The 144,179-nt window shown below is 42.1% G+C and overlaps 1 long non-coding RNA gene across 1 annotated transcript; it reads right to left on the bottom strand.

Annotated features, from left to right (window-relative positions):
- Window positions 1-28,122: 28,122 nt before the first annotated feature.
- Window positions 28,123-82,264, bottom strand: LOC139320652 (uncharacterized). Its single transcript, XR_011600715.1, has 3 exons — window positions 82,127-82,264; window positions 81,792-81,921; window positions 28,123-28,150 (listed from the first exon to the last, which is right to left on the bottom strand). It is a non-coding gene; the product is annotated as an uncharacterized lncRNA (long non-coding RNA).
- Between the last annotated feature and the right edge of the window lie 61,915 nt (window positions 82,265-144,179).

The following is a 144,179-nucleotide window of genomic DNA, read 5'->3' as shown; positions in this document are numbered from 1 at the left end:
AAGTAGCAGGGGGGGGGATTCCCCCATTTACAAACTACATGAACAAGTTTTAAACCTACAGACTCAGAAAAATGATTTTAATTTAATTGAATTTCTTTTGGAGGAGATGGTAAGAAGGGATGAGATTGTGAACCAGAATTTTGAAAAATTCAAGCAGGAAATTAAAGAATTGATACAATTAAAGTATGACAATTTGCAATGAAAGATTGTAACAGTGACTAACGGTTTTTCAGAAATTGCTATAAAGTTGGATACAAATATCAAGTTATTAGAGTCTAAAATGGAGGAAATTGATGACAAGATTTACAATTTGGACAATAAAATACAAAGAATTGAAAATGATTTGATAAATACTCAAGACAATAGCTTAGAAGAAAAATTTAAAATGGAAGCTGATCATAAGACTTGCAATGTAGAAAATATAAAACAACGGATTGAAAAAGAAGTTTTAATGATGCAACACAGGTTCACAGAATTTGCGATTAGAATGAGAGGATTACAGGAAAATAACAGAGATGATTTAAGGAAAATATCTGCTGAAATTCTGGCTGGGATTTTAAAGGTTCATCCTGAGGAAGTATTTTGCAGGATTGATAGAGTCTACAGAGTAAATTCTTGGATTGCAAAGCAAAGGCAATTGCCTAGAGATGTGGTGATTTATTTTACAGACAAAGAAATAAGAAATAATATTGTGCAAAAATCTTTTAATTCTACTTTACAACTGTATGGAAGAAAGATTTGGATATATAAAGAGCTACCGCCCAAGATGTCATTAGATAGAAAGAAATTTGGATTCCTGGTGACTGAGCTTAAAAATCAAAATATTTTATTTAGGTGGGATGTTCCAGTTGGTATAATATTGAGATATCAAGGAGAAAGATATAAACTAAATACTGTTGAAAAAGCGGAAGAATTTTATTATAAGATTTTGAAAATGAGTTTAACATCTTCATGCATAATACAGGATAAGCAGAAGGAGTTGGAAATAATGGAAAAACATCGAGCTACAGAGGTCTTTGTAGATGAATTGCCTTTGGATCCTTTAGATGTCTCAGATGGACTACTTATAAATACGAGAGAAGCGGCGTTGGACTCTAATGTGAAGACTCATCAAGTCACAGACAAGCATGAAAATCAATCAGTTGATACACAACTTATAGAAAAGAAACCTGAATGGCGATCTAAGTTACAAAAGCAAAACCAACAAGATCAAGTTATAGATCAGAACGAAAATCGAACAGTTGATTCACAACTCATAGAAAGGAAATTAGGCCGGAGATCAAACCCACAAGAAGTCAAGAAAAAAAAAAGAAATAGGTCTCACAAAAACAAATTTTTTTAAACTAGGCAACAGTGAAGCCAGTTATCTAAAAGATGACTGAATATATGAAAAGACAGTTGAGGCGAAGTATTGGTTAATATTATCCTGAGGAGAGTGACAGACCTCTGCAATGCCGTATTTTTGGGATGTGAAAAGGGCCTTAAACTGTTGGATTGGAATTATCTATTTTGGATTCTTTGATAAATGTATTACGTTTATGCTGAGTTATATGGCAAGAGAGCTATGTTGGGGCATGCAGAAGATCTGGTTGTTACCCCATTATGATGGTTGGAATTAATAATCTTGAAGAAAGCCATCCATACAGATACTATATGGAATACAATTATAATGTCACTCGGGTGGTTATTTTCTTTTTTTTATATATATATATACATACATGAAGATATTTATTATTGATGGGGGCAGATGACAACTGAGGATTCCGAACATTTTGCTGGAATTAGGATGTGATGTTACCCTAATATGGGTGAAGGAGTTAACAATCCAGTTTAAAGACATTACAGAAGACATTATATGGATTACAAGTTTAAAGTTATTGATTTTATCTATATAAGGGATATATATATATTTTTAGCAGGGTGGGCAGAAGAATAAAGATATTAAGAATTGTTATTTTGTAGGAAAGTGGGTGGAGACAGGCTAGTTTATTGATGGTTTAGTTTAAGAAAAGAGATGTCTAAGAGATATATTTATGGGAGTGGAGGAAATGGACAGACTATGAGTTGAATAAATGTTAAATTAAATTAGGATTTATTATATAGTTTTATAGTGGAAGGCTGCTTTGAATTATATAGTTCTAAAATGGAAGGTTGTTTTGAGATGTTATACTAATATACATAAAAGGTTTGATTTAAGAGATATATGTATGGGGAGGAGAAAAAGGGTAGATTATTGTTAAATTGGGAGTTATAATAATATTACTATGTTAAATCAGAAGTCATTACATAATGTTACAGTAGAATGTTATTTTGAAATGTATAGTAAAAGGGGGATATAATAATATTATTAGAAAGAAAGAAAGGGTCAGTATTTGGGGGATGGAGTAAGGGAATGGTAAAGTATTATATAATCTGTTATGAATTTGGATTTTACTTTGAAGAAGTCACAGGGGGAGAGGTGGTGAGGGGGGGTTAGGGAGGAGGGGGGGAGAAAAAAGGGGGAAAATCTGTATTTGAAAAACTTTTTCAATAAAAAAAAACGGGTTGCTGGCAAGCATATAAACTGAAAAAAGAAAAAGAAAGGAGAACAATATTTCAGCTACAAGACGAAACAGGACAAATATACCATACGAATCCAGATAAAAAACTGATAGTAAAAGATTTATTTCAAAATCTCTATAAACAAGAGGAGATCCGGGATGAAGACATTAAGGAATATCTACGTAAAACAAATATTACAAAATTAGAGGAGATTCATAGAGAAGTACTAAATAGACCAATTACGATGGCTGAGCTGGTAGAAGCAAGGAAAAAACAGAAGAATAACAAAGTTCCAGGCCCAGATGGAATACCAACGGAATTTTATAAAAAATGTCAGCATTCAATAGATGAGCTATTACTCCAAGTTTTCAATGATGCACTACTAGAAGCAGAAATTCTCAAATCTTGGATCGAAACCATTATTACACTCATCCCCAAAGAAGATACGGACTCTACACAAGTTAAAAATTATAGGCCGATTTCATGGCTAAACATGGACTATAACGCAAAGATTGAAAATAATTATTCACAAATATATACATGCAGATTAAAATGGTTTTGTCCCAAGAAGACAGATCAAAAATAACATGAGAACAATTATCAATGTCCTGGAATACTATGAGAAAAAAGTCAATAAACAAGTAGCCTTAATTTTTTTAGATGCACAGAAGGCATTCAATAACTTGAACTGGAACTTCCTCATATTACAATTAGAGGCCATGGATTTTGGTGATAAATTTTTACAAATGATTAGGAAAGTATATTCCTCCCAAATGGCAAAAATTATAATTAATGGGGACATGACAGATAATTTGGATATAAAAAAGGTGTTAGGCAGGGATGCCCTTTATCTATTGTTCATAATTTTGTTGGAAATTTTATTAAACCAAGTTAGGAAGGATGAAGAAATAAAAGGTCTGAGAACACGAAAAGAGGAATATAAATTACAAGCCTTCGCTGATGATGTGGTATTTATATTGGAACAACCGGAAACAGCAGGAATCAAACTTTTAGCGAAGATAGAGCAATATGGAAGAGTGGCGGGGCTCAAAATTAATAAACAAAAAACTAAAGCATTAACAAAGAATCTGACAAAGGTACAAGAGACAAAGTTAGAAAACAAACTAGGAATACAAATTGTAAAGAAAGTAAAGTATCTAGGAATCTGGCTCACCACTAAAGCAACATCAATTAGAGAAGACAACTATAATAAACTGATGAAACAAATTAAAAAGGATTTGGAAACATGGAATAAACTACAACTGTCATTTTTAGGGAAAATAGCATCCATAAAAATGAATATACTGCCTAGATTACTCTAACTTTTTCAAGTAACTCCAATTTGGCCAGGAAAGGATTTCTTTAAAGACCTTAATAAAATAATAACAAAATATATCTGGAAAGGAAAAAAGGCCAGAATTAAAATAAAGTGTCTGCAAGATACCCGGGAAAAGGGAGGATTAGGTCTACCGGACTGGGAGTTATATTACAAAGCAGCATCGCTAAATTGGATAAGAGACTGGATAGACCTCAAAAATAAAAGAACGCTACTCCTAGAGGGATTTGAATTACAATGCGGCTGGCACGCTTTTCTGTGGGAGGGAAAAGACAAACAACATGGATACTTCCAACAACATATTATCAGAGGATCATTGTACAAAACATGGCAAGAGATTAGAAAGCAGCACTACACCAAAATTCCATGATGGCTATCGACCATGGAAGCACTGATTTACCCAAATGCCATGGACATAGAGAAAATGAGAAGTTATAAAGAATTATTGAATAATGAAGGAGATTTACAAACAAGACAAGAATTAAAAAATCAGGGTATAGATATTGACTGGTGGCCATATTTGCAAATAGAATCAAGATATAAAACAGATTGGACACAATTCGGATTTCAAAATGAACCAAACGAATTAGGTAAGATATTACAAGGTACAGATGAGAAAATGATAACCAAAATTTATAAGTATCTAATAAATTACAAATTAGAAGAGGAGGTGGTTAAAAAAAACATGATAATCTGGGCCAAAAACATAGGATATAACATTGAATTGGATAACTGGGAAAAATTATGGAAGATAAATTATAAGCTGACAATGTCTATACCCTGTAAGGAAAACCTTTACAAAATGTTCTACCGATGGCACCTCCCACTGGCGCGTCTGGCCAAGATGTTCCCAAATACATCTCCAATGTGTTGGAAATGTAAATCACAGAAAAGGACATACTATCATCTCTGGTGGTCATGCCGAAAGGCAAAACAATACCGGCAAGAAATTAAGAAAATGATTGAAGAAATTACAAAACAAAAGCTGGAAATGAGGCCGGAAATCTTTCTACTGGGAATAATCACAGCACAATATACAAAGAAATAAAATATCTAATTATTCATATCCTTACAGCAGCACGCATACTCTTTGCCCAAAATTGGAAATCTGAGCAATTACTGACAGAAGATAAAATAATCGCAAAAATTACAGAATGCACAGAAATGGATAGGTTTACAAAGGAAGTACAAGAGAAAGATGATACTGATTACTATTTAGTGTGGCAAAGATGGTATAGCTGGCTGGAGGGAAAAATAGGAATATAAAAATAACCTTGACTATCTAACAGGAAATGTATAGTATTAAATAAAGAGCGGACTATAATGTTCTATATACAAATATGTAAATATGTAAATGTAGATATAGATACGAATAGAGAAAGATAAGAAAAATAGAAAAATAACCCACCGATGTAGTAGCTTTAAGAGTCAGTCATAAGACTGAATCGATGTTTGTTTGTTTTATATGTTGTCTTAACGTATCTATGTTTGTTTGTACATTTTTTTATCAATAAAAACTTTTTTTAAAAAAAGAAATTCAGCGGGGCCAGGGAATAAGTCAATGAGTCCAGGAAGCAAAGGAACACGCAATGGTTTCAGGCAGGGCTGAAATCTAAATTTTTTTGCTACCGGTTCTGGGCGTGATTTGGTGGGCATGGCTTGGTGGTCATGTGACTGGGTGGGCATGGCCAGTTTGCCATCATTCATGTCACTCACCATTAGAGCCAGGCCACATTCTGACACAGAAACACATTCTGTCTTTCACAGAATGTCACAGAAGCCAGGAGCAGCCTTTCAGGGGACTTCCGGTTTGACGTTGCGGCGAGACAGCCAGGGAAATAGCAGGCTCTGTGGAGTCCGGTGAAAAACTCGACTGCCGAACCTTAAAACAGTGGGTGTGGATTTGAGGGGCATAGAAGATTTTGAAAAGTGACTTTGGAAGTAAAAGACCCGCAAGAAAAATTACTTTGATATTGAATTAATTGGAACAACTAAACATTGAGGCATGTTATAAAGCCTGGAAAGAACTTTTTAAATTAGAATTGGACTTGGGAAAAAAAAAAAAAAAAGGGACTTAATACTTTTAAAACTCAAAAGAAGAAGAGAGTTAAATTGGTCTGTTATATAATCACAACAAAATGGAGACTGGAGTGACTAAGGGAAAGTGTGGATTGCAGAGTAACACCTTCCGCTTTAAAAAGAAACACTATAACTTGTCGTTTGTTTTGGAGCATTGTGAAATTACTGATAATAGCCATGAGAGGTTGGTGGTGGAGGTTTCTTCTTTGTCTACAGATGGCTTTTTTGGTGGAAAGAAAGAGGAAATATAACGAAACTTTTATAATTGATACTAATTGGCGCAGGAACAAAAGAAGGAAAGCTGATGTACTTTGCAGGGAACAAAAAGAATTAAAATGATATATGAAGAATTAATTTTGGGAACATTGAATTCAAAATGGATTATAAATTGATAGACAAGGAAATGAAGAATTAAAATATACATGGCTGGAAAGAAGAATATAAAAATAGTTTGAGTAAAAAACTGTATTGTTTAAATGAATTTTTTAAAAAATTTTTTTGATTTATATGCCACTCAGGGCGGCTTACAGTGCGTTAAGCAATAGCCTTCATACTTTTGTATATTTTTACAAAGTCAGCTTATTGCCCCCACAAACTGGGTCCTCAATTTACCTACCTTAGAAAGGATGGAAGGCTGAGTCAACCTTTTTTTTTTTTTTTAATTTGATTTATATGCCGCCCTTCTCCGAAGACTCAGGGCGGCTTACAATGTGCTCAGCAATAGCCTTCATCCTTTTGTATATTTTATACAAAGTCAGCTTATTGCCCCCACAAACTGGGTCCTCATTTCACCTACCTTAGAAAGGATGGAAGGCTGAGTCAACCTTGAGCCTTGGCGAGATTCAAACCCTGCAGTAATTGCAGGCAGCTGGTCTTAATAAGCTTAATAACAGGGTGCCTTAAACCCCTGTACTACCAAGGCTCTTGGTAGTACAGACCTTGAGCCTGGTGAGAATTGAACTCACAGTAATTGCAGGCAGCTGGATGTTAAATGCTGCCTTAGTAGGAGGCATTAGCCTCCTACGCCACTCAGGCTCCTTATTATATTAATTATAATATTAATATAATATTATATTAATATTATAATATAATATTATAATTAATTATAATATTAATTATAAAAGGAGGTGTTTAGAGATATATAAGGATGGAAAATAAAATAATGTGTTTAAAATAGAAAAATGAAGTAAAGATGGATAGTATTGATAGAAAGGAGTTTCTTATAGATGATTAAGAATGTATATTAGGCTCTGGCACACGCCTCGACTGGAGACCTAGTGGCCGCCTGGGATAGGGCGGCCGCTGGAGCTCTGGACCGGGTCGTGCCTTTGCGGCCTCTGACCCGGCGCCGATCTCATTTAGCTCCTTGGTTCACTGAGGAGCTGAGGGAGTTGAAGCGCTGGAAAAGACGCCTAGAGAGCAGTTGGAGGGCCAGTCTTTCTGAATCTGACCGGACACTGGTAAGATCTCATATTAGGAATTACCTAGTGGCGATAAAAGCAGCGAAATGTAGCTATTTTGCTGCTCTTATTGCGTCATCAGATAATCGCCCGGCCGCCCTGTTTAGGGTGACCCGCTCCCTGCTCCACCAGGAAGCGCGGGAGGACCCCTTGGAGGGTAGAGCCGAGGATTTTGTTCAGTATCTGTATGACAAAATCACTCAGATTCGGGAAGATCTGGACTCCGACTGGGTAGTCTCAGGGGGAGGGACGGGGGCAGGTCTTGAGAATGTTATCTGGGATGAGTTAGATCCTGTGACCCCTGAGGACGTGGACAGGATTCTGGGTAGACTGAACGCGACCACTTGTTTATTGGACCCGTGTCCCTCCTGGTTAGTGCTGGCTTCTCGGGAGGTGACACGAGGCTGGTTCCAGGGGATTATAAATGCTTCGTTGGGTGAGGGTGTCTTTCCTGCCGCCTTGAAAGAGGCGGTAGTGAGGCCTCTCCTCAAGAAGCCTTCCCTGGACCCGGCAATGTTGGTAAATTATCGTCCGGTCTCCAACCTTCGTTTTGTGGCGAAGGTTGTTGAGAGTGTGGTTGCGCAACAGCTCCCCCAGCACCTGGATGAAACGACGTATCTGGATCCGTTCCAGTCGGGCTTCAGGCCAGGGTACAGCACGGAAACGGCATTGGTCGCGTTGGTTGATGATCTCTGGAGGGCTCGGGACAGGGGGTGCTCCTCTGTCCTGGTCCTGTTAGATCTCTCAGCGGCTTTTGATACCATCGACCATGGTATCATGCTGCACCGGTTGGAAGAGTTAGGGGTGGGAGGCACTGTGTTGCGGTGGTTCTCCTCCTTTCTCTCTGACCGGTTGCAGTCTGTGTTGACAGGGGGACAGAGGTCAACCCCGAGGCCCCTCATATGTGGGGTGCCGCAAGGGTCGGTCCTCTCGCCTCTCCTGTTCAACATTTATGTGAAGCCGCTGGGTGAGATCATCCGTGGTTTCGGGGTGGAGTACCATCAGTACGCTGACGACACCCAGCTGTACATCTCCACCCCGGATCACCCCAACGATGCCCTTGAAGTGATGTCCTGGTGCCTGGAGGCCGTACGGATCTGGATGGGGAGGAACAGGCTCAGGCTCAACCCATCCAAGACCGAGTGGCTGTGGTTTCCGACGTCCCGATATAGTCAGTTGATGCCATCACTGACTATTGGGGGCGAATCATTGGACCCCACGGAGAGGGCTCGCAACTTGGGCATCCTCCTGGATTCACGGCTGTCTTTAGAAGAGCACTTGACGGCCGTGACCGGGAGGATTTTTCATCAGGTTCGCCTGATTCGCCAGTTGCGTCCCTTTCTGGATCGGGACTCGTTACGCACGGTCACTCATGCCCTCGTCACCTCCCGCCTGGACTATTGTAATGCTCTCTACATGGGGCTCCCCTTGAGGAGCACCCAGAGGCTCCAACTGGCGCAGAGTGCGGCCGCGCGGGTGGTAATGGGAGCGACATGGCGCTCCCATGTAACACCTCTCCTGCGCGAGCTGCACTGGCTCCCGGTGGTCTTCCGGGTGCGCTTCAAGGTTTTGGTTACCACCTTTAAAGCGCTCCATGGCTTAGGGCCTGGTTATTTACGGGACCGCCTACTACCACCAATAGCCTCCCACCGACCAGTACGCTCTCATAGAGAGGGACTCCTCCGGGTGCTGTCAGCCAAACAATGGCGACCCCTAGGGGGAGAGCCTTCGCTGTGGGGGCACCTACCATCTGGAATGGGCTCCCCCCAGAGATACGGAGGATCCCGGATCTGCGCACCTTCCGCCGCGCTGTGAAGACCTTTTTATTCCATCAGGCGGGCTTGGCCTAATCTCTTCCCTTTTTAAATATGTAAATTTTAATTTGTTTTTAAATTATTGGGGTGTTTTAATTTGTCTGGGCCAAAATGATTTAATCTGATTTTATCTGGTTTTTAAATTTTTTGTATCTATGTTATTTTATTGTCTGGCTGTTCACCGCCCTGAGTCCTTCGGGAGTAGGGCGGTATACAAATCAAATAAAACAAAAAAAACAAACAAAATATGAATATGAGAAGAATCCAAGAAATTTTATTGATTTATAAGTGGATATGTTTGATGTAAGAATTAAGCCTCAATGTTAAATTGTAAACAAAGCTGAGAATGATAATAAGATTAAATATACAGAACTAACGTATAGAGATGGAGATGTGTATACTGGGTAAAATAAAGCTGAATATGCTGGGAAACAGCCAAAACAATAGATATGCTGGGAAACAGCCAAGCAATAACTGAATATGCTGGAAAACAGCCAAAACAAATAGATAAGCTGGGAAACAGCCAAACAATAACTGAATATGCTGGAAAACAGCCAAAACGAATAGAGGATTATGCTGGGAAACAGCCAAATAATAACTGAATATGCTGGAAAACAGCCAAAAGAAAATGACTAAGGGGTAGAGTAAAATAAATATGATTTAAGTTGGAATTGATAGTAATAATAAAATGATTATGTTGGGATTAGCATCAAAATAAAGGTGACTGTTGATATGAATAACAAAATGAAGATGATAAGATTGTAATAATGAAATGATTCTGTGTATAATGAAGAGTATAATGTGTGATGAGCTTAAGAAATATAGGTGTTAGTTAAAAGAGATTAGGATTTAAAGATTTAATGTAATGGGTCATAGGATGGGCATCTAGATAGAATTTAGGGTAAATAATTGTAATTAAATATTGAGTTGTGTTATCTGGAAATTAAGGTTTGTGCTGATATAATAGAGTGGTAAATGTTTAGATTAAGATATAATTGTGGGGAAAAAAATTGTTTTGGTTTTTATTTTGAAAGATGTAATGGTGGAGATTTGGGAAAGAGCTCAATAAAGAGGAGAAAGCGATTGTACCTATTCTTGACCGGATCAATGCTCCGTTCTTAAAAGATGTATTTTATGTTTATGTTTTAAAAAATTAAATTAAATTTTAAAAAAAGCACATTCTGCCTTTCTGAAGCCCCCAACACTTTGAGTTTCCCTCTGGCTTGACTGCCCAGGCCAACCTCGGAGCCTCCTCTTGCCCTGCTCTTCATCCCGGAGGCCACGCATCCCCCCCTACCAATCCTCCATACAAACCGCCCATCCCGTTTCTGCAAAGGCAGGGCCTCCCCCTTGCAGGGCGATCCAAAGAGGGGAGGGGGATGCTACTGAAAAAGCTGCCTTCCACCTGGGCCTCCTGCAGCCAAATGTGCCCAGCCTTGCTTTCCCTTTCCTCAAATGGGCTGTGCATGGGGCACTTGGAGAGAGAGCAAGCAAGACAGCTCTCCAACCTCTGTTTGTTTGTGTGTGCGTGTGTGTGAGGGAGGGAGGGAGGGAGGGAGGGAGTAATCTGAAGCCGAGGCACCCAAACTTCTGGCAGTGGCAGGAGTGGCTTTTGAGCAGCCCTGAGTCAGCCAGATCCACCTGACCTACTCCCTGAGTCTAGCTGTTCTCCTTGCCCCCCACCTCACTCAAGCAGCGGCTTCCCTGCTCAGCCCCAACAAGCTATGTATCCATGGTGTCCGCACCAGCATCCTGAGAGAAGCAGAGAAGATCATCGCTTGCAAGCAGACAAGCAGAGGTAGCAAGCATACGTCGTGCTGTGGGAAAAATGAGAGGTCCTGTTGTCCTGCAGAGACTACCACTGCTTGAGTGGGGTGGGGGATGGGAGCGAGGAGAACGGTGAGACTCAGCAAGCTGCCCAGAAGCCACCCCTGCCGCTGCCAAAAGTTTGGGTGCCTCGGCTTCAGATCGCTCCCTCCCTCCCTCCTTCACACACACACACACACACACACACACACACACACACACACACACACACAAACAGAGGTTGGAGAGCTCTTTTGCTCATTCTCTCTCCAAGCGCCCCATGCACAGCCCATTTGAGGAAAGGGCATGCACGGCTGGGTGCGTTTGGCTGCAGAAGGAGGCGCAGCGCAATGGGGTTGTTTTGTTCGCTGTGGTGGTACTTCGGGAGGGCAGGCGGACATCTGCATCTCCCGAAGCACCACCGCGGTGAACAAAACCACCCCATTGCTATGGATGCACAGTTTGTCGGGGCTGAGCAGGGAAGCTGCTGTTTGAGGGGGAGGGCGAGAAAGGTGCTAGCTCCTTCCCCGCAGCCCTGCCATGCTTGCCTGCCTTCCACGTGGGCTTCTGCTTGCCTGCCTTCGCAAGCTGGTCATCGGGATGCTAGGAAGGCAGCATGGAAGGCAGGCAAGCATGGCAGGACTGCGGGCCGTGGCCCGGTTTGGGAGCGTAGCCAGCCAGTCATTGCTCCCGGTTCGGCGAACTAGCCTCAATCTCCACTACCTACTCACTTGAGCCGGTCCGAACTGGGAGCATTTCACCCCTGATTTCAGGAAGCAAAGGAACAAGGTAAGGTTTCAGGAAGCAAAGGAACAAGGCAATGATTTTAGGAAGCAAGAAATAAAGCAAGAAGTCCAGGAAACTCCAAATGTCGGGAACGGCACACAAAACTCCATGAATTCAGCATTTATTCCCGACAAATGCCCCTCCCCACAGAGTCTCCTAAATCTTAATCTCCAGGTGTGCCTTGTGAAGAGGGATGGGGCACTATCCTCCCAAGCCATTGGGTTGGCCTGCACTGTTCCCACCTCCTCTCCACTCTCTGTGGAGGGGTGGTTCTTGCTCATTGCCTGAGCTCCTTCACTCCTCATTTTCACTGCCTGCCCTCTGTTGGTCATCCTGGTCCTGTTCCTCCCTGCTAGCAAGCCATCACACTCCTGAGTGGCTCTGGCCGGCCTCCTCCCCACATTCCTCCAAAGCCAACAAAGCCGTCCCCTCAGTCTCCCTCGGCTCCAGCTCCGGCTTGTCTTCCTCCACAGAATCAGGCTCTGATGGGGACATGACAGCCTACCATATCTGATTTCCAGCTCCTTCACATTTCTCCGTTGAATTTCTTGCTGTTGTGTGCAAGGCAACAAAAGTTTGTGGGACTAAAAAAAAAAAGTTCAATCAATCAATTCCAAATTTTCATGAAAAAAAAGATCTCACAAAGTTGGAATTGATTGATTGAACTTTTTTTTTTTAGTCCCACAAACTTTTGTTTCCCTCCACATAATGGCGAGAAACACAAAAAAGAAATGTGACAGAACTGGAAATCAGGTTAGCAAAGAAATGTTTGAGGGAAGCAAGGGCATCTGGGCAGTGGTGGGTGGGTCAAGCTCTGCGGCACGGTGCTACGCTGCAATGGAGAAATGGGAAACAGAGCAGCCGGTGCAAGGGAAGGAAGAGGAGCAGGGAGAAGAAAGAGGGAAAGGACAGAGAACCGGTTGTTAAATTATTTGAATTCCACCACTGGATGTAGACATTTGAGATAACTAGTTATTAATCTCTGGATTGCCTTGTCTCTTCTGGAGTTAAAAACCATGTAGGGTTAGATGATAACAACAACAGTAATATTTTATTAAGCTTGTATGCCATCCAGTTCTCAATGATTCTGGACAGCTCCTAACAATTAAAAAAATGGTAAAATCAATAAAAACATAAACAAGAAATATAAAAGATGGCAAATGCAATGAAGCATTTCTTTCTTGGGAGAACCTCATTCCAGAGGGCAAGTACTTTTAGAGAGAAGGTACATTTCCTGGAGGCAACCTTGAACAATCAAACTGTTATGGGAGACATGTTCTTCAAGTAACCAGACCCTTGCTATATTAATTGGCCAGTTAGCTATCTCCTAGTAAAATGTGCAGATTAATAGAAATACTTGTTAAAAGTACGTATGTATGTTTATGTATGTATGTCTATGAATATTCTATGGACTGTTTTGGAACAGATAAAATTAATAGATAAAATTATTTTTCACCATTTAATCGCTGGGTTCAGTCTTTGAAAAGCTCATATTCCAGGGACTTTGAAAAGCTCATCTTCCATATTGGTATACATAAATCTAGGCACAAAATTGAATTCTGCTTGACATCCTAATCAATTATTATCATTACTTTAATCACCATGGCTATAGTTAATTAAAGTGTTATCCAAACAATGAAAAGTAATTTCATCAAATTATTTCATTTCAAAGACCACATGTATGAAAAAAAAGATGATAGATACATTTCCTCTCAATGCTTAGTTTCATTGGTTTTCTGTAATAGATCTTCCAACCCAAACCTTTAAAATCTAATCATGGCCTCTTTCCATGCAGTCCTCTTACTGTTTCGTTTAAAAAAGGTGTCTGGTACAATACAGCTGGCAAGAGTATGATCTCAGAGGCAGCTAGGGTTATTTTTAAAGATTCTGTTGGGATTGTTTGGCATGGGCAAAATGGTTCACATTGACATTTCCATTCCATTCAGCTGAATCTTCTGAGCTCAGGGATTTAATTTGTTTCTTATATTATTCATAAATCTATTTATCAGAAGACTTCTGCCTTTTCTTTTAAACATGTCCAATAAGAATACTGTTTTATTTCTGTTGGTGGTAGCATATTAAGTTACTTTCCAAGTCTGTGCCAGCTGAGAACTCCTTCAGTGAAAGAGGAACCCAGAATTTGCTGCAGGCTAAAACTAATCATGTTGTTTTAATTTAGACTTTCTGTAAATTCAAAGAGTCGAGTTAGCCACACTGTTTAATTGCACAATATTTTCTGGGACCCTGTTACACAATTAATTTACAACCTCTTTAATAACCTTGCTGCTAAGACTTGCTACTTGTAGAATCACACAATTTTCACATCAGGGTCTTTTTAGATCCACTGCTTTTTGACCTAGACTCAGTAAGTAAATTGAACAATAGACACCACTCTTTCTCTTAATGGTTTTGAAAATTGAACAAGGTTAATGCATAAGTCCCTAATATTTTTTAGACTTAAAGATGCTCGGTACTTTTGACCTTTTGCCAATAGATTTCCCTTGTAGAGTTTTTAAGAACCTGATAGTGATGCTATAACCCTTACCTAGAATAGAATAGAAGGAATTGAATAGAGGTGGAATTTACCAAATTTGCAGATGATACTAAGCTGGCAGCAATAGCTAACACCGTAGAAGATAGGCTTAAGATCCAGATGGATCTTGACAGACTTGAACACTGGGTCCTATCTAACAAAATAAAATTCAATGTAGAGAAAAGTAAAGTCTTGCATTTAGGCAAGAAAAACCAAAAGTACACATATAGATTGGGTGAAACCAGGCTTAATAGCAGTGAGAGGGATCTTGGAGTCTTAGTGGACAACCAGCTAAATATGAGCCAGCAGTGTGTAAAAAGGTAAAGGTAAAGGTTCCCCTCGCACATATGTGCTAGTCGTTCCTGACTCTAGGGGGTGGTGTTCATCTCTGTTTCAAAGCCAAAGAGCCAGCACTGTCCGAAGACGTCCCTGTGGTCATATGGCTGGCATGACTAAACACCAAAGGTGCACAGAACGCTGTTACCTTCCCACCAAAGGTGCTCCCTATTTTTCTACTTGCATTTTTTACGTGCTTTCGAACTGCTAGGTTGACAGAAACTGGGATAAGTAATGGGAGCTCACCCCATTAGATGGCACTAGGGATTCGAACCGCTGAACTGCTGACCTTTCGATGGACACGCTCAGCCATTGAGCCACCATGTCCCCTTAGCAGTGGGTAGCAGCAGTCATAAAAGCAATGCAATCCTAAACTGCATTAACAGAGGGATACAATCAAGATGGCTAGTCTGGTGAAGAGAAGGACCAGGGGTGTTCCAATATTTGAGGAGCTGCCACAGAGAGGAAGGGGTCAAACTATTTTTCAAGGCACCTGAAGGCCAGACAAGGAATAATGGATAGAAACTGATCAAGGAGAGATTCAACCTAGAAATAAGGAGAAATTTTCTGACAGTGAGTCAATCAACCAATGGAACACTTGTGTTTGGAAGTTGTGGAAGCTTCATCACTGGAGGCTTTCAGGAAGAGATTGGACTGCCATTTGTCAGAAATGGTGTAGGGTCTCCTGTTTGGGTGGGTGGGGGTGTTGGACTAGATGACCTACAAGGTCCCATCCAACTCTGTTAACCTAATCGAAAAAAACCTACATACCATCTGTGGGTGGCCATACCAGAAACTAGAGTGTGTACCTTCCTGCCAGACATCCCTACAGTCATGCTGAGGGAACATTGAAAGCCATGTAATTAATTCTGGGCAAATCCAGTCTAGAGGCTTGATATTTCCGGATAATGACATTATAAATGTTTCTGAATAAAAACCATAGTATTGCTATGGAGTTCTTTAACTCTGGAACCTAGAACTGTGCCCAGAGCTTCTAAAGTGTTGTCTATTCCCCCCAGCTTGGTGTCGCCTGCAAATTTAACGAGTTTCACTTCCATCCCTCATCTAAGTTGTGTATGAGGATGCTGAAAAGTACTAAGTCTAAAATTGAACCTTGTGGTACCCCACTGCATGTTTCCCTTGATGCTTTTCCAAAATATAACTAGACTTTTCTTTGTTTTTCTTTGAAGACATTTTGCTTCTCATCCAAGAAGCTTCTTCAGAATCTCCATAGACATTATCTTGATGTAGATATAGTCCCACTAGGAGCTATACTAGTGTGGTTGGTTAATCGCTTATGAATCCATCTTGTCAAATGCCTTAATGAAGTCTAAGTGCACTATGTCCACAACATTTTGTTCATCTACTAATTTAATCACTTTGTCAAAGAATGCAATAAGGCTTGTTTGGCATGATCTCTTTTTGACAATCCCATATTGGGATTGTCCACAGATCCATTGTTTGCTTCATTTTTCTAGGTTCTTCCCATGTATTGGGAATGTCAGGCCGATTGGTCTATAGTTTCATGGATCCATTTTTTATTTTTTTGAAGATGGGGACCACATCAGCTCTTTTCCATTCCTCTGGTAGTTTCTTGGTACTCAAGGATGATTGACAGATATGGTTCAATAGTTCTGAGATCACCTCTGCCATCTTCAGAACCCTGGTCCTGTTGATTTGAACTTTTCTAAAGTGAATGGGTGTTGTCTTATCATTTTCTTGCCTAATTTGATTTGTATTCCTAATCTCTCTTTTACGGTATTGCTTTTGATATGTTGGATTATTTTTTCTCTTTGTGTAAAGACAGATGCAAAGAATGAATTAAGCAGTTCTGCTTTTCCCTGCTGCCCATTACATCCTTGCCACCTTCTCCCATTAATGGACTGATCACTTCCTTGACTTTTTTCTTGGTTTTTTTTTTTTACATGCTGAAAAAGCTTTTTATTATTATTTTTGACATTTGTTGTAAATCTTAGTTCATTCTGAGCCTTAGCTTTCCTGACTTCATCTTTGCATGTTCTGGCTATTTGCTGGTATTCTGTTTTCCTCTTTCCCTTTTTTTGTACTTGTCTTCTTTGTCTTTCAATTTATCAGAGAGTTCTTTATATTCCATGCTAGTTTCTTCTGAGATCTCTTATTTTTCTTTTCTTTTCTTTTCTTTTCTTTTCTTTTCTTTTCTTTTCTTTTCTTTTCTTTCTTCTTGCTTTAATTTATATGCCGCCCTTCTCTGGAGACTCAGGGCGACTTACAATGCGTTAAGCAATAGCCTTCATACTTTTGTATATTTATACAAAGTCAGCTTATTGCCTCCATAATCTGGGTCCTCATTTTACCTACCTTTGAAAGGATGGAAGGCTGAATCAACCTTGAGCCTGGTGAGATTTGAGCTTGCAGTAATTGCAAGCAGCAGATGTTAATAACAGTCCTTTAGTCCACTGTGCTACCAAGGCTCTTTTCAATGGTATTATGCTAGACTGGCTTTTACAATCTCATTTTTCAGAATTTCCCAAGTTTCTTGGATTGTTTTCCCCTTTAGCATTTAACTTTTATGAATACAAAATTGTAACTAGACTATCTAGAAAAATGGAACTAAGGTTTTCATTTATAGTATTAAGTTCATGCACCAAAAGATGAAATATTATCACCACAATTCCAAAAATCCTATTTTTCATTATGTTTTATGATTCCCTTGACTATGTTTTGCTTTTATTTTATTTTATTTTTATTTTCTTTATAAATACTCACTTGGGCACCTTTTACAGTATGCAACAGATCTGCTATTGCTCAAAAAAGAACTGACAGACGTCCGGTTGATGTTGTGGTGATTTCAGATACAGTGAACGGGTTTCTGCATTCACTGTGCTGACTTCTCCCTGTTTGTGGGTTCTGAGAGGAGCCAAAGCTGCCTTGTAGGGGTGGTGAAGCAAAGAGGGGTACCCTGTGAGGTTGAGGAGAGTCGCAGCTCTCCTGTCTGACCTGGGGTTCTTTTTCCCTCTCAGCCACAGCAAGAAGAAGAGGCAGCTAAAGATGGCTGCCACAAAGCTGGGACAACCAAGGAACAACTAAAACTGGTGCTGGAGTGAACAGTGACTGGAACTGGGGGAGAGGGTTTCCTTTTGCTTTAATGTTCCAAGGATCTATTTAGAACTATTTGCTCACTATTTGCTTATTTGTTAAAATGGTGTCTAAGCACTCTGAGAAAATACCAGACTGGAAGTGAAAGGTGTAGGAGAGAAAAATAATAATATTTGAAATATAAAGAAAATTGGAGTCTAAACTGGGAAGATGTGGTACTGGGAAGGCATTTTAAAATGCTGGAATCATTTACTTATAAAACTTATTCTGCTTTTATAATTGTTTTACAACTAACGCAATACTGAAATTTAAGTTGAGAATGCCACCTTCTGATGAAAGGAAAAATTACAAGTCTGGGAATACCTATATGAAGGACTATGAAAATATCATTTGGATTATTTTTAACTACCCATTGTCTACTGGAGATTCAAATATGAAAATAAGGAAGTTATTTAATTAAAGGGACCCCTGACTGTTATGCTGGACACAAAGAGGCTTTTGATAACCTCTGGAATTATCTAAATGGAACTGATTGTTTACCTATGGGATATAAAGAACTGGGACTAGTGCATTCCTTGAAGGGCAATTTAAGGATTGAATAAATAGTTCTTCAACTGCTGGACAAAAGTTGAATTTTTAAAAAACAAAATAAGATGCTTTATAAATGAATGGAATTTCAAAGGAGATGGTGTTACTTTATCAAAACACAAAAGACATCATGGAGAAAGGATTTAAGGAGATTACAGAAAAAATGGAAAATACCATATGAGTATTTTGATAGTAAAAAGTAAAGAACAAGACACCCAAGAAAGGGAGGAGTCAACAGAAGAAATGAAGGAAGAGGAAGACAAAGAGGAGACAACAATGAACATAACAGTGATTGATGAATTAAACCAGAAAATATATTAAGAGAACTGGATAAGTTTGAAAGGGAGATAGGGGCCCGGGCAGAAATTTTGGAAACTAGGCAGTGGACTCTTTATAATGAAAATGTTTGTAATCTTGTCCTTCTTCCTGAAGGGGTTAATCCCATCCCTAGAAGCAGCGGTAGGCAAAGGCTGCCTTGGCGCCACCAGCCTCGGGCTCTTAGCAGTCCATGGAGGACGTGCTCAAATTGGTGCCAAGACCAGAGCCCTGGGATGGCACAGGTAAAAAATTTTACAGCTTTCTTTCTGCCTCACAGAAGCAGAGATGGGCAGGAGACTGTTGTGGCCCACCAGTGGCCAGAGGATCTGGCAGCAGAGTCGGACAGTGAGGAGGTTGGGGAGGAACATAGGCCAGTCCTGGGGCCTGGGGAAAGTTCAGATGAGGGCTCTGCATCAGAAGCAGAGAGGGAGCTAGATAGCAGTGAGGTAGAGGAACAGCTGGAGCTTGTTCCCAGTGTGCGCATGTACAGAGCTGCCAGAAGACAAGAACAACTAAGAAAGCAGAGTCAACTTGGGAATAAAGCCACACCTTGCAGGTCATTGGCCCCTCCCATAGGAAACAAAAGAGGAGCAAATGGGGAGTGGGTTTTTGCAGGAAACAATTCATTTGTTCGTTCATTTCAAGAGTGGAAAGTTCTGTTTGTGAGTCTAAGAGACTCTGTGCCAAGTTTTGCTGGCAGCTTTCCAAGCAACATAAGGTTTGTGTTGATAAATACTCCTCTGAAAGACTGTTTGCCAAGCCTTGCTGACTGTGAATGAAAGGAATTCACAGTTGTATAAATAAAAGGAGTTTTGCCGGGACCAAGACTGCTTCATGCTTTTTAAGGAAGCCTAGGTCAGAACAGAGGCCTGAGAACACACAGCGCCCCACCGTAGCACTCTCCCAAGGGCTGCTCATTCACCCTCCCCTCTGCCTCGGCCCCTGCATCCAGTTCACGACCGGGGGACGCACTGCTTCTGGATTAGTCCAGCCGGCTTGACACGGTATTGCCTGGCAGCAAGGGAGGGAGAGGGAGAAGGGGGCAGTGTCTGGGTCCAGTTCACCCGGCTTCTCTTCTTGGCTGAAAGTTCACTCACTTGCTTTGCTCTCCATCTCTGCTCTTGCAAGTTTTGCTGCCTTTTCCCATGTGGCCCTCCCTATCTTTGAGACTGCGGCCAGGGTGGCGGCAGGAAGGGAGGGGACCACTATAGATGGCAGCATCAGAATCCTCCCTAGCTGGACTTCCTGTCTGGCTTCCGGCGCCGCCAGACGGTCCTCCGTGACCGCCGCCCCGTTGCCTGTAAAAGAGTCGCCTTTACACCTGAAAGGTGGCTCAAAAAACTCCATTTCCTGACAGAAATGTGAGTCTGAGCAGGCGAGGGCAGGTAGAGCCCTCTGCGAAGTCCCCAGAGGTTTTTTTTAACTCTTGGGGACGAGCAGGTTGAGGCCCCCTATTTCCCCTCGCCGTCGCTCCAGGCATCGGGCGCACTCTGCCTTTTTGTAGAGCTAGGCGCTGGAACCGGACTAATCAACGAATCTAACAGATGGATTTATTAAAAAAGATGAGACTTGGACTTGGGACCCTAAATTGCAAGTATCCCTAATGAATTTATAAGCATTTCAGAGTGAAAGAGAAAAAAGAGAAAAAATTTTTAAAATGGCGATCGCTGAGGCTTGGGAAGTAGAAGAAAGCCGAAAGTGAGAGTCCTTCCATAACAGATATAAAGTAGCGGAATATATAGTGCTGGCTACAACTTGGAAGAAAATTAGTTATTTTAAGTTCCTCTCTCCTTGGAGATTTGTACTTGATCTTGTTTGGAAAAAAAAAAGTTTGCTGGCAGGATGGCGTTACTAATAAAGCCTGATAGACAAGAAGGGGGGGGGGTGCTCCCCCACTCACAACTGTTTGAACAAGCTCTGAGCTTACAGACTCTGCAGAATGGTTTTAATTTAAAAGAATTTATTCAGGAGGAAATGGCAAAATATTATGAGACTGTGAACCAGAAATTTGAAAAATTAAGGCAGGAAATTAAAGAAATGATACAACTAAAGTATGATAATTTGCAACAAAAGATTGTGACAGTGACTAATGGTTTTTCAGAAATTGTTATAAAGTTGGATACAAATATTAAATTGTTAAAGTCTAAAATGGAGAAAATTGATGATAAGATTTATAATTTGGACAATAAAATATTTTATTTTATTTTATTTTATTTTATTTTGAATTTGTATACCGCCCTTCTCCCTGAGGACTCAGGGCGGTGAACAGCCAAGTAAAAACATCAAGTACAAATATTAAAATACAGTTAAAATATACATATATAAATTTGGCCCCATTAATTAAAAACAATAAACAAAACACTTAAAAACACTTAAAAAAAATTAGGCCAGCCCGGCTTGCTGGAAAAGGAAGGTTTTAAGGGCACGGCGGAAGGCACCGAGGTCTTGGATACTCCTTATCTCTGGAGGCAATTGATTCCAGAGGGTAGGTGCCCCCACAGAGAAGGCCCTCCCCCTGGGGGTCACCAGCCTGCACTGTTTGGCTGATGGCACCCCGAGGAGGCCCTCTCTGTGGGAGCGCACGGGTCGATGGGAGATTGTCGGTGGCAGCAGGCGGTCTCGAAGATAGCTAGGCCCTATGCCATGGAGCGCTTTAAAGGTGATAACCAACACCTTGAAGCGCACCCGGAAGACCACTGGGAGCCAGTGCAGCTCGCGCAGGAGCGGTGTTACATGGGAGCGCCAGGCTGCTCCCGTCACTACCCGCGCTGCTGCATTCTGGACCAGTTGGAGCCTCCGGGTGCTCCTCAAGGGGAGCCCCATGTAGAGAGCGTTGCAGTAGTCAAGGCGAGAGGTGACGAGGGCATGAGTGACTGTGCACAGGGAATCCCGATCAAGAAAGGGCCGCAACTGGCGGATCAGGCGAACCTGACAAAAGGTCCCCCTGGTTACAGCCGTCAGATGTTCCTCCAAGGACAGCTGCCTATCCAGGAGGACTCCCAGATTGCGAGCCCTCTCTGTGGGGGCCAACGACTCGCCCCCAATAGTCAGTGATGGAGTCAACTGACTATATCGGGATGCCGGGAGCCACAGCCACTCAGTCTTGGAAGGGTTGAGCCTGAGCCTGTTCCTCCCCATCCAGATCCGCACAGCCTCCAGGCACTGGGACATCACTTCAAGGGCATCGTTGGGGTGGCCTGGGGTGGAGATGTACAGCTGGGTGTCATCAGCGTACTGGTGGTATCTCACCCCAAAGCCACGGATGATCTCGCCCAGCGGCTTCACATAAATGTTGAACAGGAGGGGCGAGAGGACCGACCCCTGAGGCACTCCACATATAAGAGGCCTTGAGGTCGACCTCTGCCCACCTGCCAACACGAACTGCGACCGGTCGGAGAGAAAGGAGGAGAACCACCGTAATACGGTGCCCCCCATCCCCAACTCTTCCAGCCGGTGCAGCATGATACCATGGTCGATGGTATCAAAAGCCGCTGAGAGGTCTAACAGGACCAGAACAGAGGAACAACCCCTGTCCCGAGCCCTCCAGAGATCATCAACCAACGCGACCAATGCCGTTTCCGTGCTGTGTCCAGGCCTGAAACCCGACTGGAACGGATCTAGATAGGATGTTTCCTCCAAGAATTGTGGAAACTGTCGCGCGACCACACTCTCAACAACCTTCGCCAGGAAGCGAAGGTTGGAGACAGGACGATAGTTGGCCAATATTGCCGGATCCAGGGACGGCTTCTTGAGGAGAGGCCTCACCACCGCTTCTTTCAAAGCGGCGGGGAAGTGACCCTCACTCAACGAAGCGTTGATAACACCCTGGAGCCAGCCTCGTGTAACCTCCCGGGAGGCCAGTACCAACCAGGAGGGACACGGGTCCAGTAAACATGTGGCCGCACTAAGTCTCCCCAAAATCCTGTCCACATCATCCGGAGTCACAGCATCAAACTCCTCCCAGGTAACATTCTCAAGACTATTCCTCGTCACCCTGCCCTGATCTACCCAGTCAGAGTCCAAATCCCCCCGGATCTGAGCGATTTTGTCATACAGGTATTGTCCGAAATCCTCCGCCCTGCCTTCCAAGGGATCCTCCCGCGCTCCCGGATGGAGCAGGGAGCGGGTTACCCTGAACAGGGCGGCCGGACGATTCCCTGATGATGCAATAGAGGCGGAAAAGTAGTTAAACTTTGCCGTCTTTATCGCCACTAGGTAGGTCTTAATATGCGACCTTACCAGTGTTCGGTCAGATTCAGCGAGACTGGCCCTCCAACCACTCTCTAGGCGTCTTTTCCGGCGTTTCATCTCCCTCAGCTCCTCGGTGAACCAAGGAGCCGCGAGGGATCGACACCGGGTCAGAGGCCGCAAAGGCACGACTCGATCCAAGGCCCCACCAGCCGCCCGATCCCAGGCAGCTACCAGGTCCTCGGCCGAGTCGTGTGCCAGATCTTCAGGAATTGGCCCAAGCTCCGTCTGGAACCTAATATTAAGAATTGAAAAGGATTTAATAAATATTCAAGACAATAGTTTAGAAGTAAAGTCTAAAGAGGAAGCTGGTCACGAGACTTATAATGCAGAAGATATAAAGCAAGGAATTGAAAGAGAAGTTGTAATGATGCAATACAAGTTTACAGAATTTGCGATCAGAATCAGAGGCTTGCAGGAAAATAACAGTGATGATCTAAGAAAAACATCCGCTCAAGTTTTGGCTGGGATCTTAAAGGTTCATCCTGAGGAGGTATTCTGTAAAATTGATAAGGCATATAGAGTAAATTCTTGGATTGCTAAGCAAAGGCAACTGCCTAGAGATGTGGTGATTTATTTTATAGATAAAGAAATAAGAAATGATATTGTGCAAAAATCTTTTAATTCTATTCTACAACTGCATGGGAGAAAAATTTGGATATATAAAGAATTGCCGCCTAAGGTGTTAAGAGATAGAAAGAAATTTGGACTTTTGGTGACTGAGTTAAGGAAACAAAATATTTCATTCAGGTGGGATGTCCCAGTGGGTATAATATTGAGATATCAAGGAGTAAGATATCAGTTAAATACTGTTGAAAAAGCGGAAGAATTTTACTACAAGGTCCTTAAAAAGCAAAATCAACAAGAGACAGAACTTCAAGAAAAGCAGAAGGAGATGGAAGTAATGAAGAAATAACAAGTTATAGAGGTTTCTACAGATGAGCCGCTTTCGGATTCTTTCTCAGAGGTCTCAGCTGGATTATTTAATATAAGAGAGGCGGTTCCGGACCCTAATGCAATGATGTATCAAGCCACAAATCAGCATGGAAGTCAATCAGTTGACATACAATTTACAGAACCAGAAAGATTTCAGCCACAAAAGCAAAACCAACGAGATCAAGTTATAGATCAGCATGAAAACCAAATAGTCGATACACAATCTACAGAAAGGAATGTAGGGTGGAGATCCAACCCACAAAAAGTCAAGAAAAGAAGAAGTAGGTCCCACAAAAACAAAAACTTTTAAATTAAACAACAGTGTAATGCCAGTTACATATGAGAGGACTGAATATATGAAAAGATAATGGGCAAAGTATTGGTTTTTTTATCCTGAGGAGAGTGACAGATCTCTGCAGTGCTGAAATCTTTGGGATGTGAAAAAGGCCTTAAATCGAATGGTTGGAAATATCTTGTTTGTTTTTTGGATTTCTTGATAAATATATTACGTGTATGCTGAGTTACATGGCAAGAGATTTACTGGATTGGGGCATGCAGAAGATCTGGTTGTTACCCTATTATGGTGGTTGGAATTAATAATCTGGATACAAGACACCTCTATAGACATTATATGGAATATAAATATAAAGTCACTCGGGTGGTTGTTGTGTTCTTTTTTTTTTTCTTTTTCTTTTTGCAATATGAAGATATTTCTTACTGATGGGGGCAGATGGTGATTGAAGATACTGAGAATACTGTTGGAATTAGGATGCGATGTTACCCTAACATGGGCGATGGAGTTTATCATCCAGTTGAAAGACATTACAGAAGATATTATATGGATTACAAGTCTAAAGTTTTTTTTCTTTTAGGATTTTATTTACATAAGGGAATATTTTTCTAGTGGGGTGGGCAGAAGAATAAAGATATTAACAACAATTATGGTAGTTTTGTAGGAAAGTGGGTGGAGATAGGTTAGGTTATTGATTGTTTAGTTTAAAAAAAAAAAGAATCCTCCCTAGCTCTTCCCCGAAGCCACCCTGGCCTAAGCAGACGATCCTGTGTGAAGCTGCTGGGCAATCCCGTGTGAAGAAGGGGGCAGCTGCTAGCAGAGAGGGGAGAATGTGAAGATGGTGCTTCTGCGATGAGGGGATCCAGCTGCAGCTGCTCACCTGCCCACCCTCAGGCCCAGAAGCATGTGACTGCACCACCAGCATCACCCTTCTGCCACCCGGCCACAGCTGCTCACCTGCCCATCCACTGGCCCGGGAGCACATGGCTGCTCTGGCAGCATCACCCCTCAGCCCTCCCCTGCCCACCCATGCCATTTGGGCTTACCTTTGTGGCAGCAACAGTGCAGTGAGCGTCGAACCATTGAAATCAGCAGAACTGGGAAGTGCGGCTGGATGGTGGAAGATAAGGGCAATGGCTGGAGGAGGGGAGGTGCGATGTGGGTGGCACAGCCTTGTGGTAAGTGAGGCACCTCCTCCGCAGGGCCCCTGTCAGCTGGGAAAAGCCAGCCACATGGGGAGTGGCTTGGAGAAGAGGGGCGGGATGAGGGGTGGGGCTGAAACCCACCATAAATTTGGAGGTTATCCAGTTAGTGTAAGTCTTCACTCAAAACAAAGAAGATTGACAGGGTTGTCAAACTCGATTTCATTGAGGGCTGCATCAGGGTTGTGTTTGTCCTTGTGGGGCCGAGATGAGTGTGGCCAGCAGCTCTACCTCATTCATGTTGGGAGTACCTGTGGTGGTCAAGTGCTAAGACAGGAGTTCTCTCAGACTCTCCCTCCCTCTCATTATGATCTCCTTCCTTCCTTCTTTACTTTTCTTCTTTTTTCCTTCCCTCTTCAGTCTCCTTTCTTCTTCCTTCCCCTCTTTTCTTCTTTTTCCTTCCTTGCTCTCTTCCTCTCTTTCCTTCTTTTTCTCTGCCTTTCCCCTTTCCCTTTTCCCTTTCCTGTCCCTTCTTGGATGCTCAAATGCAAAAGGAGAAGCATTTCTCCTTTTGTTTTGTTTTGCTTTTAGTTTGTTTTGCTAGCTCTCTGCCAGTGAAAATAGAGCAGGCAGGAGGCCGTTGCAGCTGAAAACAGGGCCCAGGCAGCCACGTGTGGCCCTCCTGAGCTCCATTTGTGCTGGTAGAGGGCTTCAGGAGGCCGTCATGATTGAAAATGGAACCCAGAAGGGCTGCACTCAGCCTTCCTGAGCTGAGTTTTCACTGGCAGAGGCAGTGCAAGCTGGTCTTTTGCTGTTTGCAGGGCGGTCCCGTGGGCCAGATCTAAGCACCCCGCAGACTGGGTCTGGGGCCTTGAGTTTGACACCCCTGATCTAGAGTAAATAATCATTTGTGGTGTCCAAGAATTTTGTCATGCATGCTTTTTGTGGAATGGAGAAATGTAGAGAATAAACAGGATAGCCTTTGCAGAAATATGCAGAAATCTAGGCAAAAGAGTCTGAAACATTTTTAAACAAACAGTGAGATAACATTTGAATGTGACTCAGGCAGATGTCTTCCTAAATTGCTTTATAAATCATAATAATAATAAATAGAAGGAGATTCCACAAAATCAAGATTCTGGATGTGTGAAAATTGCATTTGTGTCTACTGATTGTTGTTATTGTTTCACTATGCAAAGGAAAAGATAACAAATCTTAATCCAAAATTACCGGGGGATTGCTTAATATGTCTTAAAGGCCCCTGGAAAGATATCTGGGCAATTTTGATTGAAAGGATACAAGAGGTGACAATGAATAAAGTTTGGGAAATGTAGTGGCTCTTTATATGAATAGAAAGTATGCTGATAATTGTTTGATACATTAGTGGGTAAATATATAAGGAATCTTTGTATGATGTTAGATGTGTATTGGTTTGGGACATGAATGAATATGTTCATTTGTACATACACAAATCTACGAAATAATACCAGAAGATGGAGTAAATTATTGTAACTTGTATATAGAATATAATAAGAATAACAAGGTTGGAAGGTGTTAGGATATGGTGTATGTCTAACAGGTTGTCCAGGCAATATATGTTCTATGACTTTAACATGAATATGTATTCTATGACTTTAAGAAGTACTGCTGAGTCATTGTATCCTGATCGGATAAGCTCTGTTGTAACTGTATTTAAGAAGAGAGCTGAAATGTAGTCATTGATGATATGCTACCATCGTGTGTGGAGATGCTATCATCGTGGGTGGATATACTACCATCATGACCTGTTACCAGCGTGTATGTGCTGCTATTATTACCTACTGCTGTTTTGTATGGTTAGAAGATTTTGTATCACTGGATTGATTTGAATGGCTAAGATTTGGATTGATTAAAGATTATGAGCTTGTTTCTCACTACAAAGTAAAAACTTTGATAAACCAGATTGTATGTATTTTATTCATCGCTCTCAGCACCGTTTCCCTGTGCTCTACATTCTGCTGATTGGTTAACACAACAATATCCTTAACATTGGTTATGGGCCCAGAGCCAACCAGAACTAACTAGGATTGCTCAGAGCTAAACAGAGCTATATAGTGAACTGAGAGTTAATGTGAATAATACAGAAAACTGTGTTTGTGATATATAATCCAGGTGAAGATGGCACAAGAACAGTTATCGAATATTTCCATGATAACCCGGTTGGATGGAACAAACTATGTATCCTGGTCTACCAAATGTAATCAACTTTTGCGTAGAGAAGGACTGTGGGATGTAGTAAATAATCCACCGGATGTAACAGCATGGGATCCTGATGATGATGAAGATGCGAAGAAATTGGCCAAGTTTAACAGAGACAATGAACGAGCTCTTTGCATAATTGGACTGACACTGAATGACCAGCAGCTTGTCCATATTCGTGGCTGTCAGGTATGCTTCCTTCAATATCCAGGAAAGAAAACCCCAAACTCAAGCATTTTGAAGAATTTGGTACTTTTACTGAATATGAAATGATTAACAACCCAGTTAAAGCTGGAAGTGAGCAAAACGCGCGAAATCCATCTACTAAGCTTCTTCCCCCCCTCGTGTTTATAAATCATCAGCCAATCCAAAGGTCTTCCAAAGGTCAGGTGGCAACACGTCTGGCAGCGTCATTCATCAGGAATGTCGGACAGTTGGTCAGCCGTCCCCTTTTGAAGATTCAGTTTCGTTTCTCACGAAGTCCCCTCCTACAAAGACAAAACCACCTCCTGCTCCCTTCCCCCCCTTTGCTCCATAACTAATCCCTCCCCATTTCTTATGGCAGCTGAAGCAGGCAAGCTGAGGCTGACATTCGGCCCCCCTTGCAGAAGAGACGTTAGTCCTAAATAAAAGGAAAGAAAAGAGAGAGAAACAGAATATATACAATAATTATGGTTTATCTGGGTATTTGGCATAGAATTGTTGTACTTTCTTGGGAGCTCGGACATCCCGTTTATTTACCCATTCAGCCTGAGATAGAGGAAAATGTTTCCAGGCAATCAGATATTGGACTTTACCATGGTGTTTTCTAGAGTCCAAGATTTCCTTAAACTCAAAATGTTGCTCCCCCTCTATGAGAATGGGAATTGGAGGGGTGCTTTGATCAGCCCTTAGGGGAGATGAGTGTTCAGGTTTCAATAAACTAACATGAAATACAGGATGTATTCGTCTCAAGGTTTTTGGCAATTCCAATTCAACTGTTACTAGATTAATCAGTCTAATCACACGGAATGGTCCTACATACTTAGGCCCCAGCTTTTTGGACTTCTGGGTGGTTTGTAAGTATTTGGTAGACAAATAGACTTTGTCCCCCACTTTATAAATGTGAGCTGGGTACCTTTTCTTATCGACTTGCGCCTTATGAGCTCGGTGTGCCTCATCTAATGCCTTCTGAGTCACTGCCCAGGTGCTCTTTAGTTGTTCAATCCAATCCATCAAGGAGGGATTTTGGGGATCATCTTGAGGTAACTCGGGAATGGGTACAAAATCCTGGCCCGATGCGACCTTAAAAGGGGTGAATCCGGTGCTACTGTGTACAGAATTGTTATATGCCACTTCTGCAAATGGCAACAAGTCTACCCAATTGTCTTGTTGGTAATTTACATAACACCTAAGGTATTGTTCGAGCATCCCATTGGTTCTTTCACAAGCCCCATTTGTCTGAGGGTGGTGACTGGAACTCAACCCCTGTGCGAAGCCTATCAATTTCAAAAACTCTCTCCAGAAACTGGAAGTAAATTGCACACCCCTGTCAGAAATTATTCTTTTCGGAGATCCATGTAGTCGGTAAATCTGCCGAATAAACAATTTTGCGAGGGTTTTTGCTGAAGGGATCTTTGAGCAAGGTATGAAATGTACTTGTTTGGAAAACAAATCAGTTACTACCCAAATGACAGTGCAGCCCTCACTGTCTGGTAAGTCCACAATAAAATCCATAGATATTTCCTTCCATGGGGCGTTCGGTCTAGCCACACTTTGCAGTAATCCAGGGGATTTTCCTGGAGGTCTTTTAGCCGAGGCACATACTGGACAGCTAGCCACATATGCCTCTATGTCCTTTTTAAGTGCAGGCCACCAAAACTGTCTCTTAACAAGATGTAAAGTCTTGACAAATGCAAAGTGTCCTGCGGCCTTGGCATCATGAGCATATTTCAATATGGTTGGCCTTAATGTGGTCGGAACATACAATTTCGATCCAACCCAAGCTAGTCCGTCGCGAAATGTGCATTCATTCGAGTGGATTTTAAACCACTCGTCAGTTTTTAGCGCTTCTCGTAACTTTTCGAGTAAATCCCCCGAGAGTTCTGGATCGGTTTTACTCTGCGCTCTGGTAGTGACAGGTGTTGCCAATTGCGTTAAGGGGATCATTGGTTGAACCACTTCCTTCTTTATGCTGTTGTACTGTGGCAATCTGGAAAGTGCGTCCGCCATGAAATTTTTTCCCCCAGGAAGGTAACGTAAAATGAAATTGAATCGCTTAAAATGTTGGGCCCAGCGTGCCTGTTTGGGTGATAGTTTGTGTGGTGTTTTTAATGCTTCTAGATTCTTATGGTCAGTCCACACCTCGAAAGGGTGTTTCGCCCCTTCTAAAAATTGTCTCCATGTTAACAGCGCCCATCTAACTGCAAACGCTTCTTTCTCCCATATGGCCCATCTCCTTTCTGTCTTGGATAGTTTACGGGATGTGTAAGCACAGGGTTGTAATATTCCATTCTCATTCTTTTGCAAGAGTATTGCTCCTACGGCGACGTCGCTAGCATCAGCTTGTACTACAAAAGGTTGTTCTATGTCGGGGTGTTTGAGCACAGGTTCAGCTGCAAACAATCGTTTCAGTTTTTCGAAAGTGGCCTGACAGTCCATAGTCCATTCTAGTGGTTTCGAGGGTTTGGGTTTTACTTCCCCTTTGGTTTTTAGCAAGTTTGTAATTGGCAGTGCGATTTTCGCGAAAGAGGGGATAAATTGTCTATAAAAATTAGCAAACCCTAAGAAACTCTGTAACTGTTTACGGGTGCGTGGTGCGGCCCATTCCATTACTGCCCGGACCTTTTCCGGGTCCATCTCTATTCCCTCATGCGATATACGATATCCAAGATAGTCGATTTTGTCTTGATGGAATTCACATTTAGAAAGTTTGGCATAGAGTTCAGCTGCTCTGAGTTTATTCAAGACCGCTCGAACCAATCTTACATGGTCGGCCATGTTGTCAGAATAAATTAGAATATCATCCAAATAGACCAACACCCCCTTATATAGGTGCTCATGCAACACTTCGTTGATCAACTGCATGAATACAGCCGGGGCCCCCTGTAGTCCAAAAGGGAGTACTCTAAACTGGAAACATCCCAGTGGGCAATTAAATGCTGTCTTCCATTCATCTCCCTCTTTTATTCTCACTCAGTAGTATGCCTCTCTTAAATCAAGTTTGGTAAAAAATTTTCCTTTCCCTAAATGGGCCAACATGTCCTTCATAAGTGGGAGGGGATAGACATTTTCCACGCAAATGGCGTTCATGTTTCTATAATCAACTACTAATCTGAAGGATCCATCTTTCTTTTTGCGGAACATTACTGGCGCTGCCACCTTGGGTTTGGCTCGTTCGATGAATCCCCATTCTAAGTTTTTGTCAATAAAATTTCGCAATTCCCCCAATTCTCGAGGTGTCATGGGGTATATTTTTGGTTTGGGAAGCTTCACCCCTGAGAGTATTTCAATGGTGCAGTCAGTGGCCCTGTGGGGAGGCAGAGCATCCGATGCTTTTTCACTAAACACTTCCTTGAGGTCCCAATATTCCTTTGGAATGTTCTCTTCTCCCTCAATATAGTTAATGGCTACTGCCGCCCTTTCTGGTCTTATGTCGTCCCTTAGGGAGGGGCCTTCCTTTTCCGGAGTTGGTTCTGCCGTACGGATGCGCAGGACCCCCGTTTTCCAATTTACTCGTGGATTCCATTTACGAAGCCAGGGCAGTCCTAGAATGAGGGGCCTTTCCATGCCAGGTGCTACAATAAAGCTGAACTTCTCTACATGATTCCCCAACTGCAGTTCAAGGGGTTCAGTCATAAAACTAACTGGGCCCCCTCCTGCAATCGACCCGTCTAATTGACAAAATGCAATGGGTCTTTTTAAAGTTTTCAGTCTCAGTCCCATTTCCTCCACTACTTTGGGGCTAATTATGCACCTAGTGCACCCCGAGTCCAACAGGGCTAATAATTGCGTGTGAGTTCCTGTGGAGGGCACCCTTACTTCTACGGCGATGAGTAAGGGTTCTTCCGTGTGACTCACCCGTTCGTCGGTGTCAGAGTCGGAGTCCATCTCGCTGTCGTCATTGTTGGTTGGAGTTCCCAACTCACCCTGGTTCCGGGGAGTGAACTCAACGATTTCTCCTTTCAGGGTGGTGCCGCGGGTTTTGGCGGGTATTTTATCACCTTTCTTTTGGCTGGCCCCGGTGGCTTTTGGTGGTGGTTTGGAGAAACATTCGGCCGCCCGGTGACCCTCCTTCCCACATTTGAAACAGGTGAAGGGCTTTGACTTGGGTTTGGATTCGGTCTTCCCGCCAGTCATCTTGGGCGCCCCCTTACGGTAGAAAGAGGATGACTGGTCCCCCATCCGCCTTCCTTGGAGTTCGCTCCGTTTCAGCTCGATCTCCACATCCTCAGCTACAATGTACCATCTATCCAAATCATCGGGGACCCCCATGCTCCTGCAGTCTCGATATATCTCTTCATTCAATCCATCTTTGAAACTCTCCAAAAGAGCCATTTCTGACCAGCCTGTCATATAGGGTGCCAGTTCACGAAACTCTTGGATATACTCTGCCACCGGCCTCCGGCCCTGCTGAATGCTCTTCATTCTGAGTCTCGCCTTTCGTTCAGCTAGATGGTCTTCAAAACGCCTTCTAAGGGCCCTCATGAACTGGTTGTAATTTCTCAGCAAGGGGGAGTTGTTATTGTGGAGAACCACCATCCACTCAGCAGCTACTCCCTCTAGGGCATTCGCGACGCTTCTGACTTTTGCCGCCTCTGTTTCGTAGTCCTCCCCCCAGTCCTGCATGTGGTTCCACACTTGGGTCAGGAAAAATCCCAAGGCTTTAGGATTCCCATCAAACTTCCCAGGAAGGGGGGGATTTTTGGCTTTTTACATCTGCGGGGAGGGGCCTGCAAGGCTGGGGTTCTCTGGCCGGCTGCATCTCTCCCTCGAGCTGCCGAAGTCTGGGATGCTCCATCCTCAAACTCTTCCTCTCCCCCACAGGCTGTTTCTCCTGCCCCCCCCCCCGGGGCTTTCTCTCTCCTTCTCCCCAGGAATCCCAAAAGACTCACGGTTTCTTCTGCTTTCCTCTACATCACGGATAAGTTGCAAGGCTTGGTCTATCATGAGACGTTCCTTCTGTTCTTGCATCCACACTGCCTCCTTTTTCCGGGGTCTGGAAATTGTCACTCCCCGGGGTTCCTCTCCCCAGTCCGGCAGTCTCCCCACTCCCTTTGACCATCTAGCCTCTTCCGTCTCCAAACGGAGTTTTTCCAACCATTCTGCAGTCTCCTTTTCCGACTGGAGGGCAGTTGAACTGGCTGCCCCCATCTTCTCTTCTCCATCACTCCCCCGATCTGACATATTTTGGATTTACAGTCCCCTCGGTTTTTGTCCGGGATGACTGGTTGTGACTTCCAGCTTAATGTCAGGTATGCTTCCTTCAATATCCAGGAAAGAAAACCCCAAATTCAAGCATTTTGAAGAATTTGGTACTTTTACTGAATATGAAATGATTAACAACCCAGTTAAAGCTGGAAGTGAGCAAAACGCACGAAATCCATCTACTAAGCTTCTTCCCCCCCCTCGTGTTTATAAATCATCAGCCAATCCAAAGGTCTTCCAAAGGTCAGGTGGCAACACGTCTGGCAGCGTCATTCATCAGGAATGTCGGACAGTTGGTCAGCCGTCCCCTTTTGAAGATTCAGTTTCGTTTCTCACGAAGTCCCCTCCTACAAAGACAAAACCACCTCCTGCTCCCTTCCCCCCCTTTGCTCCATAACTAATCCCTCCCCGTTTCTTATGGCAGCTGAAGCAGGCAAGCTGAGGCTGACAGTGGCGACGCATCTGCTGCTAGGTGTTGGACCAAGTTGAAGAGACTATATGTTCGTGACAGTGTGGGTGCTCATATATATCTCACATGGAAATTGTTCAAACAACATCTTCTTAAAGGAGGAGATATGATGGCTCATTTGGAATCCATGACCAGAATTTTCCAGGAGCTGCATGAAAAGGAACTTGTTTTCTCAGAACCACAACAAGTTTATATAATCGTTTCTTCTTTGGATGATAGTTATGACGACTATGTTTTTTCACTGGAGGTTTTGATCAGAGATGAACTCTGGCATAACCGGTAGGTTATTGGAAGAATCCAGAAGAAGACAAGAAAGGGATCAATTGAGAGTAAAACAACCAAAAGAAGAAAAAATGTATTCAACTGCCTATTTTGTAAAACGTGTTTTGCTTGTGGGACTAAAGGGCATATAGCTAAGTATTGTAAGAATAAGAAAACGTCTGTTGGGGACAATAATAGACCCAAGAAGGGTTGTAATTTAACTATATCCAGTTCTACTACTAAAGTTAACCAGGATTGGTGGGTGGTTGATAGTGGTGCTTCTCAATCTATTACTAGGAATAGAAAAAATTTTGTGGAATTGAAGAAGAGTAACCAACATGTGAAATTAGCCAATGGTTGGAAGGTTAAGGTAGCTGGAGAGGATGTTGCACATTGGCCATTTAGTAATGAACCGTTGCCAACGTTATACATTCCTGGGTTAAAATTTAATTTGCTATCTGTTAAATCGTTATTGCAAGTTGGGTTTACAGTAACATTTAAAAATGATAAGTGTTGGAGGACTTCCGGTGGCTCCGCGGACGACGAGGACGGTCTCCATAGACCGCCAGCCACCCGATCTGTAAAAACCGCCCTGACAGCGCTAAACAGCTGTCCGGCGGTTTGAAAAAACTCTCCTTTGGGCAAAGAAGGAGAGGAGAGTCGGAGGGGGTGGGTAGAGCTCCCCAAAAGTCACTGGATTAATTCCAGAGACTCGGAGGGTGAGAGCTCCCCAGTTCACTCCTCCCATTGCTCCGGATCGCTGGTGCCTCTGTTAAACAGAGCAAGACGTCTGCGTCCAATTCTGCCGGCAAACAGTGAGTTTTAATGATTTCTAACAAGGCAGACAGAGCGGAAGCAAGAATGCAAGCTTTTTAAAAGAAACATAACTTAACTCCGTGAATACATCGTTGCAAACGGAGCTCTCTTGAGCTGGAGGCTGGAGAGGAAGCCTTTGTTATGGGCGGAAGGGAAAGTGAAAGTTAAAGGGAAACTGCTTGTTAAGAGCCCTCTGCCTGAAGAGTAAATTGCTAAGGATTGAGTATAGCTTGAAGAGTGGATTGTTTTTTTTTGGAAAATTTTTTGAAATATACTTTATAAGACTGTTTAAAAGATTTTGTGGCTGTAAAAGGGAAAAAACTTTTTTTTAAAATAAAATGGCTGCTAAACAACTAAAGCCACCAACTTCTAAAGGGGGAGGAGGTTCCCCTGTAGTGACTCCAAAACAACAACTTCCGGCTGATACACAGTCACAAGACCTTAAAGAATTTATAATGGGTGCCCTGAATAATCAGACAGAAATGATGAAAGAATTTTCAGAGGAGTTAAAGAAACTTACAAGCGTGGTGGAGGAAAAACATGATGAAATAAGAGATGACATTGTTTATGCAGTTTCAGGACTGGCTACTCACATGTTAAAGATTGAGGAGAGAGTACGGGAAATTGATGATGCTAATTTGGAGCTTGCAACTAAACTAGGAGAGGTTATGATACAAACAGAGAAAGTGGATGATGAAATGGTTATGTTACAATACAGATCAATGGAATTTGCCCTGAGGCTGAGAGGTTTGAAAGAAAAGAGTGGTGAAAATTTAAAAGATGTTTGCTCCAATGCTTTAGCAGAGTTGATCTCAGAAAGGCCAGAAGATGTGGCAATTCAAATGGACAAAATTTACAGGGTCAATTCCTGGCTGGCAAAATAAAAGCAGCTACCAAGAGATGTGGTGATTTATTTTACAACAAGGAGAATTAGAAATGACATTTTGCAAGCTTCTTACAGAAATAAGACTAAAGTGGAGGGACAAGAGTTGGTGGTCCTGAAAGAGCTTCCTCCTAAAATGTTAAGAGACAGAAAGCAGTTTGGTTTTCTGGTGAATGAACTAAGAAACCAGCAGCTCCAGTACAGATGGGATGTCCCATTTGGGATAATAGTGACATACGCTGGGCAAAGATATCGCCTAAACACAGTTGGAAAGGCAAAAGACTTTTATGCTAATGTTTTAAAGGCTGGAAGGCCACCCTCACCAGGGGGTGCTAGTAAGCAATTGGAAATTACACAACAAGAGAAAGATGGAGGGCAACTACAAACTAATGCTCAAGCATTAACTGGAGGAAGTTGGAAGAAGATCCACTATTGAGTGGGGGTCCACCACCAACTCTTGAGTCATTAACGATGGTATAGCTGCCAAAAGATCAACGATTGACAAGAGCTACTTACAAACAACATCTGGCACAACAGCCTCAAGACTCAACCCAACAAGCCCAAAAAATACAAGCAGTGGGAGGAGCTAGGCCGAAGTCTAAAATGGCGGAGGAGGTTCAGCTGATGCTCTCAAAGCTTGGAACGCCTAGAGATGGCAAATAAATTCTTATCTTGGAATGTGAACGGCTTAAATTCTCCACAAAAAAGAAAGAAAATATTTCACTATTTGAAGCAATTTCAGAACGATGTCATTTGTTTGCAAGAAACGCATATTAAATCCTCAGATCAAAAGTACTTGATAAATTTGAAATTAGGTACACATTTTGTGGCATCAGCACCAGAAAAGAAAAATGGCCTATTTATATATGTTAAAAGAGGCTTAGTGGCCAATTTAATTGAGGCTGACATTCAAGGTAGATATATTGCAATTGAATTAACAACACAGAATGGGAAGCTGCTTGTAATTGGAGTATACGCACCTAATCAACAACAAGATAAATTTTACAAACTTTTACATACCAAAATATTACAATGGGATTATAGATCTTTACTTTTAATGGGTGATTGGAATGGGGTATTAAATACCCAGAAAGATAAAAAAAGTCTCTCCAAGATTTCCATGCGTGCCAAGTTGCCTAAATCTTTTTTTGATATCTTGGAGGATATGGAGCTTAGAGACATTTGGAGAGAAAGGAACGTATTGGAGAGTGATTTTACTTTTTTTTCAGATAGGCATCAATCTTTTTCTAGGATTGATTTTATATTAACTACAAATGATCTTTTTTCTAGGGTGAAGAGTACGAAGATATGTCCAAGAACTTTAACTGATCACAGCCCGGTTTGGGTGGAACTAGAGCAGGAAAGAGGGGAAAGGAGGTCTTGGAGGCTAAATGAGAATTTATTTAGATATGAAGATAACTTGTGTGAGCTTAAAAAACAAATGAAAGAATTTTTTATTAACAATATGAATAAAGGAACTTCGATGGAGATGGTATGGGATGCGTGTAAGGCATATATGAGAGGAACATTAATTTTTTTGAATAATAAATATAGATTAAAACAACAAAACAGACGGAAGGAGATAGAGGAGGAAATTAAAAAGAAAGAACAATTGCTTATAATTAACCCGGGAGATAAAAAGGCAAAAGATATGATTAATATTTTAAGAGAGCAATTTAATATGAGAGAGAGATTGAATCAGCCAATAACTTCCGAGGAAATTGTTGGGGCAATTAAACAATTAAAAATAGGTAAGGCTCCGGGAACAGATGGACTAACAGCTGTTTATTATAAACATTTACAATCTGAAATGTTAGAACCACTCAAAATTTTATTTAATAAAATACAAGTAGGAGGAGGAGTACCACCTTCTTGGAAAACAGCCTTTATCTCACCAAAGGCTGTTAATGGACCAAAATTCCATTAAACCTGAGAATTTCAGGACAATTTCACTTCTGAATACTGATTATAAGATTTTTGCTAAAATATTAGCTAATAGATTAATGCCAGTTATGCAACAAATAATTCACAATGATCAATCAGGGTTTATAAAAGGGTGACAAATGAGATATAATGTTAGACAAATTGTAAACTTACTGGAATATTTGGAAAAAAATAATCAAGTCCCTGCAGCGTTTATATTTTTGGATGCAGAGAAGGCATTTGATCGTTTGAACTGGCAATTTTTGTTCAAAATAATGGAGAAAATGCACTTTGGGGGATATTTTACACAATCAATTTCAGCGATATACCAGCAGCAAACAGCACAAATTATAGTTAATGGAGGTTTAACAGAGGCTTTTAAAATTGAGAAAGGAACAAGGCAGGGGTGTCCTCTGTCTCCACTATTATTTATTTTGACTTTGGAGGTACTATTGAACAAGATACGTGATTCAGAAAAATTGAAGGGTATTGTAATTAGACAACAAGATTATAGATTAAGAGCATTTGCAGATGACTTGGTTATTACTTTATCCCAACCTATAGAATCGGCTCCATACATATTGGATATAATTGACCAATACGGGAAAGTATCAGGATTTAAAGTTAATTCACATAAGACAAAGATGATAGTTAAAAATATGACTATACTTGAAAGAGATAAACTAGCAAGATTAACAGATTTTGAAATAGTTAAAAAGGTTAAATACCTAGGGGTATACATAGCAGCTTCAAATACAAAATTATACAAAAACAATTACGAGGTACTTTGGCAGAAGGTACAGAAGGATATGGAAAATTGGAAAAAACTACAGTTGTCTTTATTGGGAAGAATTGCAACAATTAAAATGAATGTTTTACCTAGATTTTTATTTTTGTTCCAAATGATACCTGTGCTTAAGAAAGATGAGAATCTGAGAGAATGGCAGAAAGGTGTTAATACTTTTATTTGGGCTGGGAAAAAACCCAGAATAAAAATGAAAATTATACAAGATACATGTGAAAGAGGGGGTCTTAAAATGCCTAATTTAAGATTATATTATGAAGCAGCGGTTTTATCACAAATTAGTGATTGGTTTAATTTAACTGAGGGGAGAATTTTGAATTTAGAAGGTTATGACTTGTTATATGGATGGCACGCCTATTTGTTATATGACAAAAAAGTTGATAAAGTATTTAAGGTTCATATATTAAGAAATGCTTTGTTAAGGGTTTGGAAAAAATATCAATATAAGTTAAATTATAAGATACCTTTATGGGCAAATCCTAGACATGCAATAGAAAATATAAGTATAGAACAAAAACAGGAGGTGATTACCTATAAAGAGCTTCTTATTAAGGAAAGGGGGGTAATGTACTTTAAATCTTTAGATATACTGAGAGAAGAAGGTATAATTTATACATGGTTTCAGTATGGTCAACTTCAAGCTAGATGGAAGGAAGATCAAAAAACTGGCTTTGTGCAAAATGAGGAGAATTTGGTAAAACAAATTAGAGATCAAAAACAAATGCATATTAAAAGGTTGTATAATGTCTTATTGGAAATAGATTCCGAGACGGAATTGGTTAAAGACTGTATGATTAAATGGGCACAAAATTTTCAAGAGCCAGTAATGATGGAGACTTGGGAAAAGATTTGGGTTAGAAATGTGAAATTTACACAAGCACAAAATTTAAGAGAAAATTTTTATAAAATGTTTTATAGATGGCATTTAGATCCTAAAAAATTATCATGTATGAATTCTAATGTGCAAGCTAAATGTTGGAGATGTGACTGATGATGCAACTTATTACCATATATGGTGGACTTGTAGAAAAATCAAAGCATTTTGGATAAAGATTTGGTGGGTGATGCAGAATATTCTTAAAAAGAGACTGAAATTTACTCCACAGTTATTTTTACTGGGTATAACTACGGACTGTACAGTTGCAGAGACTAAATTGATTTTGAACTTGATAACAGCAGCAAGATTGTTGGTAGCACAACACTGGAAGAAGGACTTTTTGCCTACTATTGATGACTGGATATTGAAAGTAACTAATTTAGCTGAAATGGCTAAAATTTCAGCATATTTGAAGGATCATACACAAGAAAGATATATACAGGACTGGAGAAGATGGATTGATTATATACAAAATAAGTATCAGACCAAAAAATATCAAATAGCTTATGAATGATTTCTTTTATTTGTATAAGTGTTATATAACTGATATTAGAAGTATTATGTTTAAGAAATAGGATTTTATATATGGGGGGTTAAGAAATTTTTTTTAGGGGTGTTAGTTTAATGATTGGTTAAGCAATTTAGTTTATTGTTAAAGGTCAATACAAATACCTTGTGTTCTGCTCTGGGAAGTCGGGGAGGGGGAGGGGGGGTTGGGAGGGGGGGTTGTGGAGAAAATGTGTTTGTTTTAAAACTTTTTCAATAAAAAAATGATAAGTGTTTAATTGAGAAAGATGGCAATGTTGTTACTGCAATATTAGAAAATGATTTATTCATTTTACGTGAGAACCCAGCATTAGTGGCTAAGTCAGTTTATAGGAATGATAAACCACATGATGAATGTATTTATCTGTTGCATCGGAGACTAGGGCATATAAATTTCAGGATGTTAAAGAAAACAGTTCAGTTATCTGAAGGGATAAAACTACAATCATGAAGTAAGTATTTGCATTGTAACGCCTGTAGTCAGCAAAAAAGCAGGGTAACCCCAGAAAATCATATCAATGGTTTTAAAACCAAAAAGCTATTAGAAGTAGTGTTTGTAGATTTGATTGGACCCCAAAAACCCAGTATAGGAGGAGCCTGCTATATCCTAAGCATAGTAGACCATTACTCTAGATACGGATTCTGTTATCTAATGAAAACGAAATGTGAAACATTCCAGCATATAAATAACTGGCTGCGATTTGTAGAAAGGAAACAGAAGTTTAAAGTAATGTGCTTAGTAACTGATAATGGCACAGAATTCACTAACCAAAGGTTAGAGAAATTTTTGCAAGAGGCAGGAATACAGCATAAATGGTCTGCACTGTATAGACCACAACACAATGCTTATGTTGAGAGAAGGGGTCAAACATTACAAGCCATGACTAGAACAATGTTGGCAGATTTTGGTTTGCCTGAAACCTTATGGCAGTGGTTCTCAACCTGTGGGTCGGGACCCCTTTGGGGGTCGAATGACCCTTTCACAGGGGTCACCTAAGACCATCGGAAAACACATATTTTCAATGGTTTTAGGAATAATTTTATGGTTGGGGGTCACCACAACATGAGGAACTGTATTAAAGGGTCGCAGCATTAGGAAGGTTGAGAACCACTGCCTTATGGGGTGAGGCTGTTATGTGTGCTAACCATGTACTAAATAACGTTGTACATTCATCTACGGGTGAAATACCATTTACATTATGGCATGAGAGGAAACCAAACCTTAGTTACTTGCACACATTTGGAGCCCCTGCTTGGGTACATATTCCATCTAATGTGAGGAGGAGGAACAATAGAGAGCCAGAAAAATGTTTTTTGTTGGCTATGACTTATATCATCGGTCCTTTAGATTTTGGGCAACAGGAACTACTAGTGCAAATGCAAAATTTCTGGAGCACGAAGGATGGGAGAAACTTGAGCATGCAGATTACAGACAGGATGACAATAATGTTAGTATTGAGCATCAAATGTTTAACAATACCCCTGATGAGGATATAGATAATGTAGAAGCCTCTATTACAGATGAAGAAGAGGATGTAGGTTTAGGGGAGGAGATACCTTCAATGAGTCCTGTATTGCCTAGGAGATCTAATAGGGAAAGACATCCACCTGATAGGTATAAAGCAACTGTGGTTTGTTAGGTTAACATAGAACCTTCAAATTATGAGGACATCAGGATGTATCCTGAAAAGGAGCAGAATGCATGGAAGGAGGCAATGAGTAAAGAAATCAACTCATTAACTGAATTAGGAGTTTATGAAAATGTTAAAATACCACCTGGAGAGAAATTAATTGGTTGTAGATGGGTGTATAAATTAAAGAAAGGTATAGATGGGACTGTAACCCATAACGCTCGCCTTGTAGCTCAAGGTTTTGCTCAAACTGAAAAAGATTTTGATGAGGTGTTTGCTCCGAGTTTAAGAGCTAGCACGTTAAGAACAATGCTAGTGTGGGCGGCAAAGAATGAGTATATAATTAACCATATAGATGTGGAGACAGCATACTTGCATGCTCCATTACGACATACCATTTATATGAAAAAGCCGTTAGGAGTTAAAACAAATAATCAAACTGATTGTTGGAAATTAAAAAGAAGCCTTTATGGTTTAAGACAATCAGGGTTTGAATGGAACCAGTGTATAGTTAAAGAGCTTAATAATATTGGATTTCAGGAAGGTGTAGCAGACAAATGTCTCTTTAAAAGAGAGAATAATGGTTTAATATCATTTTTGCTATTATTTACTGACGATATAGCAATAGTAACCAAAACTGATCAAGAAGCAATGGAGATTATTAAAAAGTTGCAAGATAAATTTAAGATCAGGAATTTAGGTCATATTAGACATTATTTGGGCCTTGATATTGTTCAAACAGCTAGAGGATATAAATTGTCTCAGTCTAGCAAGATAAGTCAGATGTTGAAATGCTATAGTATGGAGCTATGTAAACCAACTAAAATGCCTATGGCACAGGATTTTCAACATGGAGAAATCCAAAATCCTGGATTAAGTAAGGAGATCTATCAATCCCTAATAGGAAGTCTATCATATATCAGCAATTGGTTGAGACCTGATATTTCATATAGCATAAACCAATTAGCAAGATATAATGCAGAGCCAACAGATCGGCATTGGCAGGCCGCAAAGTGGATATTGAGATATTTAAAGATGACAATGCATTATGCATTATATTTAGAACCTAACCGAGATCTAATACTGAGCGCATATGCTGATGCTAGTTTTGCTACTGATTTGACCACCAAAAAGTCTACATCAGGTATTGCGATAATGTTAGGAAACTGTCTAATAGGATGGAAATCAATACGGCAGAAACATATTAGTCTATCCACTATGGAAGCGGAATTCTCATGTTTGTCACTAGTATGTACTGATCTGATTTATTATAAACAACTAATGATGGATGTCGGCTTGAAGGTAGATTATCCAATCGTAATTTACAAAGATAACCAAGCTGCTATAAAAATGGCGACCAATTTAGCGGTTAAGACAAGGTCTAAATATACTGATATTCGTTATTTAAATGTTCATCAAAATATTCAAAGTGATATGGTCCAGCTGGAATATTGTATATCGGAAAATAATATTGCTGATAATTTCACCAAAGCGCAGGGTGCAATCAAACATAAGATGTGTTGCGAAAGCTATGGCTTGAGAATATGAACTGTTATATATTGGCCTGTCCAAAGGGGAGAATGTTAGGATATGGTGTATGTCTAACAGGTTGTCCAGGCAATATATGTTCTATGACTTTAACATGAATATGTATTCTATGACTTTAAGAAGTACTGCTGAGTCATTGTAATGCTGAGTCATTGTATCCTGATCAAATAAGCTCTGTTGTAACTGTATTTAAGAAGAGAGCTGAAATGTAGTCATTGATGATTGATATGCTACCATTGTGTGTGGAGATGCTATTATCGTGGGTGGATATGCTACCATCGTGACCTGTTACCAGCATGTATGTGCTGCTATTATTTTATTTATTATTTACTACAAAGTAAAAACTTTGATAAACCAGTTTGTATGTATTTTATTCATCGCTCTCAGCACCATTTCCCTGTGCTCTACACTCTGCTTATCCTTAACAGAAGGGACCTTGGGGATCTTGTAGTCCATCCTTCTAGTCCATCTAGTCCTGCTCAGGCAGGAAACCCTATATCATTTCAGACAAATGGTTATATAATCCCTTTTAAAAAACTTCCAGTGTTGGAGCATCCACAACTTTTGGAGGCAAGTTGTTCCACTGATTAATTGTTCTGTTAGGAAATTTCTCCTTAGTTCTAGGTTGCTTCTCTCCTTGATTACGTTCTATCCATTGCTTCTTGTCCTGCCTTCAGGTGCTTTGGAGAATAGGTTGAACCCCCCCCTCCTTGTGGCACTCCTCTGGTATTGGAACAGTACTATCATGTCACCTACTCCTTCTTTTCATTAGACTAGACATAACCAAATCCTGCAACTGTTCTTTATATGTTTTAGCCTCCAGTTCCCTGATTGTCTTTATTGCTCTACTCTGTACTCTTTCTAGAGCCTCAATATTTTTTTTTACATTATGGCGACCAAGAGTGGATGCAATATTCCAAATGTGGTCTTATTAAGGCATTATAAAGTGATATTAACATTTCACGTGATCTTAATTCTATCCCACTATGCAGTCTAGGACTGTGTTGGCTTTATTGGCAGCTGCAGCTCACTGCTGACTCATATTTACAGTAAGTACTTGTCCACTAGGACTCCAAGATCTCTCTTACCTGTTGAGCAGGTACCACCTGGGCATTTGGTTTTTCTTGCTTAAATGTAAAACCTTACTTTTTTTACCACTGAATTTCATTTTGTTAGATAGAGCCCAATGTTCGAGTCTGTCAAGATCCTTCTGTATCTTAAGCCTATCTTCTGGAGTGTTGGCTATTCCTGCCAGCTCAGTGTCATCAGCAAATTTGATGAGTTCCCCATCTATCCTCTCATCTAAATCATTGATAAAGATACTGAAGAGTACTGGGCCTAAGACTGGGCCTTGGGTTACCACACTGCATACTTCCCTCCATTTAGATGTAGTTCCGTTGAGTGTAGTTGGTCAGACAGTTACAAATCCATCTGGTGGTGATGCTGTCTAACCCACATTTTTCCATCATATCAAATAGTAGGTTATGGTCTACTTTATCAAATGCCTTACTGAAGTGCAAGTAAATTATATCTACAAATTTTGTTACTTTGTCAAAGAATGACATAAGATTTGTCTGGCATGATCTGTTTTTGACAAACCCATGTTGGCTTTTGGTTATGACTTTGTTTACCTCTAGGTATTTACAGATTCATTGCTTATATTTTCTGGGATCTTCCCAGGTATTGATGTCAGGCTGATAAGTCTGTAGTTTCCTGAATCCATTACCCCCCCTTTTTTTTTTGAAGATGGAAACTATATCAGCCCCTTTCCAGTCCTCTGATAGTTCCCCAGTGCTCCAGGATCTTTGAAAGATATGGTTCAGTGGTTCTGAAATCACGTCTGTCAGTTCCTTCAGAACCTTTGGGTGTAATTCATCTGGTCCTGGTGATTTGAACTCGTCTAGGGTAGACAGTTGCTATCTTACCATTTTTTTGTCTATTTTATCTTGTATTCCTAATCTGTTTTTGATAGGTTGATTTTTTTCCCCCTTTTGTGAAAAAACAAATGCAAAAAATGAGTTAAGCAGTTCTGCTGTTTGCTTTCCCACATGAGTGTGTACATCGTGAAAAACTAAAGTAAATAAGTTACTCAGCTTTGTAGGAAAGTTTATTAATGAAGGGAAACAGGATAGAGAAATTTAAGATATGAAATGTAATAGATAGTCTGTTATGAGGAATGAACGTTGTTGAAAGAAAACAAATCGGTGCTTTGCCCTCTTTTTTGGGAGGTAAAGAATTGGGTATGTTAGAAGAATTATAAAACTACGTTGAATGTAGTGGGAACAGAATAATTAAGAAGCATGTGTGGCAATAGAAGGTGCAGTAAGGTGTTCAAGAGGGCTGTGAATGAATGTGGGCTGAATCCAAAATGAAGGGCCAGTATGAAAGAAGCACATGAATTCTTTATAATACAGAAATCATTTATGAGGTCTAAATCATTAAAAAAAATAATGAAGGAACAGTGAAAAGGTCAGCAAGATGAGGAAGTCATGGCTGGATGGAGTTGAAAAGACCCTGAAAAATAGGTGAAACAAGGGCAACATATTAAGTGGTTTATGGATGTCGCGGCAACAAGGATGGTTTGCAAAGAAAGAAAAATGTGAAAAACATATAGAGAATAGTGCTGGGTGTAAACTAATCTTTAAATATGTTTTCCTTTTCTTTTTCTCATTTCATGACTTCATTTCCTTTTATTTATTTTTTTACTCCTTTCCTGCTTTTGCCATCACATTGTTTAACTCAAAAGGAAATACTATGATGGGTATACAGATGTATCCTTGAAAATCATGACTGGATTCTGCAAAAGTAATTAATCTGTATTTCAAGCTTTCTTTTCCATTTGTTTGGTTTGATCACAGAAAAAAGGGTGATTGTCAGGGTTGACAGTGATTTTTTGTAATGGGAAAACTCAGAAGCTATCTCTATCTGAACTGTATAGATAGTATTCATCTTTTGGAATTTCATATTACTATTTTCTTTATTACTGTTTTATATTATTAATATTTTTGGAGGTAGATAGGTTGACAGGAGTGATTAAGATCCTCAACAATAATGTGAAGGCTGAAGATGTTTGCTGATCCATGTCTTCCTGATACATTTGAGGCATACTCCCAGAAGCCAAGCAGCTGAAGGCAACTCCTGAAGAGGCAGGAAAGATGCATCTCAGACTAATCCTGCCAACACAGCAGACATAACCACTGTAACAGAGATCTCTGGGAAATGGAGAAAAACAGCATATATAAAACAATCTCCTTTGTGGAAAGTAGCACCTCATTTTTTAATGGTTTCAGGACAACATGGGAGTGCAGTAAGACTGATGCATAATACCTGATATTTTCCTCTAGTCCTATTCCTTCCAGTGAATTGCAAGATTACAATGAGGCGGTTTTGAAACCTAGTTTTAAATCGTAAGGAACTGATTCTTTTGTTGTTCACTTGATTTTCTTGTCTTAATTACTTAAAAACCTTGCATTCTTCCTGACAGTAGCCTTTTTATTTTATACTATGAGCCATGGTGGCACAGTAGTGAGAATGCAGTATTGCAGACTAATTCTACCAACTGCCAGCAGTTCAATCCTGATCGGCTCAAGGTTGACTCAGCCTTCATATTTGATAATGTGAATTGGCAATTTATGATAAAACAACTACAGGTTATGGACTTTGGGGGGAGATTTATAAATATGATAAAAACAATCTATAATAAACAATCAGCAAAGATAATGATAAATGGAGACATGACAGAAAAGGTCAAAATAATGAAAGGTCAGGGGCCACCTGGAGACCCAGGGGGAGCTGATTCCACAGGGTAGGTGCGCCCACAGAGAAGGCCCACTCCCTAGGGTTCACCAACCGACATTGTCTGGCTGATGGCACCCCAAGGAGGTCCTCCCTGTGGGAACGCACTGGGCGATGGGGAGCTGTTGCTGGCCGCAGATGGTCTGCCAAATACCCCAGGCCTAAGCCATGTAGGGCTTTATAGGTGATTACCAGCCCCTTGAATCTCACCCGGAGGGCAACCGGTAGCCAATGCAGGTCCCGGAGGAGGGGTGTAACATGAGAGTGTCGGGACATTCCCATCACTACCCGCGCACCAGCTGAAGCCTCTGAGTGATCTTCAGAGGCAGCCCCATATAGAGAGCATTGCAGTAGTCGATCCGGGAGGTGACGAGTGCATGAGTGACTGTGTGTAGGGCATCACGGTCCAGGTAGGGGCGCAACTGGCGCACCAGACGAATCTGGGCAAATGCCCCCCTGGTCACGGTCGTAACAGAGTCAGAGTCAGAATCAGCCGTGAATCCAGGAGGACATCTAAGTTGTGCGCCCTATCAACAGGGGGCAACACCTCACCCCCTATAACCAGCGATGGAATATTCCCTTGGAACCAAGATGCCGGTATCCACAGCCACTCCGACTTGGCAGGGTTCAGCTGAAGCCTGTTCCTCCCCACTTCCAGGCACCAGGACATCACATCGAGGGCATCACTGGGCTGATTCGGGGTGGATATAAAAAGTTGGATATCATCAGCATACTGATGATACCCCACCCCAAAACCACAGATGATCTCCCCCAGCGGCTTCATATAGATGTCAAACAGAAGGGGAGAGAGGACTGATCCCTGAGGGACCCCACAAGTGAGGGGCCTCAGGGCAGACCTCTGTCTCCCCGCCAACACCACTTGCGAATGCCCGGAGAGGTAGGAGGAGGACCACCGTAGAACAGTGCCTCCCACTCCCAACCCCTCAAGGCGTCACAGTAGGATACCATGGTCGATGGTATCAAAAGCTGCCAAGAGATCTAATAGGATCAGGACAGAGGAATATCCCTTGTCCCGACCCTCCAGAGATCATCCACCAGTGCGACCAATGCTGTCTCCGTGCTGTACCCGGGCCTGAAACCCAACTGGTATTTTGATAAGATTGCTATTTTTATTTCAGACAATACCACTAAAAGTGGAAAAGAAATATTTTGAGCATCTTAATAAAACAGTAATGAAATTTATATGGCAAGGGAAAAAAGCGAGAATTAATATAAGAATGTTACAAGATGCGAGATTTCAATGAGGATTTGGACTACCCAACTGGGAACTATATTACCAGGCAGCAGCGTTGACATGGATGAACGAATGGATTGAATTGAGAAATACAAGATTATTAACTTTGGAGGAGCATGATTTACAATTGGGATGGCATGCCTTTTTATGGTATGGCAAAATTTTCAAAGAATTATGTAAGAAATGCATTACTTTTAGGGTGGGAGAAGGTTAGAGTTAAATATTATTTGAAAATACCAACATGGTTATCAACAATGGAAGTGTTAATACATCCAAATATTATTAATATGGGAAATATTGTTAGATATAAAGATATATTATCAGATAAGGGGGAAACAAAACAAGAAATAGAAGAACAAGGGATTGAAATGGATTGGTACACACAATTGCAAATACAAACAAGATATGAAAAGGATGCTAAACTATATGGTTTTTATTTGGAAATGACAGAATTGGATGAGATACTCACAGGAACAGACGAAGAAATGATTAAAAAAAATTATAATTATTTACTCAGTATTAAGTTAGAAGAAGAACAGGTAAAGGAAACAATGATAGCTTGGGCTAAAAATTTTGGATATACAATTGATTTAGGTAAATGGCAGCAATTATGGGAAAGAAACTATAAATTAACAATGTCTATAGCATATAAGGAGAATCAATATAAAATGTTTTATAGATGGCACATGGCACCAGAAAAATTGGCAAAAATGTTTAAAGATAAATCAGCTAAATGTTGGAAATGCCATCAGATACCAGGATCATACTATCATATGTGGTGGACATACCCAGAAGCGAGAAATTATTGGGTTAAAATTTGAACATGGTTAGAGGAAATGATACAACAGCATATTGACTTAAAACCCTATTGGGTATCTTACCAGAGAAATATAGTAAAGAAAATATATACTTGATTATACATGTTATAACTGCAGCAAGGATTGTATTTGCACAAAACTGGAAAGCAGAGAAAATCCCTATAGAGGGAGAAGTAATTAAGAAAATATTAGAATGTGCAGAAATTAATAAATTAACATTGGCAATTAAAGAAAAAGAAGTATCGGAGTATTTTAAGGTATGAGGGCAATTTTATCAAGGGTTAGAGAAGAGATATATATGAAAATTAATATAATTAAAAATTTGGGAGAAAATGTATACATAAAATGAATTAACATAAAAGTAAGAACTTGGAAAGAATGTTGAAAATATAAAGATATGATGGATATATAGTAAGAGAATGATGGAGGAGGAAATAGAGGACACAAAACATGTACTCAGATGAAACACTGAATGATTAATGATGTATTGTACGTTTGTTTAAAAAATAACAACTTTTTACAAAAAAAAAGTTGACTCAGCCTTCCATCCTTCCAAGGTCAGTAAAATGAGTACCCAAATTGTTGGGGAAAATATATATACAGTATATATATAAACTTCACAGTGCTTTACAGCCCTCTCTAAGCAGTTTACAGAGTCAGTGTCAGCCTCCGCTTTTTCCTGCTTTGGCTGCCATGGTAACGGGGGAGGGGGAGCTAGCATTGAGTTATAAGCATGCTGGAGAGAGAAACAAAAGTGAATCCTAAGATATAGTGCTGCATCTTTGAAGCTGCTATCGGGTCAATGGCCACGGCATTCCTGATTGATGACACCGCCAGATGTGTGCTTCCACCTGACCCCTGGGAGACCTTTGAATTTGATGATTTACGTTGGACAGTGGGAGAGGATGCTTTCTATCTGTAATTTTCGCGCTCTTGCCTCAGATTCTGCTTTTCCTTGGTTGCGATCACTTCATTTTCCAGTAAAAGTACCTGCTTCTATAAACAATGGAGTTTGGATCATTCTTTCTTGGACTTTGAAGGAAGCATACTTGACATTAAGCAGAAGATGGACCATATGGGAGAAGGAAGCTTTTGCAGTACGCTGGGCATTGTTAACGTGGAGACAATTTATTGAAGGAGCTAAGCATCCTTTTGAAGTTTGGACTGACCATAAAAACCTAGAGGCATTGAAAACACCACGTAAGCTGTCACCAAAGCAAGTTCACTGGGCTCAGCACTTCAACCGTTTTAATTTCACCCTACGCTACCTTCCTGGTGGAAAGAATTTCATGGCTGATCCACTTTCCAGATTGCCTCAATACAACAGTACCAAGGAGGAAGTGGTTAGCCCGATCATCCCTTCAACCCAACTGGCGGCACCAGTGACTACCAGAGCGCAGGCGAGGGGCGATCTAGCCCTCTCGGGCGATTTGCTTCAGAAATTACAAGAAGCTCTGAAAACTGACGAGTGGTTTCAAACCCACTCGAATGAATGTACACTTCATGATGGACCAGCTTGTGTTCGAGCCAAATTGTATGTTCCTGCCAGTTTGAGAGTAACAGTATTGCAGCACGCTCATGACGCCAAGGTGGCGGGACACTTTGGATTTGTTAAAACTCTCCATCTCGTTAAAAGACAATTCTGGTGGCCCTCACTCAAAAAGGACATAGAGGCATATGTAGCTAGCTGCCCAGTGTGTGCCTCAGCTAACAGACCTCCGGGGAAGCCACCTGGTCTACTTCAGAGTGTGGTGAGGCCAAATGCCCCTTGGAAAGAGATATCCATGGATTTTATTATAGACCTGTTGGATAGTGGGGGGTGCAAAGTCATATGGGCAGTAACTGATTTGTTTTCCAAACAAGTGCATTTCATCCCATGTCCTAAGATCCCTTCAGCAAAAACCCTTGCAAAAATGTTTATTCAACATGTTTATAGGTTACATGGTGCTCCGAAACGTATAATCTCTGACAGGGGTGTGCAATTTACCTCCAACTTTTGGAAGGAGTTTCTAATGTTGATAGGCTCCGCCCAGGGATTAAGCTCCGCCCACCTCCCCCAGACAAATGGGACTTGTGAAAGAACCAATTCTGTGTTAGAACAGTATCTGAGATGTTACATAAATTATCAGCAAGATAACTGGGTGGACTTATTGCCATTTGCGGAGGTGGCGTATAATAACTCCATATATAGCAGCACAGGGTTCACTCCGTTCAAGGTGGCTTCTGGCTAAGAGTTTGTCCAATCCCAGAGCTACCTCAAAATGACCTACAGAACCCCTCTTTGATTGATTGGATTGACAAGTTACGAGGGACTTGGGCAGTAACTCGAAAAGCTCTAGATGAAGCGCATCGAGCACATAAAGCCCAAGCCAATAAAAAGAGGTGCCTGGCACGTGCTTATAAAGTGGGGGACATGATTTACCTTTCTACTGAGTATTTACAAACCCCCCAAAGTCAAAGAAGCTTGGACTCAAGTATGTGGGCCCTTTCCCAATTACTCAAATCATTAATCCAGTCACGGTTGAATTGGAATTGCCAAAAAATTTGTGATGAATTCACCCTGTGTTTCATGTCAGCTTGCTGAAACCGGCACATTCGTTCCCTTTACGTCCGGACCAAGAGGCTCCTCCTGTCCCCATACTGATTGAAGGGAGCAACATTTTAAGGTTAAGGAGATCTTGGATTCCAGGAAGCATCACAGTAAAGTGCAATATCTGATGGCCTGGAAACATTTCCCATTGTCTAAAGCTGAATATATATATATATATATATATATATATATATATATATATATATATATATATATATATATATATATATATATATATATATATATATATATATATATATATATATATATATTCTTATGTTATGTTATGTTATGTTATGTTATGTTATGTTATGTTATGTTATGTTACGTTATGTTAATTTTATTTATATACCACCCTTCTCCCGAAGGACTCAGGGCGGTGTACAGCCAATTTAAAAACATAAATATACAGACATCATTAAAAGTAATTAAAATCAATTAAACAGTTTCGGCCAAAATTTAAAACCCCCAAGTTAAAACTCCAATTTAAAAACCACTTAAATAGACAGCCCTGCCTGTTGGAACAGTAGGGTCTTGAGGGCACAGCGAAAAACCTGGAGGTCAGAGATTGTATGTATTTCCGGGGGCAGTTCATTCCAAAGGGCAGGAGCTCCCACTGAGAAGGCTCTCCTCCTGGGTGTCGCCAGCCAGCATAATTTGGCCAACGGCACCCTGAGGAGTCCCTCTCTGTGGGAGCAAACTGGTCGGTGGGAGGCTATTGGTGGCAGAAGGCGGTCCCATAAATACCCTGGTCCTATGCCATGGAGCACTTTAAAGGTGGTAACCAACACCTTGAATTGCACCCGGAAGACCACTGGGAGCCAGTGCAGCTCGCACAGGAGGGGTGTCACATGGGTGCAATGAGTTGTGCCTATAACCACCTGCGCAGCCACATTCTGGACCAGTTGGAGCCTCCGAGTGCTCTTCAAGGGGAGCCCCATGTAGAGAGCATTAGAATAGTCCAGCCGGGAGATGACAAGGGTGTGAGTGACTGTGCGTAGGGTGTCCTGGTCTAGACGCAACTGGCGGATCAGGCGAACCTGATAAAAAGCCCCCCTGATCACGGCCGTCATGTGCTCTTCAGGAGGATGCCCAGATTGCGAGCCCTCTCTGTGGGGGGCAAAGATTCACCCCCAATAGTTAGCGATGGTGCCAGCTGACTATACCGGGATGCCGGAAGCCACAGCCACTCGGTCTTGGAAGGGTTGAGTCTGAGCCTGTTTCTCCCCATCCAGACCCGCACAGCCTCCAGGCAGCGGGACATCACATCAAGGGCAACATTGGGGTGGTCTGCGGTGGAGATGTACAACTGAGTGTCATCAGCGTACTGATGGACTCTCACCCCAAAACCATGGATGATCTCACTCAGCGGCTTCACATAAATGTTGAACAGAAGGGGTGAGAGGACCGACCCCTGCGGCACCCCCCCAGCAAGGTGCTTCGAGGTTGACCTCTGCCCCCCTGCCAACACAAACTGTGAATGGTCAGAGAGGAAGGAGGAGAACCACCGTAACATGGTGCCTCCTATTCCTAACCCCCTTAACCGCTGCAGCATGAAACCATGGTTGATGGTATCAAAAGCCGTTGAGAGATCTAATAGGACCAGGACAGAGGAGCAACCCCTGTCCCGAGCCCTCCAGAGATCATCAACCAATGCGACCAATGCCCTTTCCATGCTGTACCCCTGCCTGAAGCCCGACTGGTACGAGTCTAGATAGACAGCTTCCTCCAGGTACTGGAGTAGCTGTCGTGCCACCACACTCTCAACAACCTTCACTACAAAACGAAGGTTGGAGACCAGACGATAGTTTGCTAATACAGCCAGGTCCAGGGATGGCTTCTTGAGGAGGGGCCTCACCACCGCCTCTTTCAAGGTGGCAGGAAAGGCACCCTCACTCAAAGAAGCATTTATAATCCCCTGGAGCCAGCCTCGTGTAACCTCCCGGGAGGCCAGTACCAACCAGGAGGGACACGGGTCCAATAAACATGTGGCAGCACTAAGCCTTCCCAGAATCCTGTCCATGTCCTCGGGAGTCACAGGATCAAACTCTTCCCAGAAAACATTCTCAAGACCAATCCCCATCTCCGTCCCCGGATTCACCCAGTCAGAGTCCAAGCCTTCCCGAATCTAAGCGACTTTATCATGCAGGAATTGCACAAAATCCTCAGCTCGAGCCTGCAAGGGATCTTCCCACACTCCCCCCCAAAGAAGGGAGTGGGTCACCCTAAACAGAGTGGCTGGGCGGTTCTCTGCAGATGCGATAAGAGCGGAAAAATAGTTAGATTTTGCCGCTTTTATCGCCACTAGGTAGGTCTTGATATAAGACCTCACCTGTGTCCGGTCAGATTCGGATTGACTAGTCCTCCAGACGCTCTCTAGGCGTCTTTTCTGACGCTTCATCTCTCTCAGCTCCTCGGAGAACCAAGGAGCCAATTGAGATCGGCATCGGGTCAGAGGCCGCAAAGGCCCGATGCGGTCCAAAGTTCCAGCGGCCGCACTATCCCAGGCGGCCACCAGGTCTTCGGTCGAGTCATGTGCCAGGGTCTCAGGAAATGGCCCAAGCTCCATCAAGAAACTTTCAGGGTCCATCAGGTGCCTGGGACGGAACCATCTGGTCAGTTCCATCTCCCTGCGGTGGGGGGGGGGAAGCAGCTTGAAAGTCCAAGTGAAGGAGGGAATGATCTGTCCATGACAAGGGTTTGATGTCTAAGTCCCCTCTACCAACATCATTCAACCACTGACCAGAGATGAAAATCAAGTCCAGAGTGTGTCCCCCATGTGAGTGGAGCCTTGAACTAATTGGGTCAGGTCCATGGCTGTCATGGAGGCCATGAACTCCCGAGCCACCTCTGATGCCTCACTGGCAGATGGCAGGTTGAAATCCCCCATGACAGTAGCTCAGGCAGGGTCGCCGCCACGTGGCAGGGAGCCAGATACGTAGTCAGCACACCCATCTGCACCCCACGACCCCACTTCTCTGGGTCCCAAAGCCCGTCATTGAGGTAGGCCCTCGATAATGTAGAGGGCCATGTCTGCGAGAGTGGGGAATCTTGCAGTGCAATTAGCTCCGCTGCCAAATACATCCCCTGAAAGTCCAACAAGGAGCTGGCATCCGGGTGGGGTCCAATAGAAGTTCTGCAACAGAAGATGGAAAATCCATGTGGAAAAACAGCAGGCCTCCACTGTTCTCTCACCCCAGTGGGAGCAGCCTTAAGCCTTTATATATATGTTTTCTTTCCTTTTCGTAGGCTTTATGTGAATTTCTCTTTAGCCTAGAAAAGCTGGATTGTGATTTCATTAAACTAGGGCTGCATAAAAATCTTGGTTTATGTAGGAAGAACCTGACTAAAGAGAAATACACATAAAGCCTACGAAAAGGAAAGAAAACAAATACTGTACCTTTACAGGGAGGATACATGGGATGAGGGTGTGGCTAACTGATAAGGACTTATAAGTTAAAAATAGATCTATCTTAGTCTCCTTAGTCTCTCAATGGGCAGCAGAGTGTTTGCTGGCTGCCAGAAAAAAAAAAGCCTAGAAACTAGTGGATTGTGATTTCACTGAACTAGGGCTGCATAAAAATCTTGGTTTACATAGGAAGAACCTGGCTAAAGAAAAATATATACATACATACATACATACATACATACATACATACATACATACATATATGTATATATACACATACATATACGTGTGTGTGTGTGTGTGTGTGTGTGTGTGTGTGTGAAGTCCAAGTGCTATTGCTATTGTACTTTGTTATATTATGTAGCATATTGTGTGTACCCCAGCTCCCCTACATAATTTATTATATACAGTAAATGAGCGGCCCCCAACTTTTTGGGCACCAGGGACTAGTTTGTGGAGAGAGGTTTTTCTCCGGACTGGAGAGGAAATGGTTTTGCGTTCTGTCTGCATCCTGCAGACAGGCCTTCGCTTGTTTGCATGGCCTAGTTTCTGGCATGCTGCAGCCCAGTGCCAATCCATGGACCAGGGCTGAAGACCCCTGCTGTAAATGACATTATATGTAGAAATTGACCACGATTTTCTTCTCAATCCTTACTCATTTGATGCATGCATGACCTTTGAGCAGGGCTGAAATGCTCCCGGTTTGGACCGAATTGCCCGATCCAGTAGCGATGACAGTAGGTGGTTCGGAGAACTGGTAGCAAAACTCTCTGCCCCCCCCCCATGCCCAGCTGAGCCGCGCAATCATCAGAGGCTTTTTTTTAATTTTTAAAAGCATTTTTTCTACAATCTCTTCGGCCGAAAAAAATGCTTTGAAAAGTAAAAAAAAGCCTCTGATGATCGTGCGGCTCAGCTGGGATCGTCAGAGGCTTTTAAAAGCATTTTTTTAAAAACAATCTCTTCAGCTGAAGAGGTTGTAGAAAAAAATGTTTTTAAAAGAAAAAAAAGCCTCTGACGATCAGGCAACTCAGCTGGGATCAGGCAACTCAGCCTTTTGAAAGCAATTTTTTTACAACCTCTTCGGCTGAAGAGGTTGTAGAAAAAATAGTTTTAAAAGTAAAAAAAAAAGTTGGCTATGCCCACCCAGTCACATTACCCCATCACTACCAAGCCACGCCCACAGAACTGGCAGTAACAAATTTTACATTTCACCACTGTCTTTGAGCATTCTCAAGTACAGTAATATATTTTCTTTGAAAAAAAAACATATTTAGATTGTTAAACTACTGAAGTTCGCAGATGACACAACAGTGATTGGTCTCATTTGAGACAATGATGAATCTGCATACAGACTGGAGGTGGAACAACTAGCCTCATGGTGCGACCGGAACAATCTGGAACGGAACACACTCAAAACCTTAGAAATGGTGGTAGACTTTAGGAGAAACCCTTCCATATTTCCACCTCTTAACAATATTAGACAACATAGTATCAACAGTAGAGACCTTCAAATTTCTAGGTTCTACCATATCGCAAGAATGTTCTTTCTGTGCCAACTCAGAAAGCTCAAACTGCCCAAGGAGCTGCTGACACAGTTCTACAGAGGAGGAGTCTGTCATCTGCACCTCTATAACTGTCTGGTTTGGTTCTGCAATCCAACAAGACAGACACAGACTTCAGAGGATAATTATAACTGCAGAAAAAAACAATTCCTACCAACCTGCCTTCCATTGAGGACCTGTATACTGCACGAATCAAAAAGAGGGCTGTGAAAATATTTACAGACCCCTCACATCCTGAACATAAACTGTTTCAATTCCTATCCTCAAAACGACGCTCTCGAGCACTGCACACCAGAACAACTAGACACAAGTACAGTTTTTTCCCAAACGCCATCACTCTGCTAAACAAATAATTTCATCAACACTGTCAAACTATTTACTAAGTCTGCACTACTATTAATCTTCTCATCATTCCCATCACCTATCTCCTTCTATTTCTACTGTATGACTGTAACTTTGTTGCTTGTATTCTTACGATTTATATTGATATTGTTTCCTGATTGCTTATTTGTACCCTATGACTATCATTAAATATTGTACCTTATGATTCTTGATGAACGTATCTTTTCTTTTATGTACACTGAGAGCATATGCACCAGGAGAAATTCCTTGTGTGTCCAATCACACTTGGCCAATAAAAAATTCTATTCTATTCTATTCTATTCTATTCTATTCTATTCTATTCTATTCTATTCTATTCTATTCTATTCTATTCTATTGGCCTGACTTTTTGGTACCCACTCCATCTTGCCTTATAACTATTAGTTTGAATTCAAGTTATACAGTATATACTTCTCAATGCACTTTCACCATATGTATTAGCCAGGAAACACCCAATATAAATTCTTCTTCTTTTGGAAGAAGTTGAATCTATTACTATGGGGTGACATTCCAATTTGGGAAGCCGGGAATAAAATTTGATTTCCAAATTCTCTTTATCTGTACAAAGTATCTGGTATCATCTATTGATAAAGTTAGAAATTGTTAGAGAAATTTACTTTTAAGAAATATCTAACTTAGAACCAGAACCTGTAATTTGTTACAAAACAGTAAACTGCTTTTTTTCCTTGTATAGTTCAAACTCAGTATAGCTGAAAACAATAAAATGTCATGTAAATCAAACATATGGGGGGAAAAATCTCAGCAGATATAAAATGAACAATGAAGTAACTTAGGGTTGCTGTGGCAGCAGGAAAAACATCATCAAAATATTATTAAGACCAGAAAGATCCCAAATCTAGCAAGACTAACTTGCTGACCTTTAAACTGTAGCAAACTTTGGCTCTTCTCATATGATCATATATGAAGCCACAGCCACAGAAGAGATGCCAATCCTGTGCAGGGCCACAGTTGATCAAGCTGTCTATTTTGCTGCTATGTAGGAATGATGAGGTGACCTGGAATGTTGTGAATTCTCAAATTCATAAAGAATTAAAATAATAATGGTCACAACCTTGTTATTTGTTAAAGCATTTGAGGAGTCAATTTTTGCCACAGATTTTTACGATTAACCTCAGACAAGAGCTATTATTTGATCCATTCAAATGTAAAATCTGAGACTGGAATAATAGAGGGCTTCCAATTAATGTTAATTAGACCATTGCCCAATCCTCACCTAGTTCGGCTTCGAATCAGATGCTGAACAGTCAGTAAACAAAATGACCTTAAGAAAGGACCTGATTTAGTCTTGATTTGAATGGCTTATTTCTTGAGCACTGTTTTGTGTCAGCATCACATCATTTTTCCATCCGCCTCTGCTTTCACAGGAAATTGTGCTTGGCTGAAGTATATTCTCGGATGATTTAAATAAATAAATAGAATCCCTTTACTTATTTATCTGCTGTCAAATTTTAATTAGTATTTACATGATGGCAACAAATTTTAGTTGCTATTAAATAAAGCTAACATAATACTGGGTAAGGAATTTTTCATTTCATTGCTATATATGCAGATAAAATTCAATAATTATTTTATAACTTGAAATTTTGAAAAATAAACCCAAATTATAATTTTTCTAGGAACTAAAAGCTTGAACAATAGAACAATAGAAATAGAACCCCTAGATTTTCTCCTAGATAGCTGCAAACACTGGAATGTTTTTAGTTAAAAATAATTGTTGGGACAAACATCTTGTTGACAGCAAAATGCAGATTTCTGACGGTGGCAAATATCTGTAACTCAGGTGTAGGATGAGAGTGGAGGTTCATTCTTTGAGCCTATGGGTCAGTTTCTGAATGTTTCATTACCAGGCTAGGTAACATCTTCAGTGGAGTTTAGGGGATGTCATTGTCAGTGTTTCTCTGTTTATAAGGGTTTTGTGTGGTCAATAAGTCTTGTGATTGTCAGAGGCAATTAGCAATTAGCCCCTGGGGTAATTGCCTGGATTGTGGCATTTTCCTTGTGTATACTCTTGAAAAATAAAACCGGAATACATCTTCTAATTAAACTCATATTTATTGTAAAGAAGAAAATAAAACATCTTACTAGTCTAAAAAATAATTAAATTGTTACATTTTGGTAAAGTTCCTACCGGCTACATCTCTGCAGCCGGACTTCTCTTGGCAAGAGAACAAAGAAGAGTGTGAAGTAGAAAGAAAGGAATGCGGATATACGTAGTTAGCTTACTGATAACAAAATTGGCAAGCTACAGAAAGTCTGACAGTCCAGAAATAATGAGCTCAGCTGGTAAATACAAAAACGCAGTAACAGTGATTATGGTGTCACATCAGGTGAGGATCACATTGGGTTAGGGTCTTGTGATATGTCAGGTGTGGGTCACCAGTGAGGGTCTTGTGATGGGTCTTGTGATGGGGAGGTCACATCAGGTGAGGGCCATTGGGAGTTGAAGTGCTGGTTGGGGGGTTGTATGGATTGGTTAAGGGTCTGTGCTGTGTGGTTGAATTGAATTCTGAGGGATTCATAGACTGGTTGTAGGTCAATTTGTCTGTTGGTGGAATTGCTTGGATTGCAAGAGAAGAGAAGGACCAGGGGAGACATGATAGACGTGTTCTAATATTTGAGGGGCTGCCACAGGGAGAGAGGGGTCAAGCTATTTTCCAAGGCATCTGAAGGAATGATTGATGGAAACTGATCAAGAAGAGATTCAACCTAGAAATAAGGAGAAATTTTCTGATAGTGAGAACAATCAACCAATGGAACAGTTTGCCTTTGGAAGTTGTGGGAGCTTCATCACTGGAGTCTTTCAAGAAGAGATTGGAAATGGTGTGGGGTCGCCTGCTTGGGCAGGGTTGGACTAGATGACCAACAAGATCTTTTCCAACTCAGTTACTCTGTTACCTGGTAGGACATACCAGCCATGGAGGGTGATGGGGGCGTCCCTGGAAATACAGGTGTTGTAGATTCAGCCCATCTTGGAAGTTATTATTTTTACTGCTTTTACTACAAGTGTGATATACAAAAGCTGCCCAATCATCTTCAAGAGCAAACCTGGTCCTCTGTGAATTCAGACCTGTGACTCAGTCCCTAGATCCTGGGCTTGGTTCAAAGAGCTGCCTAATAAAAAGCTCTGAATGGAGGACAAACCAGCTACTTGAATCCTCTTCTTCCTTTTTCTCCCCCTCTACACATTTTAGGCAAGTGCTGAATCCATTTCTGTAGGAGGAGGAGGAGGAGGGGGGGAGACCGTGAAAAAACTAGCATGGTTGCCCAACGAACTCTCAGACCAAGAAGTAAAGGGCAGTAGAGAGAAAGCAGAACTGTTTAATTGATACTTTGCATCTGTCTTCACACAAAAAGAAAACACTACTTATCAAAAACAGAATCATAAATGACACATAGGAATACAAATTAAAATATGCAAAAATAAGGTAAGAGAACACCTGTCAGCTCTATAGACTACATCCCAGAATTCTGAAGGAACGGGCAGATGTGATTTCAGAACCATTGAAACATCTTTCAAAGCTCTTAGAGTACAGGGGAACTACCTGAGGATTGGAAAAGAGCTGATGTGGTTCCCATCTTCAAAAAAAAGGGGGGAGGGGGAACCAGACACAGGAAATTACAGACCAATCAGCCTGCCATCAATATGTGGGAAGATCCTGGAAAAGATAATAAAGCAACAAATCTGTGAACACCTAGAAGCAAACAAAGTTACAACCAGTAACCAACATGGGTTTGTCAACAACAGATCATGCCAAACAAATCTTATTTCATTCTTCAACAAAGTGGCAAAATTAGTGGATTAGTGAAATGCTGTGGACATAGTACACTTAGATTTCAGTAAAGCATTTGTTAAAGTAGACCACCACCTACTTCTTGGCAAGCTAGAAAAATGTGGGATAGACAGCACCGCCATCAGATGGGTTTGTACCTGACTGACAAATCATATTCAATGTGTAAGTCCTCAATGAAACTACATCCACATGGAGGGAACCCCCAAGGCTCCATTTTAGGCCCAGTACTCTTCAATATCTTCATAAATGATTTAGACGAGGGAATAGAAGGGGAACTCATCAAATCTGCAGATGACATTAAGTTGGCATGAAGAACCAACACCCCAGAAGACAAGCTCAAGATCCACAAAAATCTTGACAGATTTGGACACTGGGCTCTATTTAACAAAATGTAATTCAACATATATAAAAATATGATTTTACACTTAGGCAAGAAAAAACAACATATTAGATGAAACTTTGCTTAATGCCAGTAACTGCGAGTGGAATCTTGAAGTTCTAGTACAAAATCATTTAAACATAGGCCAATAATGTTTGAGAGCAACCAAAAAACCCAATGCAATCCTAGGCTGCATTAATAGAGGGATAGAATCAAGATCATGTGAAGTTCTAGTAGGGCTTTACACAGACCACACTTGGAATACTGTATCCAGTTCTGGTTTCTACCAGTGGTGAAATCTAAAAATTTTCGCTACCGGTTCTGTGGGCATGGCTTGGTGGGCATGGCTTGGTGGACATGTGACCGGGTGGGCGTGGCCAACTTGACATCACTCACTGTTAGAACCAGGAGCTGCACATTCTGAAGCACATTCTGCCCTTTTGAAGCCCCCAATGCTTTGAGTTTCCCTCCGCCATCTGGCTTGTCTGCTCAAGTGAACCTTCTCTTGCCCCACTCTCCATCCCGGAGGGCCACACATCCTCCCCACCAATCTTCTGTACAAACCGCCTGCCCCGTTTCTGCAAAGGCAGAGGTCCCCCCTGCAGGGGGATGGGGATGCTGCAGAAAAGACCACCTTCCACCCGTGCCTCCTGTACTGGCTCCGTGGGGCTTGGGGCTCCAAAGCAGCTGACTGGAAAGCACTGTAGGCTCTGTGGTGGCACGGCCAGGCCTGGCCCTCTCGCCACATGGGGGGCTGCTGCCCTGCCAACTGCTGGCAGCTTCTGCCCCTCTCGCTCTGCTTCTTCGCTGCCGTGGCTGAGCCTCCTTCCCCCAGAGCACTGGAATCTGTGGGCTGAGTTCCTGGAGTGGAGTCCCCCTCCCCTCTTTGGATTGCCCTAGAGGGGGGGCTCTGCCTTTCTGGAAATGGGGCGGGGTGAGTGAGCGGCAACCAGGGGACCGGTTCGGGGGCATGGCCAGTCAGCAGTCGCTACTGGTTCGGCGACCCAATCCACATGTCTGCTACTGGTTTACCTGAACTGGTCTGAACCAGTAGCATTTCACCCCGGTCTCCACAATATATATAAAAAAAGATGTTGAGACTCTGGAAAGAGTGAAGAGAAGAGCAACAAGAATTATTAAGAGGCTGGAGGCTAAAACATATGAAGAACAGAAACAGGAATTGGATATATCTAGTCTAATGAAAATAATAACTAGGGCAGACATGATAGCAATGTTCCAATATTTGAGGGCTCCTACAAAAACGAGGAGATCAAACTATTTTCCAAAGCACCAAAAGTCAAGACAAGAAACAATGGATGGAAACTAACCAAGGAGAGAAGCAACCTAGAACTAAGGAGAAATTTTCTAAAGGTGAGAGCAATCAACTAATGGACTAGCTTGCCTTCAGAAGTTGAGGTTGCTCTATCACTGGAGGCTTTCAAAAAGAGACCATTCAGACATGAAATGGTATGGGGTCTCCTATTTGAGTAGAGGATTGGACTAGAAGGGTTCCAAGGTCTCTTCCAACTCTATTATTCCATGTTCTATGGAGGAGGAGGAGGAGGAGGAGGAGGAGGAGGAGGAGGAGGAGGAGGAGGAGAGAAGAAGAAGAAGAAGAAGAAGAAGAAGAAGAAGAAGAAGAAGAAGAAGAAGAAGAAGAAGAAGAAGAAGAAGAAGAAGAAGAAGAAGAAGAAGAAATAACAAATCTGCATTTTGAGGGTGAAACTTGTGGGTCAGTTTCTAATATTTCATTACCAGGCTAGGCAACATTTCAGTGGAGTTTAGGAGATGTCATGTTCCTCTGTTTAGAAGAGCTTTGTGTGGTCAGTAGTGATGGGGATGTCATGTCAGGTGAGGGTCACATTGGGTCAGGGTCTTGTGATGGGTCGTTATGCATCTTGTGATGGACTCAGGTGTGGGTTGTGTCAAGTCAGGGTCTTGTTATGGGTCTTGTAATGGGGAGGTCACGTCCCCATCACAAGATGACAACTCAAAACTATTGATCAGAAATCTATCCAGCAGACCTCTATCAGATGACAAAAAGACCTCAGACATGGCATCAATTTCAACCACAAAGAGGCTGATCCCATTGAATTCCTAGCCAACCTACTAAAGAAACTGAAACAAGATGAAAGCATTGTCATCTTAAAGGCAGACTGACTATAATAATGGACAAAACTGACTACATCAGCAAAGCCAATTAAACAATCTATCAAATAATCCACAACTAACCGACAAAACAGTTAGAGGTCAAAATAAAAGACACCTAAGAAAAATGGAAAAAGAAAAACAGCTAACATCACTAGAGAGAAAGCACATGCAACCACAAGACTACTCCACACTCAGGTTCTAAGGACTCCCCAAAATACACAAGAATTTACACCCAATTGTGTCTCTACCCAGAACACCGATGCACAAACTAGCAAAAATCATGCAGAGGAAACTCAGACACCTGGTCATTGACTCAACCCACTCAGTAAACTCCCCAGAAAAATTTCTCCAACTCATTGAGCACCCCAAGATCAGGGTGGACAAGGAAGAAATCATGGTCTCCTTTGATATCACCGCACTCTTCACCTCAATTGACATTGACCTGGATAAACAAACCATACTGTCAGGCTTGCCTCCACTGAAAACTCAAAAAAGAAAAACCCAGACTCCATGTTTGTAGAGAAAGGTACTTTTATTGAGGATGAACTGAATGCAGTGAAAGAAAAGCAAAATCTGAGGCAATAGGCGCGAAAATTACATATTGAAAGCATCCCCCAAATCCCTCCCCCCCACAGTCCCAGGTTGAATGTCCAATCCACATCTCCCCAAGGTGTCATGTGGGGTACTTCTTTAGATGGCCCCATCTATCTGGTATGCCGGGACGGTTGACCTTGACAATTATCAGCTCTCTCCGCAACTGCTAAAAAGACAGTGAGAATTTTCCTCCCTTTTCCGAGACATCTTCACCAGCTCACTCCCCCCTCCCAAATACCTACAATACCTCTCCCCTCCCATTACAATGGCAGCCGAAAGCAAGCAAGCATCATGAGGCTGACACATACTCACTAAACACCATACCCACAAGGATAATGCCGCCACTGAACATTCCATGTCCACAGAAACCATCATGAAACTTCTGGATCTATGCCTCAACACATACTTTAATTCAATGGAAAATCATAAACAAGTACAAGGTACTTTGATAGGATCATCCATATCACACTGCAACACCACAGCACTAAGAAAAGCAGAAGAGAAATGGCTGCTTGACATTGTATTCTGACACACAGTATCCAAACCACAATGCACCACACAGCCAACCACCACACAAAAACTAACCCTACCATACACAAAAGAGGTGTCAAAAATGAAAGCCAGAATTCTCCAACCTCTAGGAATAACAATAGCCTACAAACCCACAGCCACACTCTGCCAGGAATTATCCAGAACCAAAGACAAGATACAGAAGGATGAAAGAAACAATGTAATTTACAACACCAGCTGGCAGCTGGCAGTCAATCCCAAATCTCTAATCTCTACCCACACTGACACTGAACACCAATTCGATTGGAGCAATACAAGAATTATTGGCCACGCTGCCATCTGCCATACTTGCAAGTTTATCAAATTAGCCATGCCCAGTTCTGTAACTGTACTTTATATATTTTAGTCTCCAGTGCCCTAATCATTCTGGTTGCTCTTCTCTGCACTTTTTCTAGAGTATCAACATCTTTATGTTGCGTGTGGTGACCAAAACTGGATTTTGGTCACCAAACAGTATTCTAGGTGTGGTCTTACTAAGGCTTTATATCAAACAAGCTCACTTGATCTTGATTGTATCCCTCTGTTAATGCAATTTAGGATTGCATTGGGTTTTTTGGCTGCCATTGCACACTGATGGCTCATATTTAACTGGTTGTCCACTAAGAGTCCAAGATCCCTCTCACAATTACTGCTATTAAGCCTGATTTCACCCAGTCCATATGTGTACTTATGGTTTTTCTTGCCTAAATGTAAGATTTTACTTTTCTTTACATTGAATTTCATTTTGTTAGATAGGGCCCAGTGTTCAAGTCTTTCAAGATCCATCTGGGTCTTGAGCCTATTGTCTAGGGTGTTAGCTATTCCTGCCAGCTTAGTATCATCCGCAAATTTGGTAAATTCCCCTTCTATTCCCTCATCTAAGTTTATGAAGATATTGAAGAGTACTGGGCCTAAGATGGAACCTTGTGATACCCCACTACTTACTTCCCTCCAAGTAGATGTAGACCCATTAAGGACTACTCCTTAATGGGTCTACATGGGTCTACATGGTTTGTCAGCTAGTTACAAATCCATCTGGTGGTGATGCTATCTAGCTTATTTTTCTAGTTTACCACGAAGTAGGTTGTGGTCTACTTTGTCGAATGCCTTGCAGAAGTCTAAGTATATTATGTCCACAGTATTTGCTGGCTTACTAATTTAGTCACTATGTTGAAGAATGAAATAAGATTGGTTTGGCATGATCTGTTTTTAACAAACCCATGCTGACTGGTAATTATTACTTTACTCATTTCTAGATGTTGGCAGATCTGTTTTTTATTATCTTTTCCAGTATCTTCCCGGGTATTGATGTTAGGCTGATTGGTCTGTAGTTTCCTGGGTCTGGTTTTTTCCCCCTTTTTTGAAGATGGGAACCACATCAGCTCTTTTCCAGTCCCCGTGCTCCAGGATTTTTGAAAGATGTGGTACAGTAGTTCTGAGATGACATCTGCCAGCTCCTTTAGAACTCTGGGATATAATCCATCAGGTCCCAGTGATTTGTATTTATCAAGATCAGACAGGTGTTATCTTACTATTTTTTTGGCTTATTTTAACTTTTATTTCTGGTCTGTCTTTTACAATTATGTTTTTGGTAGGTTGGGCTATAGTTTTGTTTTTACATGAAGACTGATGCAAAGAATGAGTTGAGCAGCTCTGCTGCCTGTTACTTCCTTGTCGTCTTCTCTCTTTAGTGGACCAACTGTTTCCTTGATTTTTTTCTTGTTATTTATATGATGGAAGAAAAGGAAGTGGAAATTGACCTGGCTCGACCCAAATACCAGCTGAGATGTGGGTGGTGTAGATCTCTCCCTGAAAAGAAAGAGAGTCTGAAACCATGCTGATGATCCGCCGGCTACTTGTGGGAAGGAGGGGCACTGAAATGCCAACAGCCAAGCTACATGTCCAACTCAGAAGGTAACTCCGAGTCCTGCCAAAAAAATCAGTGAAACCACAGAGAACCCACGAGACAGCCCTGAAGGGAATAGATGTTGTAGAGTTAACCCTATCCCCCAAGGATGGTGAGAGAACTCTGTCCGGCCCGGTGGACAGTCTGGTGGAAAGCAAATCAGACTACGATGATGATCCCTTGGTAAATTGCCCTTTAAAGCTGGAGATTGGGTCCTAATCAAAACTTGGAAAGAGGAAAAGTTACAGCCAAACTGGGAGGGACCATTCCAAGTGCTGTTAACCACTGAAACCGCTGTGAGAACCTGAGAAAAGGGATGGACACAGTACACTTGAATAAAGGGACCAGTGGAAGAACCAACCAACTGGACTGTTCAACAAATTGAAGATTCTCTACGAATCAAAATAAAGAAATCATAGCCGATGTTGGAATCTTGGCATTTTTGGGTAATTTGGGGTTTGTTAACTGCAGCTGGGATTTTAATTCTTTACTGTTTTTGGAAACAAATATCTGGTGTGTTTGGGAAGAAGAAGAAACTGGAAGAAAACATCAATTTTTAATTGTGATTGCAATTGTATTACTGATTCTTTTTGTTATCATTGTGTTGACTGTGACTCTTATTGTAATATTCCTTGCTTAGAAAATTGTGAGGATGAGAATATTACTGTTGTTATTGTGTGATTTACCGTATTTTTCAGAGTATAAGATGCACCTTTTTCCCCAAAAAAGAGGGTGAAAATCTGGGTGCGTCTTATACTCCAAATGTAGCCCCGTCCAGCCTCGCAAATGAAGATTTCAGAGGCTGAAAAAAAGCCTCTGAAAGAAGCTTCAGAAAAAAAAGCCTCTGAAAGGCTTTTATCTAAAATAATATGGCAAACAAGAAAAGAAGAATCAGTAAAGGTTCTAACCAAACTATGCTAACAAATCTGGAGAATGACACAATAGCCAACAGATCGGAAGAGGTTAATTTATATACCAATACCAAAGAAAGGAGATTGAACAGAGTACAGACAGTCCTTCAGAAAAAAAGTCTCTGAAAGAAGCTTCAGAAAAAAAAACCTCTGTTTTTTTTCAGAAGCTCTGAAGGCTTCTGAAGGCTTCTTCAGAAGAGCTTCTGAAGGCAGAATTTTTTTTTGGGTGGAAAAAAAAAGGAAGCTGCAGCTCCGCAGAGTTTTTTTTTTAAAAAGCTGTCAGTGGCTCCAGGCAGAGTGGACAACAGGCAGGCAGAGAGCTTCCCATTTTAATCCCTCACCCCTGTTAAAGGAAGGAAGGAAGGAAGGAAGGAAGGAAGGAAGGAAGGAAGGAAGGAAGGAAGGAAGGTGTAAGGGTCTGCCTCTCCTCTCCATTCAAGAAAGTAAAGACTGGGGAAACCGGAAACGTCGCAGTGAGACTGACTGGAAATTAGTGGACTCCGATGAGCCCAGTGAGAATCCAGCCAGACAAACAGCCGTCGGGGGATCTTCGGACCAGAACTGTCTTGTAGGGACATTGAAGAAGGAGAGGCATCTTGGACGACCAAGAGGTGCCTCGTAAGTTCCTGGTAAAGTCGGAGGCAGCTCTTCGATCCAGCGGTGGGGGCAGCGGCCATTAAAAATGACTCCTTTGAAGCTGGGGCAACCAGAATAAGATTTTGTGCAGGAACGGTATTTGGATGGAGTACTGGTACCAGGTGAGTGGCCTGTGGCCACTCACAGGTAAAAAAGGAAATTTAAAAAAAAAAAAAACTCTAAAAGATCCACAAGGAAACGAGCAGCTAATTGGCACTTGGGAATTTTAATGGAGGGAGAAGAACAAAGAGAAAGTTAAAGTACTAAAGCCCAGAAAAGAAAACTTTATATTTGGATTTAAAATTGGATTTGGAGAAATTAAAACTAATGTAAGAAAAGGAAACCGGAGGGAAAGTACTTTTTAATGAAGATTTGAAAGAATTTTGACAGTTTTGAAGTATGAAGGAAGAACAAAGAGGAGGTTAAAATATTAAAGCCCAAGAAAGAAAATTTTACAATTGGATTTAAAATTAAATTTGGAGAAATTAAAAAAAAAAAAAAGGATAAAAGCAATTTGAGAGAAAGTATTTTCTATGTGGATTTAAAATACTTTTGTAAACTGGATACTTTGTTGTTCTGAGAATTGTGATTGGAGAGAGACATCTGCTGGTGGAAAGAGAGCACTGGCCTGAGAATTCAAGTAAATTACAACATTGTATTGTATGGTAGTTGGGAATTCTCTCTCCTCGATATGCCTTCTATGATTTCGTCTTAATGGAGGTTTGTGCTAGTATCAGGTGAAAGCTGATGTTCTAAACCCTATATGTATTATGTTACTCTCTGCAATTCTATCCATATTGCTATATTTTTCTTTTGTATTTTTTTAACAATTTTCAATAAAAATTAAAAAAAAAAGTAAATTACAACAGTGATCTTGATCACCATAAGAACTGTGAGAAATTTTAAAGAGTATTTGTTTTGTCTTAAGCTGCTTGGTCTTGATTTCTAAAGGCAGTGGACAATAATAAAGCTTTAAATTGGAGTGGATTGGACAAACATTTGTACTGGATATTATCTGGAAATAAAAAAGAAACTACTATATGGACTAAAATTTTAATTAAATATAAGTGGAAATACTAATAATTTTTTAAACTAATAATATAGAGTCTTGGGTGTGTGAGGAATTAATTGAGATGCTTAAAACATGTGTGAAACAATGAAGGGCAATAAAAAGTCAGAAAATTTGTTAGAGCACATAAAACAGGAAAAAGAGAATATAAATGAGAAACAAGAAAATATTATTGAAGGAAAACGAATTTAAGGCAAAAAGTTAGATAATTACACTGGGATTTACAGTGACAAGAAAAGAATGGACAGGGGGAATATTTTCTTTAAAAAGCAATCTAAGGGAAGAGAAGGAAGTGGGAAAAGATTAGATAACTGTGGGGGGGGCAGTTATGCGAGTGATGGACTCAAAAGTTAGAGAAAGGATTCTGGAGAAAAGATACAATAAATATAAAAATAAAAAAGAAGAAGATAAGAAAATGAGATGAAAAGAGAAAATCATTAAGAAATGGAATTCTGGAGAGACCAGGAGAAAATGGTTAAAAGGGGAAGAATAGTGGAAAGGAGGAAGGGAAATAAGATATATATTAGTAGATCTAAGGGAACTATAATTAGTAATTGTGAATGCAAAAAGTAAATACGATGTATAGTGTGTATTGTAAAATGGAACAGCAGATGAAATATGAAGTGGTAATTAGGTTTAATTATGAAAATAATTGAAATTAAGATACAAAAAAAGTGTGATAGGGATTTTGAAATAATATGTTGTAATGATGAAACTAAATAATTAATCAATGCTATAATAGAAGTCAGGAATTAAAGGTGAATAGTAATATTGCTTATTATGTATTAAGAAGAGATAAAATAAGATGTGGAAGATCAATCAAGTTAAAGGGTTTCAATGTAAAAATTGAATAAGATGAAGTTTATTGTTTATAACCAAAAAATGTGATGGGAATTATAAAAATATACTTTATAATTGGAGAAATGAGATAATTAATTGAAGCAATGCTAAGAAATTAGGATTTGAAGGGCGAATGGTAATACTGTTTATATATTATGTATTAAGAAAAGAATAAGATAAGACAAAAAAGTAGACAAAAACAATATCATGGCAGAAAATGAAATATGTAAATTGTATTTGGAAAAAACAAAAAAGAAGATTGGAATAGATCATAAAAATCAACATATAATTATGTCATAATTTGTAATGATGTGACCCAGTCAATACTCTGTTCATAAAATATGTATGTAAAAGAAAAATTTAATAAAACCTGTCTAAAGAAAAAAGAAAGTAAAGACTCTTGAAACTTCATGATTTCAAAAGGAACCTTTTATTGAAAGAGAGTGATTGCAGGACAAAGAAAAGCAGTATCTAAAGTCCCCCTCAGGCAATACAGTTTGGATAAAGTAGTTAAAAACCACTCCCCTCAGTCTGAGGTTGAATGAGCCAATCCACAGGTGTGAAGATGTTGTTAGCCTGAGAAAGAGATAAGAAGCTATTTCCAGGCTTGTCTTGCACCCCTTATTACATTCCCCCAAAGGTAAATCAAGCTTAGGGCACATTGGTACCAGGATAAAGGCTATAAACTAGAGGGATACAGGATGTATGGGAAATAGGAAGAGAGCAATAAGCTAATAAATGTATCCAGGCTGTCAGCCTCCACTCTTTCATTGCTTACTTGTTCGATTGCCATGAAACGGGGGGAGGGGAGAGCTATTGGAATTCTTGGGAGGGGGGAAGTAAGCTGGAGGAGAAGGAAGAGAGAAAACTTTGCTGCAGCGTTTTCTTTGAAGCTAATAATGTCTCAAGGTCAACGGTCGTGGCATAGCAGGAGGATGACACTACCAGACGTTTGCATCCACATGACCCCTGGAGAAAATGTGGATTGGATGATTTATGCTGGACAGTTGTGGGGGATGCTTTCTATATGTGATTTTCGCGCCTTTGCTTCAGACCTTGCTTTTTTTTTGGTTGCATTCAGTTCTCACTCAGTAAGAGTACCTTTCTCTATGAAAATGGAGTCAGGATTTTTCTTTCTTGAGTGTTGAAAGGAGGCATGCCTGACACAGGCCCCCTCCCTACATGAATGGCAGAATCACGATAGGGATCTGACATGCTGTCCCCCCCCTTAGAAAAAGGGAAAATCCACCTGTAAAGAAACAGAAAGAAAAGTATGACAGTGAGTTAGTTGGGTTTGTTAGAGTATTTCAAGTGGATTGCTTTTCAGTACATGTTTTTTTGGCTATCCACTCATTCTGGGAGTGGGTAAATGCTTCCAGGCTACCAGATATTTTGTGGAGCCGTGATGTGTGTGGGAGTCTAGGGTTTCTTTAATCTTAAAATGTTGTTCCCCCTCCACCATAATAGGGATAGCTGGGGTAGTTGCTGGTGGCCTTAGAGGAGAGGTAATTTCTGGTTTCAGTTAGCTGCAGTGAAACACTGGGTGGACTTATCTAAGTGTTTTAGGGAATAGTAACTCTACTGTTATTGGATTGATGACTCTGGTGATAGGGAAAGGTCCTATGAATTTGGGTCCCAATTTCTTTGAGGGTAATAAGGACTGTAGGAATTTAGTGGATAAGTAGACCTTATCTCCTATTTTGAAAGGCTTTGGCTCTGCCCTTTTCTTGTCAGCTTGAGCTTTAAAGGCAGCCCTAGCCTCACTTAGAGCCAGTTTTTCTACTGGCCATGTATTTTGCAGGTTTTGTAACCACTCCTTTGGGAATGGTTGGTTTTTCTACTAGTAGTTCTGGCATTGGGGTGAAATCTTGACCTGTTGCCACTCAAAATGGGGTGAAGTCTGTGCTGGAATGTAGAGAGTTATTGTACGCCACTTCTTCAAAAGGCAGGAGGTCAGTCCAGTTATCCTGCTGATAGTTAATAAAGCAACTTAAGTATTGTTTTAGAATGCCATTGGTTCGCTCTGATGATCCATTAGTGGCAGGATGGTGGGAGGAGCTTAAGCACTGGGCAGTCTCCAGTAGGCTGAGGAATGCACTCCAGAACTTTGAAGTGAATTGGACCCCCCCAATCAGATATTATCCTTTGTGGGGCCCCATGTAGGCAGTAGATTTGTTGTAGAAATATTTTGGTAAGTGCCTTGGCTGTGGGGATTTTTGGCAAGGGATAAAATGGGCCTGTTTGGAAAACAGGTCTGTTACAACCCAAATGATTTCCCCCACTTTCTGGCAGCTCTACAATAAAATCCATAGAAATGCCTCTGCAGGGTGCTGAAGGCTCAGCTACTATCTGTAAAAGTCCAGGGGGTTTTCCCTGTCTTCTTTTTGCTGCTGTGCAGACAAGGCAGCTAGCCATGTAGCTTTCTATGTCTTTTTTGGGGGATGGCCACCAGAGCTGACATTTGATGAGGTGCAGGGTTTTCATGAAACCGAAGTGGCCAGCTAGCTTGGAATCGTAGCACACTTTCATGAGAGGAAGTCTTTGGCTGGCAGGGAGTGTCGTCTGCAGCTTGGATGGGTCTCATTCCCCTGTGGTGGGGATCTCTTCCACACTCTCCTAGCCTGGTACTGGTTTCTGGCCATGTCGATCTCTACCACTTCAGCCAGGATGTACAAATTGTGCAGGTGGTTTGGGGCCCCTTGGGCTAGCCAGGCTGTCAGGGTTCCAAGTAACACTCCCAATGAAAGAAGACTCTGAGGCTAGAAGTTCCTCAAAGTTCCATTTTATTAGAGATATCATATTGGCACATCTGGGAAAACCCGAATCTGAAAGTTTCCAGGTTTTCCCCACTCAAAAGAAAGTCTAAGTCCCTTCCTGTGCACCCACATGTCCATCAAATGGTCCAATCAATGCACTGTCCCTGTTAGATCCCTAAAAGTGATACTGCCATTCAAGTGGAGGAAGGGGGGACTTGGATTTGATTTACTAGCATGGCCTGTGTCATCAGATATTTTACAACCTATATCCTGGCGCCAAGGAAGCCTGAGATTCCCTTTACCTGCAGGAATTTTTATGATAGCCATGTGGGTTGTCTCACTTTAAAGGGTAGTGGTGGGAATGCATGTTTGTTCGGGTTCTCAAAGGAAATAGTAAAGAAAACATCTTCACACTTGTGTATTGGCTGAAATCTGCATTCTGACTTAAAGGGAGGGGTCTCTACCACTTTAATCCTACTGCTTTGCCTAAGGGCATTCAGATTGTGCTTTAGCTGGATGGCTGTCACTTCTGCTTAATAAAAGAATCCTTTTGAACAACTACGTTTCAAGAGTTCATACTTTCTTAAATTGGAAGGAGAGGCGATGCCTCCCAGTCATGCCACTCCAGGTGCAGGCAGAACGTCCTTGACTCCCAGAGAAAAGAATGTTATTATGGCTAGATATCTCTACAACTCCATGCAATCCCCCCTCCCAGTTTCCCACAGCACTAAGTGTGGCAGCCCTGAAGATCCAAAGAAAAAGATGGCCTCCAGGGCTGACAGGTTGCCCCCTTCAACCAATGATCATGTCCTGCAACAAGAAGAACATAGGGGGTTAATTCAATATTTCCTAGCCACCTCTCTCCACCCCCCAGGGGGACCCTTTAGCTTATCAGGAAATTTATCATGGAATTGTTTCACTAATCTCTGCCTTTACATCCCAGCTTTTAACCCAAATAGACAAAGGGTACCCTTTCCAATGAACGAAATACTGTAATCGACCTCTATACAATCTAGAGTCTAGGATTTTTTAAACTTCATAATGGGTCTCCCGCTGCACCACTATAGATTTGGGCGCTGGTCAGGTCTGTGGCCGCAGTCTCGACCCGACCACCGGCTTTAGCAAACTGCAGTGAAAGACAGGATGCACTTTCTAATGTGTGGGAGGTTAAGCTGAACTGTTACTGGGTTAATTACTTTCACTATTGGGAAAGATCCTAAAAACTTGGGTCTCAGCTTTTTACTGGGCAACTTCAATTTAATGTATTTGGTTGATAGGTAAACCTGATCTCCCTCACGGAAGGGGGGCTGGAGAGATCGGTGTTTGTCTGCTTGGTTTTTATACGCCTCTGTGGCTTCTGCCAGTGCTTTTTTGATGTCTTCACATCCCTTCTTTAGCGATTCCATCCACTCGGTCAGAGTCATGGAGGAAGGTGGTTCTCTGGGCAGCTCGGGCATGGGGACAAAGTCCATGCCATTGGTGACCTGAAAGGTGGTCAATCCGGTGCTACTATGTATGACGTTGTAAGCCACTTCTGTGAACAGGAGCAGGTCCACCCAGTTCTCTTGTTGGTAATCCACATAACATCTTATATATTGCTCCACCATTATGTTCGCTTATTCCTCAGCCCATTCATACTCAAATGGAAAGCCCAGCTAAATCCCTGAGTAGACCCGACCGATTTCAGGAACTCCCTCCAGAATTTTGTGGTGAATTGGACGCCTTGGTCTGAGATTACCCAGCGGGGTACTCAATGTAACCGGTAAATCTGTTTGATAAATATTTTTGCCAGTTTCTTGACTGAGGGTAATCCTGAGCAAGCAGTGAAGTGGGCATGCTTGGAAAACAAATCAATTACCATCCAAATAACTGTATTTCCTCTACTCTCTGGGATTCAATTATAAAGTCCATTGTGATTTCCTTCCAGGCCCGGCTGGGATTAGCCACTTGTTGGAGGAGCCCAGGAGGTTCCCCCGGTCTCATTTTCATGGTTGCACAAGTGGCACATACGTAATCCTCTACCTCGGCCTTCATCTTTGGCCACCAAAACTGTCTTCTGGCCAGGTACAGAGTTTTCAAGAAACTGAAATGGCCTGCCAGTCGTGAGTCATTGCTGCACTGTAAGACTTCCAGCCTCAAGCTCTGGTAGGGACATACAGTTTGAACCCCTTCCAAGCCAGCCCATCTCTCATGGTCAAGACATCTTTGTTATCTGTGAGCCATTGGTCAGCTGGGAGTGGTGCTTTCAGTGCGGCTCTCAGTTTGCACCGTACGGGATCAGGTTGGCGTCTGGTTTGGCCCCTAGTGGTCACTTGCGCTGCTTGTTGTGAGGGATGGATGATGGTATGGATGACTTCTTCCCTCTGACTATCAAACTGTGGCTTTCTCGATAATACATTGGCCAACAGATTCTTCCCCCGGGATGTATTTTAACTTGAAGTTAAACCGCCTGAAGTATTGTGCCCAGAGGACTTGTTTGGGAAAGAGTTTTCTGGGGTTTTTTAGGGCTTTGAGGTTTTTGTGATCAGTCCAAACCTCAAAATGTACTTTACTCCCTTCAAGAAAATGTCTCCAGGAGAGGAGGGCCCAGCAGACTGTGTAGGCTTCCTTCTCCCAAATTGCCCACCGCCTCTCGGTGTCGGTGAGTTTCTTGGACACATATGTGCAGGGCAAAAGCTGACCTTGTGGGTCCTTATGTAGGAACACAGCCGCCACCGTCGGCCTGGACAATGAATTGTCTTTCAGGGTCAGGGTGTTGAAGGATTGGCCGCTTTAATTTTTCAAAGGCCCTTTGGCAGTCCATTGACCAGGTGAATGGTTGCATCGGTCATGGTTTCATAGGAGAGGGACCTGTTTTTAGTAGCTCTGTTAAGGGCAAGGCGACTTCTGTGAATGCTGGGATGAATTACCTATAGAAGTTTGCAAAACCCAGGAAGCTTTGGAGTTGCATGGGGGCTGCCAGTCTAGCACATCTTTCACTTTCCCTGCGTCCACCTCCACTCCTTCGCTTGACACTTGGTAGCCCAGATAATCTAGGGAGGTTTTATGGAATTCACATTTTGACAGTTTCGTGTAGAGCTTTGTGACTAGGAGTTTTTTCAGCACTTCCCGCACCAGCTTTACATGCTTCTCTAGAGTCTCACTGAATATGAGAATGTCCTCTAGGACCCCTTTATACAGGTGCTCATGTAGCACCTTATTAATTAGCTGCATGAAGACTGTGGAGGCCCCTTGTAGGCCAAATGGCATGACTTTGAGTTGGAAGCTGCCAAGTGGGCAGTTAAAAGCGGTCTTCCATTCGTCCCCCTCTCTAATCCATATGCAGTAATAGGCTTCTCTTAGGTCCAGCTTGGTGAACACCTTGCCCTTGGCTAAGTGGCTTAGCATGTCCTTCATGAGGGGGAGGAGATAGGTGTTCTCCACACACCCGACATTAATTTCATGAAAATCCACGCAGAGCCTCATCCCCCCATCTTTTTTTCATTTAAATAGTATGGGGGCTGCCAGCCTGGATTTGGTGGGCTAGATAAAACCCCACACTAAGTTGGCGTTGATGTATTTTCTGAACTTGGCATTGCTCCCGGCACAAACTCAATTGCGTAATCTTTGAGGGGGAAGGAAATTGCAATCTTGCTTGCTAAAGATGTCCGACAGGTCTCAGTATTCCCTTGGTATCTGTGGGCTGCCAGGAAATCTGTCTGTGGTGGCTGCCACATTTTCCTGCTTTCTGGGGCTGCTGGGGTTCATTGCCCTTTGGCATCTTTCTGGTTTGATGGGCAGCAGTGGGCCAATGCCTATTCTTAGCTTTTGGTAGCCATCCTCCCACGTGATGGTCAGTCCCCATTTGTCTAGCCAAGTGAGACCCAATATGATTGACTCAGTCATTTTGGGAGCTACAATGAATTGGATGAGCTCTTGGTGGCCCACATCTCCAGTCTAACATGTTCTGTGACCAAGGTGGCAGGGGCTCTGTCTATTAGCGTCCCATTGATGTGCTCAAAATGGATGGGGCACACTAGGGGTCTCATGCCTATCCCTAGCTGCTGGACTATGGGGAAGCTGATCAGACATCTGGTACAGCCAGTATCTATGATAGCCTCTACTTACCCTTGGGCTCCCATTTCTGGTACTACAATCTGGGTTTTGATAGTGAAGGGGCAGATGGCTTCAAATACCATTGTGTCTTCTTTATCACTGTTCCCTTCAGCAGAACCTGGAGGGGTTCCTCTGGCTGGAATTTCCTCATTCTCGGTTGGAAGGAGAGGAACCTCAACAACCTGTTTGGTGATCCTCCCCTTATCCGGTGGCTTCCTCAGGGTTCTTTTTCTCCTCTGGGGTGCAGAGGGGGTCCAAATCTGAGGGAATGGGGCAGGGGCCAGGTACTCAGATGCCCTGTGCCTATGCTGACTGCATGGGTAGCACTTGATCATCCTGGGTGGCGTAGGTTGCAGCACTTCAGTTGGCTTGACCGGGTGACCCAGAGTTCTCTTTGCTGGTTTCTCTGAAGTTGGCTTCCGATGGGGGTGCATCTCCAGATCCATGGCCACAGCTTGTATATGTTCCAGAACTCCTCTGATGCCACAGGCTTGTCTGAGGTCCGGATCCAGGGCCTCTTTGAAGTGGTAGACAAGGAGGCATTCAGGCCAGTTTTCTGGCCAGGCTCTGGAATTCCCACACTAAGTCTTTTGGGGGCCGGCCCGTTTACTTCAATGCTTTGATCTGGGCTTCGGCTTCTTGCCAGTGGGCCTTGTCCTTGAACCGGGCTCGGAGCAGTTGGATGAACTCATCAGCATCCTCTATCTCTGAGGCTCCTTCATTATGTAGTTCAGCTATCCATTCTGCTGCTTCCCCTTCATTCATGCCATCTGCTATTGCCAAAATAATGTCCCGATTGGTTTGATATTGGTCCCCATAGCGATCAATGTGGGACCAAATCCAATTGAGGAAGTAGGCCAGCTTCCCTGACGTCCCATTGAACGTCGCTCTACACAGTGGAAGTGGAGTGGCTGGTACCACTGGAAGTCAGCAAATGGGCCATTTCCGGCCTCCGGAGGGCTTCAGGGGGGGTGGGGAAGGCCATTTTTGCCCTCCCCAGGCTCCTAGAAAGGCTCTGGAGCTTGAGAAGAGTGAAAAACGGGCCTACCGGGCCCACCATGCCATTGCATGCTGAAAGCGCAGGGGGTCATGTGCGCATGCATGGGGGGCTGGGTGCATAGAATTATAGGTGTGGGCATACGCACGGATAACCCCCATGCACTCCCCCTGTTTTTGGCACGCGATGGCAAAAAGGTTACTCATCACTGATATAGACCATGGGTGTCAAACTCATGGCATCATGTCGTTGTCACATGATGTTTTGTGATGGTTTTTCTTCACAGAACTGGGGTGGGCATGGCCTGTGCATGACGCATCTGGCACATGGGCTGCCAGTTTGACACCCCTGATATAGACAGAAACTTGCCAGACTAAACCTAAACTACCCTAACCTAATGAATATATCACAGGAGATTCTAGGAAGTGGCTATTTTTCCTCTTCTTATGATCTAGATCTGGGTTGTGATCAGAGGTGGTATTCAGCTGGTTCTGACCGGTTCTGGAGAACCGGTAGTGGAAATTTTGAGTAGTTAAGAGAACACCTCTGACTGGCCCCTCCCCCATCTATTCTCTGCCTCCAGAGTTCCAGCTGATCAAGTCCCAGCTGATTGGCTGGGTCTTCTTTTGTTGCCCTGCACATGGAGCTGGAAAACAGGTTAGTGAGGTGGGGAGGGAATGGAGATTTTGCAGTATCCTTCCCCTGGAGTGAGGTGGAAATGGAGATTTTACAGTATCCTTCCCCATGGAGTAGGATGAAAATGGAGATTTTACAGTATCCTTCCCCTGGAGTGGGGTGGAAATGGAAATTTTACAGTATCCTTCCCCTGGAGTGGGGTGGGAATGGAGATTTTGCAGTATCCTTCCCCTGCCACACCCACCAAGCTACGCCCATCAAGCCACGCCCACCAAGCCATGTGCACAGAACTGGTAGTAAAAAAAATTGAACCCCACCACTAGTTGTGATGTCTCTTATGTTACTGGCAGCACTGGAATGTGCTCCCTCCTTCCTGGGAAACTGTTGACTGTAGTCCATCACATCACCTCCCCTTTCATAAATACATTCTACCACAAAAAATTCCTGGGTTCTCTGCAGAATAGTAACTTCAGTATATTAGTCATTGGATTTATATCCAAAGCTGTCTATTTTGTAGACAAAATGGAATGTGCAGACTGTGTTCAGCATGGGTTTCTGAAGATCTGAAGTCTTTCAAAGGATGCTTGGTTTGATTGTCTCATTGGTTTTGGCAATTAACTGTGAATACAGTGGAATTGGTGGAAGCTGGCCTTGACTTAAGCAAATGGACCTTCAGCAAACTCTGGACCTATTGGTCTTTCTTCTCTAGCCTACTACAATTTTAGTTGTAGAAGATGTCAGGAACTGAGCCAAGAACTGTTTGTACCCAAAACATATTCCAAATGTGCAAATGTCCTTTGTATATTATGCTGTGCATAAATAAATTATTTTGCTCATCCATTTCTTTTAAAAAAGAGACATTTGCTGATTTATGCTGCAATGAAAATTCAAGAATGCTCACCAAGCATTCTGGTCACATGGGTAGGAAGAATGACCACTCTTTAAGACCTCTGAATCATTTGAACATCATGTTGGTGTATTGGCTGGGGGCATCAGGGCAGTTCACTTAAAGGGCACTCAGGATAACCCTGTTCCAGTTGACCCTGGAGTTTCATTGGATGAGCCTTCATCTACTATAGTGCTTTGTACCTGCCCATGCCTTCTCCAGTGATTAGTATTTTCTGCTAACCACCTACTCTTCCATTGCAGGTTGACACAAAACATGCTTGTCTTCTTGGGGAGTTCCAAAGGATTCATATATTGCTTTTCTAAAACTTCATTGGCCTTTGAGGAAATCTGAAGAAACTGCACATAAGGCAAAGGCACATGAGATGGAAAACACAAATTCCAGAATCTATAAAAGAACTCAGGGACAAAGCTGCAGTTTGCCCTAATTTGTTTATTTTATTTATAAAAATGGAGAGTATTCCTTGGAGAGGTGACATTTGAATTCCCAAGTGTCCCACAGATGTCAGAAAGGGTATAATTATATTGTTTACAGTAGAAAGCAGTATATATAAAACAGTTCACCATGACAGCTTTCAACCAGTTTTTGTCATTTTTCTTTTACTAGCCAAAGGGAGAAAGAGAAAAGAACTTTCATTAAAATGTATGCAATATTACATTTTATACAATTAGTAAATATTTATTGCTTTATTTATTTATCTACCCTATTTTATCAAATGTACTTTCTAGTGTTTTTAAAATATTTCATGGACTAGAAAAGGAAATATATTAAAGGGGGGGTCAAAATAACATTTTTTTCTATTAAGAAAAATACTAGCAATTTAGAAATTTAGAATTCATTAACATAATTTTTTTTATTAAAGATAGAAGATAAAATTCTTTATTGGCCAAGTGTGATTGGACACACAAGGAATTTATCTTTGGTGTATATGCTCTCAGTGTACATAAGGAGAACAAAATACATTCATTGAGAATAAAAAGATACAACAATTAGTGATAGTCAAAGTTACTAATAAGCTATCAAATCGTACTAGGAAACAACAACAGTATAAATTGAAAGATACAAGCAACATGGTTATAGTATAATAAGTAGGAAGAGATAGATACTAGTAAGGAAGAGAAGAAGAATAGTAATACAGTCTTAGTAAATTATTTGACACTGTTGTGGGAATTTAAGCAGAGTGATGGCATTCGGGGAAAACTGTCCTTGTGTCTAGTTGTTTTGGTGTGCAGTGCTCTATAGCTGTGATGGCGAACCTATGGCACGCGTGCCACAGGTGGCATGCGTAGCCATATCAGTGGGCACGCGAGAGCTAAGCTGCTGTGCCCACTGATATGGCTACGCATGCCACCTGACTCCTCTCTAGGCTCTCTAGGCCCAGGCTCTGGAGGCTGGGGACAGCAAAAAAGTCACTTCCTGTCCAACTGGAAGTTGGGAAATGGGCCTCTGGAGGGCTTCCGAGGGGGGTAGGGAAGGCTGTTTTCGCCTTCCCCAGATGCATAGAGAGGATCTGAAGCCAGGTGAGAGATAAAAACGGGCCTACCAGGCCATCACGTGCCAGGAGTGCAGGGGAAAGGGGGTCACGTGCGCATGCGTGGGACATAGAATTATGAGTGTGGACACGCATGCACGTGAATCTCCCCCGCCCCCTCCTCCTGGCATGCGATGGCAAAAAGGTTAGCCATCACTGCCCTATAGTGTCATTTTGAGGGTAGAAGTTGAAACAATTTATGTCAGGATGTGAGGGGTCTGTAGATATTTTCACAGCATAAAATTTAAAGCAAAAATATGCTCAATGAATATATTTATTTATTTATTTATTTATTTATTTATTTATTTATTTATTTATTTATTTATTTATTTATGTTAAAGGAAATAAACAAAAGAAACAGACTTCCTTGTACACAGTATTTCTGAAGAGACTATAACCATTTCCATTAAAACATATTTTTAAAACCCATTACAAGTAAACTTTTATTATTATGATCAAAAGCCAAAAACTTAAAACAGATCCCAAACTACAAACTGCACACATAAAAATATTAGAATGGATATTTTTTAATTAATCCAAACATTAATACATTTTATTCATTGGAGAAACTGAATTCCAGATATTTCTTACAAGCAAACCCATATCTCATTTTCACTCTGGCTTTGTTTAGAATGCTGAATGTCCTTTTTTAGGGGCAAACATTGCTCTGTTTACTCTTGGAGACCTGCTCCAGAACATAACTGAATGTTTCTACCGTGCTTTGGAAAGGGCTGGTTTAGCTGCTGGTTCACCTATTCTGTTGGTTTACCTATTCTGGACATGTGTCAAGTTCTAAACAAGAGGCAAAGGAACTCTTTCAAACTTGGAACAATTGCTTTGAACTTGAAGCAAGATATTTCAAATTCAGAACAGTTCAAATTTCAAACATTCATACACCATTGTTATGTTGTAATCAGTCCTTGAGGGTAACATATAGCTACCATATAAATGTATTTATCCCATTTGTGTTTTTTTTTAATTTGATTTATATGCCGCCCTTCTCCGGAGACTCAGGGCGGCTTGCAATGCGTTAAGCAATAGCCTTCATACTTTTGTATATTTATACAAAGTCAGCTTATTGCCCCCACAAACTGGGTCCTCATTTTACCTACTTTTTTGTTTTTTGTTTTATTGATGGCTGTTTATTAATGCATATGATGCATTTTTATATATTTAATGATTTAATAAGTTTTATAATGTTTTAATATAAGAAAATAGAAATACTAATAAAGTATTTGAATTATAGGAATTCATTGCAATAAAGAAAGGAAGAGCTGAAGAACAGTACATATGTTCAGCATACAACTGAACATATAGCATTTAAACACATTGTGATGGAAGACATGTTAAAATCACAACTTGACAGCATTTAAGAGTCACAATCTGGTTCAATGTTATTTCAAGTTACTTCAGCCTCATATTGATTAGTAATCAGTTCCCCCCACCCAAAGAAACCTTTCAGATTCATAACGACAACTATTCCATCACAGAAAAATACACAGCCAATAAAAAAATTTACCTCAATCCACAATTGAGAATGCAAATCTAAAGTAAACAAAGGGTCATGACTCTGTTGCAAGTGTTAGTCCTTAAAGGAATTGATGAGTCCATTCATTTGTACTGGTTAGCTGGTCCACTAAGAGGATATTCTGCAAAGAAAAATAAGAGTTGACTTCCGGCCGTGACATCATTGCAAAGTGGGAGAGGGAACAAAGTGTCATCCCCGAAATCCCAAATATTCTCTGCTAGGAGCTCTTTATGAGCAATTCCGATCCCAGAGAGATTGGAAAACAAAAGGGGAAGGTCTGAAGCCCCCAGGGTGAACAGCAATCGACTGAGAGGACAAAGACAAACCTCTTAATCTAGTGGAGAAAGAGTCAGCCTCCAGGGCAGACCAAGAGTGATGGTGGCCGCATAGCGGAGAAGTGGAAAGTGAAAACAGCTTTGGATGGTGGCCAAGGAGAATCCGGAAGAAGGAAAGATGAAAGTTTGCTGATCGAGGTACGAGAGGAGAAAGACGCAGAGGAGAAGGAAAGGCGGTGACTAAAAGGAAACACAACACAGAACAGAGAGACAAATTGGAGAAGAGGTTAGTGCGAAAGAAGAAAGATCCCATAAGGTGGATTTAAATAGACTGAGAAGATAACTGGAATGGAGATAAGAACTTAAAAATAAAAAGAAGCTGAGAGGGTGCCAGAAGAAAAGAAGAGAGGGGAAACAGCAAAGAAAATATATTGGAAAATATTCTAAAGGACTTACAATATTGAGAAAAACATTTAAGGATTAATGACTGATTAGTGAGTGACAATATAAATATAAACTGTGCAATTATAATAACAGAAATATAAATACAAAAATACATAAAGAAGAAGAAAGAAGAAGGAAGAGAAGATAATAAAATAATAGAAGGACTTGGGGATAGGACTGAAGGATTGAAGGAGTCTGATGCAACATTGATGCAATATTACTACAGACATTTGCAACCAGAGGTTAAGTAATAAAAGGAAACAACTGAAAATAAAATAAAATAAATATAGACTGTGAAAGTAAGGAAAAACAATAAATAGAGCTTTTTATTGTTGTTGAAAAAGGCAGGGGGAAAGGTAAAATACGGTAAATGATTAATGAAGCAATAAAATATTAAATTGACTTGTTTGAATGAACTAAAGTGATTTATAATCTTCTATAATGTCATCGGACTCCAGCTACCAGCCCTGGACAACATCTTCGAATCTCGCTGTTTGAGAAAGTTGCATAACGTTCTCAGAGACTCTTCCCATCCTGCCTACAATCTTTTTGGACTGTTGCCTTCTGGCAGAAGATACAGAACAATTAAAACTCGGACCACATATTTTCTGAATAGTTTTTATCCCAGAGCTATAATTGCACTCAACACTAAAGGGCTACCATCAGTGAGGTGTTAGACAGTATTACTTGGTCTGTTGTGTGGATGTTTGGGTGGTTTAGGGGTGGGGAATTGTGGTGGGTGGGAGTGTGTTTGGGGATTATTATGTGTGTTGGATCTGGTCTTTGGATGTTAAGTGAATTTCGTTGTATGGGTATACCGTGTATACACGTACAATGATAATAAAGTTATTTATTTATTTATTTATTTATTTATTTATTTATTTATTTATTTATTTATTTATTTATGATTAAAACGTCCAAATTTAACTGAGTGGGACAAGATAATAAGATACAGAGATATATTAAAAGAACAAGGAAATCTGAAAACAAAACAGGAATTGGAACAAGATCTAAATAGAGAAATTGATTGTTGGACATATATGCAAATTTGGTCGAAATATAAAGAAGACATAAAATTAAATGAGATACACACTGAACAAAATGATTTGGACAAAATTATACAAGGGACGGAGGAGAAATTAATCAGTAGAATATACAAATTTTTGCTGCGATATAAAATGGAAGAAGAAATAGTTAAGGATACAATGATTAAATGGGCAAAAAAATTTAACCACTCAATAGAATTGGAGAAATGGGAAAAAATGTAGCAAATAAATACAAAACTAACAATGTCCACGGCATACAAGGAAAACCACTTTAAATGTTTCATAGATGGCACCTACCCCGGCTAGACTTGCAAAGATGTTTCCGAGTAAATCTCCAGTGTGTTGGAAATGTAACAAGACCTACAGAACATACTATCACTTTGGTGAACATGTCCAGCTGCAAAGAAGTTCTGGGCTAAAATTAAAGAATGGCTAGAGAAAATAATAGAACAATCTATGAGCGAAAAACCAGAGACATTCTTATTAGGGATATTTATGGAAAAATACACCAAGGAAATAAAATATTTGATCTTACACATTATAACAGCTGCCCGTATAGTATACGCACAAAATTGGAAAAAAGAAAATATACCAACAGAAGAAGAGTTGATAAAAAAAATCTTAAGAGTGTGCCGAGATGAATAAATTAACAAAAGAGTTTAAAGAAAAAGAGGAAACGGAATATTAAATAATCTGGCACAAATGGTATAAGTGGCTGGAGAATAGGAATAACGGAGAAGAAAAATAGGGGTGAAATGTAAAAAAAGGAAAGAATGAATATGTCAATGTATAGAAAATATAAAGTTAATAGGGGTCTTAATAAATACACTGTAATTAAAAGAGAGGGGACAAGAAGAAACTGGAATAATATAAAGGGAAAAGGGAGAAAATATAAATATTAGAAGATCATCACGAAATAGCTGTTAAGAGAATATATATAAAAATGTTGTTTGTCTTGTAATGTCATTTTATATTATAATAATAATAAAAAAAAGAAAAAGAAAAAGAAAGAAAAAAAGAAAAATAAGAGATAAGTATATAGAGTTTTTATATACTTTATAGAAGGATTTGCAGTCTTATAGCTAAAGGAGCCGCTAAGTATAGAAAAGTTTCCTGTTGATGCATTCCATGCATACTGCTGTTTCTTCCCACATGCAGCAGTGTGTGGCAGCAGCCAAAGAAGCTAATATAATTCTTGTGTCAAGATTGAACCACTTTGCTTCTTTCAAACCTTAATGCTTTAACAGATTAACAGAGTTAGAAGAGACCTTATAGGTCATCTAGTCCAACCCCCGCCCAAACAGGAGACTCTACACAATTTCTGACAGATGGCAGTCCAGTCTCTTCTTCAAAGCTTCCAGTGATGAATCTCCCACAAGGCAAGCTGTTTCATTGGTTGATTTATCTCACTGTCAGAAAACTTCTCTTTATTTCCAGGTTGAATCTCTCCTTGTTCGGTTTTCATCCATTATTCCTTGTCTGGCCTTCAGGTGCTTTGGAAAATGTTTTAGCCTCCAGTCCCCTAATAATCTTGGTTGCTCTTCTCTGCACTCTTTCTAGTGTCTCAACATCTTTTTTATAGTGTGCTGACCAAAACTGGATGCAGTATTCTAGGTGTGGTTCTACTAAGGCTTTATACAGTGGTTTTCTGCTTTTCAACTTGCCAATGAACTGGGGGGAGGAAAGGGGGAATGCTGTTTATTTCACATTTTTCTAGCTTTCCAGGAAGTAGGTTGTGGTCTACTTTGTCAAATGCCTTGTTGAAGTCTAAGTATACTATGTCCACAGTATTTCGCTGGTCTATTAATTTAGTCACTATGTTGAAGAATGAAATAAGATTGGTTTGGTATGATCAGTTTTTAACAAACCCATGCTGACTTTTAGTTATAATTTTATTTGTTTCTAGATGTTTGCAGATCTGTTTTTTTATTATCTTTTCCAGTATCTGCCCAGATATTGGTAATTGGTTAGGTCAATTGGTCTATAGTTTCCTTGGTCTGTTTTTTTTCTTCCTTTTTTGAAGATGGGAAGCATATCAGTTCTTTTCCAATCCTCAGGTAATTCCCCGGTGTTCCAGGATTTTTGAAAGATAGGATAGAATGTTTCTGAGATAACATCTGACAACTTCTTCAGAACCTTGGGATGTAATTCATCAGGTCCCAGAATTTATATTCATCAAGATCAGATATGTGTTCTCTTACCATTTTCTTGCTTATTTTAATTTTTATTTCTAGTCTGTCTTTTACAGGTTTTTGATAGGTTGGGCTATAGTTTCCTTTTTCATGAAGACTGATGCAAAGAATGATTTAAGCAGTTCTGCTTCCAGTCTACTGCTGTCAACCCTGAAGTGATCATGGCTGAGGCCACCTTGGAGGCTTCAGGGCTGCCACACAATAGAGGGAGAGGGGAAATAGATGGGATTTGTAGCCAAAACAATAAAATTTTCCTGTGGGAACCCAAGGACATTCCAACAGGTGGCTGGCCACAGGAGGGCGAAGTAATCAAGCAACTGGCCAGTTCCTGGATTGGACAGCATGGCCAGTGACTTGGGGAGGGAAAGGAAAATATTTACTTTTAATTAGGTGAAAGAGTAGGCTTTCACCAGTTATGCCAATATGATCTACCCAATAAAATTGTTCTTTAAGGAACCTGCCTGCCTTGGAGTTCTGATTTCTTTTCTTTGCTTTTTTCTTTTTGGTTTTAAAAAAGTTCTGATTTCTATGGGTGCATTACTTTCGAAAGCCGACATCAAGCCAACTCTCCTTCAACCCTCTGATCTAATTTGCTCTCTGGGGTCCTGAGCTGCACTCCGGGGTCCTGAGCCCTGTCCGCTCACCTGACATAATGAGGGAGCAGTAAAGACTCAGGGAAGATGTCAGAAATGGAGAAGCAAGAGGAGGAACTTGTGGGTCCTTGTGCTGCCTCCCTGGGGACCATGCAACTCCCTACAGAGGGCCAATGGGTGGCAGAAACAGTGACCAAGGTCACCTTCCAGATGGCGACTCAGCTGAAAATCCATGCTGAATGGCCCACCACCCGGGAGCTTCAGGCATCAGAGCACTACCCAGGGCCTGGTGGCAAATCTCCTGGTGACTTCAACTTGGGAGTCGATGACCACTGTCCACCAATGGAGGGTGAAGTGACCTCTAGAGATGAGTGAGTTTGGAGATTGGAGATACCAGACAGTGGTCCAGAACCAGACCTTGGAGAGGTTTGACAGGTTGAGCCTGGAGAGTCTGGAACAAGCATGCCGGGTTGAGCAAACCAGGGTGTTCTTGAACCAGCCAACCTTGTCATTCCCTCCCCAACAGGACCAAGCATTTGTCCCTGTGTCTCAAGCGACTAATCCTCTTCCAGTTCCATCAGCGCAGTCAAGCCAGGGACCATGGCACAGTCCTTCAAGGCAACACAGGGGGGAACCCTGCCTGTCTACCCACACCCACAGCAGGGATTGCCAGCACCCCCCAGATGGACCTACTAGCCAGGCCACAGCTAGGTTCAAGACCTAGACCACAACCGCTGCCACCGCCAGCTCCTGTCCCAGCCCCTCAACTTTCCCGCCTGGCTCACCCACTGTGGATAAGGGCTGCCTTCAATGGGGACTCAGACAAATTGGCTTTCTTGAACCAAGTGTGGGCTCATATCTATGACTATGGCCCTGACTATGTGACCGATCAGGCTATGGTGCGAGCCATGACAGCCTGCTTGGAAGGGGAAGCAGCCGAATGGGTGAACTAACTCTACAATAGGGATGCACTGGAGTTGGGAGAAACCAACACTTTCTTTCAAGAGTTAAGAGCTAGGTTTGAAGATCCCAGATCACATCCACGATTGGTACCATGGCCATGGACCTCAAAACTCAATCGGCAGAAAAGGAGTGGTTCAGCCGAAAGGAAACTGAGAAGCCAGGCTGAGAAGCACCAGCTGGGTCAGCATTCTAGCCTCCTCCAAGCTGAAGAGCAACCAATGGGGATCCCAGGGTAGCCCATCAAATACTTCTGCTGTGGTTAGCATGGCCACCAAGCGGTTGAATGCCTGGCTCCAGCCCATGTGCCAAGAGGAAAAACCTTGGAACCAGCCAAGCCAAAAAAACCACCATGAAAAACAGCTGAAAGAGAAAGTTTTACCTGCCAAGCTGTGGAGGGCTCCTTTCCACCCAGTGGGGAAATGGGAATTCTGGCCCTGGGACTCCAAGCACTCATGGTCTACAACAGCAACAATGAGAATGGAGATGGTAAGTGAAGCCATCCAGCCCTTCGCAATCCCATCAAGAATAGTAGTGCCCAAGACGGGGGGAAAAGGGGAGGTGGATGCCATTATAGACATGGGCTGCACCTGCTGCTTAATCAACCTCCCCACAGTCCTAAAGCTAGGAATCAGGACAAAAATTATGACATGAACCATATGATTCGAGCAAGTTGATGGGTCACTGATAGGGGGAGACCCTGCCACGCTCCTCACTGAACCTGTCAGACTAGAGATAAGCCAGCACTGGGAGCTCATCCGCTTCATAGTGGCACCAAAAATGACAGAAGAGGTGATCCTAGGATTAGCATGGCTAGACAAATGGGTACCCACCAACTGGCAGGAAGAGGGTAATAGAAACCTAAGATGCCCCTCCCTCCTCCTGGCCCTGCCACTGGAAAAATAGAGAGCCAACTGTCACTAAGCAAAGTGACAAAGCCAAGGCCATGTCGGAGCAACCCCCAGGGACACCCCAAATCCCCAAAGAGTACTGGGCATCTTCAGCGGAGAAGAATGCAATGTCCTACCACCCCACCACACCACCAACTGCGCCATTGAATTCATGCCCAGGGCAAAACTACCCAAACCAAAGATGACCCTGACAGAGATGAGAGAGCTAAGAAAGTACATCGACACAAACTTAGTGATGGGGTTCATACAACCAGCAAAATCAAGGGTAGTCGCCCCAGTTCTGTTCAAGGAAAAGAAAGATAGGTTGATGAGGTTATGCATAGACTTTAGAGGAATCAACACCATGTGCATGGAAAATATGTACCCACTCCCCCTCATGAAAACCTGCTAGTCCACCTAGTAAAAGGAAAGGTATGCACTAAGCTAGACCTGCGAGAGGCATACTACCGAGTTCAAATTAAGAAAGGAGACGAGTGGAAAATGGCATTCAATTACCCCCTAGGGAACTTCTAATTTAAAGTAATGCCATTTGGTCTCCAAGGAGCCCCCACAGCATTCATGCAATTAATTAACAAGATATTACATGAGCACCTATACAAAGGGATCCTCATGTACTTGGGTGACATTTTCATTTTCACAGAGACTCTAGAACATGGAGCTACATGTGGCTCTTTCAGCCCTCTGCTGCAGCTTCCAACACTGCTGCTACTGCTTCCTCCATGGCCTGCCCGCCATGCACAGCACAGTGAAAGTTAGTGCGCTTCACAATAGTGAAGACTGGATCCCCTCCTCCTCCTGGAACCCATTATGATGTGGAGCCACAATGTGACCCTCTTCATCACTATAAAGTGAGCTTGCTTGGAAAACAGGTCTATCACAGTCCAAATGACTATATCCCCCCCTCCCACTGTTGGGGAATTCTATGATGGTCCATTGTGATCTCCTCCCAAAAGGTTCCTTTTGAAATGCTGATGTTTCACGAGTTCTACTTTCTTGAACAGAGAGGAGAGGCAGACCCTTACATAAACAGGATCTGCAAAAGTGGTCAACCTGAAGCAACTTGCTCTACTGAAGGGACCCTGCAAGCCATGTCTGAGCAAAGCAGCAAGCAAAGAGAGGGAGAATGCTGGGGTGATGCAAGCTCTGTGTGCTCCATCAAAGACATTGAGGCCATTTTGGAAGACGCCACAAAGCCCACATGGTCGATCAGAGTAGGGAAGAAAGACAACTGGGACAGGAGAACCAAAAGCGTCACCCTCACCCAAGGCAGCCAGCAACAAGGCTGGAAATGTGAGCTGGAAGCCCTGTCGGACCAGGAAGAACTGGCTGAGGATCCGGCCAGGGATGATTGACTCAAAAGACATGTCATGCGATTTGTGATAGAGGTTTTTGGGAATCTAAGAATTTTACTTTCTTGAACAGAGAGGAGAGGCAGATCCTTACAGATATTGTGCTGGACTGGGCTTTTATGTTCATATTTTTCAGTGTTTCTCAAGGTTCTTGAGTTGTTTTCCCCTTTAGGATTTTCATCCGTAGAATTTTTCTTAAGGTCTCTCTGAGTTTGTTAAAATCAGCTCTTTTAAAGTTTACAAGACTGGCTGGTCACTCTTGACCAAAGTTCTAGCAACTTCAACTCTCTATCACTTCTTCTCTATTAGTAAGAATTGGGTCCAGTTTAGTTTTTCCTCTAGTTCCCTCCTCTACCTTTGATGATAAAATTGTCAGCTAGGTTGGTTAGGAATCTGTTTGATCTCCCACTTGGTGCAGAGTTTGTCTCCCAGTTGATGTCAGGGTAGTTAAAATCTCCCATTACTACTGTGGTATATTTCCTACATACCATTTGTTAGTTGTTTAGCAAAAAGTTTATCTATTTCTTCTGCTCTGTTCAGTGGCTTGTAGTATATGCCAGTATCATTCTTTTTTCCTTTTATATTGACCCATATGGATTCTAGGAAGTTGTCAGGTCCACCATCATGCTCTATGGTGTCCTGTCATTATGCAATGGGGGGGGGGAGGCATGCTTGGGATTTTTCTGCTGCTGCTTTTCTCTTGGGAATTAGGGAGGGGGACTCTCTTTGGAGATGGGACAAACTTCTTCCCAGCTGGTTTTCACCAGGCCATCTGTAAGGATCGCCTCTCCTTCCAACTTAATAAATAAATAAATAAATAAATAAATAAATAAATAAATAAATAATAATTTTATTTCTATACCGCCCTTCTCCCGAAGGACTCAGGGCGGTGTACAGCCTATTTAAAAACAGAATAGGCATCAATTTAAAATAATTTAAAAATATTAAATAAATTTGGCTTAATTTAAAACCCCAAAAATTTAAAACATCCAATTTAAAATTATGTTGCTAACCCAGCCTGGCGGAACAATAGGGTCTTGAGTGCGCAGCGAAATACCCGGAGGTCAGAAATCTTACGAATTTCTGGGGGCAGTTCATTCCACAGGGCTGGGGCTCCCACAGAGAAGGCCCTCCCCCTGGGTGTTGCCAGCCGACATGACTTGGCCGATGGCACCCTGAGGAGACCCTCTCTGTGGGAGCAGACTGGCCGGTGGGAGGCTATTGGTGGCAGAAGACGGTCTCGAAGGTACCCGGGTCCTGTGCCATGGAGCGCTTTAAAGGCGGTGACCAACACCTTGAATCGCACCCGGAAGACCACTGGGAGCCAGTGCAGCTCGCGCAGGAGGGATGTCACGTGGGCGCAACGGGTTGCACCCATAACCACCCGCACGGCCGCATTCTGGACCAGTTGGAGCCTCCGAGTACGAACTCTTGAAACGTAGTTGTTCAAAAGGATTCTTTTATTAAGCAGAAGTGAAAACCATCCAGTTAAAGCACAATCTGAATGCCCTTAGGCAAAGCAGTAGGATTAAAGTGGTAGAGACCCCTCCCTTTAAGTCAGAATACAGATTTTAGCCAATACACAAGTGTGAAGATGTTTTCTTTACTATTTCCTTTGAGAACCCGAACAAACATGCATTCCCACCACTACCCTTTAAAGTGAGACAACCCACATGGCTATCATAAAAATTCCTGCAGGTAAAGGGAATCTCAGGCTTCCTTGGCACCAGGATATAGGTTGTAAAATATCTGATGATACAGGCCATGCTAGTAAATTGAATCCAAGTCCCTCCTTCCTCCACTTGAATGGCAGTATCACTTTTAGGGATCTGACACCATCATGCCCTGAGTGTGAACTGCCTAGCACCTCAGGGTTCTCAAAACATCTTCTTGGCATTGCACTGGCTGCTGGTAGACATGAGGGTTGGGACTGGGAAACTGAAAGAATTGCTTTACACTTTGCATGGAAACCTCAGATTCCTCCTGACTTTACTGTATCCAGTTTCTCTCATAAAAGTTCTTTTGATTCAACTCAATGGATTCAAGAGTGTTGCTTTCTGGAGGGGGCTGAATGGGGCAGGTCTGACATTAGGTGGAATCTGCAGTACTGGTCAACCTGTAGAGACCTACCGCTCTACTGTGGGGATTGTGCAAACAATGTCAGCAAAGGCTGTGACTAGGAGGAAGCCAAATGCTTGGGGGGGGGCTCATCCAGGGGGGACCCTCATGCAGTCCCTCATCCAGGGCTGCCCTGGGACTGGACCTCTCTGAGTGGATGGAAGAAGCTGGAGGCTTTGGTGGCTTGTTGAGACCCAGGTGGTCCATAGGTATCAGGAAGAAGGATGCCTAGGAAGGAAGGTCCAAGGGAGTGACCCTCAGCCATGATAGCTATGGAGCCCAGTGATGGGAATGGCAACTCGAGCTGGAAGAGCTCGAAGACTATGAGGAGGCAGACAGAGAATCAGATCATGCTGAACTGGATGACGGAGCAAGCCATAAAGTTCATGATGGATGCATTCCAGACCCTTAAGGCATGAGTCTCTTGCCAAGTCCACTGCCATCAAGACCTAGCAAACCCACAATGATGAGAGAGCATTGCTGATAGTCACGTCAGGTGCCTCAGCAATTCCAGCTGCCACTACTGCAGTTGGAGGAGAAGTACTGAGGAAAGCCACTAGAGCTGCTGCCCCAGTCAGAAGGAAGAGTCAGAAGATGTCACTGCTCAGGGTGAAGTTTGATGGGAACGCCCAGCAATTGGGATTCTTCTTGGCCCATGTACTGACCTACATGCAGGAGTATGGCTCTGAGCTACCCAGTGCTTCTAGGAAGACTCCTGGTGTTGAAAGGAGCTGCCATGCAGTAGATGGTTATACTTCACAATGAAAATGCCCCAGAGGTGAGAAACTTCAACTGCTTTATGGTGGCACACTGCTGATGGTTCGAGGACCCCCTGGCTGACCACAAAGCAAGGAATTGCATAAAAACCATCTGCCATGGTCATAGAGGGGTAACAGAGTACACCAAAGAATTCCATGATCTGGCATGTCAGTTCACCGACTGGCTGCAAGACATCCTCATTAGCTTTTTCAAGGATGGGCTGAATGACATCATTTACAACACCTCCATTTCAAGCCCCCCTAACCCTTCACAGCTGGTATGTTTTGGCTGAAGTGGAGATCGACCAGGCACATGACAATTAGGAGGGCGAGGGTGGAAAAAATCATCCCTGGAGAAGAGAAAGACAGCAAAACCGCAGAACCCACAGTCATGCTCAACCACTTGCAGGAGGGGCATCAGGTGGTAGAGTGCAAGACCAGGCAACCCACAAGAAGGCCATCCCCAGTCCCACTGGGAAAGCTACTAAACCATCTCAGTGAACCTGAGAAACAGTGCTGAAGAGGGTGGAGGTTGTCAAGTTCACCCCATCTCCAAAAAGTAGTGAGGGAACTCTGATCCCATTGACTGATGGCCAGGGACTGAGCAACACTGACACCAATGACGACCCCTTGGTAAGTGGCCCAATCACACCGGTAATGGTCCCCATAGAGTTAATTATCCAATTGTCGGGGCTTAAAGCCAATTTATCAGATCTCCTGGACTCAGGCTACACCAGGTGCCTGGTTAACCCAGCAGTAGTAGAAAAGTTGGGAATATGATTAAAACAGCTGAATGTCCCAATGACATTCTGTCATCTAGATGGATCTGTGGCAGGAGGCATCCTGGCGACGTTTGTCCCTGAGCCCATAGAAATGAGGATGGGGGACCACACAGAGACTCTAAGTTTTATAGTGGCCCATGGAATGGAGAGCCCCCTGGTGTTGGGATTAGGCCTGGTTCAAAAAGTGGAACCCCTTCGTAAAATGGAGGAGGGGCTGCTTAAAATCTGATGATCCTGCCCAGCACGTGACCCAGAGCATGTCTGGGAAGCTATTCCATCAAATGTGAGTTCAACCAGAGTAAAATAGACTATTTAGGTTATTGCATCTCACATGGAGGAGTCAAAATGGACCCCCAAAAGGTCCAGGCAGTACTGGATTGGGGTCCACCCGAACCAGAAAACAACTGCAAAGCTTCTTGGGTTTCACCAATTTCTACCACCAATTTATCCCATCTTTTGTCCAGATCTCACTCCCCATCACTAACCTTTTAAAGACAAAAAGAGAAGACAAGCCTAAACCCAGTCAGCCTTTAAAGTGGATTCTGGAGTGCCAAGTAGCATTCAAAAAGCTTAAATGTTTGTTTGCAGCTAAGCCTGTTCTAAACCATCCAGATCCAACCTTCATCCAGGTGGACGCTAATGATGGGGGGCTGTATTCTTGCAGCAGAATGAACAAGGGAATCTGCAACTGTGCATCTACACAGTAGGGGAAAGGATAGCAGAGGCTTCTGTGGAGAAAGCCTGAGGGAAATAAGGTCATAAGATAGCAGAGGCTTCTGTGGGGCAAGCTTGAGGGAGAGAAGGGCATAGGATAGCAGAGGCTTCTGTGGGGCAACCCTGAGGGAGAGAAGGGCATAGGATAGCAGAGGCTTCTATGGGGGATGCCTGAGGGAGAAAAGGGGAAAGGATAGCAGAGGCTTCTGTGGGGCAACCCTGAGGGAAATAACAGCTGTGGCCAGAGGGGCTTTTTATCAGGTTTGCCTGATTCGCCAGTTGCAGCCCTTTTTGGACCAGGATGCCTTGCGCACAGTCACTCACACCCTTGTCACCTCCCGATTGGACTACTGTAATGCTCTCTACATGGGGCTCCCCTTGAAAACCCCCCGACGCTCCAACTGGTCCAGAATGCGGCCGCACGGGTGGTTATGGGCACAACTTGTTGTGCCCATGTGACACCCCTCCTGCACGAGCTGCACTGGCTCCCAGTGGTCTTCCGGGTGCGATTCAAGGTGTTAGTTACCACCTTTAAAGCGCTCCATGGCATTGGACCTGGGTACCTTCGAGACCGTCTTCTGTCACCAGTAGCCTCCCACCGGCCAGTCCGTTCCCACAGAGAGGGTCTCCTCAGGGTGCCATCGGCCAAATTATGTCGGCTGGCGACACCCAGGGGGAGGGCCTTCTCTGTGGGAGCCCCTGCCCTTTGGAATGAACTGCCCCCAGAAATGCGTAAGATCTCCGATCTCCGTGTATTTCGCTGCGCCCTCAAAACCTTGTTGTTCCGCCAGGCCGGGCTATCAATGTAAAGATTTTAATTGGTTTTAAATATGGGATTTTAAATTTGGGGGTTTTATAATTGAGCCAATTATTTAATAATTTTAATTATTTTTAAATTTTGTCTGTCTTTGTGCTTTTAATTAGGCTGTACACCGCCCTGAGTCCTTCGGGAGAAGGGCGGTATAGAAATAAAATAAAATAAAATAAATAAATAAATAAATAAATAAATAAATAAATAAATAAATAGGATCAGAGGTGGGTTTCAGCAGGTTCTGACCAGTTCTGGAGAACCGGTAGCGGAAATTTTGAGTTCAGAGAACCGATAGTAAAAATTCTGATTGGCCCCGCTTATTCTCTGCCTTCCAAGTCCCAGCTGATCAGGAGGAAATGGAGATTTTGCAGTATCCTTTGCCTGGAATGGGGTGGGAATGGAGATTTTACAGTATCCTTCTTCTGCAACACCCACCAAGCCATGCCCTGCCCACCAAGCCACACCCACAGAACCGGTAGTAAAAATTTTTGAAACCCACCACTGGAACCGACCACAAAAATTTGGAGGCATTGAAAACCCCGCAGAGGCTGTCGCCCAAACAAGTCTGATACGCTGCCTCCCGGGGGAAAAACATGTCCTGGCTAATGCCCTGTCATGAATGCCTCAGTATAATTGCACCAAGTGAGATGTAGTCAAGCATTAATCGTATCTTGCCATCTGGCCACCCCTGTGACAATCAAAACATAAGCGAAAGAAAAACCTCAGATAGACAACAATATAACAGCAGCTCTTAAAGCTTCATTGCAGGAGGACAAGTGGTTTCAAAGTCACAAGAATGAATTTTCCATACGGGATGGACTAGCTTAGGTGGGGGCTAAATTGTATGCACCAGAAAGTCAAAGACTACTGGTCCTGGGTAAATACCATGATTCTAAAACTGCGTGGCATTTTTGTTTTGTTAAGACTTTGCATCTAAATAAGAGACAGTTTTGGTGGCTGCACAAGCTTTTTGTGCAACATGTCTACCAACTGCATGGAGCCCCACAATGCATAATCTCCGATAGGGGGGGTGCAATTCACTTCCAAGTTCTGGGAAAAGTTTCTAAACCTTCTCTGGATTGATCAAGGGTTTAACTCCAGTCCCCAAATTCAATGTTGAAACAGTATCTCAGGTACTACATTAGTTACCAACAAGACAACTGGAAGACCTCTTACCAATTGCGGAGTGGCGTATAATAATTTGGTACATAATAGTACCCAGATTCACCCCTTTCAAAGTGGCTACAAGACAAGACTTACTTCCATGCCTGAGCTGCCTTTGAATGCCACTCCATGCCTTCCTTAAAAGAATGGGTCTCCCAATTACGGAATACCTGGCCAGTCATGAGGAAAGCCCTTGCAGATGCAAGGGAAGCATATAAAAAGCAAGCTGACAAAAAGTGCATAAAACCCAAAGACTTTAATGTTGATGACTGTATCTACTTATTCACCTGAAACCTGCAATTCTGGTAACCATCAAAAAAATTAGTACCCAAGTATGTGGGTCCCTTTCCCCTCAAACGCATTATCAAGGTGGAGTTTGCCCCAAATCTATCTTCAATGGATCCACCCAGTGGTCTATTATAGTTTGTTAAAGACCAAGATCACTTCTCCCCTCAAATCTGAGTTGCCATATCCACCTGAGCCTTTAATGATAAAGGGGGAACAACATTTAGAGGTTAGAGACATTTTAGACTCCTGCAGATATTGGAGAAAGGTTCAATATTTGCTTGGAAGGATTTTCTTGAATCTCAGAATGAATGGGTTGACCAACACCATGTCAAATCTACTAGGTTTCTTAAAAGTTTTCATAACCAATATCCTGATAAACATAAATAAGTTGTTTTCTTAACTCTCTTCTCTCCTTGTTTGTTATTTTTTGTTCTGCAGAACTAATCTCGCTGTTCAGGGGGGCAGCATGTTAGGTCCACCATCATGCTCTATGGTGTCCTGCCATTATGGAACAGGGGAGGGAGGATTGCATACTTAGGATTTTTCCACTGCTGTTGTTCACTTGGGAATTAGGGAGGGGGACTGTCTTTGGAGATGGGACAGACTTCTTCCCAGCCGGTTTTTGCCAGGTTCCAAGACCATTACGCCCCGAGTGTGAACTGTTATCTGCCTAGCACCTCAGTGATCTCAAAACATCTTCTCAGCATTACATTGGCTGCTGGTGGACTGGTCAGGGGGGTTGGGACTAGGAAACCTAAAGAATTATGTTACGCTTTGCACAGGAATCTCAGATTCTGCTTGACTTTACTGCATCTGGTTTCTTCCGGAAAAAGTAAAAGTTCTTTTGATTCAACTCAATGGATTCAAAAGTGTTGCTTTCCTGAGGAGGGTGACCTGGGCAGGTCTGACAGAAGTTTTCATCCTTGGCTTTGTGGATTTCTGTAGAGATGATCTTTTATACATAATGCAACTCCACTGCTCAGTTGCTCTGCCACACTGCTCTTGGCTGCTGCTGGTCCACTGTGCTGCTCTCAGCCACTGCTGTGGGCACTCCAGCCTTCTGCTTTGAAACAGAAAATCTTAATAACAAAATATGTTGTTAGCTTGTTTGCTAACAACAAGTGTCTATGAATGCATGGGAGCATGCATGTGATTTGCAAGTTTAAATTTTTTTTTAAAATGTAGAACTTCAAGTGCTGGATAAAAGGTTGATGGTGGATTTAAAAAATTGATTTTTTTCATCTTGGTAAGGTAGAAAAATGTGAGCTAAACTGCATCTCCAACAGATGGATTCATAACTGGCTGACCAACCATACTCAACATGTAGTCCTTAATGGAACTACATATGGAGAAAAACATGCAGTGGGTTACCTCAAGGTTCTGTCTTAGGCCCAGTACTTTTCAACGTCTTTATGAACAATTTAGATGAAGGAATAGAAGAGGAAGTAATCAGATTTGCAGACAACACTGAACTAGGAGGAATAGCCAACACTTTAGAAGAAAGGCTCAAGTAGCAGAAGGATCTTGACAGACTGGAACACTATCTCCTTTCCAACAAAATGCAATTCAGTGATAAGAAGAGTAAGGTTTTTCATTTAGGCAAGAAAAACAAAATGTACAGATATAAAATAGATGGTAACTGTATCAATAGCAGTAACTGTGAAAGGAATCTAGGAGTCCTAGTGCACAATCATTTAGATATGAGCCAGCAGTGTGCTGCAGCTGCCAAAAAAGCCATTGCTGTCCTTTACCGCATCAACAGAGGGATAGAATCAAGATCAAATGAAATGAAATGTTAGTACCGCTTTATATTGCCTTGGTAAGGTACACTTGAAACACTGTGTCCAGTTTTGGTCACCATGATACAAAAAAGATGTTGAGATTCTGGAAAGAGTGCAAAGAAGAGTAATAAAATAAAAAACAATCCTGTTTGAGTAGGGGGGTGGACTAGAAAACCTCCAATGACCCTTCCAACTCATATTCTGTTATTTTGTTATTAGAACCAGCCAGGGGTGGGTTCTACTTACCTTTACTATCGGTTTGCAACGGGCTTGCTTCGCTCACGGGCACACTGTGCATCACCGATGATGACATCCGGGGTGGTGGGCAGGGCCTCCCGCCAGTTTTACTACCAGTTCTTGTGAACCAGTCCGAACGGGGGGCAACCCACCACTGGAACCAGCCAACAGGTTGTAATGATCAGGGCTGAGCCAGCCGGTGGCAGACTAGAAGCCTGAAACTTCTCTCCCAGAAACCCTTTGGTCTTCAGAACTGACACCACCAATTGCCCTGAGGCAACTGTTTGGAGTTTCCTGCTGTCATCTTCTAAGGGTGCCACACTTAACGTTGTCCCCCAACTTCAGGTGCCTTTCTTATGAATGCTTGTCAGCATAATAACCTAGGTCTATTCTGTACAATCCAAGAGTTGGGTCCATGTCCAAATGTTTGTTTGTTTGTTTGTTTGTTTGTTTGTTTGTTTGTTTATTAATTAATTAATTAATTAATTAATTAATTAATTAATTATGGTGCGCTTATGCATGCCCCCTTAGGGACCTCTTAAGAAGCAGGATCAGGTAGAGTGTTCCAGACATTTATTACTCTTGCAGAAGTCATATTAATGACAATGAATTTTAATTTTAACATGACAATGTTAAAAATACCTACTAATCTTAAGAAACTAAATAGATCCCAGGGTAGTCTCCTTATTCATCTTGTCATGTTGTGGTTTTAAAAGCCCTGTTTTCAAGCATATTTATGCAAATTAGGATATCTAATCTAGAGAAACTTTGCAGGCCAGCATACCATTACAACCTAGGAGGTACATGCAGTTAACAGACCCTCTTGGGATATTGCTTATAACTTAAAAAAGAAAAACTAACTGTAGTAAAATCTCAGAATGCCTTTTAGGAAGCAAATATGGCATCTTACCACCTATATTTTCCTTGTATATTTAAAGGTGCCTTCACTTTCAATTTCCCCCAAGTCTGTATGGTAGAAAACATTCCAAATACAGCTCAAAGGCTTTTGCTCTGCATCCATTACTTGGGTGTAGAGAAGGAATCTTTAATGTGTTTATTTTAGCTTTCTGGGGACATAATAAGCCCTTGTAACTGAATCTTTGTCTTTTTTTTGCCATCAACGAATTGGCCAAATTTTGAATTAATAAGTGGTGGTAAAGTAGTTCTGCTAAAATAAAACAAATTATATATATATATATATATATATATATATATATATATATATATATATATATATATATATATATATATATATATATATGTACACACACACACACACACACACACACACACACACACACACACACACACACACACACACACATATATATATATATATATATATATATATATATATATATATATATATATATATATATATATATGATGATTAAAATACAGGACCTTTATGACCTCCTCAATGGCAGGTTTACATTGAAACTGTTATAAATTATTACAGTGGTGTAGCCAATCTAAACAGCCCAATATAAATATGTCTGCAGACATCCTGACTACTACCTATTCTAAACAGTGTCTGTATGTGAATACACACAGCTTTCTAAAATCATTCAAGAAAATGTATTTAGTCATAAAATCAATAATATGTTTTTAACGTTTCCCAAAAAGTACTATTATAGTATCCTGAAAACTTTATTACACATTTTTTTGCATCTGATAATGGTTAAGAATTTCACTTTGAATTATGGATTTTTTTTAGACAGTTGTTTTGAGCACAGTTCACAGATTATGGCTGATACCTTTTAAGATTTTGTTTCTACTTCTTATATAGAATGGATGGAAAGAAAGTTGGATTTCTTCTTGAAAGAAAATACAAATGAAGATACAACCCTTCAGAACCTTTGGGATACAACCAAGGCTTCCCAGTTGACTGCCCAGGAGGCACAACAGGTGAGGCGGTGGTTGGCCCTGGCAGGCTCAGAATGGCATTGCCCAGATCCACTTCAGGGCCTTTAAGAGCATCAGAAATCGGCCGTCACACCACGTGACCCCCAAGGCAGTTCCCCCAAGGACCCACTGCCCAAGGAGCGTGATCGGGGGGCAACTTCAGCCAGCCTGGCCTGGGTAACTCCAGTTCAGGTGGCCGTGGATGGGATGTTGGGCATGGGTAGCTACGAAAGACCAGGAGCAAAGTCACACACACACACACACACACACACACACACACACACACACACACACTGTGTGCTTCCTCAAGCGTGCTCTTCTTTTTGCGCTTGCTCCTGGTGTTTTTTCATTTGGAAGATGGAGAGGAGGAGGAAAAAGATGAGGGCGACAATCTTAGGTGCTTGAAACAAGGCGTGAAAATCCACAGCAGGAAGCTCGGGATGAGTGAAAAGTGGGAGCAGCCGAGCGCTTTGTTTCTCCCTCCCCCCCTGTCATCTCCCAGACTGGGTGGCTGAAGTGGAAAGGTGGGCAATCTTCTGGGCTAGAAGGCTTTGGGTCTGGCTTGGCAAGAGGGGTCAGGATGGTCAGGTGCTGATCATTGGAACCTTTTTTTAAAAAACCTTTTAAAGCATTTTTTACTAGTTAAAATGTTTTAAAAAGTAAAAAAAAGTTGGCCATGCCCACCCAGTCACATGACCACCACCAAGCCATCCCCACCAAGCCACAGCAACAGAACCGGTGGCAAAATAATTTAGATTTCACCACTGAGTGTTATGTATTGAATGTATATAGTTGTGTTAAAGTGAAACTAACCTTTAAATGACCCTGTTAACTGTGCTAAAGAGAAACTAACTTTTAGATGACCGTAACTGTTAACTGTGCTAAAGTGAAAATGATCTTTAGATGACCCCAACTGTTTTAGAGAGAAATTTAAAACATTTATATTTGGGCGGCCTTCTTCTAGTTCTATGATTGGTTAAGGTCCTGTGGACCTAGAGTATAAATAACAGGCATTTGTCTGCAGTTTCTCGGTTCCATTTTTGAGTCAATAAATGCTGTTTCAGCTATGCTGATCTGGTTCTTGCCTACTCAAGCCCACTACACAATAGTGGCGATGAAGGTGGGATGCTGCAGTGGAGAGAGCTGCTGCTAACCAAGAGCCTGAAGTCACTGGGTGATAGGCTGGATAACGAAGTACTGGCATGACTAGTCCTCACCCCTGCCTACCGGTAAGCCACACTGGAAGCACACTGAAATCACTGGGTGTCAGACCAGGTAAAAAGCCCTGGTGGGACCACGCTACCCACCCTGCCTGCCAATAAAACACACTGGAGGCACAGATGCACCTGAGGGATCGGTCCCCAGGACTCCTAACTCCATCTGCAGTAAGACAGGTATTAACCAGCACCACAGGGACCTTCTCAAAATGGCTAAACTGGGAAGAGTCAGTGAGCTCCACCTGGAACAGTGGAGCTCATACATCTCCTGAGTAGACAACTATCTCCAGGCTAACCAGATTACAGATGACAGCCTGAAGGCGGCAACCCTGTTATGTATCTGTGGACAAGCCACGTTTGATATCGCTGAAAACATGGTAGCACCGGCAAGCATAGCGACAGTGGCCTATGCAGACCTCAAGAAAAAATTAAAGGAACATTTTGAGCCTAGACTCTCGGTCATTGCCCGGTGCCATGCATTTGAGCAATGAGAACAGATATCCAGGGAATCTGCAGCAGGGTTTGTGGCAGCCCTTCGCCAAGCTTCATGCCAATGTGAATTTCCTGATCTTGAAGACTGTCTCAGAGACAGACTTGTTTGCGGCCTGCATAATAGTGAGTTACAGCAGCACCTATTCACCATGGAGAAACTCTTTGGTCACCAAAAACACACACCAGCCCCACAGCGACCCACCAAGAGACCACAGAAGGCTCGGAGGAGGTCAGTGAGAGTGACAAAATTGACCATTTGTGGAGAGAGACACCCAGATAGCCACACTCCCCAGAGAAAGTAACTCCCCCACAGAGCTGCTCAAGCTGTGGGGGACAACATGAAAGAGCAGAGTGCAGATTCCATAGAGCTGTATGCCATGCCTGTGGGAAGCAAGGGCACATTGCCAGAGTTTGCAGAGGTCATCAGGGGGAAATGAAACCTGCAACATAGCAGCACAAGTGGAAAAGGCCCCCAAGACAGAACTGAGTTGAATACTGCTTGGGAAGGCGTAGCATCCAACGCACAGGGGCCCAACACTCCATCAAAGAAAAGATAAAACTCCAACTAAAACTTCAAGGGGTCCCATGCTCCATGGAGATTGATACAGGATCGGCCCTGTCTATTATATCGTCCATGACTTTTGACCACATTTGCAAATATAACCGATGGCGAGTACCACTCAAATCATTGAATTTAGTGCTAACGGACTTCCAGAGTCGCCATGTTCCTGTAAGGGGCGAAGCTATCATTAAGGTACAATTTAGAAAGTTCAAGGGTCCCCTCAGCGTAGTGGTCATAGAGGGGCCACACACCAGCCTCATAGGACTGGACTGGTTCAAGGCCCTGGGCATCAGGGTAATGGGCATTCATCAAACCCAAATAGCTGATCTAGAAGTGGTATGTCAACAATACGCTGACGTATTCAGCGCTGAGTTGGGACAATACAAAGGGGCACCCATTTCACTCAACCTTTTTTTTTATTTATTTTTTTATTTAAAACAAAAACAAAACATAAAACCACCATCATTCAAATACAATCACAGACAGTGTGTCGATAAGTTAAAATTCTTTTGTGCACGATCCCATATCCAAAATTACCAATTATTTAATTTCTCTTATTCAACAGTTTTATATATCCCTTTATATTATTATACTCATTTAAACATTATTTAACATAAGAAAACACTTCATATATTTTATCATTACATTAATTTCATATTTCATCTCCATGCTTTATTGTCTAGCCATTGGTAAAACAAATCCCAAATCAAATAATATTGTCTCTCTTTCTGTTCTCTAATTTCAAATGTCAGTTTACTCATTTCAGCACAGTCCATAATTTTCTTAATAACTTCATCATCAGTAGGTATCTTCTCGCCTTTCCAATTTTTAGCAAAAACAATTCTAGCAGCTGTTAAAACATTCACAATTAAATATCTCAGTTCTTTGTTATACATTTCTGGTAAAATCCCTAATAAAAATATTTCTGGTTTAAAGTCAATGTGTTTCTTTGTCATTTTTTCCAACCACGTGTGGATTTTAGTCCAATATCTTTTAGCTTCTGCACATGTCCACCACATATGGTAATATGATCCTGGAGTCTGATGACATTTCCAACATTTCTCCGATTTGTTCTTGAACATTCTGGCTATTCTCGTCGGGGGTAAATGCCACATTCTGTAAAACATCTTATATAAATTCTCCTTATATGCTGTAGACATTGTCATTTTATAATTTTTGCCATTTCTCTAGATCACTCCCATGACCAAAATTTTCCCCCCATGCTATCATTGTTTCTTTAACTTGTTCCTCTTCCAATTTTACCTCTAATAAATAACCATACAATTTTTTTAATTACATAATCATCAGACCCCATTAAAATCTTATCTAAATTAGTCAAGACATTATAAAAACCTTCTTGTTTATAATCTTCTTCATATCTAGAACGTATTTGCAAATAAGAAAACCAATCCATTTAAAACCTTGTTTTCATTTTCATTTCATTTTCATTTTATTAGATTTCTATACCACCCTACTCCTGAAGGACTCAGGGCGGTGCACAGCCAAACAATAAAAACACTTACAATACAAAATTTAAAAAATAGAATAAAATCAAATTAAATAATTTTGGCCCCGACAAATTTAAAACCCCAAACTTTTAAAACCAATTTAAAATTGAATATATAAAATACTAAGAGATATTTAAAATTTTAAAAATCTTTTATAAAAGAGGGGGAAAATTAGGCCAGGCCGGCCTGGTGAAATAGTAAGGTCTTTAAGGCGCGGCGGAAGGTGCGCAGATCCGGGATCCTCCGTATCTCTGGGGGGAGCTCGTTCCAGATAGTAGGTGCCCCCACAGAGAAGGCTCTCCCCTGGGGGCCACCAGTCGGCATTGTTTGGCTGACGGCACCCGGAGGAGCCCCTCTCTATGGGAGCGTACCGGCCGGTGGGAGGCTATTGGTGGTAGTAGGCGGTCCCGCAAGTACCCGGGTCCTAAGCCATGGAGCGCTTTAAAGGTGGTAACCAGAACCTTGAAGCGCACCCGGAAGACCACCAGGAGCCAGTGCAGCTCGCGCAGGAGGGGTGTTACATGGGAACGCCATGTCGCTTCCATTACCACCCGTGCGGCCGCACTCTGCGCCAGTTGGAGCCTCCGGGTGCTCTTCAAGGGGAGCCCCATGTAGAGAGCGTTGCAATAGTCCAGGCGGGAGGTGACAAGGGCATGAGTGACCGTGCGTAGCGAGTCCTGATCCAGAAAGTGACGCAACTGGCGAATCAGGCGAACCTGATGAAAATTCCTCCCGGTCACAGCCGTCAAGTGCTCTTCTAAAGACAGCCGTGAATCCAGGAGGACGCCCAAGTTGCGAGCCCTCTCCATGGGGGCCAATGATTCGCCCCCAATAGTCAGTGATGGTGTCAACTGACTATATCGGGACGTCGGAAACCACAGCCACTCAGTCTTGGATGGGTTGAGCCTGAGCCTGTTCCTCCCCATCCAGATCCGTATGGCCTCCAGGCACCGGGACATCACTTCAAGGGCATCGTTGGGGTGATCCGGGGTGGAGATGTACAGCTGGGTGTCGTCAGCGTACTGATGGTACTCCACCCCGAAACCACGGATGATCTCGCCCAGCGGCTTCACATAAATGTTGAACAGGAGAGGCGAGAGGACCGACCCTTGCGGCACCCCACATATGAGGGGCCTCGGGGTCGACCTCTGTCCCCCTGTCAACACAGACTGCGACCGGTCAGAGAGAAAGGAGGAGAACCACCGCAACACAGTGCCTCCCACCCCCAACTCTTCCAACCGGTGCAGCATGATACCATGGTCGATGGTATCAAAAGCCGCTGAGAGATCTAACAGGACCAGGACAGAGGAGCACCCCCTGTCCCGAACCCTCCAGAGATCATCAACCAAAGCGGCCAATGCTGTTTCCGTGCTGTACCCAGACCTGAAGCCCGACTGGAACGGATCCAGATACGTCGTTTCATCCAGGTGCTGGGGGAGCTGTTGCGCGACCACACTCTCAACAACCTTCACAACAAAGCGAAGGTTGGAGACCGGATGATAATTTACCAACATTGCCGGGTCCAGGGCAGGCTTCTTGAGGAGAGGCCTCACCACCGCCTCTTTCAAGGTGGCGGGAAAGTTACCCTCACTCAGCGAAGCATTTATAATCCTCTGGAGCCAGCTTCGTGTCACTTCCCGGGAAGCCAGTACTAACCAGGAAGGACACGGGTCCAATAAACAAGTGGTCGCGTTCAGTCTACCCAGAATCCTGTCCACGTCTTCAGGGGTCACAGGATCAAACTCATCCCAGATAACATTCTCAAGACCTGCCCCTGTCTCTCCCCCTGAGACTACCCAGTCGGAGTCCAAATCTTCCCGAATCTGAGTGATTTTGTCATACAGATACTGAACAAAATCCTCGGCTCTACCCTCCAAGGGGTCCTCCCGCACTTCCTGGTGGAGCAGGGAGCGGGTCACCCTAAAGAGGGCGGCCGGGCGATTATCTGATGACGCAATTAGAGCAGCAAAATAACTACATTTCGCTGCTTTTATCGCCACTAAGTAATTCCTAATGTGGGATCTTACTAGTGTCCGGTCAGATTCAGAAAGACTGGCCCTCCAACTACTCTCTAGGCGTCTTTTCCAGCGCTTCAACTCCCTCAGCTCCTCGGTAAACCAAGGAGCCAATTGAGATCGGCGCCGGGTCAGAGGCCGCAAAGGCACGACCCGATCCAGAGCACCAGCAGCCGCCCTATCCCAGGCGGCCACCAGGTCTCCAGTCGAGGCGTGTGCCAGAACCTCAGGAAATGGCCCAAGCTCCATCTGGAATCTGTCAGGTTCCATCAGGCGCCTGGGGCGGAACCATCTTACCGGCTCCGCCTCCCTGCGGCGGGGTGCAGTGGTTCGAAAGTCGAGATGAAGGAGAGAGTGATCTGACCATGACAAGGGTTCAGTAACTATATCCCCTATATCAAGATCCCTCAACCACTGTCCAGAGACAAAAACCAGATCCAGCGTGTTTCCCCCTGTGTGGGAAGGGCCATGAATTAACTGGGTCAGGTCCATAGCTGTCATGGAAGCCATGAACTCCCGAGCCATCTCTGATGTCTCACCCACGGACGGCAGGTTGAAATCCCCCATGATCATAAGCTTAGGGGTATCAACCGCCACCACGGCGATGATGTTGAGTAGCTCGGGCAGGGCTGTTGCCACGTGGCAGGGAGCCAGGTACATGATCAGCAAACCCATCTGAACCCCATGATCCCATTTCACAAAAAGGGATTCATAGCCGGTCGTCTGAGGAACAGTGGCCTCCCTCGGTCTCAGACCTTCTTTAATGATAACCGCTACCCCCCCCGCCCCTCCCCTGTGACCTCGGCTGATGGAATGCTTGGAAACCTGGCGGGCACATTTCAACGAGGGGAACCCCCCTCCTGGCCCAACCAGGTCTCCCTAATACCTGCCAGGTCTGCACCCCCCTCCTGAACAAGATCACAGATGAGGGGGGCTTTATTTACTACGGACCTGGCATTGCACAGCATCAGCCGAAGGCCTGGGTCCTGAGGGTCTATGCAACCTGAGGAGCGAGTAGAGCCTTGGGGGCCGGAGCATGCCACCGCTCATAGACAGCGAGTGCGCACTCCCCTAACACGATATGGCCCCCTGCTCCCGCCATATCTACCCCTCCCACCTACAGTACTGATGTTCAAAAAACTATCCGGACAAGCTCTAACCCCCCCTCGATCCCGGGTCCCCCATCCCCCACGCCACGCTTCACTGCCAGATCCGACCCTCCCCCTTGTGGGTTATCCCCCATACCCACAGCCCGAATTCCAATCTGACCCTCCCCCTCCCTAGGACCCCTTAAAAATTTGACTAAAATTTTGTTAGAAAACCCCTCAATCCCCTCGTTTTCACATGCCACCTCTCTGGGTCCCAAAACCATTCCTTGAGGTGGGCCCTCCATCTGCGAGAAGGGGGAATCTCGCAGTGCAAGAAGATCTGCAGTCGTATACATCTCCAAAATGCAGCGATGGAGGCCCAAAGCTCAGACAGGGGACTTCACAAAAGATGTAGCACAGCCAATTGTTCATCGATGTGCTGTTGGTATCTCAACTGTCCTCCCACAACAACAGGAGGGTCCTAAATTATCTCCTCCAATGGGGGCGACCTCTGGCCCGCCCTCTCACGGCAGAACCCCACAGGGCCGTTCTTGCTTCCAGTTCTTGCTTTGATTTAAGTTCACCCTTTCCATCCATTAATTCACTGTATCTAACAGTTTGTTCTCTTCTAAATATTACTGAATATGAAAATGCTTTAATCATTGATACCCAGACTGGAATTTTCAAACAGTGTTGTTTTTTGATCTTCTCCCAATTTAATAACAAAGCCTCACGTATATGGTGTCTTCTAAAATGCCTTATAAAGCCACCCCATCAACAAATCATGACCTTCTAAATTCAATAATCTAGTATTTCTTAATGTTATCCATTTTTTAATCCACATTAAACTTTTCGCTTGATAATAAAGTTCCCAGTTAGGTAGGCCAAAACCCCCTCTCATTCTAGCATCTTGTAGCAACTTTAATTTTATCCTCGCCTTCTTTCCCTGCCAAATATATTTTAACACCATTTTATTCAATTCTTCAAAAAAGTCTTTCCCCAGTCTAATTGGAATTGTCTGGAACAAATATAAAATTCTAGGCAAAATATTCATCTTAATAGTTGTTATCCTTCCAATCAAAGAAAGCTGTAAGTTTTCCCATTTCGCCAAATCTGTCCCTATCTGTTGTTTAAGTTTATTATAATTATTTTCTTTAAGCGTGCTACATCTTGCTGTCAAGTATATCCCCAAATATTTAACTTTATTTGTAACCTGCATTTTTGATATATCTGCCAATTTTTCTTTTTGTTTTATCAACACATTTTTGGTCAAAATTTTCATTTTCTCTTTGTTGATTTTCAAACCAGCTACTTTCCCAAACTCTCCAATTTTATCTATCAATGTAGTTATTGATATTAATGGATCTTCAAGAATAAAGACCAGGTCATCAGCAAATGTTTGCAATTTATACTCTTTTTTTTGAATTTTCATTCCTTTTATGTCTTTTTCTTCTTATACTTCTATTTAGCACTTTTAAAGTTAATATAAACAACAGAGGGGACAATGGACAACCTTGTCTAGTATCTTTTTTTATCTCAATAGAGTCTGTCAATTCTCCATTTATCATTACTTTTGCCATTTGTTTATAATATATAGCTTCTATTGCTTGAATGAATTTTCTGCCAAAGCCCATTTGAAGCAACATAAAATGCCAATTTACGTTATCAAAAGTTTCTGTGCATCTAAAAATATCAAAGCCATTTACTTTTTCGAATGGACTTCATAGTATTCCAAAGTGTCCAGAATTATTCTCATATTGTCTCTAATTTGTCTTTTTGGCAGAAACCCATTTTGATCTGAATGTATAGAGTTATTTAAATATCTTTTAAGTCTTTCTGCCAATATTGAAGCAAAAATTTTATAATATGAATTTAGCAGGGATATAGGTCTGTAATTTTTGATTTGTTGTGGGACTGTATCCTCCTTCGGAATCAATGTAATATATGCCTCAGACTATGACTTGGGTATTTCCTTCTTTGTCATAACTTCATTCATAATTTCTGGTAGTGGGAGATTCAAAGATTCCTGCAATGTCCTATAATATTCCGCTGGCAAACCATCTGGCCCTGGTGCCTTTCCATTCTTTTGTTTCTTACTTGCTTCAGTTAATTCCATCATCGTTATGTTTCCCTCTAACATCTCCTCAATATCTTTAGGAATCCTAGGTAAATTTGCATTTTGAAGATATCGTGTCACATTTTCCTCCTCTATCTTTTCTTTCTCATACAGTTGTCTATAGTAATCCTGTATAATTTTTTTCTTCTCTTTATTTCCAAATTTACTTTGTCCTTGGTCATCAATTAATTGTATTATTTTTCTTGATTCTCTCTCTTTTTTCAATTTATATGCTAACCATCTTCCTGGTTTATTGGCATTCTCAAAATAGTTCTGTTTAGTACTTCTAATTTTTTGAGCTAATTCTTCTTTCTCCAGTAAGTCTATTTTATCTTTTATTGTATCCATTTTCACTTTAACATCTTTTTTATATGGACATTTCTGAAGCACTTTTTCAAATCTCTTATAATCCTCTTCCAATATTTTGTATGTTTGTCTTTTCTTCACATTTCTCTTCCTTGTATAATCATTATCAAACCTCTAGCATAGGCCTTCATCGTATCCCAAAGATTTTGCGTCAAAGTATCTTCTTTCCTATTCTCCTTAAAAAAGAAAGCCAATTCTGTGACGAAATGGGGTTGAGGGGTACCCCGGACCGTGAACCAGCTCATGAGTAAACACACTGAGACTGAAATAATTCTGACAGAGGCGTCTTGTGTAAAAATATAATTTACTTTAAAACATTTAAAAGGCACTATGTCTTTAAGAAAACACATTAAAAACAAAGTCTTTATCTGGGTATGTGAAGCAAGGCTATCTCCCTAGATCCCTCTCCACAATACCGAAACAGTTCACAAAAGAATAAAGCTAGCATGAAGGTAAGCAGCTTCGGCGTCGATACATCATCAAGGCCATCATAATGGGAGCAGCACGAGCTTCACAGCTGAAAGTCACCTGAAGTAAAAACAGTTCAAACAGCAAACATTGCTTGAAGCTTGTGGGAGGAAGAAGGTCCAGCAACAGCAGTCCCGATGATAACTTGCGTGCTACAAAACAGCAAAAGGCAAGCATCCGTGGGAGTCTCTCTGTAACGACGTCTGGAGTCCTTATCTGCATTCTTCTCCCATCTGCGGCGTTGCACCAAGCTTCCTGCAGGAGCTGTGCATTTAGGCCTAGAAGACTAGGCCCAAGTAGCAAGCAAAAGGTCCTTGCTTATATAGGGAGTTAACCTGCAATTAACTAGGGCGGGGAAGGCTTGCAGGTAATTGGCAACAGTAGACAGCTTGATTGAAACCATACTGTTTGTGAGTAGGCAGATAGCCACAGCAATCCTGGAAAGACTCATGACAATCCCCTTCTCTGCGGCTATTTGACTGGTTAACAAACATACATTCTACATTGGGTACATATATACATCAATGGTAAGTACGTTCACATAGCCATCAACATTTTACCCAGAAGATAGAGGTGTTGGTCACGGGGCAGCGGTTTGGTAAACACGTCCGCTACCTGTTCGTTGGTTTCACAATACACAGTCTTAATGAAACCTGTTTTCACCAATTGCCTCACATGTTTGATTTTAATATCAATATGGCGCGATCTCTGGCCTACAGCATCGGCTTCCGATATGTTAATGGCAGCCATGTTATCCTCATAGACTTTTATAGGTTGCATGGGCTGCCTCCATAAGCTTACCAGAAGATCGTCAAACCAAACTAGGTTATTGGAAGCTTTGGACAAACTCACATACTCAGCTTCCGCTGTGGAGGTTGCAATTAGCTTCTGCTTCCCAGAGTACCAATACACGGGGCTACTATTTAGGTATACAATGTACCCCGAGGTACTTTTTCTAGATCTAACATCCCCTGCCCAATCAGCATCCGAAAAACAACTCAATCTTAATTCTCTAGTTGCTTCTGGTTCCAATAACAATGAATAGTTCGCAGTACCCTTTAAGTATCTCAGGAGTCGTTTAATTCCGCTCTAATGGTACTGTGTGGGATGTTCAGAATGTCTAGATAACACATTTACACTTAGACTGATGTCCGGTCTAGTCCAATTTGCAATGTACAACAACGACCCAATCACGGACTTGTAAAGGGTCTTATCTTCAAACTCCGTGCTCTCAGTGTACATATTCTTAAGGAAGTCTGTTGCCATAGGGGTATCGCATGGCTTCACCTCTACCATGCTACACTTTTTAAGCAATTCCTGAATCTTATCTTCCTGAGAGAGCCAAAACCCCTTCTCGGTTTTTACGAATTGCACCCCTAAAAATTTGCTAATGTGACCTAATGGTTTTAAGGCAAAACTCTTACTTAGGTCCTCAGAGAACTTCTTATGCCTGTTCTCTGATCTGCAAATATATAGTATGTCATCAACGTACAACAGTACCGTTTCCCTAATGCCCTGATCTTCCTTGACAAAAACACACTCGTCAGCCAACGATGGTAAAAAGCCCATCTCTCTCAGGCTTTTTGTGAGACACTCGTACCATCGTTTACCAGATTGTTTTAAGCCGTATAGGCTCTTGTTCAACAACCACACATCATCTTCCCGATGGCTTACTCCCTGAGGAATGCTCACGTACAGCTCTTTGTCTAACTGGGCGTGCAGGTATGCGGTCTGAATATCGAACTGATATACATGTTCGCCTCGCATGGTAGCGATGGTGAGAGCTGTTCTCACGCTCTCAGAGCGCACCGTGGGCGAGAAGGTGTCCTCATAATCGTCAGGGAATCTCTGCGAAAATCCCTGCGCCACTAGTCTCGCCTTATAAATAAAGCCCCCACCTTCAATGGGCTTTTGCTTGAAAAGCCACCTGGTGCCGATCACCCTCTTGTCCTTGGGCAATCTTGTTGGCATGAATACATCGAGCCTTCTCAGGCTATCTAATTCCGTATCCATGGCGGCCAACCACTTCTGTCGTTCATGGTCAGGTAAGGCCAACACATCCTCATATCTCTGAGGGGTGGCCAAAACCTGGTCGACTGAGGTAACAAAGTCGTCGTACCTCTTAGGCTTATTGCCCCTGGTAACCCTAACTGGTCTGCCTTTAGGAGAGTCACTCACATCAGAGTCGTCCGATGAGTCATCTACCTCGTGACCATCACTATGCGTCTCAGAAGCTGGGTGCCTATCCTTCCTGGCTACCCCCATCTTACGCTTCAATACCCCTTTCAAGGGTGCCTGGGATGCACGCTTCCCAGAACCAGATGTATCCCTATCCTCAGGTAGGTTCTTCGATACATCCTCCGCTCGCCTATGACAACTACGGGAAGGGTTCTGAGTAAGAATCTCATTGGCATGGATCTTACTCCAATTGGCCCCTTCGTGAAAGGTGGCAGACCTTGATATCATTAGTTTCCCGTTAGGGTAGGCAAACCTAAATGCCTTGGAGCCCTGCTCATAACCAACAAATCTCAGTTTAACAGAGATTGGGTCTCCCTTTCTCCTGAGCTCCTTTGGGACATGAACATTGGCCATCGCTCCGAAAACGTGGAGGTGTGCCAAGCTAGGCTTATGGCCGTATAGCACCTCGTATGGGGTCTTCTGCACCACGCTAGACCACACTTGGTTCAAGGTGTAATTCGCGTATCTAACTGCTTCTACCCAATACGCGAAGTTTAATCCGGAATCCTCTAGGGCGCACCGCATCATAGTTTGTAACACGCCATTGCATCATTCTGCAATGCCATTTTGAAATGCAGAGTAAGGCGCGGTGCGTAAGTGGACTATGCCCTTACTCCTCAACCAGCTGGAGAACTGATTCGAATTAAATTCAGTTCCTCTGTCAGTCAAGATCTTCTTAACTCTGATCTTGTGCTGGTTCTGGACTAAGTTACAAAATTCCTTAAACTTAGTCAATGTTTCACTCTTGGACATTAGGGGAAAAACGAATCCAAATCTGCTATGGTCGTCTACTATGGTAAGAAAGTACCGTCTCTTACCCACGGAAGGTGCGAATGGACCCACCAAATCCATGTGGACGAGCTGAAACAGGTGTTCAGAGTACCTCTGAGACCTCTTGGGCGCAGATTTCACCTTCAACTTTGCACTCCTACAAATTGAACAATCTAGAAATGTGTTACAATCATTGATCTTGGTTCCCCTTGAGTGTTCGGTTACCTTTTTCACTATAGGAAAACTCACATGACCTAGCCTGCGATGCATCAAGTGAGCACATTCATTGTGCAACGGCTCACCTATAGCAATTGCATTAGCATTTTCAGGTTCCCTATTATCTGACTCTAAATTAAAACTTAAAAACTTTTTATTAACTTTACATTTGTCTTTACAAGGCTTCCTCTGGTGAAAGTCTTGATCCTCATCACCTAGTTCTAACTGTGATTCATTGTTACTACCAAATGAGATAGCATAATTGCTATCACTGCAGGTCTCAGCATTCGTATTGGGGGAATAATAAGGCAAGCCACCTATCTTCAAAACCTCCCCAATCACACATTTGTTGTTTTTGATCACAGCTGTTCCTCCTGAGAACAGAATCTCCATTCTAGGGTTCTCACATATCCTCATTAGGCTTAGCAAATTGTGATCTATCTCTGGTACGTACAATGCTCCATGAATCTTTCCTATCCCAGGAATATAAACATCTCCAATGCCAACAACATTCACCTTTTTACCGTTTGCAACTTTGACCATGGATTGATGCCTTCTCATATTAACAAACAACCTTCGGTCACTGACAACATGGTTACTGGCTCCACTGTCCATTAACCATAGTTGTTCTCGCTGTTCCCTTGTAAGTTCTGACTCAGTAGTTTCCACTATACCTACAGAGCTATCATTAAACCTGGGATTGTTCCCTTTGTTGCCTCTATTTGGCTTTTTACCCCTTCTGTGGTTAGGAACATCTATACTTGGCTTTCTACCAGGAGGCAATGGCCTCCTTTTACATTTATTATCAGAAGGTGCCTTTGAACATGCCCTAGCATTTACATTTTGTGGGCAATCCCTTCTATAATGTTCTTTCGAACCACAATTGAAGCATTCTCCGATAGTATATGCTCTATCTGAACTATCGGGCCTTCTTAAAGGTTTTTCCTTTTTGTGAAAAGCCGCCCTGCATTTTCGCAAGTTATCTTCAGCAATCAGTCTGCCAGATAACACTTCTAAAGATAAGTTATTACAACTAACATTATCCAATTGCGATATAAAATTATCCCAGCTAGGATCAAGGGAATTGAGTATAACAGTAATGAGGGTTTGTTCAGACACTGTTTGCCCCCTCAACATCAATTCCTGCCTTAACCTGTTTAACTCACATAAGTGTTCATTAATATCTACTCCCGCCTTCAACCTTGCGGAATAGAACTCCCTATAAACTCTGTTTGTAACATGGGAGCTTTTTGAACAAAATAGCTTATGCAGTTTCACCCAAACTTCTGTTATGGTCAGGTTACAAGGTATACTGGGATATAATGCAGGGTCAATAGACATCAATAAAATACAAAAGGCCTTATGATGTAAAAGATCAACTTCTAAAGACCATGGTCTAGGTGGGAGTTTTAACAACAACGATAAAACACTCTCTTTCATTAAAATTATTTGAATACTTTTAACCCATTCCTTAAAATTTCCTCCACCCACACTTAAACTTTTAAAATTAGGAGGAAGGACCTGTACATTATTAAACATGGAAACAGACATTAATTGATGTTCAAAATGTGGTCCGTCCTGGAATGGGCAATAAGGCATTGGAATGGAAGCACACAACACAGTGTCTTCCATCTGGCATTCTGACGATCGTTCCTCCCCAATGGGAGGGATTAAAACTTCACGTTGTGCGGATGCAAAGCTCATCCTGGCTTGATCACAAAAGCTCGAGGGTCCTCTCTGGTGCACATCTCTAGGAATTTTTGGACGCGCTCCCAAATTCCTATCTTCAGTTGAGGCAGCCTCCGGAACCATCCTGGATGTCGATGTCGTCACGGATGGATATATCCCACTCGTGGTGTGCGCTGAATTAGTCGCAGACATCAGGGGTACTTTGGTATGTGCAGCTACTACTTGTTGAGCCGATGGTGCCTGCAAACCATCGCCTAAAATGGTTGCCAAAGTTTCTATCACACTTGCAACCTTACGCTCAACATGAGAGTCTCTTAAATTTTTAGCAGAAGTCACTGATGTCATCAAGGGAGCTAAAGTCTTTATGGCCTGATCTATGATGGCTTCAACAGCAGGTGGCGCAATATCAACTTGGCCATGCTGGTTTAACAAAGAAGCAGGAACATTCGAATCAGGCAGTCTGTTATCCCCCATTCTCCACTTATGGTCTGAGGTGGGGGTTTTAGGAAAAGATTGAAAATCTCTTACCGATCCGGTGTTTTGTAGGACTTCGATCTTCTTTCCTTTCGCGGCTGGATTCTTTAATAATCCGCTAGAATCAGCAGTCGGGTTCTGACTTACTGTGGGCAAACATAAAAACTGAAGGATTGCCTTCCTAAACTCATCATCTACCTCTGTATTTGTTTTCAAGACCTGAAGTGGCGTTCTTCCAGTCTCTACTTCTTTAGGTGATGATGGTTTATTCACTATCGTAGGCCCTTCAGCAGTTGAGGCCTCTGCTCCAAAACTTACAGCTCCACTATTCTCTAAATCAATTAGAGTTTGGGGTTTTTCAGCCAAAACATTTTTGGCCTGAGCCCCAGACAGTCCAGTTTGTGACTTCATACTTTGTGCTGCTGCTGCTGCCCTAGTCAACATCTATTCAACTGCAGACATTCCAGTCTAGCGTGCTACCACATGAGCGTAGGTTCGTTAAACCATCCTCTGCTACCAACTGTGATGAAATGGGGTTGAGGGGTACCCCGGACCGTGAACCAGCTCATGAGTAAACACACTGAGACTGAAATAATTCTGACAGAGGCGTCTTGTGTAAAAATATAATTTACTTTAAAACATTTAAAAGGCACTATGTCTTTAAGAAAACACATTAAAAACAAAGTCTTATCTGGGTATGTGAAGCAAGGCTATCTCCCTAGATCCCTCTCCACAATACCGAAACAGTTCACAAAAGAATAAAGCTAGCATGAAGGTAAGCAGCTTCGGCGTCGATACATCATCAAGGCCATCATAATGGGAGCAGCACGAGCTTCACAGCTGAAAGTCACCTGAAGTAAAAACAGTTCAAACAGCAAACATTGCTTGAAGCTTGTGGGAGGAAGAAGGTCCAGCAACAGCAGTCCCGATGATAACTTGCGTGCTACAAAACAGCAAAAGGCAAGCATCCGTGGGAGTCTCTCTGTAACGACGTCTGGAGTCCTTATCTGCATTCTTCTCCCATCTGCGGCGTTGCACCAAGCTTCCTGCAGGAGCTATGCATTTAGGCCTAGAAGACTAAGCCCAAGTAGCAAGCAAAAGGTCCTTGCTTATATAGGGAGTTAACCTGCAATTAACTAGGGCGGGGAAGGCTTGCAGGTAATTGGCAACAGTAGATGGCTTGATTGAAACCATACTGTTTGTGAGTAGGCAGATAGCCACAGCAATCCTGGAAACACTCGTGACAAATTCTCTCTCCATTTTCTGTACAAAGTCCTTTTCTTTTAATATAGTATTATTTAAAGTCCATCTAAATCTTCTCGTTTGTCCTTTCCATTTCACTGTCATTGGATTATGATCTGTCCAGGTATTTGCTTCTATCTCAATTTGTTCTATATTTAAAGTCAATTCCATTGTTGTCCATATCATACCTAATCTAGATCAAGATGAATGTCTGTCAGAATAAAAAGTATATTGTCTATTTTTTCCATTTCTATCTCTCCATGCATCTTTTAATTTTATTTCCTCAGTCATCTTGAAAAAGGATTTTGGTAATATCTTTCTACTATGTCTTATTGTTTTATGTGTTTTATAGTCCAAATCTCCATCCACTATACCATTAAAATCTCCCATCATACAGATATTATCATATTCCAATTCCATTATTTCCATGTGCAATTTTCTATAAAAGTCACTTTGATTATTATTTGGAGCATATATTGCTACTAAAAGAATTTTCATATTGTTATCCATTATCTCCACCATCAGAATTTTCCCTTCTTCATCTGCATATATTTGCTCAGCTGGTATTGCATTTCTAATGTATAAAACCACTCCTCTTTTTTTACATTGTGGCAATGATGTGAAGATTTTCCCTAATTTAGGATATACCAATATCTGTTCATGTTGCTTTTTAATATGTATTTCTTATAGGCAAATTATATCAAGTTTTAGTTTTTCTAATTTGTGAAATATCTTTCTTCTTTTTACAACTGAATTAAGTCCATTTATATTTATTGAAATCAATTTTCTCTCTTCCATATTCATACTTTATATGCGGGCTTTGCTGCTCTAGTTGATCTTAATTCACGCTGTTCTTTGTGTTCCACAATCCCTCCTACTGTGCCTTCTGCTTTTTCAATCATTGCCAGTTCCTCTTCTTGAAATTCTACTGGGACTACTTTCGTTTGGAATTCCATTTCTGTTTCCTTCTCTTTAAAAAATTCTGCATGAAATGCTCTCACTTTGTCTATTGTATCTATTCTGTATCTTTGAAGTTGCCACGTTAACACTAATCCCTCTGGTACCAGCCATCTACAGTTCACACCTTTTGAAGTAATATTTTGGTCAAAAATTGATATTCTCTCCGCATCTCTCTCACTTTTCTTCATATTTGCTTCAAAACCACAATTTCTTTCTCCTTATACTTTAATGTTTTTTCTCTGGCAATCTGCAGTATTTCACTCAACCTTGATCCAGCAGTAACTCCAATCCGATTAAAACTGCACAGGGTTCCCTTTGCATTGAAGCCTAAAATTGATGTGGAACTAGACAAGCTGGTACAGCAGGGAGTGCTCCAGCCTGTGGACTGTAGCCATTGGGAGACTCCCATAGTGACCCCAGTTAAACCTAATGGTGATGTTCGCATCTGTGCAGACTACAAGTGCACCATAAATAAGGCACTACAGCAGCATGCTTACCCTGTACCAGTGGTAAACCACATCCTCGCCTAGCTCCAGGGAGGCCGAATCTTTGCTAAGTTAGACCTAGCCCAGGCCTACCAGCAGCTGCCAGTGGACAATGCTACCGCAGAGGCCCAGACAATAGTCACACACAGAGATGCATTCTGAGTGCGCTGCTTGCAGTTTGGGGTAAGCGTAGCACCAGGGTTGTTCCAAAGTATTATGGAACGAACACTGAAGAACATTCCTGGTGTCTGCCCATACTTTGATGACATCCTGATCGTGGGGGAATCAGCGGCAGTCCTGGCAGAACATCTCAGCACAGTATTCCAACATTTCTGTGAGGCAGGCCTAAAACTCAAGAAGGAAAAGTGCCAGGTCATCATGGAATCCACAGAATTCCTGAGTTTCTGCATCGACGCTGCCAGAATCCATCCATCTGAAGCAAAGCTAAAAGGCAATTCATCAAGCCCCCACACCAAAATCCAAGGGGGAGCTTCAAGCATTCCTGGGCTTGCTCAATTTTTACCACTCTTTCTTAACACATAAGGCTGCCCTGGCAGAACCGCTACACCACCTACTGGACAAAAAGCACCATGGATCTGGTCAATCACTCAAGACAAAGCATTCAAGGTGGTAAAATCATTGCTATTCTCAGATTCCGGATTAGCTCATTTCAACGAAACCCGACCAGTAACACTAACCTGTGACCTGGCATTGGGGCAGTACTAAGCCACAGGATGCCAGATGGTAGAGAGGCCTGCATTGAATACTATTCTAGAACATTATCATTGGCTGAAAGGAACTATGCCCAGATAGACAAGGAAGCCCTCACCATAGTGGCTGGCATTAAGAAGTTCCATGATTTCTTATATGGACGAACCTTCACCATCTTTACAGACCACAAACCTCTGCTCGGTTTCTTCACAGCCGACAAACAGATACCGCAGGTCCTGTCACTGTGAATTCTACAATGGTCCATTTTCGTGGGGAACAGTTAAAGCTAAACTGTGAACCAGTGAAATATAGGTTAGGAGTGGAGGGAAGCATCCCTGGAAATAATATAAAACTAGGAGGAGTGAAGGAGAAAATGTTGGAAAGCAGTTAAAACTAAACTGTGATCCAGCCAACAAATAAGGTTAGGAATGGAGGAAAGCATCCCTGGAAACCAGCTAATTAAGCTGCAATCCAGCTAAAAATAAACCTAGGAGGAGTGAAGGAGATATTTTTGAAGAACAGTTACTGATTTTGAAATGTTCTTAAGAGAGGAATAAAATACTTTATGTTGATTATAAGATGTGAGTTAAAAGAAACATTGACTTTATTTGGGTCTTTGAAGTAAGGAAAATATATGAAATACTGATTGTTAAAATGATAAATGAATATTATAAAGAGCTGTTTAGCTGTCTAAAATGATGCTGTTTTATGTTTTATGTTTAAAAATAAATAAAAAAAATTCAAAAAAAAAAGAAGTTCCATGATTTTTTATATAGTTAGTTAGTTTGTTAGTTTATTAAACTTCTATACCACCCTTCTCCTGAAGGACTCAGGGTGGTGTACAGCCATGTTAAAACACACATAAACTCACAAAATTTAAAACAATTTAAAACGAATATATAAAATTTGGCCCACAAAGTTAAAACTTGACAAACAACCCAATTTAAAATTCATACTCTAAGCCAGCCCGGCCTGTTGGAATAAAAGGGTCTTCAGGGCACGGTGAAAGGTACAAAGGTCGGGGGTCATACGAACCTCCAGGAGCAGGTCATTCCAGAGGGCATTCGCCAGTGTCGCCAGTTGGCATTGTTTGGCCAACAGCACCCTGAGGAGTCCCTCTCTGTGGGAGCGTATTGGCCAGTGGGAGGCTACCGGTGACAGAAGGCGATCTCGTACATACCCAGGTCCTAAACCATGGAGCGCTTTAAAGGTGGTAACCAGCACCTTGAATCGCACCTGGAAGACCACTGGGAGCCAGTGCAGCTGGCGCAGGAGAGGTGTTACATGGGTGCGCCGTGTTGCACCCATAATTACCCGCACGGCCGCATTCTGGACCAGTTGGACCTCTGGGTGCTCTTCAAGGGGAGCCCCATGTAGAGAGCATTACAGTAGTCCAGACAGGATGTGACAAGGGCGTGAGTGACCGTGTGTAAGGCATCCCGGTCGAGAAAGGGATGCAACTGGTAAATCAGGCAAACCTGATAAAAAGCTCCCCTGGCCACAGCCGTCATATGGTCTTCTAAAGACAGCCGTGCATCCAGGAGAACACCCAAGTTGCGAGCTCTCTCTGAGGAGGTCAGAATCTTGCCCCCAATAGTCAGCGATGGAGCTAACTGGCTATATCGGGACGCCAGAAACCACAGCCACTTGGTCTTGGAAGGGTTGAGTCTGAGCTTGTTTCTCCCCATCCAGATCCGCACGGCCTCCAGGCACCGGGACATCACGTCAAGGGCATCATTGGGGTGGTCCGGGGTGGAGATGTACAGCTGAGTATCATCAGCGTACTGATGGCACTTCACCCCAAAACCACGGATGATCTTCACATAAATGTTGAACAGAAGGGATGAGAGGACTGACCCTTGTGGCACCTCACAAACAAGGTGCCTCAAGGTCGACTCTGATCCCCTGCCAACACAAACTGCGTACAGTCAGAGAGGAAGGAGGAGAACCACCGCAACACGGTGCCCCCCACTCCCAACCCCTCCAATCGACGCAGCATGATACCATGGTCGATGGTATCAGAAGCCGCTGAGAGGTCTAATAGGACCAGGACAGAGGAACAACCCCTGAGATCATCAACCAATGTGACCAATGCCATTTCTGTGCTGCTGAAGCCCGACTGGTATGGATCTAGATAGACAGCTTCATCCAGGTACTGGGGAAGTTGTTGCGCCATCACACTCTCAACAACCTTCTCCACAAAGCGAAGGTTGGAGACTGGACGATAGTTCGCTAATACAGCCGGGTTCAAGGAAGGCTTCTTGAAGAGAGGCCTCACCACCGCCTCTTTTAGGGAGGGAGGGAGGGAAGAACCCCTCACTCAACGAAGTGTTAATAATCCCCTGGAGCCAGCCTTGTGTGACCGCCGGGAGGCCAGCACCAACCAGGAGGGACACGGGTCCAATAAACATGTGGCAGCGCTAAGCCTACCCAGAATCCTGTCCACGTCCTCAGGAGTCACAAGGTCAAACCCCTCCCAGATAACATTCTCAAGACCCACCTTCGTCACCTCATCTGAATCTACCCAATCGGAGTCCAAGCCTTCCCGAATCTGAGTGACATTATCATGCAGGAATTGCACAAAATCCTCAGCCCTACCCTGCAAGGTAGGGTAGAGGCCAGCACCAACCAGGAGGGACACGGGTCCAATAAACATGTGGCAGCGCTAAGCCTACCCAGAATCCTGTCCACGTCCTCAGGAGTCACAAGGTCAAACCCCTCCCAGATAACATTCTCAAGACCCACCTTCGTCACCTCATCTGAATCTACCCAATCGGAGTCCAAGCCTTCCCGAATCTGAGTGACATTATCATGCAGGAATTGCACAAAATCCTCAGCCCTACCCTGCAAGGGGTCTTCCCTCGCTCCCAATTGAAGAAGGGAGCAGGTCACCCTAAACAGGGCTGCTGGGCAGTTCTCTGCAGACGCAATAAGAGCGGAAAAATAATTTGATTTTGCTGCTCTTATCGCCACTAAGTAAGTCTTAATGTGAGACCTCACTAGTGTTCGGTCAGATTCGGAGCGGCTGGACCTCCAATCGCTCTCCAGGCGTCTTTTCTGGTGCTTCATCTGCCTCAGCTCCTCGGAAAACCAGGGAGCCAATTGAGATCGGCACCGAGTCAGAGGCCGCAAAGGCACGACGCGGTCCAAAGCTCCAGTGGCCGCCCTATCCCAGGCGGCCACCAGTTCTTCAGTCGAGTTGTGAGCTATGGATGAACCTTCACCATCTTTACAGACCACAAACCTCTGCTTGGTTTCTTCACAGCCGACAAACAGATACTGCAGGTCCTGTCACTGTGAATTCTACAATGGTCCATTTTCGTGGCTGCATACTCATACCGGCTAGTCCACAAGCTGGGCAAAGAAATGGGCCATGCCGACACTCTTAGCCGATTGCCTCTACTGCAGACTGAGCTGGATCCGGTCCCAGCTTGTCACATTCTGATGATCCAGGACCAGCCTGAAGCACCCCTACATGCAGGGGTGCATGTTGCAGCTGAAACAACCACAGACAAAACACTTAGCTGTGTTCTCAACTGGGTGTTAAGGGCCAGACTCTGAGTTCCAGCACTACACTTCACAGAAAAATGAACTGTCAGCCCACAAGACTGTTAACAATGATGCTGATGATGTTATCCATTCAGTCATATCTGACTCTTGGTGATTCTCTGGGCCAGGTCTCTCCACATCTTCCTATCTTACACTTATTCTTTGAGTTTTTCTATGCTTTGGCTAGTATCAGCTTTGATGGTGTCCAGGCACCATGGTTTTTGATGACCTGGTTTTCTTTTACCACTAACTCTTCCAAACCTAATTGTTTTCTCCAATTCCCCAGCATGACATAGCCAAAGTAAGTGAGATGCAGTTTCATGATTTTGCCTTCTAGCGACATGTCTGGTTTTATGTACTCCAGTACTTGCTTGTTAGTCACCTCTGCAGTCCAAGGAATACACAGGAACCCTGTTCAGCATCACAGTTTAAATGAGTAATTTTTTTTACTGTCTTGCTTTTTTAAGATACAATTTTCACAACCATAGATAACTACAGAGAACACAACAGAGCAGACTAACCTACATTTGGTTGCCAGGCTTAATGTCCTTGTTTTTCCATATTTAGCTCATGTTCATCATTGCTGTGCAACCAAATGTAATCTGATGTTTTATTTGTGTGCTGCATTCATTGCTTTAAGTTATCTGTGATCCTAGGAAAATGAATTTTTCCACACATTCTATTTCTTCACCATCAATTTCTACTTTGATGTTTCCATTCTTTGCAGTGGTCATGAATTTGGTCTTTTTGATTTTCACAAAAAGAGATCAAAATTCTCATTTTCTTCTTTGACTTTCTTGACCAGATGTTTCAGGTCTTCTTTGGTTTCTGAGAAGAGAATTGTATCATCAGCATATCGAAGATTATTGATGTTTCTTGCACCAATTTTTATCCTGAATTTTGATTCTTCAGATCTAGCTTTCTCATGATCATTTCAGCATACAGATTAAATAAGAAAGGGAGAGAATGCAACCTTTTCGCATTCCTTTATCTTAAACCAATTGGTGTCTTCATATGATGTTTGCACAGTGGTTTTCTGATTTGTGTAAGTGATTGCATCAATTTGACTAGATGTGTAGGTACCCCAGTTCTTGTAGGGCTTTCTATAGCTTCTCATGATTCACACAAGTGAAGGCTTTCTTGTAGTCAATGAAACATATATAAATTATCTTTTGATATTCATGAGATTTTTCCATGATCCAACACAGATTTGCAATATGATTGTGGATGCCACAACCCCTTCAGAAGCAAGGTTGGATATCTGGTAATTTCCTTTCTATGGTTGGTGCTAGATATTGTTGTATAATTTTAACTGTTAATAGTAGTTTGTTACTGTTACCATTAACATTATTTTGTGATTAAACTTTTGGTTTTGTACAATTAGTATTAAAAATAACATGTGAAATGCATGCAGGTAATAAATGAAATTCACTTTCTTCTGAAATTTGCCCATAATGTTATGGCTTAGGCAAATAACTATAAAATTCAGATTTTCATTCTTGAAATCCAGCACAGACTTATCACTGCCTGTTCAAATTCTATAGCTATTTTGTATATTAATTTTGCATTAATTCAATCAAGAATAATAATATTAGAAGACTGTCCAAATTATGACACAACAAAAATAACTTTGCTCTTCATAACTTCATGAGGGAATGTAGCAATTCAGTCAGATTTTACCACTCCTAAGTCTAATGCCTGCTCTCCTGAGGAGAAGCAGGGAGAGTTCTGAAGATCAGCCAGACTGTTCTCTCCCACTTAAGGGCTAAACACTTGCTTTCCTCATGCTATTTATAACTTTGCCCATATTTTCTCCTCCCTAAGGTGTGATTGTCCTATTTCATAACAGTTTGGACAGCTGCCAATAAGAAATATAAATAAATTGTAATACAATTGCTATGAGATGTAAAAATCCCACAGTTCATATCCAGAACTCCTTGTAGAGTAAACTGAAGTAAACATTCCTTTTCCTGTATGTGATTGTGGTTTCTGACTAGATGTCTTTTTAAAAAAATTGAAGGAATACAGAAAGTCATCATTTATTTTACAACTTGCCAAAATGTGAAGTTGCATAGCGTGGGACAGAAAATTATAACAGCCATCTGAAATATTTGCAAAATAGAAGCACACCTAGTGCTTAAAGAGACCCATGACAAACATAATTCTGCACATTTTTTTTCTTGTAAGCTAAAGATGAAAGAAAGGAGTCAGACCTCCCAAAGGCTTCCCAGCTAAGATGTCTTCCCCTTAGTTCTTGCAGCATACAATTTGTATAGATCACAATCATGTAGCAAAACCTGACTGACCTCCATGAATGCAAGGGACCAGGAAGCAAAGAATCATTTTAAATGCAGTTCTGAATATTTTATGTTGGCATTGTGGGAAGGGCCCCCTCCCCAGAATAAAATATTCTACAGTATATTAAAAGAGGCAGAATAGAATATTTCCCCTAAAGAAGATGAGAAAAAAATCTTAACAAAGGCAGAAAACAGCACCAGTCTTTCTGCTATAGGAAAACAGCTTCAAGCAGAAGCCCGAAGAGGCTAAGCTTTATGAATGGATATTTTGTATTTATTTATAAGCAAAGGGCAGGTAGCAGCTCTGAATAAGTAGCACAGTAGGTAAGGAGCCGAAACTGACAAGATTAGCTCAGACAAACAAACACCTAGGACAGTGATGGCTAACCTTTTTGCCATCGGGTGCAAGGAGGGGGGGTGGGGGGGTGTCATGCGCCCATGCACCCACACCCATAGTTCTATGTCCCCTGTCCCCGCGCATGCGTGCACGACCCTCCCCTGCTGCCACCACTCCTGGCATGCGATGGCCCGGTAGGCCGTTTTTCTCTCTCACTGGCTCCAGAGCCTTTCTAGGAGTCTGGGGAGGGTGAAAACAGCTTTCCCCACCCCCCACCGGAGGCCCTCCAGAGGCCAGAAACGGCCCATTTGCCAACTTCTGGTGGGCCCGGAAGTTGGCAAATGGGCTGTTTTCAGCCTCCAGAGGACCTCTGGTGGGGTGGGGAAGGCTCTGGAGCCAGGCGAGAGAGAAAAATGGGTCTTCCCCACCCCACCCCACCCCCGAGGGCCTCTGGAGGCAGGAAACAACCTGTTTCCCTACTTTTGGTGAGCCCAAAAATCAGCTGGCCAGCATGCACATGCGTGCCAGAGCTGAGCTCTGTGGCTATGTGTGCCACTTGCGGCATGCGTGCCATAGGTTCGCCATCACGGACCTAGGATTTGCATTTCCCCTTTTGCCTGTAGAGCCAATCATGTTTTATGTTTGTTTTATGTTTTATTTGATTTGTATACCACCCTACTCCCGAAGGACTCAGGGCGGTGAACAGCCATAAGATAGAAACACATAAGTACAAAATTTAAAAACAGGATAAAACCGAATTAAATAATTTGGCTGAAGACAGATTTAAAACACCCCAATGAATTAAAACCAATTTAAAATTTGTATTTTAAAAGGGAAAAAAGGGAAAAAAATTAGGCCAGGCCAGCCTGACAGAATAAAAAGGTTTTAAGAGCGCGGTGGAAGGTGCGTAGATCCGGGATCCTCCGTATCTCCGGGGGGAGCTCATTCCAGATAGTAGGTGCTCCCACAGAGAAGGCTGTCCCCCTGGGGGCTGCCAGTCTACATTGTTTGGCCAATGGCACCCAGAGGAGCCCCTCTCTATGAGAGCGTACTGGCCGGTGGGAGGCTACTGGTGGCAGCAGGCGGTCTCGTAGATCACCAGGTCCTAAGCCATGGAGCGCTCTAAATGTGGTAACCAAGACCTTGAAGCGCACACACCGGGAGCCAGTGCAGTTCGCGGAGGAGAGGTGTTACATGGGAATGCCATGTTGCTCCCATAACCACCTGCACAGCCGCACTCTGCGCCAGTTGGAGCCTCCGGGTGCTCCTCAAGGGGAGCCACATGTAGAGAGCATTGCAGTAGTCCAGGCGGGAAGTGACGAGGGCATGAGTGACCGTGCGTAACGAGTCCTGATCCAGAAAGGGACACAACTGGTGAATCAGGCCAACCTGATGAAAAATCCTCCCAGTCACAGCTGTCAGATGCTCTTCTAAAGACAGTCGTGAATCCAGGAGGATGCCCAAGTTGCGAGCCCTTTCCATGGGGGCCAGCCATTCACCCCCAATAGTCAGTGATGGCACCAACTGACTATATCGGGACGTCGGAAACCACAGCCACTCAGTCTTGGATGGGTTGAGCCTGAGCCTGTTTCTCCCCATCCAGATCTGCACGGCCTCCAGGCACCGGGACATCACTTCAAGGGCATTGTTGGGGTGGTCCGGGGTGGAGATGTACAGCTGAGTATCATCAGCGTACTGATGGTACTTCACCCCGAAACCACGGATGATCTCACCCAGCGGCTTTACATAAATATTGAACAGAAGGGGCGAGAGGACTGACCCTTGTGGCACCCCACATATGAGGTGCCTTGGGGTCGACCTCTGCCCCCCTGCCAACACAGACTGCAACTGGTTGGAGAGAAAGAAGGAGAACCACTGCAATACAGTGCCCCCCACCCCTAACTCTTTCAACCAGTGCAGCATGATACCATGGTCGATGGTATCAAAAGCCGCTGAGAGATCTAATAGGACCAGGACAGAGGTGCAACATATGTCCCAAGCCCTCCAGAGATCATCAACCAACGCGACCAATGCCATTTCTGTGTTGTACCCAGGCCTGAAGCCCGACTGGAATGGATCCAGATACGTCGTTTCATCCAGGTGCTGGGGAAGCTGTCGCGCAACCACACTCTCAACAACCTTCGCCACAAAGCGAAGGTTGGAGACCAGACGATAATTAGACAACACTGCCAGGTCCAGGGAAGGCTTCTTGAAGTGAGGCCTCACCACCGCCTCTTTCAAGGCGGCGGGGAAGTCACCCTCACCCAACAAAGCATTTATAATCCCCTGGAGCCAGCCTCGTGTCACCTCCTGAGAAGACAGCACTAACCAGGAGGGACACGGGTCCAACAAACATGTGGTCGCATTCAGCCTACCCAGAAACCTGTCCATGTCGTCAGGAGTCACAGGATCAAACTCATCCCAGATAACATTCTCAAGACCTGCCTCTGTCATCCCCCCTGAAACTACCCAGTCGGAGTCCAGACCTTACCGAATCTGAGTGATTTTGTCATGCAGGTACTGTACAAAGTCCTCGGCTCTACCCTCCAAGGGGTCCTCCCGCGCTCCCTGGTGGAGCAAGGAGCGGGTCACCCTAAACAGGGTGGCCGGGCGGTTCTCTGATGATGCAATAAGAGCAGCAAAATAATTACATTTTGCTGCTTTTATCACCACTAGGTAATTCTTAATATGAGATCTTACCAGTGTCCGGTCAGATTCAGAAAGACTGGCCCTCCAGCTACTCTCTAGGCATCTTTTCCGGCACTTCATCTCCCTTAGCTCCTCAGTGAACCAAGGAGCCAAATGAGATTGGCGCCGGGTCAGAGGCCACAAAGGCACGACCCGATCCAGAGCTCCAGCGGCCGCCCTGTCCCAGGCGGCCACTAGGTCTCCAGTCAAGGCATGAGCCAGAGCCTCAGGGAATGGCCCAAGCTCCATCTGGAACCTCTCAGGCTCCATCAGGCGCCTGGGGCGGAACCATCTTACCGGCTCTGCCTCCCTGTGGCGAGGTGCAGTGGTTCGAAAGTCAAGGCGAAGGAGAGAGTGATCCGACCATGACAAGGGCTTGGTGACTATATCCCCTATCTCAAGATCACTCAACCACTGTCCAGAGACAAAAACCAGGTCCAGTGTATTTCCCCCCATGTGGGTAGGGCCATGCATTAGCTGGGTCAGGTCCATAGCTGTCATGGAAGCCATGAACTCCCGAGCCACCTCAGATGTCTCACCCACGGATGGCAGGTTGAAATCCCCCATGACCATAAGTCTAGGAGTGTCAACCGCCACCGCTGCGATAACTTTGAGGAGCTTGGGCAGGGCTGCTGCCACGTGGCAGGGAGCCAGGTACGTGATCAGCAAACCCATCTGAACCCCGTGACCCCACTTCACAAGGAGGGACTCACAGCTGGCGATCTGAGGAACAGTGGCCTCCCTCGGTCTAAGACCTTCTTTAATAATAACCGCTACCCCCCCCCTCCCCTCCCCTGTGACCTCGGCCTGATGGAATGCATGGAAGCCTGGTGGGCACATTTCAACGAGGGGAACCCCCCCTCCTGGCCCAACCAGGTCTCTGTAATACCAGGTCATAAAGGTCAATCATGACCTTTACATGACCCCATAGGAATCTGGCAACAGCCATTAAAATATTAAAGGACATATTCTTGCACAGAAACAGACATCTCAATCACAAAGCCCCAAAAGTTGTATAAAAGCCCATCTATTCTCAACCCCCAATTTGTCAGCCACCCCAGAAACATGCTGCTGTCACTGTTGTTTCTGACTACCAAATAAATGGAGACCTCCTTTTCAAAACTGCAGCCTGCCTCCAATTTATTTTTCCAGCGTCTCTCTCCCTTGGAATAAGACATGGACCGGATTTTTAAATAGCATTTTTAAGTAGCATTATACAACTATGCTACTACTATTATGTAACAGTAATTTACCCAGTGGAGTTTATGAACTAAGTAGGGGAAGAAAGATATTCCAAAATTCATTCATGGACTCCAAACCATGGAAACTTAACCTTAAGATACCTTATATATTTTTGTACTATTTTGACAGTTTCCCATTAGCCAAAGAATATAACTGGATAATTTTGGCCAGTTGACCACTCTCTGTCAGCCCCAATAGAAGAGAATATCTCTAGTTCATGGTTGAAGTCCTGTGGAGTCCTTCGTGCTTTCTGAGCTTGGTTGTTTGCTTGCAGATGTTTCATTTCCCATCTAGATAATAGTATCAGTGATAGTGAGGATGGGAACTTCTCCAGAGCAAGAGAGACTCCACAGCCCCATCTACCTCTGCCAGAACTGTTATGAAGATAAAAGAAGTGAGCTCCTCATGTAAGCTATCTCAGTTCCTGGCAAAAAGTCTGAATATTCAATAAAGACATGTCTGCATTTGTTTCAGCTGAGACTCCACACATTTTCTTTATCAACTTGTCAGTAAGCCTCATCCTCTTGACCTCTCAAAGTTTTCCCTATATTTCCTTCTCATAGAGATTATTTATGCCTGTTTCTCAGTTCTGCAGTCCTTTCATATGTTTATCCTTAGAATTTCATGGCTTGGTCTGCTTCTCACCTTTCATCTCTGTTCATTGAAATCTACATTTCTTAAGTGCAAGATACAATACTGTATTTTCTCAGCTTTCCTTCCCTTAGTTATCTTGAACATGACAAGGTGCATGACACTATACAGCTTGACAAGGTACCTCCAAGGTGCCTGATATCTTTAGTCCATTAACAATTTCCTTTCAGATGATCAGAATAAGGATCTTGTTAGCTAATCCCATTGTTTCTTTGACCAAATTTCTATCAGTGAAATTATCCATAAAAAGTTAGAAATATGTTGGATTTCCTGCTACTTAGCTGAGTTAGCTTTCCAACACCTTTGAGTTCTTAAAATGTCTCATTATATAGCCTGCAATTTTAAAAATATGGTCAGTTAATTTTAAAAGGGCATGATTTTCAGTATATCCTCAAACTGAGCAAGTGGCTTCTTTACTTTATGTAAAGAAGCTATAAGCCTTATGTGAAGAAAAGTGTGGAAGATATGGGAGGACTTCCATATTTAAGGGTACACTTTTCTTCACATAAGGCTTATAGCTTCTTTACATAAAGTACCACATCTTTTTTTTTTTTTGCTAAGTTTAGGACTGTCTTTTGAGTTCTCATCCCAGTCAGTATCCATCAGATTGTATTTCCTTTACATAATTAATCTGGACTTGTTGTTGCTTATTGCTGTGAGCCACCCTGAGTCCTTGTGGAGAAAGGGTGGCATATAAGTCTGATAAAATAAATAAATAAATAAATAAATAAATAAATAAATAAATAATAGGCTTTGTAGTTTCTTCTGTTTTTGTCCATACTATATGGACATTCCCTGAAGCCTGGGAACCTCCTGCTGCCATGTGTTGGGGATTTCTGAGTACCCTTTGCAGCCTCGAACCTTCTCCTTTATTAGGTAGCTGTGTTCCTAATAACCAGCACTTCTCAGCCTGAGTCTGTGCCTCCCTCCATCTCCTAATTTAAAATCTTAAAAGAAAGTTCTGGGTTTGAATCCAGCCCAGGTCATCTAAAGCAGGGGTGTCAAACTCAAGGCCCATAGGCCAGATCCAGCCTGAAGGGTGCTTAAATCTGGCCCATGAGGCCGGCCTAGAAATATCAAAGGACTGGCCTATGGTGCTTCTGCTGGCCAAAATGGGGGGCCCATGTGTGGTCCCTGCGCAGCCCGTTTTCGGCCTCCCTGGCTTCCAGCAACACTCTGCCAGCCAAAAATGGGCCATGCAGAGACCTCATGGGCCTCCACATGTCCCGTTTTTGGCCAGCAAAGTGCTGCAGGAAGCCATGGAGGTCGAAAATTAGGCCGGGGTGGGGCAGTGCGCACCTCCCCGCACCCTGTTTTGGCTAGCAAAGTACTGCAGGATGCATTTGTCCCATCTACCTCCACTCCTCCCTCCTGTTCTGTCCCAAACCCCCCCCCCCCCACACACACCAACAGACGTTCAGGAGTTAAAGACCAAACCAGCTGGCAAAATCCTTTTCCTTATGATAACGGAACTTGGCAACAACCTAGTGGCTGCCTGCCAAGAGTTTATTATTTACAAAGAGGTGAGATAACTTCTCCCCACTTCTGATACATCAAAGGAAAGCAGCTCAATAATTACGGAATTAATCAAGTCCAGAAATACTCCAGCAGTCTTAAAGCAAAAGTCCGGCAATGCAGAATGGCATGAAAGCTTTCAGCTTTGTTCGTCACAAGGTTTGACTGGTCACCACGCTCCCTTTTATATCCTGTGGGGTGTGGTCCAGTGACTCAGCCTAATCTCGGGCACGCCCTTTCTTCTGTTGCACGCGCTTATCTCTGCGATGCTGGCGTGGGTCCAGCCAAGACTCATTACCCTCATCACTGTCCATCTGTGGCTGCGTGGACGTGCTTGGCCCTGGCCCTGGCCCTATCTCTTGCCCTTCGGCGGACACCGAAGGCATTGCCAGAGAGGAGGGTCCTGGAGAGGGAAGCCTTGCCAACTCCTCCCCTTCACTCTCAGAGTCCTCTCCTGACGATGACACAGGCTCCGGTAACAGAGCCACAACACCTCCCCCCACCAGCCCGCAGAGTACTACAGTGCTGATCCAGCCCTTGAAAAAATCCAGTTTGACACCCCTGATCTAAAGAATACACAGGGCAAGTTACTTGGAGCAGAGGCAAAATTTATTTCATAGCATGATAGACAATTAGAGCAATTGAAAGTAGGCTATGAAATTACAGCTTTTGAAATGGTCATTTTTGTAGGGAAACTTTTGCTTTGCTCTTCCCAGGAATAGACCCTATTCTCTAGGAACCGTTGAAAACTGCAATTAACTGGATGTTCAAAAGGGGGCACTCAGGGATTAGGTATCCTGTTGAGCTTGCTTCCCCTACCCATTTATTCACCATATCAACTGACTTCCTATTTAAGTAACATTGCAGCTAGAAGTGGCAGTCCTTCCCCTTGGGATGTGTTTTAGCACAAAATTGAATTGGTTGAAGTATTGAGCCCAGCAGACTTGTTTGGGCGATAGTTTCCATGGGGTCCTAAGGGCCTCCAGATTTTATTTTTTAAAAAATATTTTTATTATACATTTTCTTTTATTATACATCACATTTCCAGTTTTGCAACGCCAGTGTACTGGCTGTATCAAGTCCTTTTTAAGTACAAATAATATTATACACCCTGAGTATAACCATTATTCTTGTAGTCATACAATATAGTGTCTTTTAAATACACAATGTATAATCTATTCTTATATATATCTATATAACTGTATCTATTTCTATTTTGTTGATCTTCTTTTGTTATTAAGTTACTAATCTCTGCATCTGTTATCTAACCATTTGTACAATAAGTCCCATGTTGAGTAATACTCTGATTCTTCTTTATCTTTTAAGTTCCATTGTTCACTTGTCCAAGTCGGCACATTCTAATATTTTCTTTATTACCTTTTCGTCTATAGGCATACTTTCATTTTTCCAATTTTGTGCATATATGATTCTAGCTGCTGTTATTACATGTTACGTTAAGTATGTGATTCTTTTATTGAATTCCCAGATAGTATACCTAATAAGACTAGTTCTGGTTTTAGATCTATTTGTTGTGCTGACATCTCTTCTAACCACCTTTTTATCTTTGACCAATATTTTTTTTTCCGTTGGATAGGTCCACCACATATGATAGAAGGATCCTGGTACCTGATTACATATCCAACATTCTGATGACATATTTGGGAACATTTTTGCCATTCTTGTTGGTGACAAATGCCATTTATAAAACGTTTTGTACATGTTTTCTTTGTATTCTATCGACATTGTTAATTTGTAATTTCTTTCCCATAATCATCTAATCATCTTTGCCAATAATCTAATTCTATAGTATACGCAAAAAAATTTCCCCATGTTATCATGGTTTCTTCTTCCATTTTAGAGTTCAATAGATAATTATAAATTTTCTTTATTAATTTTTCATCTGTCCCTAACAGTATCTTGTCCAGTTCTTGGGGTTCCTTATAAAATCCGTACATCTCTGTATCTTTCTTATGTCTCATTTGTATTTGAATATGTGGCCACCGGTCCAAATCAATTCCCTGATTTTTAGTTCCTGTTTTGATTTTAAATCCCCTTGTTCATTTAGTATATCTTTGTACCTTACAATTTTATCCGGATCTAAAACATTAGGGTATATTAGTGCTTCCATCATGGATAGCCAGACCGGTATTTTCATATAGTGAGTCTGTTTGAGTTTTTCCCATACTGACAACAGAGCATTTCTATTATAGTGCATTTGGAAGTAACTATGTGGTTTACTTTTCCCATACCATACAAATGCATGCCACCCCAATTGTAAATCATGCCCTTCTATTGTCAATATTCTTTTGATCTTCAAATTTATCCACTCCTTCACCCATGTGAGCACAGGCCTGATAGTACAGCTCCCAGTCCGGAAGCCAAATCCTCCCTTGTTTTTGATATCTTGTAACATTTTCAATTTGATTCTTGGTTTTTTGCCTTGCCAGATGAACTTTAACATCAGTCTATTTAAATCTTCAAAAACCTTTTTTCCTAATTTTATTGGAATTACTTGAAACAAGTAATTGGGTCTTGTCTGGTACAGACCAGACAAGTAGGACCTCTAGGGTTAGTATGAATAAAAGAGGAGATAATGGGCATCTTTGTCTTGTACCCTTGTTTATGTCAAATTTTTCTGTTATTTCTCCAGAATAACAGGGCCTCCAGATTTTTGGAGTCACTCAGACTTCAAACGGTTTCTTCCCCCCTCCTTCCAGCAGGTGGCACCAGGTTAACAGTGCCCATCTTAACTGCAAAAGCCTCTTTTTCCCATGCAGCTCAACGCCTCTCTGTGTCCGTGAGTTTGTGGGAGGTGTAGGTGCAGGGCTGTAGTTTTCTTTGGCTATTTCTGTGGAGTAGCATTGCTCCCAATGCCACGTCACTGGCATCTGCTTGGATAAAGAAGGGTTGTTCGGGGTCAGGAGGCTTCAGCACTGGTTCCTTTGCAAAAAGTTATTTCAGTATTTTGAATGCCTTTTGGCAGGTTAGATCCCACTGTAGGGGTTGTCCCTGGGCCCCCTATCTTTAGGAGGTCTGTCATGGGTTTGGCAATCTTCACAAAGGAGGGGATGAATTGTCTGTAAAAGTTTGCAAAGCTTTGTAGCTGTCTGCGGGTGTGAGGGGGCTGACAGTTTAGGAATCTCCTGAATACATGGATGTATTTCTTAATGGGTCACCCTCTGTGCTTTAGGTTTTGGAGCTCATCCTCTGCGTACTGATCCACTTCTACCTCCACCTCCTCAAATCTGGCTTCTAGCTCTTGTAGGAAGTCATTGACATCTTGCAGCTGGGGGGCTCTCCTCTTGTGGAGGGCTGCTAGCCATTCCTTTGCTTCTCCCTCTAGCCCCTCAGCAATGGTATTCATCATGGCTCTGTGGGATCGGCAGAGGTGTCCATCGTGCTCTAGGTGGACACCAGCCAAGTCAAGGAATAGAGCCAGCTGATCTGAGTCCACATTGAATTTGCCCCTGAATCAGGGTGGCTCATTCAGCGCTGCTCCTCCTTTCTCATGTTGGCCCCCATGTGCCTGCGCTTGGTGTGTTTTGTGGTCTCCCTTGGCTATAGTTCATAGAGAGGGGAGGGGCTGCCTGCCTTGGGCTGCTTGCCTGTTGCGTGGGGGAGGCACTGGCTGCAGCCTCGGGCTCATTGTCCTTCTGGTGGGTGGAGAAGGGGGGCTGCATTCCCATCTGCATCTCCTCATTTCAAAGGGCTCAGTTGTAACCCCCCTCTGGGCAGCACAATGGCCCCTCATCACGAAGGGTGGCTTGATCAAATTCCTCCCTCAGCTGCTCTATGGATCTCCCCAAATGTTCCATCAGAATACTTTTAGGTGTCTGGCCTGTTCCCAGTCCCATATCCATTCCACTCTTCCTAGCTCGCTCAGGGGTTTTCCCCAGCCCTGGGCGCTAGGGTGGGGGAACTCAACCTCAGCTGCTTTAGGGACTTTTTCCCACCAATGCTCATCCCTTTTTGTTTCAGTCACTGGGACGGGCATCTCGGCTGTCTCAACTTTGATGGTCAGGGAGGGTTGCATTCCGGTTCCGATTGGGTGCTGGGTCCTGGAAGTCCCTAGGTGGAGGTAAGTTCTGCCTCTTTCTGGGTCACCTCTCTTCGGATAGTCTGCCCTCTGCCATAGTAGCCTGAGTTTCTCTCCATGCACCCCAGGTGTCGGGGAGTGACTGGAGAGCTCGGGGCTCAGAGTCCCAGTCATTTTGATTCATTTTGAGAGAGTTGGCTTGCTGTCAAGGTTCTGACCGATGCCCTAATTAAATCATGAGCCTCAAGCCAAACTTCAAAAGAAATTCAGTTATTTATTAGGAGCTTCATGTCAGCACGGATGAAGTGAAGCCAACTCTGACCTCACTTAATTCGCGTCCCGGATATGACCCTGTTTCCCTCTACCCCCAAGGTGTGTCATTAGTCACAGTCTCCAATGAAGCAATTTCTTGGGTTGTAGAGGTCCCTCCCTCTGGCCACTGTGGGTCTGTGTGGATATGACCTTGACATGGCTGGCTGGAATGTGCTTTGTTTTGACTGAAGTGCGAGTTCCTCAATGCAGCTGTGATGTTTGATTCCCCATCCCCCTGCCTATGGCAACTCGAGAGCAGGTCAGGAATGCTTTGTGAACTGACAGTCATCCAGCTTTCAAAGCTAAGGTGGGACTAAACTCACAATCCCCTGGTGATCATCCCACAGTCACCTAGCTGTCTTACATGACTAAAATGGGATTGGAACTCACAGTCTTCCTACTCCAAGTGGTTTCATCACTAGACCAAACTGGAGAAAGGTGGCCTCACCTCACCATGTCCCCCTGAGGTGACCCTTGTTCCCCCCAAGGCAGCCCTTCAGCCACATGCATTAGGTCTCCCTCCCCCTGCCATCAGCCTTACCTTCTCAGGCCAGGCAAGGAGTAGCAGGGAGGGGTGGGGAGGGACGAGGCAGGGCCAGGCCGTGCATGGTGAGGAGAGGCCAAGCATGGCGAGGGACCCCTCAACATGAGTGATATCAAGTTGGCCACTCCCACCCAGCCACACCTACCCAGCTGGTAATGAGGGCAGAGAACCGGTTGTTAAATTATTTGAATCCCATTACTGGATATAATAACAGAAAATAAAATTTAAAATATCACAATTTACTATTGTTGATAGCAACAAGTATAAACCTGGCATAACATTATCCACAGTATCAGGTGGTGCAACTAACCTGTAATGGCACAATTGACAGTATACATATACACATATACACATACTGTATACAAATATACACATATACACATATACACATATACACATATACACATATACACATTGATACATACATACACACACACATACATACATACATACATACATATGGAATTTAACCCAATTTAAGCAAGATGTTCCTTTATATACAACAATTAGCACAAACAAGGAAGATTTTGACTGATATGTCCATGATTTTAAAGACTTAAATAGAAAGAAATAGTAATCACTAGTGTTCAGTGTGATTTACAAATATTTAAACTGTAGTTTGGGGATAGAAATGAACAGGGAGAGTGTCAGTTCCCTATTGTGATACTGCCATTCAAGTGGGGAGGGGACCCCAGATCCTTTTACTCACATTGCTCTCATCCTGCTTTCCTATGTATCCTGTAATTTCCTAGTTCATAACTTTTTTTTTATTGAAAAAGTTTTACAAGTACAAATTTTCCCATTTCCCCCCTTTCCCTCTCTAACCCTCCCTAGCCCTCCCCTCCTCCCATGACTTCCCCAAGGTGAAATTCAAATCCACATCATATCATACCTTACCTCCCTTCTATTCTCCCCCCTGTGTACTATACATTTCTACATAACATTGAACTATTCTATCCCCTATATACTATACATATACATTTCTACACAACATTCAACTAAAAGCTATCTGATACTTCCTAGTTTGATATTTATTCTGCACATAATCTGTCCATTTCTTCCACTCCCATGCATAGGTCTCTTGAGTCCGGTCTTTTAAGTATGCTGATATCTTCGCCATTTCTGCAAAACTGGCCACCTTCAAAGTCCATTCTTCAATAGTAGGCAAGACATCCCTTTTCCAATATTGACCAATCAGTAAACTAGCTGCTGTCACCATATACAATATCAATTTTGTTTCACCCATTGAAAAACCATTAACTATACCCAACAAAAACAATTGAGGAGAAAATTGGAGTTTTTTCTTCAGAACATTTTGCATGACCCACCAAATTTTTATCCAGAAAGCCTTCACTTTCTTGCAAGTCCACCATATATGATAATATGTAGCATCCAAACAATCACATCTCCAACATTTTGGTTGAACATTAGGATACATGCATGACAATTTCTTAGGATCTAAATGCCACCTATAAAACATTTTATAAAAATTTTCCCTCAAGTTCTGTGACTGTGCAAATTTAACATTCTGAACCCATATTTTTTCCCACGTTTCCATCATAACTGGTTCTGCAAAATTTTGTGCCCGTTTTATCATACAATCTTTAACCAATTCATTTTCTGAGTCTCTTTCTAACAAAACATTATAAACTCTCTTGATATGCATTGGGCCTTTCTCTTTTATCTGTCTAACCAATTCTTCTTCATGCAACATTAAACCAGTTTTTTGATCTTCTCTCCATCTCAGTTGAAGTTGATTATACTGTAACCAAGTTAAATTAATCCCTTCTTCCAACAGTGTGTTTAATGTCTTTAGTTGCCATCTGCCCCCATCATTAAAAAGTACTTCTTTGTATAACCCCCCCCCCGAGTGACTTTATATTTATATTCCGTATAATATGACCAAGATCCAGCCATAACGGTATTTTATAATCCCATTTGAACCGGTGCTTCTTCCATACTCTCATCAAGGAGTTTCTAAGCATATGGCTGTTGAATACTTTATCCACTTTATTTTCATAGAATAAATATGCATGCCAACCAAATTCAAGATCATAACTCTCTATATTCAATATTCCAGTCTTTGTCCTTCCAAACCAATCACTTGCTTGTGTCAACGCTGCTGCTTCATAGTACAGTCGCAGGTTTGGAAGTTTAAGACCACCCCTTTCACAAACATCTTGCATAATTTTCAATTTCACTCTTGGCTTTTTCTCATTCCAAACAAACTTATTCACTCCTTTTTGCCATTCCATCAACTGTTTATCACTTTTAAGCACCGGAATCATTTGAAACAAAAATAAAAATCTAGGTAGAACATTCATTTTAACTGCTGCTATTCTTCCAAGTAGAGACAGCTGCAGTTTTTTCCAGGTTTCCATATCCTTTTGTACCTTTCACCACAACACCTCATAATTGTTTTGGAACAGTTTTATATTTGAATCTGCAACTTGAAATCCTAGATATCTCACCTTTGGTACTATTTCAAAGCCTGCCTTCCTTTCCAGTTCCTTCTTTTGATCAACTGTCATATTTTTAACTATCATCTTGGTTTTTTTCTGATTCAGTCTAAATCCTGATACCATACCATATTCTTCTATAATGTCTTTCATCTGAATTATTGATTCCATCGGCCGTGTTAGGGTAACAACCAGATCATCTGCAAATGCCCTTGTTCTGTAATCCTCTTGCCTTATAACTATTCCCTTCAAAGTGCTCGAATCCCGTATTGTATTCAACAAAACTTCTAGAGTTAGAATAAACAACAACGGGGATAACGGACAACCTTGTCTTGTGCCTTTTTCTATATTGAAATTTGTGGTTAAGCTTCCATTAATGATAATTTGTGCCGTTTGCTCTTGATAAATTGCTGAAACTGCCTGCACAAACTGCTCCCCAAAGTCCATCTTTCTTAAAGTCTTTAATAGAAAATTCCAGTTCACTCGATCAAAGGCCTTCTCCGCATCCAAAAACACCAGCACTGCAGAGGTCTGTTTATTCTTCTCAAGATATTCCAATAAATCTATAATTTGCCTCACATTGTCCTTCATGTATCTGCCTTCTATAAATCCTGCTTGGTCATGATGAATCACCTCTTGAATAACTGGCATTAATCTGTTGGCTAATACTTTTGCAAAAATTTTATAATCCGTATTCAGGAGAGATATTGGTCTAAAATTTTCCGGTTTTGTAGAACCTGTTTCCTCTTTCGGTTATCAAAGAAACAAAAGCTGCTTTCGATGAAGGGGGTATTTTACCCCCTTGTTGTATGCTACAAAATAAATCTTTAAGATGTTCAATCATTTCTACTTGTAAAGTTTTATAATACACCGCAGTTAAACCATCCGTTCCTGGAGCTTTAGCTGTTTTCAGTTGTTTAATAGCAGCAATAATCTCCTCAGTTGTTATTGGTAAACTCGTTCTTTCCTTTTGATCACTAGAAATTTTCATAACTCTCCTTTCTTCTAAATATTTATTTATAAGTTCATTCTGTATATCATCTTTGGCATATAATTTGGTATAATAATCTAAGAAGGCTTCTTTAATTAGTTTTTGTTGAAAAACTTCCTTCCCTCCATACTCAATACTACCAATAGTCCGAGTACTCTGTTGTTTCCTCAATATGTAAGCTAACCACCTGCCCGGCTTATTAGCGTTGCAAAATGTATTATGTTTTGCAAATTGTAAATTAGTTGCTGCTTGTTCCGCTGTAAGCATTTGAAATTGGCCTTTCAAAAGTTTTATAATTCCTTGTAATTTTTCATCTGTTGGATTTTTTATAAGCATCTGTTCTTTTTTCTTTATCTCTCCTTCCAATTCTAATCTTTTTCTTTGTCTGTTTGATTTGTGTTTAGAATTCATATGGATCAGTACCCCCCGCATATACGCCTTACTCGCATCCCAAACAATTTCAATAGGGGTACCCTTATTCAAGTTCATTTCAAAAAATTCCTTCATTTGTTTTTTAAGTTCATTTACATTCTTTTCATATCTGAACAAGTTTTCATTTACTCTCCATGATCTTCTCTCAATCTTTCCCATTTCTATTTCTTTTTTTTTCTTTTTTTTTTTAAAGTTTTATTGTAAGAAATTATAATAATACAATTTTATCCATCCGGTTATATAGTATGGAAAAAGAAATAAATACAAATTGTACATATTATACATAAGTAGGTAATCTTTGCAAACCAGTTACATGGTAAAAAACAAACAAAAAAAAATTGTGTTCACATATCATTTTTAGTTCATGTATATATGATAATCTTTAACAATAAATTAGTAAATACATAAGTTATGTCTTTTGCTTACCCATGTAACCTTTCCTTGCCTTATTATATTTCCTACCATCCACAGTACATCTTCTCTTACTATTTCATTTTTCTATTTCTTGTCCTTGCTCTGGTCTCTTTCCTTTTTATTTCAATTTCCTCTTCTCTAACCACCCGTACCACTTATCCCATACGCTGTAATAATCCGAGTCTTCTCTGTCATTAATTTCTAATGTTAATTTATTCATCTCGGCACATTCCATTATTTTGCCGATTACTTGTCCCTTAGTTGGTATATTTTTCTCTTTCCATTGTTGAGCAAAAGCGATTCTTGCTGCTGTTATTATATGCACTGCCAAGTATTTCTTCTTTTTTGCCATTTCCGTCTTAAGGATTCCCAGGAGAAGTGTTTTAGGGTCTAATTCAAAGGTTTCACCTATTATTTCTGAAAGCCAATTGCAAATCATCTTCCAATATTTTTTTGCTTGAGAGCAGGTCCACCAGCAGTGGTAAAAGGTACCTTGCTGGTGTCCACACTTCCAACACTTTGGGTTTGAGTTAGAGTAAATCTTGGCAATCCTAGCTGGTACTAGGTGCCACCTATAAATCATCTTATACTGGTTCTCCTTGTAAGTAGTTGCCTTGGTAAGTTTTATATTGTTGTTCCATATTTGATCCCATTCTTCCAGATTTATGTTTTTCCCAATGTTTTTGGCCCATGCTAGCATTGGGCCTTTAACCACTTCTTCCATCAGGTCGTATTCTACTAAATAGTTATATATTTTAGCTAATAATTTATTATCTGTACCCATCCAAATTTTATCAAAATCTTTGCTTCCCATTTCTATACCGTATTGTTCTTTATCTTTTTTGTATCTTGATTTTATCTGTGCGTATGTCCACCATTCAACAAAAGTGCCCTGTTCTTTTAATTGTTCTAATGTTTTGAGGTTCCCTGCCTCATCTAGGATTTCTTTATATTTTACAGTTTTACCATGATCCAGGACATTTGGGTAAATTATCGCCTCCATGGTTGAAAGCCAGCTGGGAATTTTAGTGTAGTGTTTTCGTCTTATTTCTTCCCACGTTGACTTCAATATGTCCCTCAATTTATGTTTGTTGAAATGTGTTTTGGTTTTTTTCCCGGTTTCCCATAAATAGGCATGCCAACCCATCTGGAGATCATGCCCTTCTAGCGTTAGAATTCTTTTGTTCGCTAACGTCGCCCATTCTTTTAACCAAACAAGAATTGCTGCTTTGTGATATGTTTCCCATATTGGTAATCCAAGCCCTCCTCTATTTTTTTTTATCTTGTAAGCTCCTAATTGCTATTCTTGGTTTTTTTCCTCCCCAAATAAACTTCCTAATAGTAGTATTAAGTTCACTAAAAAATTTTTTATCAAATTTAATTGGCGCTGTTTGGAACAGGTACAACAATTTGGGTAAAATGCTCATTTTAATTGTCGCTATCCTCCCAAGGAAGGAAATTTGTAACTTCCCCCACTTCTCTAAATCTTGTTTTATGCTTTTTACCAAGGGGACATAATTGTCCTCTTTGAGGGCCAGGTACTTTGTTGAGATCCATACTCCCAAATATTTAACTTTTTTCACAATTTGGATTCCCATAGATTCCTCCAGGGCTTCTTTCTGGTTTTTCGTCATATTTTTGGTGAGCATTTTGGTTTTAGATTTATTTAATTTGAGTCCTGCTACTTCTCCATATTTATCGAGTGTTTCCAATATTTGTATGCCTGTTTCCACCGGTTCTTCCATAATTAGGACAACGTCGTCTGCAAACGCTTGAACTTTATATGTTTCCTTCCTGATTTTAAGCCCTTTGATTTGATCACTCTCTCTAATCTTCTTCAATAACACTTCTAATGCCAATATGTACAAAAGTGTTGACATTGGGCATCCCTGTCTTACTCCTTTGCTGATCTGAAATGTTTTGGTAAGCTCACCGTTTACTAAAATATTGGCCTTTTGCTTCTCATAAATCATATTTATTGTATTTGTAAAATTTTGTCCAAATCCCATTATGTTCAATTGTTGCTTTATAAACTCCCAGTTCAAATTGTCGAAAGCCTTCTGTGCGTCTAAAAAAACTAATGCCACCTCTTTTTCCGGGTGTTCCTCATAATATTCTATCACATCCAGAATCGTCCTTGTGTTATTCCTAATTTGCCTCCCTGGGAGGAATCCATTCTGATCGCTATGTATTATCTTATTGAGAATTCTTTTTAATCTTTCCGCTAATATATTCATGTATATTTTATAATCAGTGTTGAGAAGTGAAATTGGCCTATAATTCTGTATCAATTTGGTATCCGATCCTTCTTTTGGTAAAAGTGTAATATAGGCCTCTCTCCAAGATTCTGGTATTTTGTTTTTCATTAAGGCCTCATTAAAAATTTGGAGCATTCTTGGGAGTAGAATGTCTTCTAGTTCTAAATTTTTGTATAATTCCCCTGGGAATCCATCCGGACCCGGAGATTTGTTCTTTTTCAATTTGGCAATTGCAGTCTTTAACTCTGTTAATGTGATCTCTTTGTTCAACATCTCTTTTTCCTCCTCTCCAATCTGTGGCATTCCCTGCTCCAATAAATATTGTTTTACTTTCTCTTTGGGTATATCTTCTTCTTTATATAAAGACGCATAGAATTCGCGTGCTATTTCCAATTTTTCTTCTTCTTTAGTTGTAATATGGCCTTCGGTGTCTTCTAGTTGGAGAATAATTCCTTTCTCTCTCTCTTTTTTGATTCTGTAGGATAACCACCTTCCTGGCTTGTTGGCATTCTCGAAGTAATATTGTTTTGTTCTCTTAATATTATATGCTAGTTTTTCTTGATCTATTATATTTAATTTATGACGAATGTTCATCCAGTTTTCTTTTGTTGTTTCATTGTCAGGGTTTTGTTGCGCCTCTTTCTCTGCCTTTGCCAGTTCTTCTAGCAATATTCTTTGAGTTTCTCTCCTCTCTTTATTTCTGTATGCTCCGTATGATATCATTAGGCCTCTTAAATAGGCCTTCATCGTATCCCAAATTATCCCCCGGTCCATTGGTTCTTTTTCATTTTCTTCAAAAAAGATTTCTAACTCCCTCTTGACTTTATCAATATTTTTTTTATCTCGCAAAAATTGTGTATTCATTCTCCATCTTGTGTTTTTTCTCTTATATCTACTTTTCCATCTGATTTCCAGTGGATTGTGGTCTGCCCAGGTATTGGGTAAGATTTCCGCTGACGCAATGTCCATGCCCAAGTTCCTGCTTACCCACATCATGTCTATTCTAGACCATGATTTATTGGGGTTAGAATAAAAGGTGTACTGTCTCTTATTGGGGTGTAGTGTTCGCCAGATATCTACAAGGTTTAATTCATCCACTAAGTCGAAGAAAGTTTTTGGTAAATTTTTCCTTATTTTCTTTTGACCTCTGGGTCTTTTGTGATCTTTGTACGCATCTGCCACTCCGTTGAAATCCCCAATGATGCAGATATTGTTGTTATCCAATCCTCTTATTATTTCTCTTGTTTTGTTATAAAACTCTTTCAAATTTTTGTTTGGGGCATAGATCGCTGCTATTAATATTGCCGAATTGCCTCTCTCAATTTCAACAATTAGTAATCTACCTTTGGGGTCTGCATATTTCAATTCTGTCTTTATCTCTTTTCTAATATATAGTGCCACCCCTCTCTTTTTCTTCATGGCTAAAGAGGTATAAAGATTCCCCAATTTTTTATGTTCCAAATATTTTATGTGTTCTTGTTTAATGTGTACCTCCTGAAGGCAGACTATGTCTGCATTTTGTATAACTAATTTATTAAAGAAGGTTTTTCTTTTTTTATGATCGTTAAGTCCATTTACATTAATCGATAGGATTTTCCAATCGTCCATCCTTGTTGCCTTGTATTGATTTACTTGAATTTGAGGTTTGTATTAGCTCGAACTGCTCTTTGAGGTCTTTGTTTCTTCCCTGCTTCGCTACTTTCTTTCT

Source organism: Pituophis catenifer, unplaced genomic scaffold (genome assembly GCF_029215685.1).
Source record: "Pituophis catenifer annectens isolate HBS135680 unplaced genomic scaffold, rPitCat1.0.hap2 SCAF_8, whole genome shotgun sequence".
Taxonomy (NCBI): domain Eukaryota; kingdom Metazoa; phylum Chordata; class Lepidosauria; order Squamata; family Colubridae; genus Pituophis; species Pituophis catenifer.
Note: the sequence above shows the minus strand (reverse complement) of the source record. Positions and strands in the feature narration are given on the sequence as shown.